At 43.2% G+C, this 121,896-nt stretch overlaps 3 protein-coding genes and 1 long non-coding RNA gene across 5 annotated transcripts; 3 read left to right on the top strand and 1 right to left on the bottom strand.

Moving 5' to 3' along the window:
• Window positions 1-219: 219 nt before the first annotated feature.
• LOC124255732 (NEDD8-conjugating enzyme UBE2F-like) lies at window positions 220-54,265 on the bottom strand. 2 transcript variants are annotated; one of them, XR_006892743.1, is made up of 8 exons: window positions 54,188-54,265; window positions 52,254-52,363; window positions 37,853-38,016; window positions 37,407-37,509; window positions 9,893-9,951; window positions 7,024-7,086; window positions 1,751-4,134; window positions 220-1,611 (listed from the first exon to the last, which is right to left on the bottom strand). XR_006892743.1 is itself a non-coding variant. In XM_046689638.1 (7 exons), exons 2-7 carry the CDS (start codon window positions 52,360-52,362, stop codon window positions 4,081-4,083), a joined length of 552 nt encoding a protein of 183 aa, XP_046545594.1. In that variant the 5' UTR covers window position 52,363; window positions 54,188-54,265; the 3' UTR covers window positions 220-4,080. The 2 variants fall into 2 exon arrangements, 1 of the variants encoding a protein (XP_046545594.1); XM_046689638.1 differs by having other exon boundaries at window positions 220-4,134.
• LOC124255735 lies at window positions 43,579-44,200 on the top strand. Its single transcript, XR_006892744.1, has 3 exons — window positions 43,579-43,744; window positions 43,998-44,015; window positions 44,185-44,200. It is a non-coding gene; the product is annotated as an uncharacterized LOC124255735 (long non-coding RNA).
• A 111-nt stretch (window positions 54,266-54,376) lies between the features above and the next one.
• Window positions 54,377-78,871, top strand: LOC124255734 (vacuolar protein-sorting-associated protein 25-like). Its single transcript, XM_046689639.1, has 6 exons — window positions 54,377-54,506; window positions 66,703-66,848; window positions 68,038-68,091; window positions 73,473-73,561; window positions 76,530-76,605; window positions 77,172-78,871. Exons 1-6 carry the CDS (start codon window positions 54,433-54,435, stop codon window positions 77,276-77,278), a joined length of 546 nt encoding a protein of 181 aa, XP_046545595.1. The 5' UTR covers window positions 54,377-54,432; the 3' UTR covers window positions 77,279-78,871.
• A 10,173-nt stretch (window positions 78,872-89,044) lies between these two features.
• On the top strand, window positions 89,045-89,593 carry LOC124255712 (protein TRACHEARY ELEMENT DIFFERENTIATION-RELATED 7A-like). The gene has a single exon (XM_046689619.1). The coding sequence runs from the start codon at window positions 89,045-89,047 to the stop codon at window positions 89,591-89,593; it is 549 nt and encodes a 182-aa protein (XP_046545575.1).
• Window positions 89,594-121,896: the final 32,303 nt, after the last annotated feature.

The following is a 121,896-nucleotide window of genomic DNA, read 5'->3' as shown; positions in this document are numbered from 1 at the left end:
GCCCAGCTCTTGCCACTACAGACATCTCCCACTGGGGTGTCAACTAGGCCCAGCTCTTGCCACTACAGACATCTCCCACTGGGGTGTCAACTAGGCCCCAGCTCTTGCCACTACAGACATCTCCCACTGGGGTGTCAACTAGGCCCAGCTCTTGCCACTACAGACATCTCCCACTGGGGTGTCAACCACTAGGCCCAGACAGACATCTCCCACTGGGATGTCAACTAGGCCTAGCTCTTGCCACTACAGACATTTCCCACTGTGGTGTCAACTAGGCCCAGCTCTTGCCACTACAGACATCTCCCACTGTGGTGTCAACTAGGCCTAGCTCTTTCCGCTACAGACATCTCCCACTGGGGTGTCAACTAGGCCTAGCTCTTGCCGCTACAGACATCTCCCACTGGGGTGTCAACTAGGCCCAGCTCTTGCTGCTACAGACATCTCCCACTGTGGTGTCAACTTGGCCTAGCTCTTGCCGCTACAGACATCTCCCACTTGGGTGTCAACTAGGCCCAGCTCTTGCCGCTACAGACATTCCCACTGGGGTGTCAACTAGGCCCAGCTCTTGCCACTACAGACATCTCCCACTGGGATGTCAACTAGGCCCAGCTCTTGCCACTACAGACATCTCCCACTGGGGTGTCAACTAGGCCCAGCTCTTGCCACTACAGACATCTCCCACTGGGATGTCAACTAGGCCCAGCTCTTGCCACTACAGACATCTCCCACTAGGGTGTCAACTAGGCCCAGCTCTTGCCACTACAGACATCTCCCACTGGGGTGTCAACTAGGCCCAGCTCTTGCCACTACAGACATCTCCCACTGGGGTGTCAACTAGGCCTAGCTCTTGCCACTACAGACATCTCCCACTGGGGTGTCAACTAGGCCCAGCTCTTGCCACTACAGACATCTCCCACTGGGGTGTCAACTAGGCCCAGCTCTTGCCACTACAGACATCTCCCACTGGGGTGTCAACTAGGCCTAGCTCTTGCCGCTACAGACATCTCCCACTGGGGTGTCAACTAGGCCCAGCTCTTGCCGCTACAGACATCTCCCACTGGGATGTCAACTAGGCCTAGCTCTTGCCACTACAGACATCTCCCACTGTGGTGTCAATTAGGCCCAGCTCTTGCCACTACAGACATCTCCCACTGTGGTGTCAACTAGGCCTAGCTCTTTCCACTACAGACATCTCCCACTGGGGTGTCAACTAGGCCTAGCTCTTGCCGCTACAGACATCTCCAACTGTGGTGTCAACTAGGCCCAGCTCTTGCTGCTACAGACATCTCCCACTGTGGTGTCAACTAGGCCTAGCTCTTGCCGCTACAGACATCTCCCACTGGGGTGTCAACTAGGCCCAGCTCTTGCCGCTACAGACATTCCCACTGGGGTGTCAACTAGGCCTAGCTCTTGCCGCTACAGACATCTCCCACTGGGGTGTCAACTAGGCCTAGCTATTGCCACTACAGACATCTCCTGGGGTGTCAACTAGGCCCAGCTCTTGCAGCTACAGACATCTCCCACTGGGCTGTCAACTAGGCCTAGCTCTTGCAGCTACAGACATCTCCCCCTGGGGTGTCATCTAGGCCTAGCTCTTGCCGCTACAGACATCTCTCCCTGGGGTGTCAACTAGGCCTAACGTTTGCCAGTACAGGCATCTCCCCCTGGGGTGACATCTAGGCCTAGCTCCTGAAGCTACAGACATCTCCCCCTGAGTTGCCAAGTAGGCCTAGCTCTTGCCGCTACAGACATCTCCTGGGGTGTCATCTAGGCCTAGCTCTTGCAGCTACAGACATGTTCCACTGAGGTGTCAACTAGGCCCAGCTCAGGGCTCAACTAGGCCCAGCTCAGGGCCTAGATTTTCGAAGTTCTCTTAGAGCTAAGATAGTCGTAAGTGCCATACATTAACATTAACTTACAACTATCTTAGCTCTAAGAGAGCTTCAAATATCTAGACCCTGGCTGCTACAGACATCTCCCCCTGGGGTGTCAACTAGGCCTAGCTCTTGCTGCTGTGTTTGGTTAATTGTTAATCTGACTGCAGTTCATTGCTGTTCAATACTAAGGTCCCCAGACATATGATTGTGATCTGTTCAGACAAGATTGATAACGAACAAGGACCCGGTTAGCACATGATGAAATCAAGGAAGCATCAGCAACACTAGTTTATAAGACAGTGAATCTTTATATTTCCCTTCAATACAGCAGTTTAACTCAAATCTATAGAATGTATTGACTGTAGTATGGGGCAGGTTCTCTTCAACACTAACACTGGCATGTGTACCACCTAACTTTTGTTATAAGACATGTAGTAGGAAGTATGGCGAGTCACATCAAGTGACAAGCAGCTCCTTGTGTTTGTTAAGCTGACACTCACAAGTGTGAGTCACATCAAATACCAACACTAGCAGCAGCTCCTTGTGTTGGTTCAGCTGACACTCACAAGTGTGTCACATCAAATACCAACACTAGCAGCAGCTCCTTGTGTTGGTTGTGCTGACAGTCACAGGCGTGAGTCACATCAAATACCAACACTAGCAGCAGCTCCTTGTGTTGGTTCAGATGACACTCACAAGTGTGAGTCACATCAAATACCAACACTAGCAGCAGCTCCTTGTGTTGGTTGTGCTGACAGTCACAGGCGTGAGTCACATCAAATACCAACACTAGCAGCAGCTCCTTGTGTTGGTTCAGATGACAGTCACAGGCGTGAGTCACATCAAATACCAACACTAGCAGCAGCTCCTTGTGTTGGTTCAGCTGTCGTGGTCAGAGACAGTGGGATAAGTGAACAAGTCTGTTACAAGGGCTAATAATGTAAAATGATCAGATTAAGATGTCAAATGTGTAGAGTTTGTCCCCCCTAACAGATATCTCGTGTAAATCTGTCAAAATGGTATAATAAGAAAACACCTTTTTAAAGAAAGGGAGAATATCAGAATCAATATGACCATTCATGAATTCTGAAATGTAGTAAACTTAAGACTACAGTAGAACATGAGAGGTGTTTGAAGCCAGCAGGGGGAGTTGATACAATAACTCCTTCCAAATGGTACTTGCTACCCAAACAATGCGGTGTTCACTAGCATGCATCTCATATAACACCATTGTAAGCTGCAACAAGGTGTCTTATCTGTACAGCATATTTCTCTCTTGTAAAAGGACATGAGTGTGTTCATATGCACTTTAATGTGCATTTCATTTCTTCATGGCATGTCAGTTTGTTGAGGGAACAAAACACAGAGTGATGCAGGTGTATACTACTTTGAAACATATGAGCATGAGTGTGGTGCTCTTAACCTAAGGGACATCATAAAGGTAAAGGTGGCTTTACAAATCCATGTTTAACCAGAACCTTAACTACCCATAATGTAAACATGCCATGAAGATGTCAAAGGTGTGTGATGATATTCTGCACTGTGTAAGTGAGTAATTTCTTGGTGACAAGAGACAAAGGTATCAAACAAAGTAAGGGTGACACACAGTTTGCAAAAGCTATATTTAGATGACCATGGTTGGCAGGCATAGTGATGAGGAAGAACATCCTCTGGTCATGATGGGGATCCAGTTTCTTCCATTCACTCAGATAAGCTACAGCTTTTCCATTCTTATGAAATTAATGCTTAATGCCACCAACTATACAAGTCCTCAAATTCCAAACAGTGTCATCACAATCGAGTTAAGGTAGGTTTCCACCATGTGATCACTTCCACATGAATATAACATAGGTAACAAATCCACACTGTAACTGAGACAGGCTTTATATACACTGCCTGTTCATGCAGTGTATGTCACGGTATCTCATACACATACACCTGTATCCCAAGGTCACACACGAAATGCTGCCAGCCCATCAGCTTGTCAATTTCAAAGAGCAGATGTTCTTCACTGTTCACTTCCGGATTCCACAAAGAGCCATGCTTCATTACAAATGGCAACATTAACTTATTAAGTTACTATTTTCTATGGAGATCTATAGTTGCCATGATTACAACCACTTCTATCAGTGTTGTATTTGTGTGCAAGTATAAAGTATCTGGAAGCGGGTCAAGTCTGGGACACAACCTACACAGTCTGTCATTATCTTTTTGCATGCTGGGATATGTAGTCTCGAACTTTGGCCTTGAATCCTTCCTGGAAAGTGACACAGGACTGAAAACTTAGATGACTAATGTGACAAAAGATATACAACCAAACAACTGGGACACATACATTTGCCATTAGACTGATTTTGTTTGATGGATAGTGAAAAGAAATATTAATACTTTTGTGTGAATGTTGACTTCATGAATGACACTTTGTAATAATATACATATAAATTGATACCAGTTATATGTTCACAAATAGGATATTGGTGCACGGTACCTTACAATTAAATCATGGTGCATGTTAACTTGATCAGGTTAACAGTTAGGTATTTACATGAACACTTACCTTCATTAACATCGATATAGTTAACCATGGATCACCACTGTGTTTATTATATAATATACCTTGGGGTAATGATGTGCACACACAGAACCATGCCCACATCAATGTTGCTGTTAGCTATGAATAGGTCAGCTACCATAAACTGCAAGTCAGTACCTTGAAGTTATAGTGCAGCTGAAAGTAGACAGTCATATACTCACCCTATCTCTTGCATAATGTTCCAGTTAAGGCTGACGGTAGACAGTCATATACTCACCCGATCTCTAGCATAATGTTCCAGTTAAGGCTGACGGTAGACAGTCATATACTCACCCGATCTCTAGCATAATGTTCCAGTTAAGGCTGACAATAGACAGTCATATACTCACCCTATCTCTAGCATAATGTTCCAGTTAAGGCTGACGGTAGACAGTCATATACTCACCTTATCTCTAGCATAATGTTCCAGTTAAAGCTGACGGTAGACAGTCATATACTCACCCTATCTCTAGCATAATGTTCCAGTTAAGGCTGACAATAGACAGTCACATACTCACCTTATCTCTAGCATAATGTTCCAGTTAAGGCTGACGGTAGACAGTCATATACTCACCGATCTCTAGCATAATGTTCCAGTTAAGGCTGTGGTAGACAGTCATATACTCACCCTATCTCTAGCATAATGTTCCAGTTAAGGCTGACAATAGACAGTCACATACTCACCTTATCTCTAGCATAATGTTCCAGTTAAGGCTGACGGTAGACAGTCATATACTCACCCGATCTCTAGCATAATGTTCCAGTTAAGGCTGACGGTAGACAGTCATATACTCACCTTATCTCTAGCATAATGTTCCAGTTAAGGCTGACGGTAGACAGTCATATACTCACCTTATCTCTAGCATAATGTTCCAGTTAAGGCTGATGGTAGACAGTCATATACTCACCCTATCTCTAGCATAATGTTCCAGTTAAGGCTGACAATAGACAGTCATATATTCACCCTATCTCTAGCATAATGTTCCAGTTAAGGCTGATGGTAGACAGTCATATACTCACCCTATCTCTAGCATAATGTTCCAGTTAAGGCTGACAATAGACAGTCATATACTCACCCTATCTCTAGCATAATGTTCCAGTTAAGGCTGATGGTAGACAGTCATATACTCACCCTATCTCTAGCATAATGTTCCAGTTAAGGCTGACGGTAGACAGTCATATACTCACCCTTTCTTGTTCCAGTTAAGGCTGACGGTAGACAGTCATATACTCACCCTATCTCTAGCATAATGTTCCAGTTAAGGCTGACGGTAGACAGTCATATACTCACCCTATCTCTAGCATAATGTTCCAGTTAAGGCTGACAATAGACAGTCATATACTCACCCTATCTCTAGCATAATGTTCCAGTTAAGGCTGATGGTAGACAGTCATATACTCACCCTATCTCTAGCATAATGTTCCAGTTAAGGCTGACGGTAGACAGTCATATACTCACCCTTTCTTGTTCCAGTTAAGGCTGACGGTAGACAGTCATATACTCACCCTATCTCTAGCATAATGTTCCAGTTAAGGCTGACGGTAGACAGTCATATACTCACCCTATCTCTAGCATAATGTTCCAGTTAAGGCTGACAATAGACAGTCATATACTCACCCTATCTCTAGCATAATGTTCCAGTTAAGGCTGATGGTAGACAGTCATATACTCACCCTATCTCTAGCATAATGTTCCAGTTAAGGCTGACGGTAGACAGTCATATACTCACCCTATATCTCTAGCATAATGTTCCAGTTAAGGCTGACGGTAGACAGTCATATACTCACCCTATCTCTAGCATAATGTTCCAGTTAAGGCTGACAATAGACAGTCATATACTCACCCTATCTCTAGCATAATGTTCCAGTTAAGGCTGATGGTAGACAGTCATATACTCACCCTATCTCTAGCATAATGTTCCAGTTAAGGCTGACGGTAGACAGTCATATACTCACCCTATCTCTAGCATAATGTTCCAGTTAAGGCTGCTGATGTAGACAGTCATATACTCACCCTATCTCTAGCATAATGTTCCAGTTAAGGCTGACGGTAGACAGTCATATACTCACCCTATCTCTAGCATAATGTTCCAGTTAAGGCTGACGGTAGACAGTCATATACTCACCCTATCTCTAGCATAATGTTCCAGTTAAGGCTGACGATAGACAGTCATATACTCACCCTATCTCTAGCATAATGTTCCAGTTAAGGCTGACGGTAGACAGTCATATACTCACCCTATCTCTAGCATAATGTTCCAGTTAAGGCTGGCGGTAGACAGTCATATACTCACCCTATCTCTAGCATAATGTTCCAGTTAAGGCTGACGGTAGACAGTCATATACTCACCCTATCTCTAGCATAATGTTCCAGTTAAGGCTGACAGTAGACAGTCATATACTCACCCTATCTCTAGCATAATGTTCCAGTTAAGGCTGACGGTAGACAGTCATATACTCACCCTATCTCTAGCATAATGTTCCAGTTAAGGCTGACGGTAGACAGTCATATACTCACCCTATCTCTAGCATAATGTTCCAGTTAAGGCTGACAGTAGACAGTCATATACTCACCCTATCTCTAGCATAATGTTCAGCAGCTTCTACATTCAATGGGTCATCAAAGTTTAGTAAGTCCTGTAAATAACAGAGCACCAAGTTATCAGAATGAGAGGCAATATATATAACTTCTTTGAGAGGCATTTTAGAAGTTGTATAGATGAAGAAAAACCAAGTTCTATGGATAGTCAACTTCTTTATTGCAATGAGTGCGATGTTTCGGTACAGGTACTAACACCGTTATCAAGCACGTGATACAAAGAGTTGTAACATGGAGAATATATATATAGCTGCATAGTGTGTATATACAATTGACAAGGTTGATATACATTGGATTACTAATTAGTGATTTGAGCAGAGTAGGTTGATGTACAGAGTGATAGTGATTAAAACAATATGCAGAATGAGTTCATACAATAGATGAGTTGATGTACACTGAGATGGTAATAGTGAGACAGTCATATACTCTACTCTCTTCAACTCACTATTTTCGTATCTATAATTAAGAGAAATTAATCCTACTGACAATATTTCCAATTATCTGTCTTTTTTCGCCAGCCCTAACATTTACGCACAGTAGTGTTGAGGAAGACATTGATTTCTGCTCCAGAAAAGAGGGCCAACTTTGGGTTACCGCAGCAGTCTGACTTTCAACATCAACAATACAAATCAGGTAGAAAAATTTGGGTGTGAATAGACCAAGCCTCATGACACCTCACAGTAGGCAAAACTGTTTGCAGGTTATCAAGGGCGGCCTTGAAGATACACTCTGAACCTATAACTCCAGTTGCTTCAGATGCTGCGAGTCCAATGGTGTTATCTCCATCTATGTTGCTCAGATGTTATTGATATTAGCAAGTACTATTCCAAGTGACGATAGTGCTGTTGGAAAAGTGGAGGTTGCAAATTTGGATAAAATATGGAACTTTTGACATGGTCCAGTGAATAACTCACTATAGTCTCTAAAGGGGTTATATTCAGCTTTCGACAGGGTGTCAGATATACGTGACTTTAGACATGATGTATCATAGATATCGAATGCTACTTCTCGACAGGGGTGACTAAGTTAGTTCCCTTCAGTCATTTGTGAAGTTTTAGAGGTAGTTTCTCAAGAATGGTGAATTTGAATTCCAGCACTAAACACTCTTGTAAGAAACTGCAAAGCCCTGTCTTTATCAGTGACAGTTTGACAGTTTATTGTAGTCTCCAAATTTACAAGCGATGTAGGTATGCATGTATCAGAGGTATGCATGTATCAGAGGTATGCATGTATCAGAGGCATGCATTTATCACAGGTATGCATGTATCACAGGTATGCCTGTATCAGAGGCATGCCTGTATCACAGCCATGCATGTATCACAGGCATGCATGTATCAGAGGTATGCATGTATCACAGGTATGCATGTATCACAGGTATGCCTGTATCAGAGGCATGCCTGTATCACAGCCATGCATGTATCACAGGCATGCATGTATCAGAGGTATGCATGTATCACAGGCATGCATGTATCACAGGCATGCATGTATCAGAGGCATGCATGTATCAGAGGCATGCATGTATCACAGGCATGCATGTATCACAGGCATGCATGTATCACAGGCATGCATGTATCACAGGCATGCATGTATCAGAGGCATGCATGTATCACAGGCATGCATGTATCAGAGGCATGCATGTATCACAGGTATGCATGTATCACAGGCATGCATGTATCACAGGCATGCATGTATCACAGGCATGCATGTATCACAGGCATGGCATGCATGTATCACAGGCATGCATGTATCACAGGCATGCATGTATCACAGGTATGCATGTATCACAGGCATGCATGTATCACAGGCATGCATGTATCACAGGCATGCATGTATCAGAGGCATGCATGTATCAGAGGCATGCATGTATCAGAGGCATGCATGTATCACAGGCATGCATGTATCAGAGGTATGCATGTATCAGAGGTATGCATGTATCACAGGCATGCATGTATCGGAGGCATGCATGTATCAGAGGCATGCATGTATCACAGGTATGCATGTATCAGAGGCATGCATGTATCACAGGTATGCATGTATCAGAGGCATGCATGTATCAGAGGCATGCATGTATCAGAGGCATGCATGTATCACAGGTATGCATGTATCAGAGGCATGCATGTATCACAGGCATGCATGTATCACAGGCATGCATGTATCACAGGCATGCATGTATCACAGGCATGCATGTATCAGAGGCATGCATGTATCACAGGCATGCATGTATCAGAGGCATGCATGTATCAGAGGCATGCATGTATCACAGGTATGCATGTATCAGAGGCATGCATGTATCACAGGTATGCATGTATCAGAGGCATGCATGTATCAGAGGCATGCATGTATCACAGGCATGCATGTATCAGAGGTCCTGTTTCTGGGTAACCCTAATACTGATGATCCTCTGCCGGGGTTATCAAAATGTGATTCTGTCTGCGATTTACTTAGTATTACAGTATGTATTGTCATTTAATCATGAGTAAGAGCAAATCTAAGTTAATCATAATACTGTAGAATTTGTTGGTTGTGCAAAATCATTGTACAATTGAATGTAATTTAAATGACTACATCTTGAGGGAAGATAATTACTCAAACTTAGTTTGGAAATGGTGTACTAGTCCATTGTGTGTATAACCTGCATGTCTCGCAGACTTCTTTACCTGTTCCAGCTTTTTCATAAAATGGCGTGTGTGCTAATTACTAAAGTCAGCCAGGCTATGCTATCACTTGTGATCAAGTTCTTCATTGTCATAAGCAATCTAGAGACACAATAACGTTAATGCATTGCATTCAAACATAACTTATTATAATATTTCCTGACAAGAAATGAGCAACTATGGCACTTACTGAAAATAATGAATTCAATCCCCACACTACATCCTTCAAGTGTCTTGTAGGTGCCCAACCTGAAAGTAGAAACACTGTAGTGTAGGGTGAGAAAACATTTCCACAGGGATTTTTTCTACAATGTAGTTTAACAATGCAAATTATGATTCATAAACATTTGACCATATATAGAATGTAAACAATTGCTCCGTTCATGGAAAACTGTGGCACGCGGGGTTGTCTGTATCTCAGAGAAACCATGTCATGTCACTACCACTGGTGCCTCTTAGAGAGACCACGTCATGTCACTACCACCGGAGCCTCTCAGAGAGACCATGTCATGTCACTACCACTGGTGCCTCTCAGAGAGACCATGTCATGTCACTACCACTGGAGCCTCTCAGAGAGACCATGTCATGTCACTACCACTGGTGCCTCTTAGAGAGACCATGTCATGTCACTATCACTGGAGCCTCTCAGAGAGACCATGTCATGTCACTACCACTGGTGCCTCTTAGAGAGACCATGTCATGTCACTATCACTGGAGCCTCTTAGAGAAACCATGTCATGTCAGTATCACTGGAGCCTCTTATAGAGACCATGTCATGTCACTACCACTGGTGCCTCTTAGAGAAACCATGTCATGTCACTACCACTGGTGCCTCTTAGAGAGACCATGTCATGTCCCGATCACTGGAGCCTCTCAGAGAGACCATGTCATGTCACTATCAACAGAGCCTCTCAGAGAAACCATGTCATGTCAATACCACTGGTGCCTCTTAGAGAGACCATGTCATGTCACTATCACTGGAGCCTCTTAGAGAAACCATGTCATGTCAGTATCACTGGAGCCTCTTATAGAGACCATGTCATGTCAATACCACTGGTGCCTCTCAGAGATACCATGTCCTGTCACTACCACTGGTGCCTCTTAGAGAGACCATGTCATGTCCCAATCACTGGAGCCTCTCAGAGAGACCATGTCATGTCACTATCACCGGAGCCTCTCAGAGAGACCATGTCATGTCACTACCACCAGAGCCTCTCAGAGATACCATGTCATGTCACTACCAAAGGAGCCTCTCAGAGAGACCATGTCATGTCACTACCACTGGAGCCTCTCAGAGAGACCGTGTCATGTCACTACCACCAGAGCCTCTCAGAGAGACCATGTCATATCACTACCACCAGAGCCTCTCAGAGAGACCATGTCATGTCAGAGGCACTTTATGATCAGTCATAGTATAGATCAAGGCTTTGGGTGTGGCTGCAAACACTGAGTATAGGTTTCCCATCACATTGATGGTGTCTGAAAACCACATATTGCCGGGCAAATAATGCATGTCTGAAACAGTCAAATTTCATGGCCCTGACCTCCAGCAGGATCCATGGCAACATGCCCTGAGGTCAAGGACAAATGAAACAAAACTGTTCTTGCAGTCACTTTAGTGTTCAGGAAATCAGGTTTACAAGTTATTAATTAATTATCAAACAATAAATTGAAATGACATATTTGTTCTAATGTTTTCAGTTTGATTGGATCATCAAAAGGTACAGGCACACTTAATTTTACAAAGGCACACCTAAATTATCTGGCTGGTGTCCCATGGCACCCTTTGAAACAATGCAATTTTTAAACTTATCCTATCTCACGACTTGCACCTCGCACTCTTGCTTCGACTTTTAGTGGAACGACTGTAAACTTTTTTCCATAGGCCTACTTGTCCATTCGCCCGTGCACTTCATGCTGCTCTCCTTAATTAGCTTCCTAGTTCCTAATAACGCTTGCAGCATGCTCCACTGATTGCCCACGTGACCACCTTGAATAATCATTCTCTTTCTTGTCGCCCGACTGTGTGGACGTGCTGTATATTAGGGACATTATTTCATCCTAACATCATGGGGAAAACTGATGATCAGTCAAGGAAAAGGAAAGTTTGTGCTCAATGCAAGACGAATTATTCGTCCCTCGACCCTCACTCGTCTTGCAGTGACTGTATTGGACAATGTAACTGGAACAAACGATGTGGCAAGTGTAATTCACTAAAAGATGAGGCCTACCTTCGTGTTTGCTCCCCGGAGAATCGCCGATAGGGACAGGAAATCAACAGAATCTGATCACACTCCCGCCAAGCGTATCAAGAAAATCGTACCTCCACGCAAGAGAGCAACGTCTGTGGTTCAAGAGGATTTTATGGACGCTTCATCAGATTCTTACTTATCTGAGTACGTTCGGCACCTATTACATACGCATCAATCACCTCCTTTCATAGCGTCAGATCACTCGCGGGTGGTTGTGATCGATAATTCTTCGTTGCCTGTCCCATCTACACTACCAGGGGACCTTAGATCGACACTGTCATCATCCAGATCATCGGTACATATTCCCTTGACTGTCTCACTGAACAGGACGGAGCTGGCTACAAAATGTCGCCGGGGGACGTTCATCATGAATCAACACTTCAGGTTTCGTCACCTAATCGCTGATCCAGATTGCCACATCATTCTAGATCACCACAACGATCTAGATCACCACAATGATCCAGAAAGCCATCACAAGCCCAATCTAGATCACCGTGCTGATCAAGATCACCGGATCAATCCAGATCACAGTCACAATCCAAAGCACAACTACGATCAACATCACCTGATCAATCCAGATCACCTAACTGATCCAGATCACCAAACGGGTCCAGATCACAACTTCGAATCAGATCACTTAATCGATCCAGATCACCGAATGGATCCAGATCACAACTTCGAATCAGATCACCGGACCGATCCAGATCACCGAATGGATCCAGATCACAACCTCGAATCAGATCACCGGACCGATCTAGGTCACCTAACCAATCCATATCACCAAATCAAGCCAGATCGCAACTGCAAACTAGATCACCTGTTCAGTCCAGATCACCTTATAGATCCAGATCATGATCACAGTTTCCAGTTAGTGCATCGAATCGATCCAGATCACTTTACAAATCTAGATCATCTTACCAACCCAGGTCACCTATACGATCTAGATCACCTTACAGAGCCATTGACCAATCGGGATCACAGTATAGATCCACATCTCATGGCCGATCCTATTCAGATGGTCGAACCTGAGCTCCAATCAGAACCAGATCACCAACTAGAACTACAGCGACCCGGACTAGTTCTTCATATCATACCGGATCACCTAGCCATACTAGGGAATCCAGATCACTGGCTTACCAACCTACTTTCGGTACTTACCACGTCGAGATCTCGATACAGTTCCTCTGACCGACGTTCGGGTGATCATTGCTCTGATACCACTAATAGACCTTGTATTCTGAAATGATCCAGTACACTAAATGATGGTTTCAAGAGTCTGAAACAAATTAAGGACGGATTCTCTGCTCCCAGATATAATCCTTCTTCCTTTCATGTTCACGGCCTAACAAAAATCTCTATGGCTCCAACAGTTGATGAGGATATTGGAACCCTGTGTTGCAAACGAGCTGCTTCGCCCTACCTTGTTGAGGACCAAGAGTTGGCTCACATGGATTCAGCCGTGAGAAAAACTTTGCCATCTATTAGTTGCATGATTGCAGCAGTCGACGCTGTTAACACTGCTCTGGAGCATACTTACTCTGATCAAAACGCTTACATCCGAGGACCAGTTCCAAATTATCCTTGATCAGTTGTCTCATTTTTTGGGCTACGCTCTTGCTGTTCGCCGACGTGGACCCCTTAACATCTCTTCATGGGAGGAGCGATTTAAAACAGAACTGTTTTGCCAGCCTTGGTTTACTGATTCCCTCTTCAATGGTAGCACCCAAATAGTATCTAATAAAGTTGATAAAGAAACCCACTTTCAAGTCTCGATTGAACTGTTAAAGATACAGAAGTCACAGCTCCAGGACTCATTAAAACAGCGTTGAACTGCACAGTTCACCCCTACCAATCTGGATTAACGCAATCTTTTTCGTGGCGCATCCACTCAAGGCCGTGGCAGAGGAAACAGATCTGGCCGTGGTGGTTCCTCCCGTCGACCCCCCAGGACCAACTCTGGCCCAAGGACCAGCGCCGGGAAGCAGTCACGGCTTGAGACAATCGCACGACTGGGACCTCCCGCCCCCAGTCGTTCTGATTTACAACACTCCAGTAGGCGGGAGATTGCAGATCTTCGCCATCGAATCCTCAAAAATCCGTACGTCACCAACATGCTACTTCACAGTTATCAGCTACCCGTTATTGGCAGTCCACCTCTGACGTCGCATCCGGCTCATCGCTCATATCCTGTGGACCAGCTTCAGACTCTGCAATCCACAATAGGTACACTATTAGACAAACTCGCGATAGAGCTCTTAGGTCCATCGCCCGTCACTCCAGGATTCTACTCCCCCATCTTCTTGGTTCCAAAGAAAAAATTCAAACAAACTCCGGCTCATCTTCAATATGAAGTTGTTCAATGCCCGATTCCTGCTTCCACCGCCTCACTTCAGGATGGTGTCGATCAACCTTTTTTACGCATCATCCTGAAGAAGGGAGACTTCCTCATCAGCCTAGATCTTCAGGATGCTTATCTTCACGTTCCGATATATCCAGAACACTGGAAGTACCTTCGCTTCGTGTTCAATGGGAATCACTACCATTGGAAAGTCCTACCATTTGGAATTTCCATGGCACCTTGGCTTTTTACCCGAATTACCAAGCCCATAACGAGCTTCCTCCACTTTCAAGGGATCACCTTCGAAAGCTACATAGACGACTGCATCCAGGTTCAACAGGATCCGATCATCTTGCTTCACCAGCTACAGTTCACCACCACGCTGCTCAGACAGTTAGGGTGGCTGTTGAACATCGCGAAATCGGAACTAATACAGACTCAGAAACTCCAATTCATCGGAGCACTGTTCGACACTCGTCAGGGGATGATGTTCGTTACCTCACGACAGGTGGATAAAGATTGAGCAATGCATTCCTCCAACACTGTCTCAGGCGAGAACCTTACGACAGTGGCAGGAGCTACTGGGCCTTCTGACGTCAGCTCAAGCCTTAACGTACAGAAGCCAGCTCAAACTTTGGCTGATACAACGATTTCTACGCCCATACCTTCAGGCCGACAAACCCAAGGAACTAATTTGCCTTCCAGAACCGCTTCGTCCAGTCCTTCAATGGTGGCTCGACGAACGGAATGTTTGCGCCGGAGTCTCTATGATGCCCTTTGCACCGACTCATCACCTATTCGTCGATGCATCCCCCAAGTGGCCGGGCTGTGGTCATCTGATGAACGGGTACTTCATATAAACGAGCTGGAATTCAAGGCGGTTATTCAAGCCATCTCACATTGGGCAACAGAGCTTCAATCAACCAGTCTGTTGATCCAATCAGACAATTCAACAGTGGTTTGGTATATAAATCATCTAGGCTCAACAGGCTCGGCGAATCTGCAACAATGGGCGATCAGGTTCTTCCATCTCATCGACTCACTCAACATCGTAGCAAGAGCCAGACACATTCCCGGGGTAATCGCCGATGCCTTGTCCCGATCCAACCGACCGTCCCCGACAGAGTGGAAGTTACTGCCCCAGATCTTTCAGTCGATGATCTTGCCGTTATCACGGCCTCAAATAGATCTGTTCGCCACAAGGTTCAACAACCAACTTCCAAAGTTCGTATCACCAATCCCAGAGTCCTTGGCGTGGGACCTTGACGCGTTGACAATATCATGGGAGGGTCTCAATGCCTACGCATTCCCCCCTCCAGCTCTGCTACCAAAAGTAATAAAGAAACTATTGGCCACCAGCAACATACTACTGCTTTTGGTCGCACCCTTCTGGCCAGCAAGAAGTCGTTTTTCGTCAACCTAAGAAGCCTGGCAGAGCCAAACCCAGTACCGCTTCCCAACCGGGACAACCTACTTCTTCAACCTCACTCAGAACTGCGCCACGGGTCACCTCAGACCCTCAATCTACACGTTTGGCGCATCTTCAGATGTTTTTCATAGCTAAGGGCTACTCTTGCCGAGTAGCCACAGCTATCACCTCAGCACATCGTACTTCGACCTGTTCCTTGTAGACAACAAGTGGAAGAAGTTTGAAGACTATTGCAAGCTTAGGGGAATTGCATCTCCCACTTCCACCTCGGCTCAGGTCGTTGCTGAGTTTCTCCAGCATCTCCGCACTACTAAGAAACTCAAGGGTACTACGTTAGCTACCTACTTAGGCGCCAATAACTCAGTTTTGGCTACCACCACGGGCACGAAGATTTCCACTGTTCCCGAGTTGCAGAGTCTACAACGCTCCTATAGACTCTCTGACCAGTCCAGGAAGTTCAGACCTCCGGCCTGGCATCTGTCTGTCCTCCGTCATATGATTTCTACAGATTATGAACCTTTAGAAGACAAGGACTTCCGAACAAGTGACATTCTTCCTGGTAGCTTGGGCTACCGCTGCTCGTATATCTGAACTGCATGAGCTTGATGTCAATCTGGTGGGGTTCGAGCGGAAGAAGCATGGCAAGGCTTTCCTGGGTCTACGCTGGGACTTCATTGCGAAAAAGCAACTGCCAGAGCAACTGGACCGGATGTTTATCATTCCCCAGTTTTTCACCATTCTTGGGCCTGATGATAATGAAGATTTGACACTCTGCCCTGTTAGGGTTCTACACGTTTACCTTGCTGCCTTCAAGGATCGTCGACGGGCTACGGAAGCGTCTCTTCATACCCTTGTCAACCGCTTCAAGAACTGAGGTTTCCCTGACCACATTGGCCTTCTGGATGTGTGCCACGATCCTGTGAGCCTACACCATTGGAGGGTTGCCTCCTCCAGCCGCTTCCAATCCTCATGAGACTCGTGTACTAGCCTCGACAATGGCCCTCCATAGCAACTGCTCCTTGACCGCTATCATGGAAAGTTGCTTCTGGCGTTCTGATACAGTCTTCTCTTCACATTACCTGCGAGACCTGTCTGTCACGGATGTCCAGGGATTACACCAGTTCGAACCTCTTGTACTGGCTCAGCAGCTTACATCAGCCCACCAACGCAGATGGGGGACGGTTCCGCATTCGCGTTACTGCTTCCTTGTATATACTGAATAAAAGTTGAACTGGATCTCAACCTTTTGTTCTCATTATATGGGTTTAAGAACTACTTCACTAGGCCTCCATACCAAGGCATCGGAATACGGCCACTTAGTGTGGCCCTACGGACCTGAGGCGCAATCAGTATGACGATGCAGAGGTGTTCGACATTCACGCTTACTGACCTCTACTCCATGGAGCAATTACGTCAGTGAAGTGTGACACTCCCGAATTCCACTGGATTTCGTTGTGTTCTGCCTCCAAAGTTGCCCGGGCACATCCTTTGACTAAGCTTAGGCAAAGGAGTGAGGGTCAATTTGATGCTGCCCGGAACTGAACGTTAAACCTTGGAGATGCCGAGTTGTGTTTCTCTTTCACCCGCCTCGGTCGGTGTCTGGGGGGGCCTTCTTGAAGCAGGGTCTGGCCCGATTCTAGTCGCAAGACTTTAATTACGGGGGTCCCTTGTAAATCGTGGCGAGGCAAGGCTTACTTGCCGAGTTGCGTCCCTTGTCTTGTACAAGGTTGCGGACGAACACCACATCGCTCGGGAGCACCCATCTCCCTGGGAGTCGTTGTGCTTAGTAAGCCAAGGGGTTCCGGAGAACCCACAACAAGCATAGGAGTTGCGTGCATGCGTAACAGGCCTCCCTTGTACATCGCTATCTACGGTTGTCATCAGTCCACACAGCTCCAAGACCAGCTGTTCGCACTGTCCAGACAGAAGGGTAATCTGCGGCCCGCCGTCCAACCATGGGATAAGTGCAAGTTGTGAGATAGGATAAGTCTAAAAATTTTGAAATTTTAATATAAATTGTATATTTATATATTTATCCTATCTCACGCGATGGATGCCCGCCTGGCCTCCCCACTACTCAGATTACAACGTTGGCTCAAAGATGAGAATGATCATTCAAGGTAGTCACGTGGGCAATTAGTGGAGCATGCTGCAAGCTTTAGTAGGAACTAGGAAGCTACAGTACAACCAGAAATTATTGAGAATTTAAAGATTGTAATTATTTATTTTTTTCACTCATTACTCACGTATTAATTGTGAATATTAGCAGAACATGACTCCAGATTCAAAGACAGGTGAACAGTTAGTATTTTGTCAAGTCACCATGGGCAGCATTGCAGGCTTCAATGCGGCGGGGCATACTACTGATCAAAGAAGTTAGAAAGTCATGGTCCATGCTGTCCCAATATCGGACCACCTCTTCTTTCATTTCAGCAATATTTGTCAGATTTTTCTTATTGAAACGTTCCTTCATAAGTCCCCAAACATTTTCTATTGGATTTAGGTCAGGGTTATAGCTGGGCCAATCTAATAATGTCATATTTTGGGTCCGAAACCAGGCCTGAGAATGCTTTGAACGATATTTTGGGTCTTTGTCCTGCTGGAAAATCCAAAAATGTCCATAGAACACGTGAGCAGATGGAAGTAAATGTCCCTCAAGAATATCTGTGTACCGCTCACTGTTTATATTCCCTTCAAATACACAGAGGGGAGTTGCCCCTAACACAGATATGCCACCCCACACGTTAAATTTCCGACTGTACTTTGGGCGCTGATACAAAGGTTTTTCAGTTTGTTTGGTCCAGACTTTCAGTGTATTAGGAAACAGCCACACAGAACTTTCATCTGAGAAAATCATATTGTCCCAGTTAAACTTTCTATGCTGTAAGCACCAGTTCAACCTTCGCTCCTTTTGTTCAGGTTTCATGATCGGTGATGGAATTCCTCGACTTTTCTGCCAACCCATTGCATGCAGCTCAGTTCTAATTGTCTCCTTACAGACAGCCACAGTTCCTCTATCAATCATATCCAGCCTTAAGTTTTCTAAACTCCTTCGTTTGTTTTTAGAAACAAGAATACCAAGCCGCCTTCTGTCACCAACAGTCAATTTTCTGGGCCTACCTGCGCCTCCCTGGTGCTCAATGCCATATCCATTTGCAATATTTTTCAAAACATGATAAACAGTGGACAAAGGGATGCCTGTTCTACTTGAAATCACTTTAGCTGATCTGATGTCCTTGTTATAATACTCTAAAATCAACTTCCTCTTCTCTAAATCATCCATACTGAGGATCACTGAAAATGTCGTCTGCTAGCAAGTAAAAAAACGGGGATAACTCTTCACAAACTAATGAAAAAGGATTAACGGAGTTGTCTCTCTTGAGTGAAACCAAGTACTTGATAGCTGGTCACGGTTGTTTATACTAGAAATCCAATTAAACATATTTCTAAAATTCTCAATAATTTCTGGTCATACTATAATTAAGGGGAGCAGCATGTAGTGCACGGGCGAATGGACAAGGAGGCCTATGGAAAAAAGTTTACAGTCGTTCCACTAAAAGTCGAAGCAAGAGAGAGAGGTGCAAGTCGTGAGATAGGATAAGTATGAAATTTTTAGAGTAAAATTGATATTTTATACTTATCCTGACTCATGCTTATTGCTTGTCTTCTTCTTCTTGCGAACATAGTGGAACACGTGTATCTCCCAATTGAAGTTCCCTTCAATTAAAAAATCACTGATTAGTACTCACCACGAGTTACCTCCCTTCCATAAGCGCGTGAACGAGGGCGCCACCTCAGCCCATGTGCCTCACTCTCTCCTTTTGTTTCGAGCCCGACACTTTATTTTTCCGAAGAAATCCAAAGTGTTAAGTGGGGAGGACGGGAGGGCTTACCTCATGAGTCAGGATAAGTATAAAATATCAATTTTACTATAAAAATTTCATATTTTTCCTTATCCTGACTCATGCTTATTGCTTGTAGAATCTGACGGAAAAGGAGGTGGGAATATATATACTTTGGATTTTAATAATTAGTGATTTGAACTGTGATGATTGTAATAACCCTATGGGAACTTCATAAAGGCACTGAACTGATGAATTCCTGCTGCTTAACTTATCAGTTGCCATATAAAGGTTATTACAATTTATTGAATATGATAAAAGTATATACAACATGAATGTAAGCTGAAGCTATTAATGTGATAGTATAAACTTCTGTGAGTTTATAGTGGATACTTTTATAAATTAACCAAAGTATTAAGCTTAAGATATGCATATTTTTAAGCTATAATAGTATAGTACTGTGCTTCAGATATAATTATAACTTAAGCTGTATAATAGTAACCAACTCCTTAGAGTTTGTTAGCTAATACATTTATGCATATGACCATATGACTGAGCTTAAGGATTGATGAAACGTAAGCTGAACATATATATAATAGCAAAACTCCTAGGAGTTGTAAGCTTATATATAGTATGATATAAAAAACCATAGTACTGAGCTTAAGATAATAAATTAAACTTAAGCAAAATATATACTTTTATTCGCGCAATCAGTAATTGACGGAACTGCCAGCTGTCTCTTTGGCCGCCACTAATAGCAGTGAAAACAGAGTGGCTGAACCTGTCAGGCGGCATTTATTACTTACTCACAGGAAATCCCTATCTGTGCGATATACTAGGACACAGTAACCCGTTTACTCCCGGAAGAGATGAAAAACACATCAGTATTATGATGTCTTTCAGTGGCATTTAGAAGTTGAGTTCACCTGATGAAGGGACCTGGAATGGTCTCGAAACGTTGTGAGAGAAATTAAAAAGAAGTTTAATCCATAAAATATCTTGGACATCAGTATTATGTTCCGAATTCTGACGATCTGACTAATTAATTTATACTGTATATGAAGCTCTTCGTGATTTCAAACAAGCCGGGTTGTTGTGAATGAGATGATTCAGTGTTAGTGACTATTTGCTTCATGATGATACGTTTGTATCTAAATGAATAAATAAAATACTGCTGTATTATTTCTTTCCGAGTCGTTTCGTGGCAATCTGTTTTGTATCAAACCATCTGTCATGTGACCAATTTCCATGGAGGCCACAGCACACATTGCTGTTTTCGCTAATTCGGCGATGGGATTTGGCTCACTATTTAATTATGTTTTTGGAAATCCATTACAGCGACAGTTAAGTTTGATTCTTTATGCTACTATCAGTCGTCATTTTAAGATTCCCGTAGATTTCTGTCTTCAAACTTGATGTGTTATGGTAACAACTCAGGGGCGAGCGTGGCTAGACTGAATGAATGACAGGTTTATTCGCGGTGTATAAATATTCGGGCTAAAATGTTTTGCGCTAAAAGCGCGAAAATAAAACCTGCGCGAAATATACTACGTTTACAGTAGATAGCATGTAGCTATTAGTACTGTTATCAGATAAGTATAAAATCTGTAAGATAGACTTATCTTCTCCGTGGAACTGTCAACTGTTGAGCGAGGACCATGGGACCGAAATGGTGGATACCTGAGACGTCCTCGGTGGTGATATCTCTCAGATAGTGGTTGGCAAACACCATATCGGATCTCCAGAAACATCCCTCCATTATGGTATTCAAAGAGCAATTCCCATGTAGAGCGAGAGTTGAGGCTCGAGCTCTAATTTCGTGAGGAATAGAAGCTCTTGGAGGGTCGAGTCCTGCAGCCTTGTAGGCACGTAGTATGACAGTTCTGATCCAGATAGAGATAGTAGTACGTGAGACTTCCGTCTGCGTAGCTGTAGATATAGGGATAAATAATCTCTTGAATTTCCCTCTGCTCTGTTTGGATCGTTGGAGATATATTTTCAGTGCTCTCACTGGGCATAGTGATAGATCCATCGTATTATGCGGTCCAAGTATGGATGAGAGAGCTGGGACGTGAATGAATATCATCAAAGCGTGTTCTCTCGTAATCCAATGCGTGAATCTCTGACATCCTGGTGGCCGTAGCTAGTGCTAACAGGAATAAGGTTTTATGGGTCAGTGATTCAAACGATGTAGATAGCAATGGTTCATAAGCCTCACTAGTGAGGTGTTGGAGCACTATATTTAGATCCCAGGCTGGAGCGTGAAACTTCCGTTTCTGATCCTCCAATCGGAACGCTCGTAACAAAGCGAGTAACTCTGGTGTTTTTGTTAACTTGACGCCCGTTCGCATAGTTATGACAGAACTTATAGCTGCAAGATAAGTGGACAAGGTTGAGCCTTTTAGATTCTTAGTTTGCCGTAGATAACATAAGAAATCTGCTACTTGAGGATGTGTAGCATATCTGGCTGTAAATCCTTTCTTAGCAGCGTAATTGACAAAACTGTGCCATTTGTCATCGTATAAGTTACGAGTTGAGTTACGTAGTGCAAGCGTGACCGCTTTAGCCGCTCTGGCAGAATAACCTCTCTTATTCAGACATGCCTTGATACAATCCATACGTGAAGTTGGAATGCTTCTGGTGTTTCGTGCACTTGTTTGGTGTGCGGATGTATCAATAGATTGGCGCGTAGTGGGAGCTGAAGAATTGGTTTTCCCATTACTTGAATGAGATCTGGAAACCAAGTTCTCGCTGGCCAGTAGGGCGCGACCAAAATCAGATGGAGGCTCTGCGTTTGACTGATTTTCTGTAAGACTTGTGGGATCAACGCTGGAGGCGGGAAAGCGTACGCGTTGAGTCTTTCCCACGATATGCTTAGTGCGTCCGTTGCCCATGCTAGTGGGTCTGGCACTGGCGACACGAATGTTGTCAGTTGCTTGTTGAATCGAGTGGCGAATAGGTCTATCAGTGGACTGACTGAGTGAGTTTGGTTTTACGCCGCTTTTAGCAATATTCCAGCAACATCACGGCGGGGGACACCAGAAATGGGCTTCACACATTGTGCCCATGTGGGGATTCGAACCCGGGTCTTCAGCGTGACGTCTATCAGTGGAGATCCTATTTCCATGATTATTTGATTGAATATCTCTGTGTGGAGCATCCATTCTGTCGGCGACGGTTGGTGTGGCCGAGAGAGAGCGTCTGCTAATACATTCTTTGCTCCTGGAATGTGGCAAGCTCTGACGTGTATGTTTAGATTGTCGATTAAATCGAACAGTCTGAAACATCGAGTCAGTAGGTTCTGTGACCTTGTTGAACCTTGTTTGTTCACATAAAACGCCACTGTTGAATTGTCTGTGTGAACCATCAACTGAGCGTTCTGTAGTAGGTTGCTCCAGTGACTTATGGCGTTTATGACTGCTTGCATCTCTAGCAGATTTATCTGACATTTGCTCTCTTGATTGCTCCATAGGCCTGACGCTGTCCTGCCAGCAAGGTGGGCTCCCCAACCTTGTAGTGACGCGCACACGAGAGATGTGTTTTCGATCCGGCTCTACTAAGGAGACGCCTCGCTAAACATTCAATCTCTTGGTCCACCAGAGTAGATGTGGTTTGACATAATCTGGTAGACTGAATGGTAGAGGGTCCTCGAGATGAGCATTGATGAGGACTTGTAACGGACGTAATTGAAGCCTGCCTCTGACTGTCAAGTCTTGAGCTGATGTGAGTAGTCCCAATAGGCTCTGCCACTGTCGTAGTGGTAACGGAGAGAGTAGGGCTTGAGGAAGAAGTTGTTGGATCTTGATCCATCTGTCCTCCGGGACTACAATACGATTCTGAGCTGTTAGAAATCGTATACCTAGAAATTGCAGATCCTGCGTTGGTTCTAGGTCCGACTTGAGTAGATTTACTAACCATCCTAATTGTGTTAGTAGCTTGATTATAAAGTTCAGCTGTAGTCTGAGATGCTGTGGATCTGGATCCACTTGTATACCGTCGCCTAGGTAAAAAGCGGCATGTAAGACCTTGACGATGTAGGTATGAGACAATAGGCTTGGTCACTCTTGTGAATACCCAAAGGGATGATGTGATTCAAGGGAAGAACCTTCCATTGGTAATGTTTCCGCCTAGGATAAATCTTAGATATTTCCTTGAGTTGGGATGAATCGGAATGTGTAGATATGCGCCTTGCAAATCTATGCTGGCCATGTAATCTTTGGGATCTAATTAAATGCGAAGTTATGTAAGTGTATCATGCTAAACGCTGGTGGTTTGCATAGATATTCTCTGTTGAAGATGCTCATGTTGTATATGAGACTAAACTTCTCCTTGGAATTTTTCTTCGCACTAGGAAAACTGGGGAGTAGAAACCTGGTACGATGTTTCGTTGATCCAGAACTTCTAAGGCCTGTTTGTTTAGCAGAGTAAGTACTGTTTCTCTTAACATAGGTAGTTGTGCCGGTTGAACGTTGAACCCTGTGGGGTTGACTGTTAACGGAGGCTTGGCCTTGAGTTGTATTAGATATCCATGCTGTAGGATGTTGGATACATATGGATCTTGTAGTATTCCCCAGTTTTCCCAGTGTAGCTGAAGGCGTCCACCCACTTGAGACGGTTGTACTGGAACGGCTGGGGGTGGAAGACTCCAGTCGTTCCGAACCTGAATTTCATCGCCTAAATCCATCGGCACCTCTGGATGATCTGCCTCTAGCTGATCCTCCCCTAAATTTGTTGTATGGGCTTAATTTAAAAGAATCCTTGGGATCTTTAGCTGCAGCTAATTTCTTGTCCCGTGCTTTCTGTAGCCCGAAAACTTAGACTTGCCTGAGTATCTCTGTGTTGACTGTTTAATGACGCTCGCTAAGGTATCCATGGATCTGATCATAAGTACTCTCTCGAAGTCTTTAGATACTTCTTTGGAGACCTTGTCTATGTTGCCACCAAACAGTAAGGCGATGACCATGGAGCTGTGTATAGAGATTCTGTAAATTGCTTATCCCAAGAGCAGGAGGCTAGTAAGCCTTGCCGACGAGCCATGGTAGTAGTTTCAGTAAGCGCTGATAGGTGCTCTGTAAGAAATTGGTGGTCTCTTTTCTGCATGAGTAGAGCTGAGTAGATCATTCTATCTTCCTCCTCTGTAGAATTCTTGAACTTGGTGATGAGAATTTCATTAATCGTTCTAGATCTATTCAATCCAAAGAACATTCTCCTGGAGATGGTATCTAATTGAGCGCATTTGCGATCGTCTACTCTGTAACTTCTGGACTTGGCATCGCTGATTAATTTAAAGTTGTCATCAATATCCTGGGCCTTGAAAAAGGGGTCCATATTGTGTCCAGCAAATTTCTTGGCATTGAAGACCGGGAAATGTGTAGATTGGACTTTCGAAGATTTGGAACAGGCTGTATCCAGATTAGCTGGTACCGCTGCAATCGAGTCAATAGGAGGTAAGGTGATATTGTCTACATCATCATCCTTCATCAGGTAAGTCTGAGTTGAATTCTCGTTCTTCGATGGGGAAGCAAGTTGTAACTCATTCACCATCCAGTATCTAATCTCAGCATCTGAGAAAATGATACCTTCTTCCTCTGATGTAGGGTCACATGTCGGAGTCCTAGATCTGTAGGAAGATCTATGAGAGGACTGTGGTGAACGGACTGACGAGTGGCTAGTGTAAGGAGACCTTGGAGGAGACATCCTCGGCGAACGCTGGGGACTTCGCGAAGCTCATCTAAATCTTCTGGGCGAGGTAGATATGGAGCCACTTAGCCTTCGTGACCTTCGCGAATGTATCGAGTCAGTGTCCGAATCGACATATGAGCGTTTGCTTCGCGAACGACCTCTGTGTTCTACAGGGTGTGGGCTCGGCGAAGCGCTCCTTCTCCGCTATGTCCCTCGCAACTGGAGAGGCTCTAGCTCCTTCGCGGAGGCGGCCTGGGACTTCCTTTGCGAAGTGATCGCTACGGGCTGGGTTGCACTTCGCGGAGGCGCGTTTGTGGGCTCTGGAGCCGTACGCGAAGCCAAGGCGGGCTCTGGGGCCCTGTATGACTTATTATGGGTTGGGCTCTGGGGCCCGTGGCTCTGGGGCCTCTGTAAACCGTAACGGTCCTCCATCAGTCTCATGATTTGGTTAACCAGGTCGTCTGGGACGGTCTGCGCTGGCGTTGAGGGTGGCCTCTCTGTGAAAGTGACGGGACCCTCAATCATAAACTCAGGCGTCAGCGTAGGTATCTCTTGTTGCGTGTTGATCTGCGCTGTAGTGACGGTAGCAGATACTGGACGTTTCTTATGACGTACATCTGGAATGATAATCGGAATGTCATCATCATATAAACATAATTCTGAGACAGGTAGAATATCGGAGGCAAAATTATTTGTAGCTTTCCTGTGGACCTGGGGGTTCGAAGCGTACGTTGAGATGATGTGGACGCTTTCCTAGTCTTAGACTGTGAAGACGGAATGTCTTGAGATGCAGGTCGCTTCTTGGACATAGCGGACTGCGTCCCACGCTTATCCCCCGAGGGAAACTCCGGCAGGCCACCAGCCGGTGGCGGGTCGTCAGTCAACAGTTGACAGGGTATATTAGCTTCCGATCTATTAGCCATGACTGAAGATTGTTTGCGAGATTTATCTGCCTTCCGTCTCAAAACGGAACATAAATATTTATCAAAGGCAGAAATTGGTAAATTAATACATAATTTACAACGAGAAACAATAGAACATGGAGTAATGCAACTAGGGCATTTTAAATGTGGATCGGTAGCGAATAACGTAGTTTACAACCTGTGCAGATTCTCATTAACGTAAACTGCTGAACAAACACGGCGAACCGTGAATAAAACAGCAGAAACACGACTAATAATCAATGCAAGTTGAATAAGGATACTAGTTACACCTCTATAACTGAATATAAGAGGTACTAAACTAAATATAAATAAAGGATATAGTGTGTTGGGAGACACAGGCGCTCTCACGTCCAGCTCACTGGGCGAAGAAGGAGAGAGTGAGGCACATGGGCTGAGGTGGCGCCCTCGTTCCCGCGCTTGTGGAAGAGAGGTTACTCGTGGTGAGTACTAATTAGTGATTATTTAATTGAAGGGAACTTCAATTGGGAGATACACGTGTTCCACTATGTTTGCAAGAAGAAGAAGACAAGCAATAAGCATGAGTCAGGATAAGGAAAAATATATAAATATTGTAAATTTTATTATAAATTGTATATTTATATACTTATCCTATCTCACTGTATGCACCTCTCTATTCTTCTACGACCATGTGTGGAAACGTGCTGTAGGCTAAGTTGAATCAAATCTTGCTGGCCTCTGACCCGCCCTGACCTCTGCCCTCACTCCGACATCAACACCTGTCAATCATCTCTGTAAGCGTGCCGCTCGTTCAGCTGATCATGTGACTACCTGTGCCTGTCATTCTCGTCTTGGAGCTTCTAGTAATCTGTGATGTGGGGCAGGTCGGGTGGGTCCTATCGCGTGAGATAGGATAAGTATATAAATATACAATTTATAAATATATAAACTTATCCTATCTCACTGTATGCACAATCCCACGGTTGGTAGGCGGGTCGCAGATTACCCCGTTACTACCACCAGGAAAAACGCATAACCCAAGGAGGCCAGGAGAAAGCACCAACTCCTGATATGCAAAACTCCAACTTGAGATGGGTTTCTTCATGTAACCCCTTGGCTTACACAGCACAAAAACTCTAGGGAGTGGGTGCTCCCGAATTAATGTGGTTTTCGGCCGCAACTTTTGCAAGCAAAAGGACGCAGTTTGGCAAGTAGGCCCCGCCGCCCCACGATTTATCAGGTGACCCCAGTGAATTAAAGTCGAGGACCTTAATCTGGCCAGTCCCTGCTTCGAAACTACCCCCCACAGACACACGCTGGAAGGCGGTGAAAGAGGGAATAGTTCGGATGCTCAACTAGTTTAACATTCAGTACCAATCTCCCTAACGTACCAAAGGTGAGAAAGGACTCAGGAGCAGAACGCTATGAAAACCATGTAGGTAATCGAAAATCAACACTTCACTGACGTAATTGCTCAGAGAGTAGAGGTCAGTAAGCAGAGTGTCGATCATCTCTGTATGTACCACAAGACTGGCCTCACAGTCTATCAAGTCATAACTAATGACAGTGCAGACACACCCTACTTCCACAGGAGAGAATAATCTAAACCCAACGGAAAAAAGTACTAGGACATGGATAACATCGATATCTTTTATTATGTACAGAGCAAAACCAACCAAGCAGGATTGCTTCATCTGCGAACACGAGCCGATGACAACTGCTGCGCCAGGACCAGGGGGCCGAACTGATGGAGACCTTCCACGTCTGTAACTGAGAGGTCCCTCAGGTAGTGTGAAGCAAACACTGTATCTGATCGCCAAAAACAGCCCTCCCTGATGGAGTGCAGGGAACAATTTCTGTGAAGAGCAATGGTGGAGGCAAGAGCACGCGTCTCATGGGGCTTCGCCATTGACGGTGGAGGCAGTTCAGCAAAGGCATAGGCACGCAGATCGTAGTTTTCATCCAAAACGCCAAGGTAGTACAGGAGAATGGAATGAACAATCTCTTACGCAATCTGCGGCGATCCTGCGAGGCAGCTAGGTAAATCCTTAATGCACGCACCGGGCATAAGGACAGATCCTCAGTGTCGTCTGGGCCCAAAATAGTGGACAGCGGCGGAATCGTGAATGTGCGATCCGGCTGACCTGGTAACTGATTCTTGGCAAGGAAATCCCACCGCAAACCAAGGAAAACTTTCGCATGTCTAGACCTTTCAAACCGTACCCGAGAGACATCCAGAGCATGCAACTCAGAAATACGAGCCGCCGTAGCCAAGGCCAATAAAAAGAAGGTCTTAAAGGAGACATGTTTGAATCTTTCTCCTCCAAAGGTTCATAATCAGCTGATGTGAGATGAGCAAGTACAACGGAAAGATCCCAAGCTGGAGGCCGGAACTTCCGAGATTGGTCAGCCAGTTTGTAAGACCGGAGGAGAGACTGGAGTTCAGGGACAGTGGACACCTTCACAACCGAGGCCGCTGCAATAACTGTGTTAAGAGCCGCCAAATAGGTAGATAGCGTAGAACCTTTGAGTTTTCTGGAGGTTCGGAGATGCTGAATGTACTCTGCCACCATCTGCGGGGACGCCGAAGTGGGGGATAAGATGCCCTTCTTCCTGCAATACGCTTCGAAGTTCTTCCATTTGTCATCTTGGAGTGACCTCGTAGAAGTACGATGCGCTGTGCTAATGGCAGCAGCTACACCCTTAGAATAGCCCTTAGCCGTTAATGACCGATGAAGATGCGCCAAACGTGCAGATGGAGCGTCAACGGATACCAATGGAGCTGGTCGGAGTGCGGATGAACCAGTAGATCGGGTCGAACGGGAAGAGGCACAGGATCTGGTTCAGCTAGGTCTTGGAGGTTTATGAACCAGCTTCTGGCCAGCCAATAGGGCACGACCAAAAGCAGAATTATCCTCTGAGTTGCGCGTAGCTTCACTAATACGCGAGGAAGAAGGGCCACTGGCGGGAACGCGTAAGCTTTCAGGTTGTCCCATGGAATGGCTAGAGCATCGAGGTCCCAAGCCAGAAGATCCGGAATCGGTGACACAAACCAAGGCAGCTGATGGTTGAAGCGGGTGGCAAAGAGATCTACTGTCGGCGTCGTCAACGGAAGGCAAAACGTCTGGAACATCTGAGGATGCAATTTCCATTCCGTTGGAGAGGGACGAATCGGTCGAGACAGAGAATCGGCGATGACATCCTTCACCCCCGGAATGTGATTGGCTCGTACCATGATGTGGAGACTGTCCACCAGATCGAAGAACCGTTGGGTCCACCGTAGCAGTTGAGTAGACCCCATCCTGTTGATATGCCAAACCACCGCTGCGTTGTCCGATCGGATCATGAGGGACGTTGCTCTGAGGACATCCTGTCAGTGACTGATTTCAAGTATCACTGCCCTGAACTGCAGAACGTTGATGTGACAGGTGCGATCGTCGGGAGACCACTGCCCTGCCACTTGTTGATTGAGAAGATGAGCTCCCCACCCGTGTAGAGACGCGTCCACATACAGGTGGTGAGACGGAACAAACGGCCCTAAACAAACTCCGTCGCAAACATTCAATTCTTCCATCCACCACCCGGAGATGGGGATGGAGCTGCAGAGGTAGAGTGATCAAGGCAACGGGATCTCCCACTCTGATGTAAGGCGCTAGAAAGAACTGCAAGGGACGAAGTTGTAGTTGACCCCTGAGGGTCAATGCCTGAGACGACGTCAAGAGGCCCAGGAGCTCCTGCCACTGACGAAGCGTCCTGGGTTGGGCCAATGCCAACGAAACCAATCGCTGAATCTTGACGAAACGATCCCTCGGGACAAAGAGTTTGTTGACTTCTGTGAAGAATTGGAGATGGCGCGTGGGGACTAGTTCCGATTTCTGCAGATTGAGTAACCAGCCTAATTGGCGAAGAAGCCGTATCGCAAACTGCATGTGACGAAGCAGAAGGGCCTGATAGTTCTGTGCCTGAATGCAGTCGTCGATGTAGGCTTCGAACACGATCCCCTTGCGGTGAAGGAAGCTGGTGATAGGCTTCGTTACCCGTGTGAAGAGCCACGGGGCCGAAGAAATTCCAAACGGGAGGACACGCCACTTATAGTGGGTGCCCTCGAAGACAAACCAAAGGAACTTGCGATGAGCTGGGAAGATCGGGATGTGCAGGTAAGCATCCTGGAGGTCCAAACTAACCATGAAATATCCCGTCTTGATAATGGTCTTGAGGAGTGCCACCGATACCATGTGAAAATGGGGCGGAGGCTGCAGAAACCTCTTGTTGAACACCTTCATGTTGAAGATTAACCTCAGCTTGTCCGAATCCTTCTTGGGGACCAGAAAGATTGGAGAATAGAACCCCGGGGCGGTAGGAGCCGGACCCAGGGATTCGATCGCAAGTTTCTCGAGTAAGGTATTGATTGTGGAACGCAGAACAGCCATCTGTCGAGCGGGATACGTTCTGCGCTCTGGAAGCAAAGTGAGGGGAGGATCCCCTATGAGTGGCAGCTGAAAACCCGTGGACAACAGGGAAAGGACAAAGGGGTCTCCCAAGATGGTCCAGTTGGGAGCATAAGACCCCAGCCGACCGCCTACTGGAGACGTCAGAATTGGCACGACTGGAGGTGGAAGAACCAAGGCGCCGTCCAATGTCCTCAAGTCACTGTTTAGCAGGTCTTTGCGAAGTGGGCTGGTCAGACACGGAAGCTGATCGTGAAGTAGTGGATGCCCGACGTTGACGGTTGAGTCGTCCTCTGCCACCGGAGCCTCTCCCACGAAAGGAAGCAGCAGAACTCGCACGAAGATCAGGATTCACAGGAACATAACGGGCTGGCCTTCGTTGGCGCAACGATTCCTCCACTTGCAAACGCTGGAACTTCAACAATTCCACTGACACTTGCAAATGAGCGTCCTGGCCCACTCTGTTAGCGACACCTCTAACAGCTCCGTTAAACAAAGACCTGCCAGACCATTGCTGCCGAAAAAGATCAGTACGGAACCGATCCTCCCAAGAGGATAAGTTCAAAGGCCCCCTGCGACGTACAGCTGTGATGTACGAAAAGAAGTGAGCTAACTGATCTAGAATGGTCTGGAATTGCTCTTGCAATAAGACCATAGCTGCCCGAATATACGCTTCTTGATGGGACGTAGCATGTGCAACCGACATAGCCACTGCTTTGGTAGTCGTCAACACCATGTTGAGTGGAGCCATAGTCTTCCGTATGACACCATCCAAATGTAACAGCTCAGATCCTCAACCAGGATCGGCGAGAAAACCTTTTGTTTAGTCCCAAGCAATGAAACATCATCATCCACCGGAGGGGAGACGATAAGCGTAGAGAAACCATGAACATGAGCGGATGCTAAGTTGAAGTGGGGAGCTGCAAACCCATCCTTCACCTTCCTGAGGTTACCGAAGGCCTCGTCCAGCGACGCTGCCAATTGAGTAATACACGGTCGAGGCGGGAACGTGATAGACCCAAAATCACCTGGCTTCATGTCAAAACTGGATAATAAATCCGCCGATGAGGTACTACGCTGTAATAGCAGACTATCAGCAATCCAGACAAGTAGTTGAGGCATGCCTACAGCATCGACGCTACCATCGGATATCGCCGTACCATCTGACGAGGGAGACGGCGTTGACGAACGATGAACCTCTTGTAAAGAAGGAGCTGGATAACTCGAAGGATGGGATGACTGCTGAGCAGGAGGAGTTGGTACCTGCTGTCGTAATGCTGATGCTACCGCTAGTACCATAGCATCAAAGTCCAAAGGTTGAGCACTTGAAACCTCAGAGCCCAGATTCCAGGAAACCGGCAACATGGGTCTGGCCCCCAGTCCCGATATAGGAGGAACCAATGAAACAGAAGGCAGTACCAAGGTATGACAAGGTACCTCCCGCCGAGGAACCAAACTACCAGCTGGTTGAGGCACACTCCCATGCGCCAACGACGAAGTCGCAAGGTCCCGGCTATTAACAGCAAAGGTCGACGTAGAAGGACCAAGCGCCAAACCTGAGACATGAGAGGTAAGCACCGAACTCGGACCAGTATGTGTAAGCGGGGCAACACGAACCCCATGAGGAAGCGCTGAACCGGGAAAATTGTGAGTGTGCATCGCAGTGGGAGCACCCTGAGGAAGCGACAACACCCAGCCTTCATAAGGAAATGCTGAATCAAAACCTCCCGAAGTAATCGCCGAACCGGAAACACCAGGAGGAAGAGCCGAACCGGGAACAACAGGAGGAAGCACCGATCCGGGAACAACGCAAGCAAGTGTCGAACCAGTCATGCCGGTAGTAAGCGTCGATCCGGGAAAACCGGAGGTAAGCGTCGATCTGGGAGCACCGGTAATAAGTGCCGAACTGGGAACACCAGTAGTAAGTGCCAAACTGGGAACACCAGTAGTAAGCGCCGATCCGGGAACCCAAGGAGGAAGCGCCGATCCAGGAACACCGGGAGGAAACGCCAATCCGGGAACACCGGTAAAAGCCAACTGAACAACACACCAGTAGTAAGCACCGATCCGGGAACACCGGGAGGAAGCGCCGATCCGGGAGCACTGGTAATAAGCGCCGAACTGGGAACACCAGTATTAAGCGCCAATCAGGGACCATCAGTAGTAAGCGCCGATCCAGGAATACCAGTAGTAAGCGCCGAACCAGGACCACCAGTAGTAAGCGCCGATCTGGGACCACCAGTAGTAAGCGCCGATCCGTGAATACCGGGAGGAAGCCGATCCGTAGTAAGCGCCGAACCGAGATCACCAGTAGTAAGTTTACCGATCTGGGCACACCAGTAGTAAGCGCCGAACAGATACCACCAGTAGTAAGTTACCAACCGAAACCACCAGTTGTAAGCGCCGATCCGGGAACACCGGTAGGAAGCCGAACCGCATTACACACCGGTAGTAAGCGCCGATCCGGGAGTACTAGTAGGAAGCGCCGAATTGGACACAAAGCGCGCTCTAACCGATAACTGGCCTAAAGGAAACGACGCTTGTGAGGCAAGAGGCGACTTTCGAATAATGTGGTGGTCTAGAATCAAGTGACACATTCGACTGAACCACCGAATGAGAACCAGACGGAAGGAACAACCACCGTGAGACAGATGAGGTTGTGGAGAGGACGAAGTTAACACCACAACCCTAGGTGGAGACGAAGTCTTCCAACGTGATGGGGTTACACACCACGCGGTCGGAACAGTTGTCTTAAGTTCTCACTAAGGTAGGAATCAGACGCCTCTTCTAGAAAATCCTCAATAGCAGACGGGGACCTCGAACGACCGACCGCCGTAGATTTACGACGCTCGGCCTTGGTACGTTTCGATGCCGACGGACCCTCAGATAGTTGACGGCGATCTCGATCGGATAAACGTCTACCAGCCACCCGGCGATATGCCGAGAAATCATCATCGTTAAGATCCTTACAGAACGTACAGCGACGGGACCATTCACATTTGCCTTAACAGTCTACACACAAGACATGTGGGTCCGCCGCTGAAAAATTACTGTTGCATTGGTCATAATGCTTTCGTTTCTTAGAACTACTGCGATTAGACTTTCTCATAGTTGTAGAGAATCGCAAACAAACTTTCTATAGCAAAGCACACGTCCACCTGACGCCGCGACAAGAAAGAGAATGACAGGCACAGGTAGTCACTCTGTTAGCGACACCTCTAACAGCTCCGTTAAACAAAGACCTGCCAGACCATTGCTGCCGAAAAAGATCAGTACGGAACCGATCCTCCCAAGAGGATAAGTTCAAAGGCCCCCTGCGACGTACAGCTGTGATGTACGAAAAGAAGTGAGCTAACTGATCTAGAATGGTCTGGAATTGCTCTTGCAATAAGACCATAGCTGCCCGAATATACGCTTCTTGATGGGACGTAGCATGTGCAACCGACATAGCCACTGCTTTGGTAGTCGTCAACACCATGTTGAGTGGAGCCATAGTCTTCCGTATGACACCATCCAAATGTAACAGCTCAGATCCTCAACCAGGATCGGCGAGAAAACCTCCTGTTTAGTCCCAAGCAATGAAACATCATCATCCACCCGGAGGGGAGACGATAAACGTAGAGAAACCATGAACATGAGCGGATGCTAAGTTGAAGTGGGGAGCTGCAAACCCATCCTTCACCTTCCTGAGGTTACCGAAGGCCTCGTCCAGCGACGCTGCCAATTGAGTAATACACGGTCGAGGCGGGGAACGTGATAGACCCAAAATCACCTGGCTTCATGTCAAAACTGGATAATAAATCCGCCGATGAGGCACTACGCTGTAATAGCAGACTATCAGCAATCCAGACAAGTAGTTGAGGCATGCCTACAGCATCGACGCTACCATCGGATATCGCCGTACCATCTGACGAGGGAGACGGCGTTGACGAACGATGAACCTCTTGTAAAGAAGGAGCTGGATAACTCGAAGGATGGGATGACTGCTGAGCAGGAGGAGTTGGTACCTGCTGTCGTAATGCTGATGCTACCGCTAGTACCATAGCATCAAAGTCCAAAGGTTGAGCACTTGAAACCTCAGAGCCCAGATTCCAGGAAACCGGCAACATGGGTCTGGCCCCCAGTCCCGATATAGGAGGAACCAATGAAACAGAAGGCAGTACCAAGGTATGACAAGGTACCTCCCGCCGAGGAACCAAACTACCAGCTGGTTGAGGCACACTCCCATGCGCCAACGACGAAGTCGCAAGGTCCCGGCTATTAACAGCAAAGGTCGACGTAGAAGGACCAAGCGCCAAACCTGAGACATGAGAGGTAAGCACCGAACTCGGACCAGTATGTGTAAGCGGGGCAACACGAACCCCATGAGGAAGCGCTGAACCGGGAAAATTGTGAGTGTGCATCGCAGTGGGAGCACCCTGAGGAAGCGACAACACCAAGCCTGCATAAGGAAATGCTGAATCAAAACCTCCTGAAGTAATCGCCGAACCGGAAACACCAGGAGGAAGCGCCGAACCGGGAACAACAGGAGGAAGGGCCGATCCGGGAACACCGCAAGGAAGTGTCGAACCAGTCATGCCGGTAGTAAGCGTCGATCCGGGAAAACCGGAGGTAAGCGTCGATCTGGGAGCACCGGTAATAAGTGCCGAACTGGGAACACCAGTAGTAAGTGCCAAACTGGGAACACCAGTAGTAAGCGCCGATCCGGGAACCCAAGGAGGAAGCGCCGATCCAGGAACACCGGGAGGAAACGCCAATCCGGGAACACCGGTAAAAAGCGCCGAACTGACAACACCAGTAGTAAGCACCGATCCGGGAACACCGGGAGGAAGCGCCGATCCGGGAGCACTGGTAATAAGCGCCGAACTGGGAACACCAGTATTAAGCGCCAATCAGGGACCATCAGTAGTAAGCGCCGATCCAGGAATACCAGTAGTAAGCGCCGAACCAGGACCACCAGTAGTAAGCGCCGATCTGGGACCACCAGTAGTAAGCGCCGATCCGTGAATACCGGGAGGAAGCGCCGATCCGGTAGTAAGCGCCGAACCGAGATCACCAGTAGTAAGCGCCGATCTGGGCACACCAGTAGTAAGCGCCGAACAGATACCACCAGTAGTAAGCGCCGAACCGAAACCACCAGTTGTAAGCGCCGATCCGGGAACACCGGTAGGAAGCGCCGAACCGTACACACCGGTAGTAAGCGCCGATCCGGGAGTACTAGTAGGAAGCGCCGAATTGGACACAAGCGGCGCTCTAACCGATAACTGGCCTAAAGGAAACGACGCTTGTGAGGCAAGAGGCGCACTCGAATAATGTGGTGGTCTAGAATCAAGTGACACATTCGACTGAACCACCGAATGAGAACCAGACGAAGGAACAACCACCGTAGACAGATGAGGTTGTGGAGAGGACGTAGTTAACACCACAACCCTAGGTGGAGACGAGTCTTCCAACGTGATGGGGTTACGACCACGCGGTCGGAACAGTTGTCTTAAGTTCTCACTAAGGTAGGAATCAGACGCCTCTTCTAGAAAATCCTCAATAGCAGACGGGGACCTCGAACGACCGACCGCCGTAGATTTACGACGCCGGCCTTGAGTGCGCTTCGATGCCGACGGACCCTCAGATAGTTGACGGCGATCTCGATCGGATAAGCGTCTACCAGCCACCGGCGATATGCCGAGAAATCATCATCGTTAAGATCCTTACAGAACGTACAGCGACGGGACCATTCGCATTTGCCTTAACAGTCTACACACAAGACATGTGGGTCCGCCGCTGAAAAATTACTGTTGCATTGGTCATAATGCTTTCGTTTCTTAGAACTACTGCGATTAGACTTTCCCATAGTTGTAGAGAATCGCAAACAAACTTTCTATAGCAAAGCACACGTCCACCTGACGCCGCGACAAGAAAGAGAATGACAGGCACAGGTAGTCACATGATCATCTGAACGAGCGGCACGCTTACAGAGATGATTGACAGGTGTTGATGTCGGAGTGAGGGCAGAGGTCAGGGCGGGTCAGAGGCCAGCAAGATTTGATTCAACTTAGCCTACAGCACGTTTCCACACATGGTCGTAGAAGAATAGAGAGGTGCATACAGTTAGATAGGATAAGTTTAAAAATTACAATTTATATTAAAATTTCCAATTTCTCTCCCTGCTGTTTATAGATACATTTGAAAAGGGCAAAAGGATGTGTGTAGGACATGGGGATTAGGAGTACAATGAAGTTCAAAGAGGCCTTCACATGGCAAACTAAAGTGAAGTTTGACAACACGTTTATAAAATTTTAAAAGTTGTCAAGCTCTCGTTTCCACACGTCAAACACATGTTGTCAAACTTTCGCGTCATTTGAGCACCATTTCTCTATCGGTGCGGTTAGGTGACAATATCGTGGACTGCGTTTGGTTGTTTCTGAACAACATGAGGTTCACATGTCAATCTAGATTTTGACAACACTGAAAGTTTGATGGAAATTTGGCAAGAATAGAGACCGATCCTTTTTCTCGACAACTCTGAAATGGGTGTTGATGGAGAGTTGTTGGAATGTTCACACTCTTAAACTCGAGTTTGACAACATGTGTTGTCAAACTTTACTTTGCCGTGTGAAGGCTGCTTAATTGTTTACAGGCTTCTGGGTGTGACCGCTCTATGGTTTGAACAATGTTGATAAGAAGGTAAGTGCACACAATCATAGCAGGATAGTCATGGGTTTTCAGCATCGCTGAGAGTTGGATTTCTTCTACCTCTTGAACTAATTTCGGTATCATCAATAATGGAAAGGTGAACAAAACCGAGTCAACTTACCCATACTATCATAGGAATTCTGTCGCAAGAGACTGAGGCATACTTCGCCATTCTCTGTGATATTCGGATGCCATATTTTTGTACAGCAGATAACCTGAGGAGGCTGAAATAAATAAATTGAACTTGACAATTAACTACCCGTGATAATAAGTAATTCCATTTTTTGTGAGTGAGTGAGTTGGGTTTAATGCCACTGTGAAAAGAATTTATGTCATACCACAACATGGCAGATTAATGCACAGGTCTGAACTAAACAAGCACAGGTTTGGCGCTGACAGACCTAGAAATATGATAAGAGTGAACCACACAGGTTTTTGGTGTGCCAAAGGGAGACAACACCATTGCATTTGGAGTCAAGATGAGGTGGGTAATATCAGTACACAAGTAATCACTTTTCTCACTATTTTTGACCATGCTTACCACACATGATGTAGGTCAATACTCACCACTATATTGTAGTCCTCAGGCACATCTATATGAAACTTGAACTTTCCACCCTGCCAAAAGCCTTCATCTGGGCAAATGATCAGAAAGAACTTGTGTATTTTATTGATGTCATCAAACTGTGCACGACATGTCTTTGGTAGATTTTCTTCCATTTCTTGCACCTCTGAAAACATATAAAAAAACCATTCTGAATGACATCTCAATAAGCTGTTGACTTAAAGGCAATATATCACATCACACTTCTCTAAAAATACATCATGGATTTTCTCAATAATACTAACTATCTGCCCTCAGGGAAGCTACCATATAATTTATTCCAATTATTTTTTATGTATTTAGATTACAATATTAAATCAAAAAGTTTGAATGAATTAATGCAAGGTTGCAGTAAATCGACTCTCTCGACCTCTACCGGCCAAACGTTATTTGAAGCAAACCCCATAGAGTTATTTCCTTTGGAGTGCTCTTTACGAATATCCTACTCACAACTTGTGATTGAAACCAGCTCGGCAAACACCGACAACTCCGTGTGGGATAGTTTTCCATGTACGGAGCAATTGTTTACATTCTATATGTGGCAAGTGTTCTCTGCTTGGAAACTGTTCGCCTCGAGCTTTCAACTATCGATTTCAGGCAAGTCATAAGGGATAATAACTCCTTTAATGCATCAACAGGAAGCTAAAGTGAGTGCATATGCCCCAATATATATAATATAGGCCAAAATATCGTCAAAAATGTGTGACATTGTGCCTTTAAGGTTCGTACTAAACTTTTTCCAGGTGTGCATGTGTGATCCCGAAGAGGAAAACAATCTAGAAACAGGTTCCAACAACTAACACTGTCTGATGGGGAACACAATCAAGAAAATGTAATTTTTATGATAAAATTGGAAATTTTAATATAAATTGTATATTTATATACTTATCCTATCTCACCACTTGCACCTCTCTCTCTTGCTTCGACTTTAAGTGGAACGACTGTAAACTTTTTTCCATAGGCCTCCTTGTCCATTCGCCCGTGCACTTCATGCTGCTCTCGCTTCCTAGTTCCTAATAACGCTTGCAGCATGCTCCACTAATTTCCCACGTGACTACAGTGAGACCTCGGATATCCGGACACATTCGTTTTTACGTAAATCGTCCGGATAATTGAATATCCGGATGTCTGGATTTTTGGTTTTCATACACCTCAAGGAAAATCCAAAACGTTTATGACCATCAAGAGTTTATTGTACATGTATAGACATTCAAAAACAGCATCACAACATAACAATCATACCTTTACAATTATGCAGTTTTGAAAAAGTCTTTCATTGAGGACTGCTTGTACCTTGAATGATCATTCTCATCTTGGAGCCAACGTTGTAATTTGAGTAGTGGGGAGGCCGGGTGGGCATCCATCGCGTGAGATAGGATAAGTATATAAATATACAATTTATATTAAAATTTCAATTTTTTTTAGACTTATCCTATCTCACGATTTGCACTTATCCCACGGTTGGACGGCGGGCTGCAGATTACCCTTCTATCTGGACAGTGCGAACAGCTGGTCTTGGAGCTGTGTGGACTGATGACAACCGTAGATAGCGATGTACAAGGGAGGCCTGTTACGCATGCACGAAACTCCTATGCTTGTTGTGGGTTCTCCGGAACCCCTTGGCTTACTAAGCACAACGACTCCCAGGGAGATGATTTGCCTAAGCTTAGTCAAAGGATGTGCCCGGCAACTTTGGAGGCAGAACACAACGAAATCCAGTGGAATTCGGGAGTGTCACACTTCACTGACGTAATTGCTCCATGGAGTAGAGGTCAGTAAGCCTGAATGTCGAACACCTCTGCATCATCATACTGATTGTGCCTCAGGTCCGTAGGGCCACACTAGGTGGCCGTATTCCGATGCCTTGGTATGGAGGCCTAGTGAAGTAGTTCTTAAACCCATATAATGAGAACAAAAGGTTGAGATCCAGTTCAACTTTGTTTCAGTATATACAAGGAAGCAGTAACGCGAATGTGGAACCGTCCCTCATCTGCGATGTTGGGCCGATGTAAGCTGCTGAGCCAGTACAAGAGGTCCGAACTGGTTTAGTCCCTGGACATTCGTGACAGACAGGTCTTGAAGGTAATGTGAAGAGAAGACTGTATCAGAACGCCAGAAGCAACTTTCCATGAAAGCGGTCAAGGAGCAGTTGCTATGGAGGGCCATTGTCGAGGCTAGTGCACGAGTCTCATGAGGATTGGAAGCGGCTGGAGGAGTCAACCCTGCAAAGAGGTAGGCTCACAGGATCGTGGCACACATCCAGAAGGCCAATGTGGTCCGGGAAACCTCAGTTCTTGAAGCGGTCAACATGGGTATGAAGAGGCACTTCCGTAGCCGTCGACGATCCTTGAAGGCAGCAAGGTAAACGTGTAGAACCCTAACAGGGCAGAGTGTCAAATCTTCATTATCATCAGGCCCAAGAATGGTGGACAACAGGGGGAATGGTAAACATCCGGTCCAGTTGCCCTGGCAGTTGGTTTTTCGCAATGAAGTCCCAGCGGAGACCCAGGAAAGCCTTGCCATGCTTCTTCCGCTCGAACCGCACCCGATTGACATCAAGCTCATGCAGTTCAGATATACAAGCAGCGATGTCTTGAATGTCACTTGTTCGAAGTCCTTGTCTTCTAAAGGTTCATAATCTGTAGAAATTATACGACAAAACGACGGAGGTCTGAACTTCCTGGACTGGTCAGAGAGTCTATAGGAGCGTTGTAGACTCTGCAACTCGGGAACAGTGGAAATCTTCGTGCCCGTGGTGGTAGCCAAAACTGAGTTGATGGCGGCTAAGTAGGTAGCTAACGTAGTACCCTTGAGTTCCTTAGTAGTGTGGAGATGCTGGAGAAACTCAGCAACGACCTGAGCCGAGGTGGAAGTGGGAGATGCAATTCCCCTAAGCTTGCAATAGTCTTCAAACTTCTTCCACTTGTTGTCGTACAAGGAACGGGTCGAAGTACAAGAGCTGAAGTGATAGCTGTGCATACTCTTAGCTATGAGAGACCTCTGAAGATGCGCCAAACATGTAGATTGAGGGTCTGAGGTGACCCGTGGCGCAGTTCCGAGTGAGGTTGAAGAAGTAGGTCGTCCCGGTTGGGAAGCGGTACTGGGTTTGGCTCTGCCAGGCTTCTTAGGTTGATGAACCTTGTGGCGAACAGATCTATTTGAGGCCGTGATAACGGGTAGATCATCGACTGAAAGATCTGGGGCAATAACTTCCACTCTGTAGGGGACGGGCGATTAGATCGGAACAAGGCATCGGCGATCACATTTTTTACCCCGGGAATGTGTCTGGCTCTGGCTACGATGTTGAGTGAGTCGATGAGATGGAAGAACCTGATCGCCCATTGTAGCAGATTCGCCGAGCCTGTCGAGCCTAGATGATTTATATACCAAACCACTGTCGAATTGTCTGATTGGATCAACAGACTGGTTGATTGAAGCTCTGTTGCCCAATGTGAGATGGCTTGAATTACCGTCTTGAATTCCAGCTCGTTTATATGACGTACCCGTTCATCGGAAGACCACAGCCCCGCCACTTGGTGGTCAAGGAAGTGAGCTCCCCAACCCATGAGGGATGCATCGACGAATAGGTGATGAGTCAATGCAAAGGGCATCATAGAGACTCCAGCGCAAACATTCCGTTCGTCGAGCCACCATTGAAGGACTGGACGAAGCGGTTCTGGAAGGCAAATTAGTTCCTTGGGTTTGTCGGCCTGAAGGTATGGGCGTAGAAATCGCTGTATCGGCCAAAGTTTGAGCTGACGTCAGAAGGCCCAGTAGCTCCTGCCACTGTTGTAAGGTTCTCGCCTGAGACAGTGCTGGAGGAATGCATAGCAGAATCTTTATCCATCTGTCGTGAGGTACGAACATCATCCCCTGACGAGTGTTGAACAGTGCTCCGATGAATTGGAGTTTCTGAGTCGGTATTAGTTCCCGATTTCGCGATGTTCAACAGCCACCCTAACTGTCTGAGCAGCATGGTGGTGAACTGTAGCTGGCGAAGCAATATGATCGGATCCTGTTGAGCCTGGATGCAATCTTCTATGTAGCTTTCGAAGGTGATCCCTTGAAAGTGGAGGAAGCTCGTTATGGGCTTGGTAATTCGGGTAAAAAGCCACGGGGCCGTGGAAATTCCAAATGGTAGGACTTTCCAATGGTAGTGATTCCCATTGAACACGAAGCGAAGATACTTCCGGTGTTCTGGATGTATCGGAACGTGAAGATAGGCTGATGAGGAATTATCCCTTCTTCAGGATGGTGCGCCACGGCCAGATCTGTTTCCTCTGCCACGGCCTTGAGTGGATGTGCCACGAAAAAGATTGCATAAATCCCGGATTGGTAGGGGTGAACTGTGCAATTCGACACTGTTTTAATGAGTCCTGGAGCTGTGACTTCTGTATCTTTAACAGTTCAATCGAGACTTGAAAGTGAGTTTCTTTATCAACTTTATTAGATACTTCTTGGGTGCTACCATTGAAGAGGGAGTCAGTAAACCAAGGCTGGCGAAACAGTTCTGTTTTAAATCGCTACTCCCATGAAGAGATGTTAAGGGGTCCACGTCGGCACAGCAAGACAACTGATCCAGGATAATTTGGAACTGGTCCAGAGCTAAAGTCATGCATCCTCGGATGTAAGCGTCTTGATCATAATAAGTATGCTCCAGAGCAGTGTTAACAGCGTCGACTGCTGCAATCACGCAACTAATAGATGGCAGCATCTTTCTCACGGCTGAATCCATGTGAGCCAACTCTTGGTCCTCAACATGGTAGGGCGAAGCAGCTTGTTCGCCACACAGGGTTCCAATATCCTCATCAACTGTTGGAGCCGTAGAGATTTTTGTTAGGCCGTGGACATGATAGGTAGAAGGATTATATCTGGGAGCAGAGAATCCATCCTTAATTCGTTTCAGGCTCTTGAAATCATCATTTAGTGTACTGGATAATTTCAGAATACAAGGTCAAGGTGGTAGGGTGATGGTAGACCAATCCCGGTTCCTAAGAGAATAAGAGTGATCCAGGTCATCTGCTGAAGTACTCAAGGGAAGTCGGAGCTTCTCAACAATCCAAAGGAGTACTGAGGTGTCTCAACTGCTGCAAAGCTACCCCTAGGGGTAGTTAACTCAGAGTGAACGGGAGATGCAGGCATGGCTATTTGGGCTGGATCAATCTCAGGAGGTGGATCAGATGAAGAGCCAGGAGCTACCGAAGCCAGATGGGCTGGAGTAGAAGGCTGTATTTGGTTCCACGCTGAGGTTATGGCCTTGATCATCATATTTAGATCTGGAGTCGCTGTAGGAGTGGGATTGTTATCAGGTTCCCATGTATCAGCGATGATCCTGGAGTGAGTCGAAGGATTCTCAGAGCGTGTAGATGGAACATCATAAGAGACTGTAGGCCTATTAGTGGTATCAGAGCAATATTCACCCGAACGTCGGTCAGAGGAACTGTATCGAGATCTCGACGTGGTAAGTACCTAAAGTAGGTTGGTAAGCCGGTGATCTGGATTCCCTAGTATGGCTATGTGATCTGGTGTGATATGAAGAACTAGTCCAGGTCGCCGTAGTTCTAGTTGGTGATCTGGTTCTGATTGGAGCTCTGGTCGACCATCTGAATAGGATCGGCCATGAGATGTGAATCTGTACTGTGATCCCGATTGGTCAATGGCTCTGTAAGGTGATCTAGATCGTATAGGTGACCTGGGTTGGTAAGATGATCTGGATTTGTAAAATGATCTGGATCGATTCCATGCACTAACTGGAAACTGTGATCGTGATCTGGTTCTATATGGTGATCAGGATCGAACAGGTGATCTAGTTTGCAGTTGCGATCTGGCTTGATTTGGTGATCTGGATTGGTTAGGTGATCTTCTTTGATGTTGTGATCTGGATCGGTTTGGTGATCTGGATCGGTCTGGCGATCTACTTCGATGTTGTGATCTGGATCGGTTAGGTGACCTAGATCGGTCCAGTGATCTGATTCGAAGTTGTGATCTGGATCCATTCAGTGATCTGGATCGGTCCGGTGATCTGATTCTAAGTTGTGATCTGGATCCATTCGGTGATCTGGATCGGTCCGATGATCTTTTTTGGATGTTGTGATCTGGATCGGCTAGGTGATCTGGATCGGTCCGGTGATCTGATTCGAAGTTGTGATCTGGACCCGTTCTGGTGATCTGGATTGATCAGGTGATGTGGATCGTAGTTGTGCTCTGGATCGTGACTGTAATCTGGATCAATTCGGTGATCTTGATTGGCACGGTGATCTAGATTGGGTTTGTGATGGTGATCTGGATCGTGAAGGTGATCTACATCGTTGTGGTGATCTAGAATGATGTGGTGATCTGGATCAGCGATTAGGTGACGAAACCTGAAGTGTTGATTCATGATAAATGTCCCCCGGCGACGCTGTTATAGCCGGCGACGCTGTTATAGCCAGCTCCGTCCGGTTCAACGAACTGTGGGTGGACAGTTGGCTGGTTGAACGCAGTTGGCCAGGCTCCAAACAAACTGAGACAGTCGAGGGGATATGTGCCGATGATCTGGATGATGACAGTGTCGATCTAAGGTCCCCTGGTAGTGTAGATGGGACAGGCAACGATGAATTATCGATCACAACCACCCGCGAGTGATCTGACGCTATGGAAGGAGGTGATTGATGCGTATGTAATAGGTGCCGAACGTCCTCTTATAAGTTAGAATCTGATGAAGCGTCCATAAAATCCTCTTGAACCACAGACGCCGCTCTCTTGTGTGAAGGTACGATTTGCGGGAGTGTGATCAGATTCTGTTGATTTCCTGTCCCTATCGGCGATTCTCCGGGAGCAAACACGAAGGTAGGCCTTAAAATCCTCATCTTTTAGTGAATTACACTTGCCGCATCGTTTGTTCCAGTTTGTCCAATACAGTCACTGCAAGACGAGTGAGGGTCGAGGGACGAATAATTCGTCTTGCATTGAGCACAAACTTTCCTTTTCCTTGACTGATTATCAGTTTTCCCCATGATGTTAGGGTGAAATAATGTCCCTAATATACAGCACGTCCACACAGTCGTGCGACAAGAAAGAGAATGATCATTCAAGGTAGTCACGTAGGCAATTAGTGGAGCATGCTGCAAGCTTTATTAGGAACTAGGAAGCTAATTCAGGAGAACAGCATGGAGTGCACGGGCGAATGGACAAGTAGGCCTATGGAAAAAAGTTTACAGTCGTTCCACTAAAAGTCGAAGCAAGAGAGAGAGGTGCAAGTCGTGAGATAGGATAAGTTTAAAATTTGATATTGTATACTTATCCTGACTCATACATTATTGCTTTATCTCCCTTTCTTCCGAGGTACAGTGGAAACCTCTGTCCTGTTGTTCCCTAATGAACAGTCTAAAAATAGCTCACCGCAAATGGACCTCTCCAGCTTTCCGTGCCAGCGTCCCACGTGACCACAGGCTGCATGTCACAGTCTTCATTATAACGCCCACAAATAGTGGACAGTGGGGACGGTTAGGAGGGCCCTTAGACTATGAGTCAGGATAAGTATAAACTATCAATTTTATCATAACAATTTCATATTTTTCCTTATCCTGACTCATACGTTATTGTTTGAATCCAACAGATAGGTGGTGGGTCAGCCATCTATTTGGATCCTGATACTGTTTGATCCAGCCCCTGGCAACTCTTCAATCTTCTGACACTGCGACAATAAGCTAGAGAACCACCTTCTTTTAATTAAAAAACAACTAAATCATAAGATTTTGTGGATTTTAAGACTCACTGAGAATTAGATTCCGGCTTATCTTGGTTCGATTCATATGTTAAGAATAGGTCATAAACATAACCAAATCCTACCACTCATGCGCTGTAAAACAGGGGAACATGGTCTTTCTGTCGAAGGTTATGGAACAGTAACCTGACCGTCTGCGAGTCTATGTGAGTATGAGTGAGTAATTAACGCCTGGCTGGAAACTGTCAACTGCTGTGTCACAACTAGAGGGCTGAACTGATGGATACCGGAAACACGTGTAGCTGTGTAGAGCTAATGTGGATGCATGAGGACTGGAGGCTCTAGGTGGATCCTGTCCTGCTGCCTTGTAAGCCCTCAGGATTACTGCTCTCAGCCAGAAGGAGAAAGTCATTCTGGTGACTTGGGTAAATGTAGCTGTTGATAAAGGTGTGAAGAGTCTCTAAAATATTCTTCTCCTCACAACAGTTCTCTGTAGATAGATCTTCAATGCTCTGACCTGGCATAAGGACAAGTCCTGAGTGTCGTCTGATTCAAGGATGTATGATAACGCACAGATGTGGAACTGTCTCTCTGGGTGTTCTGGTAGTTGGTTCTTTGCGATGAAGTCCCATCTAAGCCCAAGAGGAACTGCTAGATGGTCACCTATATCGAACCTAGTTCGACTGTAGTCAAAGGCTGGATTTCTGACATCCTGGCAGCTGTAGCATGTGCGAGGAGGAACAGGGTCTTCTGAGTGAGCAACTCAAAGTCTGCTTGAAGTAATGGTTCATATTCATCACTGGTTAGGTGTTTAAGGACTATATTCAAATCCCTTGCTGGTGCTGTAAACTTCCTCTGCTGGTCTTCTGGCTTGAAGGATCTCAGTAGTGCGATGAGTTCTGGAACTTTGGTGAGTTTCACTCCTGAGTTCATGGTGAGGACTGAACTGATGGCTGATAGGTACATAGACAGGGTAGAACCTTCCAAATGTCTGGTAGCTCTCATATGACACAAGTATTCCGCCACTTCAGGATGCGTAGCCCTGGTTGCTGCAAACCCTTTCTGCAAACTGGTCAAAGCTCTTCCACTTGTCATCATTGAGATTTCTAGTAGAGCGTCTGAGAGCTAGAGTGACGACCTTCGCTGTTCTAGCAGAGTACCCTCTTCTGGTGAGGCAGCTCATAATACGTTCCATGAGTGTAACTGAAAGCCCTCGGGATTGGCGTGAGACTGTCTTGTGTGCGGATGAATTAGTAGATTGGGCCAGTTTGGAAACTGTAGACTTGGCACTCCAAGAAGTCTGATGAGGTCGGGAAACCATGTTCTTGAGGGCCAGTAGGGCGCTACCAAAATCAGTCGCAGGATCTTCGTCTGGATGACCTTCCGTATGACTCGTGGCAGCAATGAGTAGGCATGGAGGCCTTCCCAGGATATTGACAGTGTGTCTAGAGACCAGACTAGTTGATCTGGAACCGGTGAGACGAAGGTCTTTATCTGCTTGTTGAATCTTGTTGCAAAGGTCTATGGGTGGGCAGCTCTGATCTCGCACCAATAGTTGAAATGCCTCCGGAGATGGCTTGATGGGTCTTGGACAACACGTCTGCTGGGATGTTGAAAGCGCCTGGGATGTGACTGGCCTTTACTCACAGTAAACTCTGTCTGAGAACTCAAAGCGGAAGGTCAGCTGTAGCAGGGGCGCCGATCTTGTCGTGCCTTGCAGGTTGATGTAGAATGCTATTGCTGCATTATCATCAGGAATAGGTTTCTGAAGAGATGGGACCAGTGATAGATGGCGCTGATGACTGCATCAAATTTCAGTTGATTGATGAGTAGAGACTGCTTTTCTCTGGACCAGGTCCCTGCGTTTACTTCTGAGTTGAAGTGAACTCCCCAACCATGGAGTGAACCGTCTACAAAGAAATGTAGATTGTAGACCGGCTCATGCAAATAGGTGCCTCTGCAACATTCGACTTGACCATCCACCACTGCAGGTATCTCTTCAGATGTATAGTGACATCCTGAGGATCTCGGTAAGGTTTCAGGAATCTCTGACTAGAGTAAGAGCTTGCGCTGATGTGAGAAGACACAGTATTTCTTGTCAAGTCTTAACAGGTAGACCTGAATTGAGAGTTCGTGGGAGACAATCCTGGATATTCATCCATCAGTCTTCTGGTTAGCTGACGTCTGAGTGGATCTACTGATTGGTGAGCCTGAATACCATCGTCTGAGTAAAAGGTACTGTGTACCCCTCTCATGTGTTGCTAGGTTACGATGGGCTTGGTCACACGTTTAAAAACCACAGGGTCATAGGTATTCCTGAGGGAAGGACCTTCCATTGGTAGTGCTGCCCCCGATATAGGAAACGCAGGAACATCCTTGACTTCTGATGAATGGGGATGTGTCGATATGCATCTTTAAGATCTATGCTTGCCAGACGGTCCCAGCCAATAGCGCATTCCAATAAGACTGTTGACGTACATCACTTACAAAACTGGTAGCTTAGATAGTTCTCATGTAGGCAGATAACTTCAGAATTCTAAACTTCATCTGTTAGATGGCAAATATGCAGTTTATCAGCCGATGCCTATTCGCGGCAAAGTAAAATCGTGCTACGGTGGGGTCAATGTCTCGCTGTCTCACTATAACGCTGCTTGGCTCACGCTTCACTGCTCTCTTCGTAAGTAGTCTTCATCTATCTCTACAGTGCCTTGTTCTTGACCTCCATATTGTGGGGAGGGAATTTCTTCAGATTAAAAGACGGTGTAGGCGGCCCCTGAGCCTTCGTAGCCTTCACGAAGGCTGATATCAAGTCATCTGCTACTTGGGATATCAGTTCCTGGGTGGGATGGTGAGGGTATGTATGTCATCCTCTTGGGTATAGTAAGTGTCAGTGGGTGAAGAGTCGCTCGTATGTGACGAAATAGGGAGTCTGTCCGCAATTCTCTTGTTGAGATTCCTCGTCGGCTGAAGGCGCAGAAGTAGACAGACAAAGAGGCCTGTCAGTCTCCGTAGGTGCAGGGATGTGGTGCTGCTGCATGGCGAGGACTTGCTGGGTGATAATTGCCACCTGGTCTGGCTGATGCTCAAAGGACTGGACCTGCGCAAAGACTTGCGTCTACGTCTGTATCATGGACTGCTTGAAGGCAGGTTGATCTGGCTGGCTGCCCCCTGCACTAAGGTTGGAGTCTGGGTCAACAGCTGCGTGAAGGTCTGTGGTTGAGGGTGTTAACTATTGAGTCTCGTACTTAGGATAGTGACTGTCTACGCATGCACGAGATTTGGTGACGCATGCGCGCGAAAAACATGTGCTGAGGGCAGTTGAGAAGTGACAGGACAACAGGACGGATTTCGGACTTGACTGAGTGACGTTTATTGGCAAGAGCCAGGAGAGGCCAGACATGTGGTAAACTTTGAGTATATTTGACTTTACAGAGGGAAGATCTGATGCACTTCGTCATAACATCTTAATTAAAAATAGTTGACAATATCAACTTGACTTCCTGCAAGGGAAGCTCAACAACCGATTAAAGAGAATTAATATTAAATACTGAAAGTATATTGTCCTCAGGGGACTCTAAAGGAATGAACCCACATTCAGTCATGTACTTGATTACCTTGTCTGTTGGAGAAACAGCCTGGGATGATGTCCTGGAGTTTTCCGCCTTTTTTGCCCATCTTTCACATTGTAAGGCCAGTAAACAATTAGTAAATTCTAAATCGCCTAAGTGGGCACAGAACTTTAAAAAAAATACACCTAAAGTTTAATTTGCAATTACGTTTAACACATAAAAAGGACACAAATGTGGGTGATGAACGGAAATTCTGTATCTATACACAGAACATGTTTTCATATGTAAACACCGCTCTGAAAAAAGTCAGAATTAAGAATTAAATAGCCGCACTTAGTGAATATAACCCATGGTTATGATGTAAAAAGGATACAGGAAATAATACAGGCTGAAATAACCAAGCAGTAGCTTGTATAAGAACAAGAGGAATTCCACCCAACCGTCCGGGCGAAAAAGGAGAGAGTGACATGCAGCCTGTGTTCATGTGGGATGCTGGCGCGGGAAGCTGGAGAGGCCCATTTGGGGTGAACAATTTTTAGACTGTTCATTAAGGAACAACAGGACAGCTACTGCTATTTCCTGAACACAATGAAGAAACAAAATGATGTCAGGAACTATGTCACATTCATAGTAAGAGGAAAGTCAGTTTTAGAAATCATTCACAAAAATATTCACAGCTATAAAGGAAAAAGAACTGAAGCAGATTTGCTGAGTTCAACAACTCTGGTCTGAAGGTGAGAAATCTGGCAGTGCCAACAACTGATGCCAAGATTATGTTTTCATCTGCACAGATGCACTTTAGAAAAAATCACCAGAGGTACATCATTCAACATTTAAATTTGTGCTCTTTGAATTCAATAAATCACATGCAGGACTGTGGAAACAAATACAATATTTTCAATGCTAACAAGACTGCTTTCAATATTACAAACTATTTTAGAAACAGGGAAGTTACATCCAACCTCACAAAGCTATTGCTACAACAAAGGAGTTGATTGCATTGTTCACAGTTTGACTGACTGACTGAGTGAGTTTGGTTTTACGCCGCTTTTAGCAATATTCCAGCAACATCACGGCGGGGTACACCAGAAATGGGCTTCACACATTGTACCCATGTGGGGATTCGAACCCGGGTTGTCGGCGTGACGAGCCAACGCTTTAACCACTAGGTTACCCCACCGCCCCTGTTCACAGTTTGAACCTTCATTTAATTTCAAGAGCACACAAAAAATGCCCATTGACGTCCTACATGAAATAGGCCTGTGAATCCAACAAGGACTCCATCCAACTATGTCAACAGCAAAAAGCCAAGACTGAAAATGAGTTGTTCTTGAATCCTGTTGCTCTCCGACACACAAAGCTTGGATCCATGATATGCAAAAGTGGGCCTCTCAACAAATAATGCCAATCATTCCCTACATACTAGTGTTCTCATCCTAGATAATACACAGAGGCCATCCCATCCCATCATGATGGTGACGGGCCATAATACCGAATCCTGCCAATAACAGGGAAAGAATGTTGGCTAGGGCTGGAAGATGGAACATGTCACTTCTTAGAGCTAGAAACTTTTAAAGTTACTTTCCAAACCTGCCAACACTGCCAATAATTATCCTCATGTTAACAAGAATAAACATTTCTAAAATGAATGGTACTTTCCCAACAGTTCTTTCAATTACCATATTTTCTTGTCTTCACTGATCAGCTTATGATTCCAGCACGTTGATAACGGATTCGACTGTCCACATTCTTTACTTTCCTTGGTGTTTTGATGAATTGATCAAGCCTTAAATGGCATAATACTGTAATCGTATATACTTTCACGGGGTGCAATTTTCGCGGAAAGTTCACAAAAGGCCAGTTAGCACATTTTTTTTTTCACACATTTCAAGCACCTGAGTGATGGTATCCATCACAACGTTTTCACAACCGATAGTCATGCAATGATCAAAGCTAGCCGCCATAATTGAATCTTGTTTACTACAACAATCAGAGAGAGGTGGGATTGTACTTGTGTCAGCATTGTGGTTTGTGACTGACGTCGTATCGCTTCGTGTGAACGAACATACAAGAGAAGACCAAAGACGTCACATTTGCAATTAAACATCGCTAGAAAAGATTATTTACCTATTCAGTTCTAGTTTGTTTTTGCTAGGCATTGTCTTATATGCAGGGATTAAGATTACCATGTACAACGCCGGAAATAGCAATCAGCTGTGCAGTGCACACGTTCCCCTACCGGTGTTTTAGTTAAAACGTAGCCGATAATATTCCGAGATGAATTCTGATGCAGTGATCTTAAAAAAATAGTATCTCAAACTGTTGTTTTATAAAGAGAAATATATTCTAGTTTTGTGTCATTTTCATTGCAGGTTGTGCTCTATAAAGGTAAAATATTTATAATCATAACTAAGGTTATGCGATAGCTTTTTGGTGTATTGCCGGATAGTTTTTATGCATGCAACAATTTAACCTGTCACTGATGAGGTTTCGCGCGATCTCGCTATTTCCACTGCGAAAGCAGTTTGTTGACATGTGATCATCCAGCTACACTAATTATGACTTTTGGCGAAACAAAATATGTATATCCATTTACTGTCAACTACACTTCATCGAGACATGAGTAGACACAATATGTCAGTGATTGCTGTGAAGTAAGTACATTGTGTTGAGGAATTACCGATAGGCGAACATCTGGAGTTCTTGACATTGTTTGATCACGTAATTTGTAAACATGGACCGGGAATAATTGCTTTGATGTTGTTATCTTAGAGAATAAACAAATTACATGTTGTCCAAGATATTTTTATGGATTAAACTTCTTTTCAATTTCTCTCACGACGTTTCGAGACCATTCCAGGTCCCTGAATCCATAAAAATATCTTGGACATCAATGTACAACTTCTAAATGTCACTGAAAGACAAATTACATGTTGTTCCTAGTTGAGTATTTGTCATGACTTCACCATGAATATTTCGCTTGGTATGATTATTCGCGCACAATCTTTTTGCGCTAAAAGCACGAAAATTAATCCCATGCGAAAATAACTACAATTACAGTATGTGAAAACATGATAAGGGTATTCTCACCTTTGACTAGTAGTTTGTCTCGGACAGAGACCCTCCTAGGGACCTCGGCTTCAGCTGCATCTTTCTTAGCCTGACTCTGCTGCTTCAGTTTTTTAGACAAAGTAATCATGCTGAAAATATATGATATGTTATTACAAACAAAATGTACATATCACTATCATAGGCATTGCATTGCAACACATATTCATATTGCATATGCAATCCAATGCAGCTAAGATATTCAAGTGAACGCCAGTTTAGAAAATTAATATCAACTAATGCAACTTCCAGAAAGTCTGGACTTTTCCCAATTTGCAACACTAGAGCAGTGTCTCTGCAAACGTTCTTGTATTTGTTCAGAAGAATGTTTTGTCCTCTTTCTTGGCAGCTGACCTAATACATCTCCATAAATTGTAGTTACAGCACTTGTCTCCACACTGTGTGGTGGACGATACTTCAGAGTTTCATATCAGAAAGGTATTGTTCAAAGTCTCACACACACACACACACACATTGTTGGTTCTTGAACCACATTACACAGAAATGTTATAGACATTCATCACATATTGGGAATACAAAGGTTGTATTTTTCAGAAAGTGAAGATAATTGTGAGCAAACCCTATAGGTTATTTAAAACAACAAAGTCTCCAAAACAACATCAGGTTCATTTTGTCTTACAATTCAAAACAACTCACTAACATTAAAGAAGAATATGGGTGAGGAATTTGTCTTTGGTGATTTTTTCCCATAGAATTTTGCCCTTGAGGATTTTGTCTGTTCAATGTATATATAAAACCCAAGCATACTTTTTTATCTAAAGTAGAAACAGACTTTACTTGTATCCTTTTTAGTGGATTTTATTAGTCATGCAGAGTTGTATTGTAATCCTCTCTTTGACACCGTATCAGACATGTCACCAGTGTTTGATTTGACCATAACCCAATATTTAAAAGGGAAATGGCATAAACACACAATGAAAAGTCATCCACCAAAAGAAAAAAATATGCCACAGGGTTCCTGGTATTTGACTAGTTGTGAAATTTCAACTACAGTGCCAGCTCCCAGTGCATCTGCTGTTTTAGGCAGAAATTGAAATGTGTTTGTTCTGAAAGCTGATTACACAGCATCGTATGTTAGCACTTTCACTTTGCAGTTTAAATACTTTCTACAAGTATTATAACTTTTTCTGTCCCAGAAAGTGGCTTATGTATCAATGACAATTGATATTTGCGGCAATTTTGTTTGTTCCTTCAACCCTTCTGGCTAGATTGAAATGTAAAATAACTACATGTAGCTCTAGATTGGGGTATGCACATATTGCTACCTAAGTATTGATATCCAAGCTTTTAAGGAGCCATTTGTACTTGACACTCTCTGTTTCAGGGACATTTGCCGTATGTCAGTGAAAGTTTTTTTTCGCTATTATATGAAATCCTCTGGACATGACAGTAAAATCCACGTCTGCCGATCCTTTGACCACTACAGCGACATAAAAAGACATGTTAGGATGAATGAGTGGCCACCTTATTGGTAACAGTAAACAGCGGGTCTAAGTGCCGCTCATAAAATTTTCACTAGTGTTATATCTACAACAGGTTTTTACATCTTTCTCACATTTACAACATGTACAAGCTAAATAGATAAATTTCAGAGCTTTTCCAAAGTATTAAAAAAGTAATTAAAATATACATATATTTAAATGTGCTCAGTCCTTTTCCCAGTGGAGTATTGACATGCAGCGTTGTTAATATTCATGTCGGCTAGAAACCGTTTAAAACAACATGACAAATTCGATTACACAGCTTTGTACTGCCACTGACAGTGTCAGCAATTGATCAATATCATAGAAAATATTACACGTATTTCAAGTGAACAGACAATAATGTTTGGATACCATGCAAAAATTCCAAAATCACATTTCGACGAGTTTCATACTCCAGAAAAAATAGTCTACCTTCTTCATAAACACGAATATATGGCGTTATGAAGTCGACGATAATGTCAGAACACAAACATATTTTTCTACCGGAACCGGAAGTTTGAGCCAATGTCTCCCATAACGTATTTGAAGATCCCAAAACCGTCCCTACAAGCTGAAATATAATTTAATATAATACCAAGGTCAAATTTTGTGTATTAAAAATTTGTTACAGATAACTGTCTCTTTTCACTCAGTTAATCTATCAAAAGGAATTGATTATGTTAGAAGGGACAAACAGGGAAATGGCAGTGTTTGACTATCCGTGGCAGTATAAATTCCCTCCGTTCTTTACGTATGTATGAAACCTTACTGTCGTGCATGTATAGATATGATGTAGAGGATGTTATTGAAAATGTGCCCGTGTCCGGTTGTTGCGGTTTTATGAATATGCATGTGCTTTTACTGCCCTAGAATAAATGTTTGTCCAATTTTCGATCATTTGTGAACTCCGCCCGTATACCCCTTAAATTTTAACGATGAAAAAATTTCTTTGAGTAGCATTTTTAGAAATTTGATGTGTCTTTCATTATTTTCAGATACAATTAAAGATACATGTTTAAACTCATCATTATCAGATGAGGACTATATATCTTCAGGTGATATGAATGAAAGTTACTCCCCAGGCTGCCAGTTGTCGCTGTGCCGATTTTATTTGAGCGAGACGTTGTGAAAACTGCATACATTCGTCTAAAATGTACTATAGAGTCAGTACTCCGAATACCATACAGGCTTGTAAGTTCCGTACACTTTGATTTGTGCGCAATAGCTTATTATGTTTGTGTGTGGCATCACCTTACCATTGTCGCTTGAAATGCGGTAATTCCCAACTCTATTTTTAGCTATCGTGTGTATTTGTCATGCACTTTCTCTTTCGAGATACGATTGGTTATCGCGTTGTGCACTTGCGCAATAGCGACTCTCTCCACTTCTTGCCGGGACGACGTCGAGGTCACTATCAGAAACTCTCTAGGCGCTACACCTAAAAGCGGGAAATTTGAACATCACTCATGGTACGGAAACCCGAAATAATGTATTTGAGCTGACCAAAAATGTAATCTTTAAACACAGTGACCGGTTTCATACAGGTTACTTTCAAAATTAACAAAATATGAGGCGTACGATATTTGATGCCCAAATTATTATATATTTTTGCTATGCTCCTTATTTCGTACAGTGTCATTTTATTTTTTCCATGTCATATTTACTCATATGAAACATTTGCATAGATACTGATAAACAATTGAATATTACATATAGACATATAATAGAAAAATAGTGTATATGGCCATTGTTGAAGTCAATTTTGAAGTAGTCAAATTGTCAGAAAAGTATTTATTGTTGATATTAGCCCGTGCTACCGTTAGGTGTTTTTTTTTACCGTTCATGAATCCTTTACGGGGACGGTGGGGCAGACTAATAGTTAAAACGTTCGCTCGGCACGCACAACACCCGGGTTCGATTCCCCACATGGGTACAATGTATTAAGCCCAAATAACCTGTAAATATTCAAAAGTTATCAGCAACACAGTACAACAATTTGTCAGTTAGGCACAACTATATTATTTCCATGGAAGCTAATACAATTTTGTCTAGTAAAACGTATAAGTCACAATATTTTAATAATAATTAATCAATTAAAACAAATTATCAATAACAATACTGTCAACTTTACAGAAAATGGCGCTTTCAAAATCCATTCAGCGCCGCAAATTATGTGGAAGCGGACATGAACTAGTGATTGCAGTCGCCCGTACAGCTTTAAACACCTTAATCCTGGATGACGTGTTTGTTGAATACGAAGCTGAAGTAATACTTGACTTGCTAAGGAAATCTTTAGACCATTCTAGATGTAGATTTGCAGTGGCAGAAGTTGTTTGTCGCGTAATGTCATATCAACCGACACTAAGAGACCCCATGTCTGCAACATTTCTAGCAAGACGCGTGCTTCACGATTGTGACCAAAATGGATTTCAACATGATACAATTCTCGAACTTGTTCGTTCTGTATTGTGTCAAATTGGGCAGTATTAAAGTAGATAAATTCAGTCTGTGTTTAATTTTTAGATGGGCAGAAGACGCCAATACACAAAGCAGACCCTTGGGAGTGCAGTTGCCGCGGTTACGGGGCAGGGTCTGTCTTTCAGAACTGCGTCTAAACGTTTTAATGTACCCGTCATGACCATTAGCGATCATGTCCGGGTAATATCCGAGGGAGGGAGTCTTGGCCGACCATCAGTGCTGACAGCGGCAGTTGAAGAAGAGATAGCTGACAAAATAAAGGCTGCAGCGCTGACAGGGTTCGGCATAACCCGTCGCCAGCTTATCCTCAAGGTTGCACGCATATGTGGGACACTTAATCTGAAGACCCCCTTCAAGAATGGCGTGCCTGGTAAAGGGTGGATCGCTGGATTCTTGAAGCGCCACCCCGACATACATTTAAGATCGCCCGTACCTCTCACCACAGTCAGAGCAAGAATGCTCAGTCCATCAGTTACCAAAAACTATTTTGATGAACTTGAAAAACTTGTCTACAGTCTAGGGTTACACGATAAACCACAAGTAATTTGGAACATCGACGAAAAAAGTGTTCCGCTTACACACAAACCAACCAAAGTTATGGCTGAGGTCGGGGTTAAGAACGTTCCCGGGCGTGTGGGGAACACACGTGATAATGTAACAGTTTTGGCGTGCATAAATGCTGCAGGTGGCAACATTCCCCCTATGGCGATAGTCAAGGGGAAGACCCCAAAATGCCTTCAGGCATACAATACTCCGGCTGGAGTGCCTGGCACGGCCTACACATACCAGAGTCGTGCATGGATGGAGGACACTCTGGGTGAAGGATGGTTTGAGGCCCACTTCCTGAAACACTGTGGACCTGAGAGTCCTCAACTTATCGTGCTGGACAGCCACAGTTCGCAGGCGTAAACACTTGGGCTTCTGGAGAAGGCAAAGGCAAATGATGTAACCATCCTAGCTTTTCCTCCCCACACAACACAGTGGCTTTGTCCTCTGGACAAATCAGTATTTGGCCCACTAAGTAGGGAGTGGAACAGGGTATGCAGTGAATTCATGGTGCAAAGTCCAAATAACCTGGTGACCAAATGGGAATGGCCCCGTTTGTTCAAACAAGCGTACACTGTGGCTTTCACGGCCTGAAATGTTTGCAGTGGATTCCGTAAATGTGGGATATTCCCTGTAAACAGGAATTCAATTCCAGATAAGGCTTTTGCCCCTAGCAAACCATTTGATGTCAGCTTGGATTCATCTGGAGAAGGGGGAGTTGCTGATGTTCCTGTTGTTGGTGAAGCTGACAATCCGGTGACTTCTGATACTGTGACACCTGATGCCGGAGTGTCTGCTACGCCAATAGCTGGGACATCAGTGGTTCCATCTACAACTGAAGCAGTGTTACCAGAGGGCGCATCTCTCCTGTCTGACACTGACTTCATCTTGTCTGTTTTGACAAGTGACACTCTCTGTTTTTAGATGAATCCGGCAACTTAGTTGTTGAAATGGCTACAGTCTCCGAGGCTGCTGCAATGGACGCTATCAAGTCCAAGTTTTCCCTTCCAGCTCCTGTAATAAAACAAAGTTCGAAATCAAATCCACGGAAGCTGACTTCCCACCGCATACTCACGAGCGATGAGATCATTAAGATGAAGGTAGAAAAGAGAAATGAGAAAGAGAAACTAGAAAGAGAAAAACAAGCGTGTCTGGAAGCCAGGCAATCTCGGCAGAAGGTTCGGAAGTCAGCTTCCAAATCTAATGTAAATACCTAAACCAGATTTGTTGTTTGGGACCGTTCATAATTTATGACTGTGTGTGTGTGTGAGAGATATGATTTTAAGGGGGGTCGCCAATTTTGTCCTGAGGGTGGGGTGGGGGCTGGTTCCACCCATTTTGTACACATGCACTAGAGGGGTCAGCAATTTTGTACATAAAATATTAGGGGAGGGGGAATTCAAATTGTACAGGCTTCTCCATAAAAATCATCAAACACCCCACCCCACAGACATAAATTATGAACGGTCGCCGCTTACCTACCCTACAGTAGAAGGGAGTGTTCTGTGTTTGGTTTACGAAATAATCTACAGTTTGTTTGCCGAGTGTGTTTCCATTTCGCAAAAACCATGCGACACTGGCATGCTTATTACCCATAACTTGTACGTTTCGAAAACCTAGGCTAAGTGGGTAATAAACTATTTATCATGTAATGCCATTCTGGATTTATCTATCGTTTTGGACATTCTTTTACTTGCGTATGAATACAATTTTTTTTAAGCAACATTCAGTTATTGTGTGCCAAATTATTTGCATTCATTGTTGCCAACAGAAAAAACACGTGACATCGTCACACTCCTACATAAGCTGATTGTGACAGACAGACAGAAGTTTATTCGTAATATGGGCCTCATGGCCTATAATACAGTCACAAACTTTGGCAGTTTCCTGATAATTGGTCATAATTAGTATTGGGATCTTACTTTAAAAGCATAATGTAAAAATAGTGCTCTACAGTATATAACTTGGGGGTTTTTGGATTGCAAAATTGACTGCAGAGTGAGTGGGCCTTTGTAGACATTTTGTAATTGTTAGAAGTAACTGTCTCTCTACCGCTGATATTTGACACATCGGAAGAATACGTGATTCTCAGTTTCTGTTTCCGCGGCATCACAGAATGAACACAAGTAGTTCGTACGTGGGGCATCCTCATTAAGTCTGTACATGTTCACTTTAAAGTTGTTTTTCGAAATACGAAACTTGATAAGTGCACGGATCAGATGTTTATATTTTAGTTCTGTTATGTAGGACTCCAGGCAAAGTTCATGTTTAAACTGTGAATAATGACTGAAAAAGTGGAGCTGTTGATTTCGTTGTGCCAAGTTTGGTAGGCTTATATCCTTCAATCGTTGTTTGAAAGTATACATGAATAGCTGAGCGTTAGCAACGCCCTGGTTTAACCAGACATGAGAAAACCGGTTTCTGAATAATAAGTTTCTAACATTGGATGCCCAGTTTGTTCTGCCCATATCATCAAATGTTTTTAGCATTCTGTAGCACTGCAGTGGATAATGTTGTTCATTCATACTGAGTATCTGAACCAAAACTTGATTACTCGAATCTGTGTTAATCGTAGATGGGGTGACGTCCAAGCTCCCCAAGTGTGGCTTTGTTTGAAGCACATTTTCCAATTTTCAGAAATCGTTTGAAATACATAGTATGGACCCTCTCGATTACATCAGAATATTTATGTCCCCATATTTTCCGAGCCGTATAGTAGTATAGGTGCCACTTTTCGATCAAATATAGCTCTTGCACTTGAATAGGTTAGTTCTTGATACTTGTTAAAAAGTCTGAAAACAGAGAGGCAGGCTTTACTTGCTTGTTGAGCAAGTGTTTCACAGGCTTTTGTCCACACGAGCCTAGATGAAAATATTATGCCGAGATATTTATAGTATGTAACCACCTTAAGAGGATTTTTACAAAAAGTCCACTTTTCAGAATGTCTCAGAATTCCTCCGTTCGCGAGAAACACTATGATATTTGTTTTGTTAAGATTCAGCTGTAATCCCCATTTGATACAGAATGATTCCAGGATATTAAGCTGGCTGTAGACCTATTACACTGGTAGCAAAAAGGACGATGTCATCAGCAAACATTAGCAGTAATAGATCTTGTATATCTTGCGTAACAAAAATTCCATTGTTGCTTGATTGGTAGAGCTCTGTTGCAAATTCATTAATAAAGAGAAGGAAGAGGAGGGGGCTGAGAATACACCCTTGTCTCACTCCACGGGAAGTATCAAAAGTTTCAGTTCTTGAATCAGTATTCACTCTTACACTGGCTTTCACCGATGCGAACATACTTTTAAGCAACATAGTTATCTTTCCGTGACAGCCGTGTTGAATCAAAATATATAGCAGTTTATCTCTGTCCACAAAGTCAAATGCTTTTTTAAAGTCAACGAAACCACAGTAGAAACGACATTTTGGGTTTGCACAAATATTTCGAACACAAAGCCTGAAGAGTAAAAATATGGTGAGTAGTTGAATATTGAGGGCGGAAACCAGCTTGACTTTCGGATAATATTTCGTTTAACTCAACCCACGTCCTTAATCTTTTCTCTATAATTGGAATAAAAAGTTTTCCCATTGAATTTAGTATTGATATTCCTCTATAATTCGATGGTTCTTTCTTGGATCCAGATTTAGACTGTGGTATAATAACGCCGATATTCCAGTTTGTAGGAAACAGACCATTGTCCAAAATCTTGTTGAATAGCATCTTCACATATGGAATTAAAATATTACATGATAGTTTCTACAGTTCTGGGGGTATCCCGTCAGTGCCTGGTGATTTATTTGATTTAAGATCATATATAGATTTTCTAATTTCTTCTTCAGAGATTTCACTGTTTAAATAAATATCTTGGTGCGCTAACCCATCGCGCAGTCCTTACACGAAAGTGATGTTCGAGGAAGTGTTTTACTTGTTGGTCAAACTCTGAGGCAGTTACTTCTATTTCAGGATTTAACAGATCAGTGAAGTAGGCTTGCCAGTCAGCTGCGGAAATACATGAATCAATGTTTGTTCGGAATGCCTGTTTTACTTTACTCCAGAATTCTTTACAGTCCCCACGTGCTGCCTCAACGGTGATGCCATCTTCAATTTTTCTGTTGTATCTAATTTTCTTAAGTTTACACCATTCTTTGAAGGCATGCTTTGCATCAATATAATAATTTCTGTTTTCATCACAATTAAACTTCCTGAACTTGTGGAGACACCTGTATTTCGCTGTTTTAAGTTGTTGGCACTCATAATCAAACCAGGGAGGTTGTTTAGGAGCTTGACTAGAGTTTGAATTACGTGGTAATACTCGTTCTCCTGTTGCTGCCACGACGTCTGATAATTTGCTAACTGCATGATTTATATCCAAGTTTAGGTATTCCAGAAATTCAGATATCAGTACATTTATCTTGTCGTTTGCAACAACGCTAGATAATTGTTCTTTGTCCGTATTGCTGCATTTGTATCTGGGCATCGTGTAGAGTGGCATGTCTGATCCAGACACTGGTGCAGTATCTTTCCTTATGACGTCATTAAATGTACATGCTATAGGCATATGGTCAGATTCTGATCTTGGAATCACAGTCATGTCACTGATTTTAGGAAATATAGTACTTGATACTAGGACGTAGTCCACCACACTGGCTCCTGCTCGCGATATGAATGTAAAGTTACCATGTACATCTCCCAATGACCTCCCATTTACTATGTGGAGGTTGAACACTTTACACAAGTTTAGAAAACTTCTACCGTAGTTGTTGATTTGTGTATCACATGAGTTTCTGGGTATATCAAATGAATCTTCTCTATAATCACCGTTAAGCGGCAAATAGTGCATGTCGTCATTTATTATGCAATCTGTTTCATCTGCAGTTCGGGCATTGAAATCTCCCATTAGGATAAAACTAATATCCTCTCCATAGTCTGATAAGATAAGCAAAAGCTTCTTCTCAAGAGCTGAAATTCCATCCTCATCTGCATCTCCTTTGAATATTCAGGATGAATGTATACAAATAAAACAAATATGGTGGTAGGACACACTTTTGCGTTCAGTTTGAAAACAATAACATTTGCCCATTGATCATAAAGTCTCTGAAAATAAGAAACTACTTGGTGGTTAATGAAAACACTGATTCCTCCTGAAAATCTACCTCGTTCACTTTCTCGTTTAGCATCTACAATGAAACATTTATAAAGGTTAAATACATTTTCGAGCTTATCATATGCATCGCTTGCCGGCGGACACATTGTTTCCAGTCTCTGAGGCTGCTGCAATGGACGCTATCAAGTCCGAGTTTTCCCTTCCAGCTCCTGTAATAAAACAAAAATCAGCTTCGAAATCAAATCCACGGAAGCTGACTTCCCACCGCATACTCACGAGCGATGAGATCATTAAGATGAAGGTAGAGAGAGAGAGAGAGAGAGAGAGATATGATTTTAAGGGGGGGTTGCCCATTTTGTCCTGGAGGTGGGGTGGGGGTTGGTTCCACCCATTTTGTACACATGCACTAGAGGGGTCAGCAATTTTGTACATAAAATATTAGGTGGGTGGGGATTCAAATTGTACAGGCTTCTCCATAAAAATCATCAAACACCCCACCCCACAGACATAAATTATGAACGGTCGCTTACCTACCCTACAGTAGAAGGGAGTGTTCTGTGTTTGGTTTACGAAATAATCTACAGTTTGTTTGCCGAGTGTGTTTCCATTTCGCAAAAACCATGCGACACTGGCGTGCTTATTACCCATAACTTGTACGTTTCGAAAACCTAGGCTAAGTGGGTAATAAACTATTTATCATGTAATGCCATTCTGGATTTATCTATCGTTTTGGACATTCTTTTACTTGCGTATGAATACAATTTTTTTTAAGCAACATTCAGTTATTGTGTGCCAAATTATTTGCATTCATTGTTGCCAACAGAAAAAACACGTGACATCGTCACACTCCTACATAAGCTGATTATGACCCTTATTCAACAAGTTGATAAACACACAGCATATTGATAAGTGGAGATAAAAGAAGTTCCTGATAGATGGCCTCATTTATATGTTGATCACATCGTGGTGCCAAGTTTGATTCACTATGATTGTAAATTGGTTTCGTGGCTGTTTCCTCAATTTTAACTGTCTTCATATTAACGCCACTACCAAAACTCTAATTGCCCATCTTGTATTATAACGGATATGTTTAAACTCTTACCTTCTGCGATGCATTTCAGGATGTCTTGATTTTAGTGACATAAGACAGAGACCGCCCGCACGAGAAGTGATGCCCGGTGAAATTTCTATTCCCATGCTTCAGTTATCCGACGTGTTGACAGTTCACACTATTACATTCAAATGACGCGCTGATTCTACATCAAACCGTTAATGACGGTGATGCTCTGTTACTACGTCACTGCATTTCAAATTTTCCCGCGGAATCTGCCGGAAGGACGACACCCCACCCCCACCCCCACCGAATTTCTCGTTTATCTGTGTGGTAGAACTTGATGTATAGGCCTGTGTATTTCCTGTGTTCTTGTTTTCAAATGTTTTTAGAAATACACTTGTGATTATTCATCACAAATGATCAAGTGATAAATAAATCGTTACAAATCAGCGAGAAATCTGTATTTTCAAGATAAGCTAAGATCACAACACTCGACATTCATCAACTAAAGTCCATTACATTCTAGTAAGGGCATCATTATTGTATGTGTAGACACCAAGTTCAAACCCCCCCCAAAAAACAAAACATAATTAAGACAAATTTATCTGAATAATGTTCTTGATTCTCATTTATTGTAATTCTTAATACAATTTCTTGCGTTCTTGGAAATTGCCGCCATATAGCTGGAATAGTGCAGCGTAAAACTAAACTCACTCACTCTTTGAAATTGTGGGAGCGACTGATTGAAACTTTTTGGATAGATAAACATTTTATATGACAAGGCTGTACGTTTTAGGTTCGAGTAGCGGTGTCGGAATGAAAAAGAAGAAATTAATGTTTATTATTAGTTTATTTCATTTTTTATTATTTTTGTTTTTGCTGTTTGTTTTGGGGTGGTTTTTGGGGTTTGTTTTTTTTTTGGGGGGGGGGAGACAATAAAATTAGAAGGGTCGGGCAATGAGAAACACAAAAAATAAAAATGCTAATAATTTGGTATAAAGGAGTGTATATGAATATAGTTTTTGAACCTGAGTAACCTCCGTTCATTATTCCAAATTTATAATTAACCAGTAAATTTAAATTGTCTAAAGAACTAACAGCAGTGGAAGTGTCTTTCAGATAGTGTACGGAATTACAATACGTGTACGATATTGGAAGAAATAGTGTACGGTATTAAAGTCACTTTGTACGAATTTAAATGACCAGGGTAGCTTCTTTTGACTAAACGCATGGTTAAAACGGAAAACGGAATGCACAACCGGCTTACTGGGCAGGCAAGATGATTGGACAACCTTTTAAACAGCATGCGCCATGACGTAGTATTTGTGTAGGAAGCGATTCAGGGTATACCGGTGGCCTAACGTGTACGGTATTCGGAGTACTGACTCTACGTCAAGCAGCAACGGTGTTACTCACAATGTTGGGGCCGAATTCATTCCAATATGTGTTTGTATGCATATGAACAAGGCTAGAATGACAAGTCTGCCAAGGTGGACAGCTCTCATGTGTCTGTCATGGTCAAGTGAGTGAGGACTGACCACCTGGCAGCTTGACGCCGTAATTAGATTGTTGGGACGAAACATAAATTGCTCTAGATCAGTGCTATTTAATGCATGATATGAATGAAAAAAATGTTTATACTTTTTGCAGGAAAAACAGAAATACCTTGGGATATCTAGCTATAGTAATATTGTCAGGCATTCCTCATTTTTTCTTCAAAGTTTTGTGGGGATATTATTTTGGACTGTCTGTGCATCCATCCAGGCAAAATTCTCTTTTCCGGTGGAGAACTTTGAAACTGTTCAATGGTTGTTCAATGCTTCTTCACTAAACTTGGCACATAGATAGGTCTGGTTGTGAGCTGGTGCCTTTTGGTAGTTTTGGATTATATTTTGTGTTTCCATGGCAACAAGTTTGATTTCGACTGAAATTGGTGGTATTGCTCTTTTTCGGAGCAGAACTTTAAAAACATTCAATGCTTCCGTACCAAACTTGGCACATAGATAGGTGTGGTTGTGAACTGGTGCCTTTTGATGGTTTGGGATTTCTCATTAAAATATGTATTGTGTTTCCATGGCAATAAGTTTGACTTCGACTGAAATTGGTGGTAGTGCTCCTTTCTGGAGCAGAACTTTAAGACTTTTTAATACTCTCCTTCAACTTTGTGGGTATTCAAGAACAATGCCCTCTATATTGCCAGTAGTAACATTACTGATGTACATTAAACCGTGGAAGCACTCAGGCAGTCTGTTTTTGATACAAGTTAGATGTGAATAGTTTACACATGATGTATGTTTTCGTTAGATCAATGTGAAGAACAATGTAACAAGAAGATAACAACTGTTTGATCTAAAAGTGCTCTGTGCTGAATGACAACATACATTATATCAATAATTCAGTGGAGACTTTTGTATTGAACTGTAATGAATAAAACAGTTTTCAATTAGAATTAGCCTAAAGTTTCACAAGGTATTTGAATCGGGAATTATCCTCCCTTATCTTGCATTGCAATATTTTAAATAGTTGGGAATCTGTGAAAGAAAAAAAGTAAACAAACCTTCCTTTCCAATTTTGCCTTACTCTGGAAAAGTATCTTCTGAAGGGATCAGTCATTGTTTTCCACTCAAATATTTCATAGACAAAGCCAGAAGGGCATAAAACAAGACCCCTCCAATGAGCAAAATTGGACCTTGTGGTTTTTAGTATCACAGTGTTATGTCCCTTTGTTAAGTAACTTGGTATGGGCGTACTACCTAAATACTTTTTTAAACATTTTGTTGCACAGATTCAACCAATACTTTTGTATCTGGCTGAAACTTAGGGTTATCAGACTATTGAACCAATTGACAGAAATACAAAGAAGTTCCTTAATCTTGGTATTACAACACCATATTATTTGGTGAATGGGGACGATACACACTTTGTATAAATTTTCATCTTTGCTGCATAAGTGTGTCAGTACTGAGTGAGTATGGTATTACGCCGCTTTTAGCAATATTCCAGCAATATCACAGCAGGGGACACCAGAAATGGGTTTCACACATTGTACCCATGCAGGGAATCGAATCAGGGTCTTCAGCATGACAAGTATACGCTTTAACCACTAGGCTACCTCACTGCCTTGCATGGGGTTAAAATGCTGAAAATGCATGAACAGCATTTGCTGACCACGCCTTATAACATGTTGTTCACTCTAGATAATCTTGGTTATATAACATGGTCATCACACAAAAGGTATCTGCTCTTTTCCTATGGGTTTTGATATATGTGTGGCTTTTCCAGGGTTTTGGCATTATTTTGCTGTTTATGAACAAATTTCGTCAAACAGCTGTTGATTGGTTTTGTCAGAATTGGATGAATGCCCTTAGTATAATTTCTTGATTTGGTGTGTATAGATCCTTTAAAACTATTACAGATTGCGAGAGATATTTAGGAAACATTACAAGCAAGATACTTTGATACGATTTAGATTTGGTTTGACAGATATAATGATTGATACTCGTCAGAAACAGACATTGGCTAATCATTTGAGATTTCCCCTATTTGTATGTCAGCTATCGAAGACGAATATATCACCTGTTATTTATATGTGGAGCATATAACGATCGAAAGAAGTGCTGATGTTGTGTATTTTGTTTATAGCCAGTGCCTTTCATCAGTCCTCTTTGGTGATATTTGTGTAAACAAGTACTAATATTGAAACTATATTGTTTTCATTTTAAATGTATGATGATGATCATGAATATGTCTTGGATGTTCCAGCATTCAGCCCAATCAGGAAACACGGAAGAAACAGCTGGAAGCATGGTGTAGCCTTATCTTAAGTTACCATCGCCACATCAAAAACTACAGTCTAGATGTCACAGAGGCACAGAGTTCCCCACTCTTCTATAACAAGTCCATTGACAGTATCCTTTGTTAACTTGCTGGAATAATTGTCAGGTCAAACCTAAATATAGGAATAAATACAGCACTTCTAGCTTGGCTTTGTTGAGTGGGAGCAAATCTGTCATGGGAAAATGATTGAGGACATGCTGCAAAACTTTTATAAAACCACAGGAGAGTTACATTATTGAATATTGTGATAGTACCTCAGGTACTACGATACTAAGACGTGCCAAGTTTGAAAGTCAAAGAAATTGGTAATTATGAAACACGCTCTGAATTATTGTCGATTACTTAAGAAAATATGGTTAGCAAGTTGATAGCTTGATACTAACTTATACCTTCTCCAAGTAGGTTATTAATATCATATACTTTAATTTAAGTATCATCCGTGTAGATGAAAGTTTCTTCTACTTACATGGTAAAAATATTTTGGACTGTGACAAATCTGTTTCCATATGGTTGAGGTCGTCAGTTTTACTCTGCATTACATCTGTAGTGTAAGTAGGGCTGCGCAGTATAACTGGTTTACCGGTATTTACCTGTTCAGACATGAAAACGATACGTATTGCTATACGCTGATCGAATTGATCTTTTCCCTGTTTCATTAGTGCCAAATGTTACTTACGTTTTTATTTGATGATTAAAAGTTTTTATAAAAGGTTAATCAATCATAGTGATTTGGTTGTGTTTTTGCTTTATAATCAAGCATTAACTCGATTATAAGTAGTTTTTGTTAAAACAATAATCCTTGCAATATATTGCAATACATATCGCAATATATGCTTCCGCATCGCAATATATCGCAATATGAAAATTCTCTGCAATACTCACCCCTAAGTGTAAGTGTGTACTTGGTGTCAGTTGTTGTATACATTGGATTGATAAACCACACTTTGATTTAGGTCGTGTTTGGACGTCTGATTCCCAAAGATTTACAGAAACTCACTGAAACTTGGAATTGTCTTCCTATAAGGTTCCAGTAAAGGCCTTTTGTGACAACTTCAATATAATGAAGTTATTGTAATTGTTTGCATGTATTTTCTGACATCTTTATGACAGGCAACAGTAACCTATTTTCTGTGTGTAGCATACACTGTATTTGTCAGATTTGTCTAATTAAAGGTCAATTGACTCTCAAGCTCATAATCAAAGCCACAGCCATATTTGAATGCTGTTATGGTATATTATTCATCCTTAATGCAATTCCAGGGAAGCTTTCCACAGATGGTATTTACACAGTGTTAGATGAACTCAATAAAAGAGGTAAGGCATCAGCATATGGAGAAGAGCTTACTGTGACTTTACAACTGCAGGCTTGTTGGGTGTATGTTATCATTAGAGCTGATACACTTACCTATCTATACAGACTGCTTAGCTTTTGTCATGATGTAGAACACCAGACTGAAACTGCACTGTTTTTGTGTGTCAAGAGGTTGTATATAACAGCTAGTGACTAGCTATAACAGGTGTATATGAATCTGTATATTGATTGCTGCTGTAAAGTCACCACTCACTGTTATCAGCCTGGGTTGGTGCAACAAGTAGTAGATGTTACCTTTAGCATATCAGTACAGAACTGGAACATGAATCTCTGGCTTTGTCATGTTTCATATTGCAAGGTGTAAATTGATGAAGCACTGAAACGTTACGCTCTTACCATGGTACGGTACGTATTGTGGTACAAGGCCTTCGGTTTGGTCTGTTTCGGTTTGGTATATGATCCTAGTGCAGAAAACTGACAACCTTACATTAGTTGATAACCGCGGAATACCATTTCATCCCTAACTGATGCATCAATGAAATGAGAGACTCCATCATCATAGATGAAAGGTTTGAAGTGTAATATTTCTTTTGAAACAAAAAAAATGTTTTCAAAGGTAGCAAATGTGTAATGATGAAATGATTATCTAAGATTAAGCATCTGGTTGTACCGAAAGGCTTGAGGACATGTGTACTAATTACTGTATGACCTATTTAAGTCACAAAGGAATGCCCTTTCTGCACGTGACAAAAACATCTTGATACAACCTGTTTCCCATGACAAACAAAGGAAGTATTTTTAATTGTTTCTTGGTTTTTTATACTTAACAACACTGATGGTAATGCCATTTGAATGCTACAGCAGGAAGGTCTGTACCGTAAAACTGATAAATTGATAAACATCTGGTTCAAGATGGCATCTCATGTCACACCACAGAAAACGAAGAAGTGATCTGTCCCTTGGCAAAATTTCACATGATGGGACAGACAGACAGATTTATTTCAGTAAAAGGCTGTAGGCCCAAAATACTCTTGATGGAACATAGCCTTTATATCCCCAGCAATGTCAACAGAATGCTCATAAGAACTCTCAAGTAGGGATGGTCCTAAGTCTGGTCCAGGTAGCAGTTTCTTGTTGAGATTTTTACCATTGAAGGGCACTTAAACACCAGCCTGGGTTTATCATTGTGTTCATAAGGGCACTTAATCACCAGCCTGGGTTTAGCATTGTGTTCATAAGGGCACTTAATCACCAGCCTGGGTTTATCATTGTGTTCCACAACATGATGACATGTACCATGACTCGGAAGTCTTCCTGTCTTCTTCATCACTTGTACTAGTCCAGCTTCAACTAAGTTGTGAACAACACCACTGCCCTTGCTGGACTGACTGACTGAGTTTGCTTTTACGCCGCTTTTAGCAATATTCCAGCAACATCACGGCGGGATACACCAGAACTGGTCTTCACACATTGTACCCATGTGGGGATTCGAACCCGGGTCTTCGGTGTGACGAGCCCACGCTTTAACCACTAGGCTACTCGGAAACGAGATAGTAAGTTTATACACAGACTTTGTGAATGTTGATAACATGCAAGCGCTATGTCTGGCACAGTTCTTGACACAAGAATTTCCGAGAAAAAGTTTACTTATGAAGGGAAAATAAGTTAGCAAATATTTTAATCATCAAACAAAAGTAAGTCTTTGTTCTTGACAGATATCGCACTTCGGCAATATTCAAAGTTAAACATCGATGTATCATGGCTCATTTGAAGTATCGTATCGGGATATACAACCATGTAAAACTTTGTATCGATTCACTGTATCGGCGGCCCATGGATCGATGCATCGATGAATCGTCACACCACTAATACACAGAGGAAATCAGCCTTGTGTTCATGGGGGAATCAACACTGGTAACATCTGGAGCAAGTTTGGGCTGACATGGGAATCCTCATATCTGTCTGGGTGCAAATACTTGGATTGTATGTCTATTAGTTGTTGGTGCACACTGGTCAGTACATTCCTTGGTGTATGTTACCTCAGTGTTAAGTTCTCTGGGATAGTGGGATAGGATGTCTCACTGATATCTGGCTTGTCCAACTTATGTGCACTGTCAAACATAGATGAAATAAACTTTGCTTCTTTAACCCTATTCTCAGTTTCTCTTGTGGCTTTTTCTGTAGCAACCTGTAACATCCTACATTCCTTCTCTTTCTTGATAGTCATCTCCGTTCTCCCTAATGTCTAGTTTCAGATGCTTCATCCTCCATATGCTTAATGTGAACAGCTATCTCTCTATCTTCCTCTAACTGCTTCATAAGTTCATCAAGTTAATGTTTTCGTTATACTTTCTCAAGTTCAGTAGTTTGCCTATCACTAGGGCTGTGCAATATTACTGGTAAACCGGTATATACCGGTACAGTATAATTATCGCGATATGGTTCAGAATCTGCAATATTTCGGGTTATCCAGAGTTAGCTCCCTTTGGATTATCTAACCTTGATTTCCAAGCAATAAAATGAGCTCTAAAAGTGCCAAAAATAGTTTTATTTCTGTTGGTTTCATGTAACATTTTACAAGTGGGAGTATCTTTATAAGTGGCTCCAAAAGTGCCAAATATTCTACCAAATACGTTATGTTTTGTGGGTGTGAAGGGTTTCATATGTGACAGTTTGGAGGAATTAAGCACTGTGTATGATCCCATACAGTGCAAACCGGATATAGTGCGCTGTACGCTCGTCCTTTGGTTCATTGATGTCGTCTGAACAGGTATGCTCGATCAAAAAAGTGTATTTAAAGACAAAGTACAGTATACTTTTACATGCAAATAGGCTGTGCTACAACATTTGATAACTTCTTCTGGATGGGTGATTGATAATACAGTGGTCACTGATAATGTTGAAAGAATTTGTCCGAAAATCAGAATAATAGCAAACTGAAGTGTTAATTTAGTCGACCTGTGTTGAATTTAGAAGTAAGAGAAAATGATGCAAACTATATAATTAGGAACTTCAATTATTTAGAAATGATAACATGAACTAACTAGAAACCGTACAGTGATTAGTGGCTATCAACTTGTACAGTGATGATGCATAGGTGGGTAACGTTTAACTCTCGTGTAAAGAAACAAATACTCTATGTTAGGAATATTTCACACCATTTGAAAGCTTATTTATCACATATTTCATATGTTGTCAAATTATACCAAGAAACTACTAAATTAAGGCATATTGTGGCTTTATTTCCAATGTTTTCTGTGAAGGAGCAAAATCGGCAATGCGCTTTTGATATTTGAAAGAATTTAGAGGGTCATTATTCAAATTAGCAGTGAATTATAGTTTATAAAAGTAAGAAGAAGTGTTTCGCTCATTTTAGTACTTGAACTATACTCACAGTAACCAAAAAAACCCAGACTGTACTGTATAAGACCCTACTGTATTAAGGGACCGCTTATAACTTATGGCTTGGGGTGTGATGATGATTTTTATGGAGAAGCATGTACAATATGAATGACCCCCCTAACATTTATGTACAAAATCCCCTCCCCACCCTCCTGCATGTCATGTACAAAATCAATGACCCCCCTCCCCTTCCCATAATTTCTTAGCGTAATTTTAAACATAGAGTTATGTACAAACTTGCTGAACACCTCCCCTCCCTAAAACGTGTGTACAAAAACTGCTGACCGCCACCCCCACCCCCAACCCCAAGAACAAAATGGGTGAACCCCTTATAATCACTGACCATGAAATTTATGTTATACTATTACTATACTTTATCATTATGTTATCAAACCTTTGTTGCAATACCTCAATTAAACATTCCACATTAAGGTTCTATATTATTATATTTATCTGTAAACCATTGGCATACACCCATGCACAATGAGGACTGGGAGCCTGAAAGTTTGGTGTAACAGCAACTAAGAAGATAATGTCGCACACACACAGAGCTATTATGAATTTATGATGTACGCACTTGGGCAGAAACCCTCCATTCAATATATCACAATATACTAGTATATTGCAATATCTCTTAAATTATTGCAATATATCGCAATATGAGACTCAGGGCAATATCAAGCCCTACCTATCACCCAATCTGGACAAAACCGATGAACTAGTAAAATGTGCACTTCCCACACTTCTGATCAAGTAGTTGTTATTTCATCAAGTTCATGATTCATGTCAACTACATAATCTGACAAATGGGCAGGTGGTTGTCTGCGCCTGGACGAAAACCAGACATGGCGTCAGTCTTGCAAGCAAGGCTGTGTTTCTCCAGGCATATCATTGTCATCACTGTCAAAGTTCATAATTAAGCAAATATTTACACAATCCGCCTAGCAGGACGAAGTACTGACAGTTCAGTATTTGCATAGAGCCGTTGCAAGACAAGGCACGGCAAGGCAAGGCTCACTGTCAATAACACGGACAGCATGTGGTTACATACAAAATACACCCCAAAAAATATGAAATCAGGTGTTACGATTCGGGTGCATATGATTGTTGAACTGGCAACGAAATGGCAGATAAACAAAATTACACCCATGGCATGTACACAACATCCGCAACAGGCAAAATGCCTTCCTATTCTCTAACTGAATAGCATTTATTTCATTACTTGAAACACTGGGCAGGTTGCACATACACACAGAGAGGCCCCAGTGTTCAAAGCTGCCTCCCTTCACTATATCAGGATCCTCTTGAGTGCTTTCAGATTCCAGATATGCCCTGATTGTTAGTCTGTCTACAACATATAGTCGTGGATTCATACAGAAAGCGATTTATGATCCCAAACAAGAGATATTGCTTGTGTGAGTTCATACGATATCTCCTTTTGACAGTAGATTTTGTACAATGCCCTGACAATGCTATGATGTCATGAACTTGATGATGTCACCATGCTATGACATCGCTGCACTGCAAGTCTAATGGCAGTACCGTGTTCGGAGATTTACATTTTTCATTGAAAATAAGAAAGAGTGATTTTTTATGCTAAATAGAATCTCACCCTCGTGTCTACTGATATCAATTATATCAACACTCGTTGATATAGGTACAAATTTGTAACTTTATCAACTCGTGTTGATATATTTCATATCAGTAGACACGAGGGTGAGATTCTCTATGTATCTTTGTTGACTCGAAAACTATTTACAAGAAGTATGCTTTTGTATGCAGCAACTTTATGTTTCATACCTCACAAATACTTTGAACAATGTGTTTGGTTTGTGACCAATAATTGCAATCAATAGGAATACTGAGCTTTCATTTACTTGCACATGTTCCATCATTAAATATTCACACTCTATACTGTGAAGTCGTTGCTATGTCAATACTTAGTAAACATGTTTGTTTGATTTGCTCTGTCTTTGTACAGGTCATATAGAATGGAAAGACAAAGCAAGGAAGCAGTGTCTAATAATGTGGAGGACTCCAGAGGAGTGGGGAAAACTTATCTATAGATGGGTAGGTTCCTCCCATTTGCCTAAAGGTATCCTGTCAAGTAATATCTTATCAATAATGGTGACTGGAGGATGTATGGCACTGATGCTTCCTCATTCTATATACATACACATTTGGCAAGTCTTCCCACATTGTCGTGAGAGTGTGTCAGTTGCCGTCCCGCTATACATCACTGGCCATGTTCACCATCGGTGTGGCCCGCAACAGTCACCAGCAGCACAGTGTGTGATTGCCACCTGCAGCAACACAGGCAATGAATGATGGTAACAATGCCAACACAACATCAACACAGACAATGCATTATGGAAACAATAGCAACACAACATCAACACAGACAATGCATTATGGAAACAATAGCAACACAACATCAACACAGACAATGCATTATGGAAACAATAGCAACACAGGCAATTTATGTGGTAACAATAGCAACACAACATCAACACAGACAATGCATTATAGAAACAATAGCAACACAAGATCAACACAGACAATGCATTATGGAAACAATAGCAACACAGGCAATGTATGTGGTAAGAATAGCAACACAGACAACGCATGGTGGTAAGAATAGCAACACAGACAATGTGTGACCAACACAGACAGTGATGGTAACAGTAGCAACACAGACAATGTATGATGGTAACAATAGCAACACAGACAATGTATGATGGTAAGAATAGCAACACAGACAATGTATGATGGTAACAATACCAACACAGACAATGTATGATGGTAAGAATTGCAACACAGACAATGTATGACTGTAACAATATCAACACAGACAATGTATGATGGTAAGAATAGCAACACAGACAATGTATGATGGTAAGAATACCAACACATACAATGTATGATGGTAACAATAGCAACACACACAGACAACATGGCATTTTGGTAACAATAGCAACACAGACAATGTATGATGGTAACAATAGCAACACAGACAAATGGTAAGATAACAATAGCAACACAGACAATGTATGATGGTAAGAATACACAGCAACACAGAATGTATGACTGTAACAATAGCAACACAGACAATGTATGATGGTAAGAATACACAGACAATGTACAGACAATGTATGATGGTAACAAATCAACACAGACAATGTATGATGTAACAAAGAATACAACACAACACACAATGTATGATGGTGATGGTAAATAGCAACACAGACAATGTATGATGGTAACAATAGCAACACAGACACAGACAATATCAACACAGACATGTATGGGTAACAATATCAAACAATAGCAACACAGACAATATCAACAATGTATGATGGTAACAATACCAACACAGACAATGTATGATGGTAACAATAGCAACACAGACAATGTAATGGTAACAATAGCAACACAGACAATGTATGATGGTAACAATAGCAACACAGACAATGTATGATGGTAACAATATCAACACAGACAACAATGATGGTAACAATAGCAACACAGACAATGTATGATGGTGGTAACAATAGCAACACAGACAATGATTATAATGAAACAGACAAATGGCAACACAGACAAATGATGGTAACAATAGCAACACAGACAATGTATGATGGTAACACACAGACAATATACATGGTAACAATAGCAACACAGACAATGTATGATGGTAACAATAGCAACACAGACAATGTATGATGGTAACAATAGCAACACAGACAATGTATGATGGTAACAATATCAACACAGACAATGTATGATGGAAACAATATCACAACACAGTAACAACACACAGACAATGTATGATGGTAACAATAGCAACACAGACAATGTATGATGGTAACAATAGCACAGACAATGTATGATGGTAACACACACAGACATCAACATGATGGATGGTAACAATAGCAACACAGACAATGTATGGTAATAACAACACAGACAACAGCACACAGACAATGTATGGTAACAATATCAACACAGACAATATGACAATGTATGATGGTAACAATAGCAACACAGACAATGTATGATGGCACAGACAATGTACACATAGACAATGTATGATGGTAACAATACAACACAATGTATGATGGTAACAATATCAACACAGACAATGTATGATGGTAACAATATCAACACAGACAATGTATGATGTATCAACACAGACAAATATGTATGATGGTAACAATATCAACACAGACAATGTATGATGGTAACAATATCAACACAGATGATGGTAACAATGGTAACAATAGCAACACAGACAATGTATGATGGTAACAATAGCAACACAGACAATGTATGATGGTAACAATAGCAACACAGACAATGTATGATGGTAACAATATCAACACAGACAATGTATGATGGTAACAATATCAACACAGACAATGTATGATGGTAACAATAGCAACACAGACAATGTATGATGGTAACAATATCAACACAGACAATGTATGATGGTAACAATAGCAACACTGACAATGTATGATGGTAACAATAGCAACACAGACAATGTATGATGGTAACAATAGCAACACAGACAATGTATGATGGTAACAATATCAACACAGACAATGTATGATGGTAACAATATCAACACAGACAATGTATGATGGTAACAATATCAACACAGACAATGTATGATGGTAAACAATATCAACACAGACAATGTATGATGGTAACAATATCAACACAGACAATGTATGATGGTAACAATAGCAACACAGACAATGTATGATGGTAACAATATCAACACAGACAATGTATGATGGTAACAATAGCAACACAGACAATGTATGATGGTAACAATAGCAACACAGACAATGTATGATGGTAACAATATCAACACAGACAATGTATGATGGTAACAATAGCAACACAGACAATGTAAGATGGAAACAGCTGCAATCCAGACAATGTGTGGTAGTAGATTTTGCAAGACACTGCTTGATTATAGCTGCTCAAGATGGCTAAATATATTGTTTGTCTCTTCTTCTTTTTTTGGCAGATATGTGACCGAAGTATGACAAATACAGTGTGCACCTTTTATGAAATAAGTGAGGGTGATGATAGCTCATCAGAAGGTCAGTATGTTCATCTTACATGTCGTGTTCAGGTTAGTGGTTTTGAGATACTAAAATAAGTTAGATATCCTTGGGTTTAAGTTTTACACTGTTTAATATTTACTGTGGAAACTTAATGAATGTGTGTGTTTCTAATGTAGGAGAGAAGTCAGTGGTTAGAGTTAGAGACCTGTCACTTTGTTCTGCATTCAGCATTGTTGATTATATATCATGATAGAGGAATGGAGATAGATTTGGACACGTAGGTATTTTCTGTTTGAAAGTTGTACTCCATTGGGCATTGGATGGCAAGTGTCTATGACTAGTTATTCCGATAGCTAGAGCCCTATAACAGGTGCAGGTACCTATAGCAAGCACTGCCTGATAAACTGTATCATACAGACACACTTTGTCCTGCAAAGTGATGTATCATACTGATAGCCTTGCAGCTTGATATGGTTCTTGCAAAATTATACATATGGACTTTTTATTGTATTGTAAGCAGTTAAAGATTCTGTAATTATATGTATATTTCCACTTTAAGCCTGAAGTCATTGTTGATTCAAACTTTATAATTCTGGCTGCAGAGTTCCATGGTTTAGAGAACTGGTTGCTACTACGGGCACTCAAGACCCTACAAAGTCAAGGCAAAGCAGAGCTTATTGATGGGAGTGAGGGGGTCAAGTTCTTTTAGAGCTGGCCTGACTGGAGCTCCACATCAGCACAACATTCTTCAAGCAATGTTAAAATGAACATAGATGTCAGGCTATGTTCCCATCTGCACAAGTCGACAGTTCGGACATGGCCACTCATTGACCTATATACAAGTACATTTTCCAAGTGATCCCATTGGTGTTGAGCTGTGGTAAAGTTGTCCTGCTTGTGATATAGCAAACAGTTGTAGGTAGCAAGTGGTGTTTAATATCAAGTCACGCTTCAACAGGTTGTACTGATACAGACTGTACTGTGGCTCCGTTACAGCTGGATGTGGGGATGAAGGATGCTTCATAACATCAGGCATGCCAATGACATCTTTGCATTCTATTGAATGCTCTGAGACCTAGCACATCATATGACTGTTTCAAAGCAGTACAGTATGATAAACCCATTCTATATTGTCTGTGTAACGTGAACACTGCACCAACAAATCATTTGTCCATTTGTCCTGTTCCATCACTCTCAAATGTTGAGACATTTGTCAGTATATTTCACCAATGATTTTACTTCCTATCAGTTTTGAAGATAGGTAATCATTTGCTGTCCATCAGTTTGACATGTGCTACAGTCATGCAAGGTGAAACCAACTCCAGCGATCAAGTCCTTGCTTTGTCCAGAGACCACATAAGATGTAGATGAGGGTAATGGCAACAACAACAAAATCTAAAACAATGGGATGTATCACTGAATTGGGAAAACATGAAAGTGAAAATGTAACAAAGACGTTGAATTCTTCTGATGTAGACTAATGACCAGTATAGTGAAGAGTTGTGCTTTGGTAGCGCTATAGTGCTGAACACTCTTCAACTGTAGGTACAGATATACGGCAAGAGTTACCTCCCCAGCAACCATATGGGCTTGCTGAGAAACAGGTGATAATGATGTTGTGTTACTTAATCCAGGATCCCCCTGTCCAGGGAATATAGTACTTAAACATGTTTAGGTGATAGGTAGTGAGGAAAAGCCCCAAGTTGCTTATTGTTGTGTTGTTCCTGTTACCTGCTGTTGTTTCAGTGTTGCCTATAACACAGCTAAATATCTCCCAGATTGCATGTATTACACCTGCTGTACACTCTCTGTCATATATACCTGTACTGTTGGTGCTCTGTCATGATGACTATATGTCGTTTGACAGGTCTCTTTGTGTATGTGTATTGGGTTAAGATTATTTCTGCACCACAACATTCAACCAGTGGATTATTTATAACACATGTCCTCAAAACGCTATGGTTATGTTTCACATATTCAGTTCACGAGGCAAAGCAAGAGAAGGACATTGTGTTGCTTGGCAATGTGTTTGTTGAAACTTTTATCAAAATGGAACATGTTCATATGTATTTGAAGCCATTACTGAAGTAACACAACTAAAATGCATCTATGCATGTTTGTGAGAATTGTGACACTTGGTTCTGTTTGAACTATGTTCAATTGCTGTTATTGTTCACACACACTTGTCAGAATACTAGAATGTTAACAATGTTGGCATTCATATGATCTTGAGAAAGGTACAAGTATATTTTAAGAGATGTATGAAATGAACTATTGCAATAAAGGTTTAATTCAAACAAAATTGTGTTGAAATATATTAATGAAATAAAAGATTACAATCATCAATATAATATATTTTCCATAATGGTAGGTGTATCAATTTCATGATGTATTGTTAGTTGTCTTGTTTGATCTCCAGTGTCCTTTCTGGAAGTTATTCGTTGATGTGTCAAGATATTGTACACACAAAAAAATTTTATCTGCTTATTATGTCAATTCCTGTAATGATTTGATTCGGTGCCTATCTAATTTTGAATTCGTATTGACGTTTATTTTGCTGCTGAGTATAGTTGTGAGATATACGTATGTTTTAAGATTTCTTAAGATTTCCACTAAGCAGGCTGTTACAATAGCCTATTCTAGACAGAACTGACTGATCTTGATATTGCAGCTGCAGGCAGCAGCATCAGTCAATACATCACAGATTTTTCTCGATGTTTCTGAAATGAAAATACTCCTTCCTACAGATATCCTTCACATAGCGGTTCATCTTCAGGTCTATGTCCAGCACTATACTGAGGATTTGACTGTGTCACTATCAGACTCACCCACTTTGATTTTGTCAGTCTTAACCTTAGGTAGCCATTGGTGAGGACCAATATGCATGACTTCAGTTGTATAGTCATTTATCTCAAATCTCAAGCATGTTTTCTGTCATACAATATTTTAGATGAACTAAACAGTGCTCTATGATGGAGAAAGCCACTTCTTGGCATTCATCGATTATTGGGATATCATCAACAAGTGAGGATGTCATGACTGTCTATCAGATGAACCAGTTTGTTTGTATAGAGAGTGAAAAGGACTGGACTTAAAACCGAACCTTGGGCTAGCCACAATTAGGGTTAGACTGCACACCTCTGATAGTAACAGACTCTTCTTGTCCTTTAAAATAAAAGGAAAACAAAGAAAGTGCCAAGTTGTTGATGCCATAGTCTATTCTAAGACATTCTTTGATCTTGTCATGGTCTGTGGTGTTGAAAGCCTCCAATGCAGCAACACAAGTACTGCCATAAGTGGCTCCCTACAATCAGAAGCTTCAGGATTCATTATGTACTGATGGAAAAAAGAAACTGTACGTAACATAAAATTGCATAAAATAAAAGTGATTTGAAAAGTCATAAAAATAACCCTAAATAAACATGTAGCAAAGCACTTTGCATGCGTGGCACGTGCACTTTGTGCACAATGAACTTACTGTTTGCATGTTGTTTGACACCTGAAGTTCACACACCTGATATTGGAAGTTGTAGAACGGTTGATTATTCTCTAGCTCCTGAATGTTGTGGAAAACATGTTAATTTCAACCTAAACTGCACGTACGTCATGCCACGGCTTACAGAAAGTCAACATCTCCGTGCCCTGGGTATGTTGGAGGCTGGAATGCCCCAAAATGAAGTGGCCAGACATTTTGTGTCCATTGAAACATGATCACATCTCTATGGAGACGTTTTCAACATACTTGGAACACGAAAGATTTGCCTCGGACTGGCCTTCAACGCATGACATAACGTCAGTAATACAACCACATTCGGCTGACCAATCTAAGGAATCGATTCCGGACTGCAAATGACTCACCATTCCTGGCTTACGTCCAATCGGTACCAGGACTGTACAGAACCGTGTGGTGGAGCACAACATCCGGCCCCGACGGCCAGCAATTCGTCTAATTTTTCTCCAGCGTCACTGCCTGGTGCAGACAGTATATACGGTATGGGAGACAAGATTGGGATGGTGTTTTGTTCACTGACGAGTCGAGATTTCGTCTGGACAGCTCAGATGGCAGGGCAAGGGTTTACAGACGGCGAGGTGAACGGAATGCTGACGCCTGCGTTGTTCAACGGCGACAGTTTGATGGGGGTGGGGAGACAACAAAAATCTCATGGTCGGACGCAACTAGTCATTGTCAATGGCATTCTGTCAGGTCTGCGATACAGGGACGAGATCATTGGGCCTCATGTGCAAGCGTTCATTCTAGGACAGAGACATGCTTCAGCAAGATAATGCCCGTCCATATGTCGCTTGTGTTGTGACAGATTTCCTGAGACAATAGAACATCTCCTGGCCAGCTGTTTCTCCGGACCTGTCCCTTATCGAGCACGCTTCGGATGGAATGGAGCGACGTTTACGTCATGCCCAAAGTCAGCTATTGACGTTAGCGAAATTGGGACAAGAGTTGAACAACATGGAACAACATTCCCCAAACTTTCTTCAATCGCTGAGTGTCGTCTATGTGTCATGCCTGCATCAACGCCAATGGTGCACAAACACGATACTGAATTTCTGAACGACTATTGACACCACAATCTCTTCAAGGATGTGTCACGATACCTAATGTCAAATCATACAGATTTCGATATTGTCATGTCAGTGATTAAGGAATACACCACAAATCATGTTAATATTTTTTTTGCATTAAAAATGGCATAACATAAAATAATGCACAATTACTTTATTCCAGAAGTGTATACACTAAACGCCAAAAGAAACGTTACCCTCCTTCCTTAATGAATTTCTTAACATCTACTCAAGTGAGGATGAAACTTTTGCATTTTGATGCGTGGACGTCTACGGTGAACACAGTCTGTCTGTAGCGCTGAATAAGTGTTATAACCGTGATACGGTGGCACCCGAGGGCGTTTCGGCAGCATCATTGTATGTCGACCCGTCCACGGTTCATGTCTCGAGTCGCCGTTCTCTAAATGAAAACTTTAAAGCATTTCTTTCGTTAAATTGTCTTTACTATATATAATAGAAACATCACTTTTAAGACTAAAACTGAAGAAATATATTGTAAGAAGTATTGAAAGCGATGTTATAGAGTAATGTTTGCTTTATGGTCATTTTAATATGTCGCCAGTACAAATAAAATAGATTTTCATAGTATAATGACTGCAATGAGAAGCCGATATAACTTTAGAATTAAGAAATACAGTTCGCTCTACCACAATGTATAGTGTAATAAAACACACATTTGCCCTGAACTATTATAGTTAAAGCACGAGGACGCTTGCGTCCGAGTGCTTTAACGTTATAATAGTTCAGGGCGAAAGTGTGCTTTATTACACTATACATGGTGGTAGAGCGAACTGTATTTCTTTTCTAAGATGCCAAATTTCGGACGCAATGCAATTGTGGAAGCGTCCTCGTGCTTTAACTATAATAGTTCAGGGCGAAAGTGTGTTTTATTACACTATACATGGTGGTAGGGCGAAGTGTATTTCTTTTCTAAGATGCCAAATTTAATACTTTCTAAAGATAATTACGATTAATTTAAGGCAGAAAACAAACTACGGTGTCGGTGACCTAAATTAAGAATCCTCGCACAGGGCTAACTGGCGCGCTGTTCTATTGATGTGTCTGCCCCCTACGTTAAGACGAACGTTACCAGAAAAAAAAACAAATGATAACAGTTTGATGACGGTTTACGTTCGGATTAGATATCTTCTCTGAATTATTTTAATTACATCTGTCATTAACGTAAACCATATGGGGCAATATGAACGTTGCATTTCTTCTACCAGCGTAAGTTTAGATCAGTACATCCAGAGGAAGTTGAGTAGTCAAGCGACATTCCACAATTGCATTGTGGGAATGTAAACATTACGAACGTTACCGTGTCGCTGAAAACTTGTGAGTCGAAATGACACATTTTAACCGTCGTAAAACATAAACGTAATGTTTCCACCAGTGATGTTAGCTGCGTAAAACAACAGCAAACCAAGAAACTGGGTGCAACGGTGTAGTTTACTGTAGGAGGCCGTACGTGGCGATGACAACTGACATGCATCGTGACGTCGCTTACATTGTGACGTAATCTAAAATGGTTCGATTACGAGGGGGCACACTAGAATGGTGCAGTGACGGGATAACGTCATTCAATTGTTACGTCATCAAAAAAATATACCTTTATTGTCTGGTAATGTATTTTTTTTTTGATTGTTCTAACCGCTAGGCATCTTAGAACAATTTATAATACTTGTAACAGCTGGGATTTTTAGATTGCACAATGCCGTCCTGGCCCCAAGTCGGGTATCAACTGGAAGATGCAGTTAACTCCAAGTGTAAAGTTCGTTTTCATACGAATTGAAGTTGACTTGCTCGGTTTAGAAAGACATTCAAAGCACATAGTATCCAAACAAACGCTAGTCTGAAATTAGTAAATTAACTCATAATTCCATAACTCTCCATTATTTCACACAAAGGCTCGTCAATAGTGGCATTAAGATCTGTTAAAGCGAACATAAAATCTCCATGGCTTGCACTGAATTCTCAACAATCTACAACGGTCAAATGATGTAAAACCATTAGATAACATGTTCGGTCGCTGACCTTCGCTAGTTGAACATGGGAATGTTGTTACGTCACAGATTATGTGGAGTTATTACGTCATGTGATGAGGTTGCGCCGCGGTTCGTGGTCGGCTTAGGCTAACGTGAAATTTGAGTTGGTAGGATATGTGAGGCCCATGTTTCAGCATGTAGCGTTCTTGTGTAGTCATGTGGCGTTATTCAAGTTTCCCCAGTACAATGGGTGCACGGCCGTGTTTAGACTAAGGCTTAGTCTCTGAATATATATAATTTTGATAGTAACAAACAAGCCCATTTAAATTGAAAAGGAGCCCTAGAGAGGCCAGAGATCCTGAACCTGAGGAAATCTAGACTTGCTTTATTTAGGGCTTTAGCACTGCAGAGAGGGCTTGGCATTAGGGAAATTAATGTGGTTGAGGGACTGTGAGACAGACTAGGCCGTGTTGTGTGTGCCTTGATAACACTGGCTTATAGTGCCGGTGTCCAGGCCCGCTGGTGCTGTATGGTGCCGCATTATAATGTAGTTGAGGGTATTGGTCATGTTGGTCTCACGCCAATATGTCGCCGGCCTTCACTGGTATATCATAGGACATATTTAGTTAAGTAGTGATTCCCTGTGTCGTCACCTCACTTATACCTTAGCTACAGACTATATGCGGTGTGACACACTGCAATCCATACCTCTACACGCCTAAAAGCGTGCTAACACATATGAGTCATTGACATTCACGCTGACCTCAAAGTGTGCTGACAATATAAGGTAGATCTTGTATATTACAATCCTTGCTGAACCCAAAGTGTACTGACTATATAAGGCAGATCTTGTATATTACAATCCTTGCTGACCCCAAAGTGTACTGACTATATAAGGTAGATCTTGTCAGAGACCATATAATAGAGGGATGGTCTCTGATCTTGTATAGTACAATACTTGCTGACACGAAAGTGTACTGACTATATAAGGTAGATCTTGTATATTACAATCCTTGCTGACCCCAAAGCGTACTAACTACATAAGGTAGATCTTGTATAGTACAATACTTGCTGACACCAAAGTGTACTGACTATATAAGGTAGATCTTGTATATTACAATCCTTGCTGACCCCAAAGTGTACTAACTATATAAGGTAGATCTTGTATATTACAATACTTGCTGACACCAAAGTGTACTGACTATATAAGGTAGATCTTGTATATTACAATCCTTGCTGAACCCAAAGTGTACTGACTATATAAGGCAGATCTTGTATAGTACAATCCTTGCTGACCTCAAAGTGTACTGACTATATAAGGTAGATCTTGTATATTACAATCCTTGCTGACCCCAAAGTGTACTGACTATATAAGGTAGATCTTGTATATTACAATCCTTGTTGACCCCAAAGTGTACTGACTATATAAGGTAGATCTTGTATATTACAATCCTTGCTGACCCCAAAGTGTACTGACTATATAAGGTATATCTTGTATATTACAATCCTTGATGACCTCAAAGTGTACTGACTATATAAGGTAGATCTTGTATATTACAATCCTTGCTGACCCCAAAGTGTACTGACTATATAAGGTAGATCTTGTATAGTACAATACTTGCTGACACCAATGTGTACTGACTATATAAGGTAGATCTTGTATATTACAATCCTTGCTGACCCCAAAGTGTACTGACCATATAAGGTAGATCTTGTATATTACAATCCTTGATGACCTCAAAGTGTACTGACTATATAAGGTAGATCTTGTATATTACAATCCTTGTTGACCCCAAAGTGTACTGACTATATAAGGTAGATCTTGTATATTACAATCCTTGCTGACCTCAAAGTGTACTGACTATATAAGGTAGATCTTGTATATTACAATCCTTGCTGACCCCAAAGTGTACTGACTATATAAGGTATATCTTGTATATTACAATCCTTGCTGACCCCAAAGTGTACTAACTATATAAGGTATATCTTGTATAGTACAATACTTGCTGACCCCAAAGTGTACTGACTATATAAGGTAGATCTTGTATATTACAATCCTTGCTGACCCCAAAGTGTACTGACCATATAAGGTAGATCTTGTATATTACAATCCTTGATGACCTCAAAGTGTACTGACTATATAAGGTAGATCTTGTATATTACAATACTTGCTGACCCCAAAGTGTACTGACTATATAAGGTAGATCTTGTATATTACAATCCTTGCTGACCCCAAAGTGTACTGACCATATAAGGTAGATCTTGTATATTACAATCCTTGATGACCTCAAAGTGTACTGACTATATAAGGTAGATCTTGTATATTACAATCCTTGTTGACCCCAAAGTGTACTGACTATATAAGGTAGATCTTGTATATTACAATCCTTGCTGACCTCAAAGTGTACTGACTATATAAGGTAGATCTTGTATATTACAATCCTTGCTGACTCCAAAGTGTACTGACTATATAAGGCAGATCTTGTATATTACAATACTTGCTGACACCAATGTGTACTGACTATATAAGGTAGATCTTGTATAGTACAATCCTTGCTGACTCCAAAGTGTACTGACTATATAAGGTAGATCTTGTATATTACAATCCTTGATGACCTCAAAGTGTACTGACTATATAAGGTAGATCTTGTATATTACAATCCTTGCTGACCCCAAAGTGTACTGACTATATAAGGTAGATCTTGTATAGTACAATACTTGCTGACACCAATGTGTACTGACTATATAAGGTATATCTTGTATATTACAATCCTTGCTGACCCCAAAGTGTACTAACTATATAAGGTATATCTTGTATAGTACAATACTTGCTGACCCCAAAGTGTACTGACTATATAAGGTAGATCTTGTATATTACAATCCTTGCTGACCCCAAAGTGTACTGACCATATAAGGTAGATCTTGTATATTACAATCCTTGATGACCTCAAAGTGTACTGACTATATAAGGTATATCTTGTATATTACAATCCTTGCTGACCCCAAAGTGTACTGACTATATAAGGTAGATCTTGTATATTACAATCCTTGATGACCTCAAAGTGTACTGACTATATAAGGTAGATCTTGTATATTACAATCCTTGTTGACCCCAAAGTGTACTGACTATATAAGGTAGATCTTGTATATTACAATCCTTGCTGACCTCAAAGTGTACTGACTATATAAGGTAGATCTTGTATATTACAATCCTTGCTGACTCCAAAGTGTACTGACTATATAAGGCAGATCTTGTATATTACAATACTTGCTGACACCAATGTGTACTGACTATATAAGGTAGATCTTGTATAGTACAATCCTTGCTGACTCCAAAGTGTACTGACTATATAAGGTAGATCTTGTATATTACAATACTTGCTGACACCAATGTGTACTGACTATATAACGTAGATCTTGTATATTACAATCCTTGTTGACCCCAAAGTGTACTGACTATATAAGGTATATCTTGTATATTACAATCCTGTATGCTAACAAAATTCACTGAAATTCACGATGACCTCATACGGTGCTATGAATATAATGCAGATATTGTATAGTACAATCATTGCTGACCCCAGAGTGTGTTGACAATATAATGTAGACATATAGAGTACTAGTATATTGCAATCATTGCTGACCCCAAAGTGTGCTGACAATATATAATGTGACATATAGAGTATATTACAATCATTGCTGACCCCAAAGTGCCTTAACACATTCCTGTATATATAGTATGCTGACCCCAATCAATGCTGACCCCAAAGAGTGCTAACAAAATCCTTTAGATTCGAAACTTCATGCTGCCCTCAAAGTGTGAGAACAATAATCCTGTAGATATAGTATATTGCAATCAATGCTGCCCCCAAAGAGTGCTAGCAGAATCCTAGTGGTCTGACGAACCTCATAAGACAGCTACAATGTAAAATGTTAGAAAAAGGTTCATAAACACTTTTTTCTTTCTTTTTTTTTCTTCCCCAAGCAGGTTTTTCAAACATGTTTTAATTTAATCGAACTGTTAATATAAGAGCACAAACTGTTCTAAGGACAATTGCGAAACAGATGGCAAGCTTTCTACATTAATGAACGGATATTGCAAGACACGGCAGAGATAACACAACAATGATCCTCTCCAGCACATTCTGGGAGTTCATTCGGGAATTATCTCCCTTGTTGATGCCGAAGCTCCGGGGTCAAGTCAGAGGATGAGCAATTTTCATACTTACACAGACACTTTAAAGAACGATTATTCAATGACTATCACAAACAAAACTGTAGACATCCAACTCTCCCTCACCCCCACCTACCCCAACCCCCACTTCTCCCAGACAACTCTCCCTCACCCCAGCCCTACCCCACCCCCACCTCTCCCAGCCAACTCTCCCTCACCCCAACCCTACCCCACCCCACCTCTTCCAGCCAACACTCCCTCACTCCAAACCCTACCACCCCCACCTCTCAAAGCCAACTCTGCCTCACCCCAACCCTACCAACCCCACCTCTCAAAGCCAATTCTCCCTCACTCCAATTCTACCACCACCGCCTCTCCCAGCCAACTCTCCCTCACCCCAACCCTACCCCAACCCCACCTCTCCCTTACCCCAACCCTACCGAACCCCCTCCTCTCCTAGCTAACTCTCCCTTACCCCAACCCTAGCAACCCCCACCTCTCCCAGCCGACTCTTCCAACTGTCCCTATGACAGACCTGAACCGGCCTGTAACCCCTGCTGCCACACCTACATCCGCTGATCGGCAACATTTGTAGCTTAATAACTTCGAGTCAGGGAACTGACTTTATCTCAGAACCTTACATTTGATTGAATAAATGGTGCATGTGTTACTAGAGGAAACTATCTAACAGTTGTTCAATTAGTAAGACTGAAATAGTTTGAAAAGTTTGAAATAGCACATCATTTTCAAACGCAGTAAGTAGTACGCAATTTGACACGTGTCATGTCGCTGTGAATTATGTGAAACTAGTTTTTTTCCTAGCTTTCTTCAACACTATTCCCCAAAGTGAGGGTACTGTGTTCAGACGTTATAAGCTTTAATATTCAATATCACTGCCATTTTCGCATTTTCGGCCTATTTCTTTCCCTATGTCCTGGCCATTGTCACCCGGTTACCAATATCGCCCCAATACATTGTCACCCGGCACACTCTCTGTGTTGAGAGTGAGATATACCAATATCGCACATATACATTGTCACCCGGCATACTCTCTGTGTTGAGAGTGAGATATACCAATATCGCCCATATACATTGTCACCCGGCATACTCTGTGTTGAGAGTGAGATAAACCAATATCGCCCATATACATTGTCACCCGGCACACTCTCTGTGTTGAGAGTGAGATATGCCAATATCGCCCATATACATTGTCACCCGGCACACTCTCTGTGTTGAGAGTGAGATAAACCAATATCGCCCATATACATTGTCACCCGGCACACTCTCTGTGTTGAGAGTGAGATAAACCAATATCGCCCCAATACAACTGCCTGTTTACACTGAGTGTGTTTCTAGAGCGTCTATTCAGCAGGTATTTTGTCCCTTGACGCATCTGCCCTGTCATCAGATGATCGACACAGGCTCCACAAATGATGTTTTTGACATGCATTGTAAGGCTGTCATACGGTGTTTGTGTTTCTGACGAGCGTTGTTTGTTTACTCGCTCTGGGATTTGGTGCATCTGGTCACCACTGCTTGCGGGTAGATAGACGGCCATGATATAGAGCAATCACATTCCTGACGTCTGTCGCTACCCCAACCACACTCGTTCCCCACCACCCTTCCCGCCCCTTCCAACCATACAATATTTCGACACTGAGCCCTGTCTCCAAATTCTCCCAATTACACACCCTGCCTCACACCCAGTCACACCCTACCACACATCCTGCACCTGTCGATGCCCAACCCCGTGACCACAGTCCCATTCATATCTCCCCGTCCAACACACCTCCCTGACTGCCTCACACCCTCTCCCACACCCTGCCTCCGCACCCTTCCCTGCCTGTCCCACACCCTGTCTCCATATCCATCCCCACCTGTCCTACACCCCGTCTCCGCACCCTCCGCACCTGTCCCACACCCTGTCTCCACACCTCTCCCCGCCTGTCTCCGTACCCCTCCCCGCTTGTCCCACACCCTGTCTCCGCACCCTCCCCGCCTGTCTCCCACACCCTCCCCGCCTGTCCCACACCCTGCCTCCGCACCCTTCCCTGCCTGTCCCACACCCTGTTTCCATATCCCTCCCCACCTGTCCCACACCCCGTCTCCGCACCCTCCCCACCTGTCCCCACACCCTGCTCCCACACCCCCCCCCGCCTGTCTCCCACGCCCCTCCCCGTCTGTCTCCACACCCCTCCCCGCTAGTTCCACACCATGTCTTCACTCCCCTCCTCGCCTGTTCCACACCCCTCCCCGCCTGTCCCACACCCTGTCTCCATGCCCCTAGCTGCCTCACACACTCTCTTCGCTGCATACTCTGCACCAAAATCATCACATCTCCATGCTCCCCCCTCTGTCCCATAGCTGTCACCACACCCCTCCCTGCTCCACATCCTGGTCGCACCACACCCTACCCTGCCCCTCACCCTGTCCCTCACACTGCCCCAGTTTATGTCCTGTACAATATCCAGTGATGACACCATGCACCTAAACCATCTAAACCCGTCACAGATTGTACTTCGGCTTCGTAAATAGATGCATGCCCCATTAACAAAGACCAATCCTATTCCACTTCACGCAATTGAATTGAATTCCACTTCACCTGCACAGGTAGCTGAATATAGTCCGCACGTGTTCCTTGGCCGTTTTCAATGAACCCTCACCCCCTTCACAACGTCCAATGCACGCCGATCCCCACGTCAATCGCCGGCAGTATTGTCTATAAAAATGACCACCCTCATGGAAGCTTACAGAGCATGAAGAGTCACCAGCTTCATTCTGCCACAGCATTATTTCCAACTTTCACGTGGCTAATTACATTGTATTGGCAATAGTACTCGGTTATTCGCCGTATCTACTTCACGTGTGTCCCCATTGTCCAGACATATGGCTCACGAATAGGTGACCTTACACAGGTAAACAAATCGGTTCAAGGGCACAATCACCTGTAAAAAGACTTTTTATATCGTTAACGCTACTCAGTATCTGTGACTACGTACGCCCCAAGGAGTGTCGAAATGTGCACATCTGGACTTTAAGAAGGGGCAGCCACTGGCCACGATCTGGACCCTGGTCTACACCAACCTCTGACATTAGGATAAATATCAAAGGCTCAAGTACGGGAAATATTTGTTTACTGGAGCGGTGTGTGGGTCGACTTGACCTTGACGTGACCCCACCAGAAGAGGCCCAGACACTGACTGACGCGTTCTATAACTATTATATAGCCAGTTTCGCCAGTGGCCTACATAGACGTACGTTACAGCGATATCCACATAGCAACATATCTGTTTCAACACTCTATGAAAACTCTTCGAATGAAGGAAATTACGAGATGTTTAACCCTTTAGAGTGAGTGAATTCAGTTTTACGCCGCTTTTAACAATATTCCAGCTATATCACGGCGGAGGACACCAGAAATGGCATTCACACATTGTACCCACGTGGGGAATCGAACCCGGGTCTTCGGCGTGATGAGCGAACGCTTTAACCACTAGGCCACCCTACCGCCCTTAACCCTTTAGAGCAGATAAATATAAACCCTTCAAGTTGTTAATTAATATGTGCAATAATCAGTAAGTTATTTTTGCAAACGGCACGGTTGGTCATGTTGTCTTAGGCATGCCAATTCCCCATTCAAAGCTTCGTCTCTCAGACGCACCAGAATCCGCCAATCACCGGTATGTTATCAGGCATTATGACCGTCTGTTGATCCTCACCTCACCCAACTGGTACTCCCTGATTCACCATGTACCATGCCAAGGTGGTACACCTAGTCTTACCTCACCCTGCCGCTCAGGTGATCCAGGGTTTCATCTCACCTTACCTCGCCACATCGGGACTCCTGGGTTTCACCTCACCTTACCCTGCCATATCGGTACTCATGGGTTTCATTATCTTACCTTGCCTCGCCTTATTGGTACTCCTGGATTTCATCTCAATTTACACCACCATATCGGTACTCATGTGTTTCACCTCACCTTACCCCGCCATATCGATACTCCTGGGTTTCACTACTCTTTACACTGATATGTCGGTATTCCTGGGTTTCACCTCACCTTACCCTGCCATATCAGTACTCATGTGTTTCACCTCAATTTACACCACCATATCGGTACTCATGTGTTTCACCTCACCTTACCCCGCCATATCGATATTCCTTGGTTTCACTACACTTTACACTGATATGTCGGTACTCCTGGGTTTCACCTCACCTTACCCTGCCATATCGGTATTTATAGGTTTCACCTCACTTTACACCGCCATATCGGTACTCATGTGTTTCACCTCACCTTGCCCCGCCATATCGATACTCCTGCGTTTCACTACACTTTACATCGATATGTTGGTACTCCTGGGTTTCACCTCACCTTACCCTGCAATATCAGTATTTATGGGTTTCACCTCACTTTACACCACCATATCGGTACTCATGTGTTTCACCTCACCTTACCCTGCAATATCGGTATTTATGGGTTTCACCTCACTTTACACCGCCATATCAGTACTCCTGGGTTTCACCTAAGCTTACCCTGCCATATCGGTACTCATGTGTTTCACCTCACTTTACACCACCTTATCGTACTCATGTGTCACTCATGTGTTTCACCACCTACACTCACCACCGCCATATACTGTGTTATACCTAAGTTTACACCGCTATACTCTCGCGGTTTCACCGTTCTTTATACCACACCATATCGATATTCCTGTGTTTAACCTCACCTTTCTGTGTTTTTCACTCTCACTTTAACCTGGCCATATCGGTACTCATGTGTTTCACCTCACCTTTACCCCACCATATCGCCATATCAGTACTCATAATCGGTACTCTGGGTTTCATTCCTTGGCCCTCACTTTCACAATTTTACACCACGCCATATCCCGCTGGGTTTCATTCTGTGGGTTATACCTCAACTTTTACACCGCCATGTCGGTATTCATATCTGGTTTCACCTCACTTTACACCACCACCCTGCCCATATCGATACTCCTGTGTTTAACCTCACTTTACACCACCATATCGGTACTCCTGTGTTTTCATTCCCCTCACTTTACATCACCGCCATATCGGTACTCTATGTGTTTCATATCGGTACCTCATTGGTTTCACCCCTGCCTCACTTTACACCGCCATATCGGTACTCCTGGGTTTCACCTCACTTTACACCACCATATCGGTACTTCTGGGTTTCACCTCACTTTACACCACCATATCAGTACTCCTGGGTTTCACCTCACTTTACACCACCATATCGGTACTCCTGTGTTTCACCTCACTTTACACCACCATATCGGTACTCATGTGTTTCACCTCACCGTACCCCACCATATCGTACTCCTGTGTTCCATCTCACTTACACCGCCATATCGGTACTCATGTGTTTCACCTCACCTTTACCCCACCATATCGATACTCATGTGTTTCCATCTCACTTTTACCCCGCCATATCGGTACTCTGTGTTTCACCTCACTTTACACCGCCATATCGGTACTCATGTTTCAGCCTTTCACCATCTCACTTTACACCTCACCCCCGCCATATCGATACCCTGTGTTTCACCTCACTTTACACCCCACCATATCGGTACTCCTGTGTTTCACCTCACTTTACACCGCCATATCGGTACTCCTGGGTTTCACCTCAGCTTACCCCTTATATCGGTACTCTGGGTTTCATCACTTACACCACCCATATCGGTACTTCTGGGTTTCACCTCACTTTACACCACAATATCAGTATTCCTGGGTTTCACCTCACTTTACACCACCATATCGGTACTCCTGGGTTTCACCTCACTTTACACCACCATATCAGTACTCATGTGTTTCACCTCACTTTACACCGCCATATCAGTACTCCTGGGTTTCACCTCACCTTACCCTGCCATATCAGTACTCATGTGTTTCACCTCAATTTACACCACCATATCGGTACTCATGTGTTTCACCTCACCTTACCCCGCCATATCGATATTCCTTGGTTTCACTACACTTTAAACTGATATGTCGGTACTCCTGGGTTTCACCTCACCTTACCCTGCCATATCGGTATTTATAGGTTTCACCTCACTTTACACCACTATATCGGTACTCATGTGTTTCACCTCACCTTACCCCGCCATATCGATACTCCTGGGTTTCACTACACTTTACATCGATATGTCGGTACTCCTGGGTTTCACCTCACCTTACCCTGCAATATCAGTATTTATGGGTTTCACCTCACTTTACACCACCATATCGGTACTCATGTGTTTCACCTCACTTTACACCGCCATATCGATACTTCTGGGTTTCACCTCAGCTTACCCTGCCATATCTGTACTCATGGGTTTCATCATCTTACCTTACCTCGCCATATCGGTACTCCTGGATTTCATCTCAATTTACACCACCATATCGATACTCCTGGGTTTCACTACTCTTTACACCGATATGTCGGTACTCCTGGGTTTCACCTCACCTTACCCTGCCATATCAGTACTCATGTGTTTCACCTCAATTTACACCACCTTATCGGTACTCATGTATTTCACCTCACCTTACCCCGTCATATCGATACTCCTGCGTTTCACTACACTTTACACCGATATGTCGGAACTCCTGGGTTTCACCTCACCTTACCCTGCCATACCGGTATTTATGGGTTTCACCTCACTTTACACCGCCATATCGGTACTCATGTGTTTCACCTCACTTTACACCACCACATCGGTACTCATGTGTTTCACCTCACCTTACCCCGCCATATCGATACTCCTGGGTTTCACTACACTTTACATCGATATGTTGATACTCCTGGGTTTCACCTCACCTTACCCTGCAATATCGGTATTTATGGGTTTCACCTCACTTTACACCACCATATCGGTACTTATGTGTTTTACCTCACTTTACACCGCCATATCAGTACTCCTGGGTTTCACCTAAGCTTACCCTGCCATATCGGTACTCATGTGTTTCACCTCACTTTACACCACCATATCGATACTCCTGTGTTTCATCTCACTTTACACCGCCATATCGGTACTCATGTGTTTCACTTCACCTTACCCCACCATATCGATACTCCTGGGTTTCACCTCACTTTACACCGCCATATCGATACTCCTGTGTTTCACCTCACTTTACACCACCATACCGATACTCCTGGGTTTCACCTCACTTTACACCGCCATATCGGTACTCATGTGTTTCACCTCCACTTTACACCACAATATCAGTATTCCTGGGTTTCACCTCACTTTACACCACCATATCGGTACTCCTGGGTTTCACCTCACTTTACACTGCCATATCAGTACTCATGTGTTTCACCTCACTTTACACCGCCATATCAGTACTCCTGGGTTTCACCTCACCTTACCCTGCCATATCAGTACTCATGTGTTTCACCTCAATTTACACCACCATATCGGTACTCATGTGTTTCACCTCACCTTACCCCGCCATATCGATATTCCTAGGTTTCACTACACTTTACACCGCCATGTCGGTACTCATGGGTTTCACCTCACTTTACACCACCATATCGATACTCCTGTGTTTCACCTCACTTTACACCACCATATCGATACTCCTGGGTTTCACCTCACTATACACCGCCATATCGGTACTCCTGGGTTTCACCTCACTTTACACCGCCATATCAGTACTCATGTGTTTCACCTCACCTTACCCCGCCATATCGATATTCCTTGGTTTCACTACACGTTTCTTACATCGCGCCATATGTCGGTTCTACCTTACTCCCGGTATTCGGTACTCCTCACCTCACCTTACCCTGCAATATCAGTATTTAAGGGTTTCACCTCACTTTACACCACCATATCGGTACTCATGTGTTTCACCTCACTTTACACCGCCATATCGATACTTCTGGGTTTCACCTCAGCTTACCCTGCCATATCTGTACTCATGGGTTTCATCATCTTACCTTGCCTCGCCATATCGGTACTCCTGGATTTCATCTCAATTTACACCACCATATCGATACTCCTGGGTTTCACTACTCTTTACACTGATATGTTGGTACTCCTGGGTTTCACCTCACCTTACCCTGCCATATCAGTACTCATGTGTTTCACCTCAATTTACACCACTACATCAGTACTCATGTATTTCACCTCACCTTACCCCACCATATCGATACTCCTGGGTTTCACCTCACTTTACACCGCCATATCGATACTCCTGTGTTATACCTCACTTTACACCGCCATGTCGGTACTCATGGGTTTCACCTCACTTTACACCACCACATCGGTACTCATGTATTTCACCTCACCTTACCCCGTCATATCGATACTCCTGCGTTTCACTACACTTTTACACCACCCCATATGTCGGGTAATTCCTGGTTTCACCTCACCTTACCCTTCTGCCATACCGGTACTCATGTGTTTCACCTCACTTTACACCACTACATCGGTACTCATGTGTTTCACCTCACCTTACCCCGACATATCGATACTCCTGGGTTTCACTACACTTTACATCGATATGTCGATACTCCTGGGTTTCACCTCACCTTACCCTGCAATATCGGTATTTATGGGTTTCACCTCACTTTACACCACCATATCGGTACGTATGGGTTTCACCTCACTTTACACCGCCATATCAGTACTCCTGGGTTTCACCTAAGCTTACCCTGCCATATCGGTACTCCTGTGTTTCACCTCACTTGACACCACCATATCGATACTCCTGTGTTTCATCTCACTTTACACCGCCATATCGGTACTCATGTGTTTCACTTCACCTTACCCCACCATATCGATTCTCCTGGGTTTCACCTCACTTTACACCGCCATATCGATACTCCTGTGTTATACCTCACTTTACACTCGGTACCTCAGCACCCCATTCTCACTTTACCACCATATCGGTACCCTGGGTTTCACCTCACTTTTACTTTACACCAGTTTCCATATCATATCGGTACTCATGTGGTTTCAACTCACTTTACATCGCCTTTATCGGTACCCTGGGTTTCACCTCACTTTACACCGCCATATCGGTACTTCTGGGTTTCACCTCACTTTACACTGCCATATTAGTATTCTTATGTGTTTCACCTCACTTTACACCACCATATCGATACTTCTGTGTTTCACCTCACTTTACACCGCCATATCGGTATTCATGGGTTTCACTTCACCTTACACCATATCCATACTCATTGGTATTCTTACATGTGTTTCTGGGTTTAACCTCACTTTACACCACCATATCGATACTCCTGTGTTTCACCTCACTTTTACACCGCCATATCGGTAGTCATGTGTTTCACCTCACTTTACACTGCCATATCAGATAGCACTCATGTGTTTCACCTCACTTACACACCGCAGTTATCTGTTCACCTCCTTTAAACCGGTTTCCACCTCACTTTACACCGCCATATCAGTACTCATGTGTTTCACACCTCACTTTACACCGCCATATCAGTGCTCATGTGTTTCACCTCACTTAACACCGCCATATCGGTACTCCTGTGTTCCATCTCACCATACCCCTCCACATCGGTACTCCTGTGTTTATCTCACCTTACCCCGCCATATCGGTACTCCTGTGTTTCATCTCACCATACCCCGCCATATCGGTACTCCTGTGTTCCATCTCACCATACCCTGCCATATCGGTACTCCTGTGTTCCATCTCACCATACCCTGCCATATCGGTGCTCATGTGTTTCACCTCACTTTACACCACCATATCGATACTCCTGTGTTTCATCTCACTTTACACCGCCATATCGGTACTCCTGTGTTTCACTTCACCTTACCCCACCATATCGATACTCCTGGGTTTCACCTCACTTTACACCGCCATATCGATACTTCTGTGTTATACCTCACTTTACACCGCCATGTCGGTACTCATGGGTTTCACCTCACTTTACACCACCACATCGGTACTCATGTATTTCACCTCACCTTACCCCGCCATATCGATACTCCTGTGTTTCACTACACTTTACACCGATATGTCGGTACTCCTGGGTTTCACCTCACCTTACCCTGCCATACCGGTATTTATGGGTTTCACCTCACTTTACCCTGCCATATCGGTACTCATGTGTTTCACCTCACTTTACACCACTACATCGGTACTCATGTGTTTCACCTCACCTTACCCCGCCATATCGATACTCCTGGGTTTCACTACACTTTACATCGATATGTCGATACTCCTGGGTTTCACCTCACCTTACCCTGCAATATCGGTATTTATGGGTTTCACCTCACTTTACACCACCATATCGGTACTTATGTGTTTCACCTCACTTTACACCGCCATATCAGTACTCCTGGGTTTCACCTAAGCTTACCCTGCCATATCGGTACTCATGTGTTTCACCTCACTTGACACCACTATATCGATACTCCTGTGTTTCATCTCACTTCACACCGCCATATCGGTACTCATGTGTTTCACTTCACCTTACCCCACCATATCGATACTCCTGGGTTTCACCTCACTTTACACCGCCATATCGATACTCATGTGTTATACCTCACTTTACACCGCCATGTCGGTACTCCTGGGTTTCACCTCACTTTACATCGCCATATCGGTACTCATTGGTTTCACCTCACTTTACATCGCCTTATCGGTACTCCTGGGTTTCACCTCACTTTACACCGCCATATCGGTACTTCTGGGTTTCACCTCACTTTACACTGCCATATTAGTACTCATGTGTTTCACCTCACTTTACACCACCATATCGATACTCCTGTGTTTCATCTCACTTTACACCGCCATATCGGTACTCATGTGTTTCACTTCACCTTACCCCACCATATCGATACTCCTGGGTTTCACCTCACTTTACACCGCCATATCAATACTCCTGTGTTATACCTCACTTTACACCGCCATGTCAGTACTCATGGGTTTCACCTCACTTTACACCATCATATCGATACTCCTGTGTTTCACCTCACTTTACACCACCATATCGGTACTCCTGGGTTTCACCTCACTTTACATCGCCATATCGGTACTCATTGGTTTCACCTCACTTTACATCGCCTTTATCGGTAACTGGGTTTAACCTCACTTTACACCGCGATATCGGTACTTCTGGGTTTCACCTCACTTTACACTGCCATATCAGTACTCATGTGTTTCACCTCACTTTACACCGCCATATCAGTGCTCATGTGTTTCACCTCACTTTTCACCACCATATCAGTTCTCATGTGTTTCACCTCACTTTAAACCGCCATATCGGTACTCCTGGGTTTCACCTCACTTTACACCGCCATATCAGTACTCATGTGTTTCACCTCACTTTACACCGCCATATCAGTGCTCATGTGTTTCACCTCACTTAACACCGCCATGTCGGTACTCCTGTGTTCCATCTCACCATACCCCTCCACATCGGTACTCCTGTGTTTATCTCACCTTACCCCGCCATATCGGTACTCCTGTGTTTCATCTCACCATACCCCGCCATATCGGTACTCCTGTGTTCCATCTCACCATACCCTGCCATATCGGTACTCCTGTGTTCCATCTCACCATACCCTGCCATATCGGTGCTCATGTGTTTCACCTCACTTTACACCACCATATCGATACTCCTGTGTTTCATCTCACTTTACACCGCCATATCGGTACTCCTGTGTTTCACTTCACCTTTACCCCACCATATCGAGTAATTCTGGTTTCACCTCACTTTACACCGCCATATCGATACTTCTGTGTTATAATTCACTTTACAATCGGCCATGTCGGTACCTCATGGGTTTCATTCCTCACTTTTACACCACCACATCGGTACTCATGTATTTCACCTCACCTTACCCCGCCATATCGATAATCTGTGTTTCACTACATCTTTACACCGCATATGTCGGTACCCTGGTTTCACCCCTCACTTTACCCCGCCATACCGGTATTTATGGGTTTCACCTCACTTTACCCCGCCATATCGGTACTCATGTGTTTCACCCTCACTTTACACCACTACATCGGTACTCATGTGTTTCACCTCACCTTACCACCGCCATATCGATACTCCTGGGTTTCACTACACTTTACATCGATATGTCGCATACCCTGGGTTTCACCTCACCTTACCCTGCAATATCGGTATTTATGGGTTTCACCTCACTTTACACCACCATATCGGTACTTATGTGTTTCACCTCACTTTACACCGCCATATCAGTACTCCTGGGTTTCACCTAAGCTTACCCTGCCATATCGGTACTCATGTGTTTCACCTCACTTGACACCACCATATCGATACTCCTGTGTTTCATCTCACTTTCACACCGCCATATCGGTACTCATGTGTTTCACTTCACCTTACCCCACCATATCGATACTCCTGGGTTTCACCTCACTTTACACCGCCATATCGATACTCATGTGTTATACCTCACTTTACACCGCCATGTCGGTACTCCTGGGTTTCACCTCACTTTACATCGCCATATCGGTACTCATTGGTTTCACCTCACTTTACATCGCCTTATCGGTACTCCTGGGTTTCACCTCACTTTACACCTCCATATCGGTACTTCTGGGTTTCACCTCACTTTACACTGCCATATTAGTACTCATGTGTTTCACCTCACTTTACACCACCATATCGATACTCCTGTGTTTCATCTCACTTTACACCGCCATATCGGTACTCATGTGTTTCACTTCACCTTACCCCACCATATCGATACTCCTGGGTTTCACCTCACTTTACACCGCCATATCAATACTCCTGTGTTATACCTCACTTTACACCGCCATGTCAGTACTCATGGGTTTCACCTCACTTTACACCATCATATCGATACTCCTGTGTTTCACCTCACTTTACACCACCATATCGGTACTCCTGGGTTTCACCTCACTTTACATCGCCATATCGGTACTCATTGGTTTCACCTCACTTTACATCGCCTTATCGGTACTCCTGGGTTTAACCTCACTTTACACCGCGATATCGGTACTTCTGGGTTTCACCTCACTTTACACTGCCATATCAGTACTCATGTGTTTCACCTCACTTTACACCGCCATATCAGTGCTCATGTGTTTCACCTCACTTTACACCACCATATCAGTTCTCATGTGTTTCACCTCACTTTAAACCGCCATATCGGTACTCCTGGGTTTCACCTCACTTTACACCGCCATATCAGTACTCATGTGTTTCACCTCACTTTACACCGCCATATCAGTGCTCATGTGTTTCACCTCACTTCACACCGCCATGTCGGTACTCCTGTGTTCCATCTCACCATACCCCTCCACATCGGTACTCCTGTGTTTATCTCACCTTACCCCGCCATATCGGTACTCCTGTGTTTCATCTCACCATACCCCGCCATATCGGTACTCCTGTGTTCCATCTCACCATACCCTGCCATATCGGTACTCCTGTGTTCCATCTCACCATACCCTGCCATATCGGTACTCCTGGGTTTCATCTCACCATACCCCTTCACATCGGTACTCTTTTGTTTATCTCACCTTACCTCGCCATATTGGTACTCCTGGGTTTCACCTCACCTTACCCTGTCATATCGGTACTCATGTATTTCACCTCACTTTACACTGCCATATCGGTACTCATGGGTTTCAGTTCACTTTACACCACCATATCGGTACTCATGTGTTTCACCTCGCTTTACACCGCCATATCGGTATGATCTCCTGGGTTTCATCTCGTCTTACCCCACCATATCGGTACTCCTGTGTTCCATCTCACCATACCCCGCCATATCGGTACTCCTGTGTTCCATCTCACCATACCCCGCCATATCGGTACTCCTGTGTTCCATCTCACCATACCCCGCCATATCGGTACTCCTGTGTTCCATCTCACCATACCCCACCATATCGATACTCCTGTGTTCCATCTCACCATACCCCACCATATCGGTACTCCTGGGTTTCACTACACTTTACATCGATATGTCGATACTCCTGGGTTTCACCTCACCTTACCCTGCAATATCGGTATTTATGGGTTTCACCTCACCACACACCACCATATCGGTACTCTTATGTGTTTACCTCCTTTACACCCGCCATATTGGTACTCCTGGGTTTCACCTCACCTTACCCTGTCATATCGGTACTCATGTGTTTCACCTCACCTTTACACCGCCATATCGCCATACTCATGTGTTTCACCTCACTTTACACCGCCATATCGGTACTCCTGTGTTTCACCTCGTCTTACACCGCCATATATCGGTACTCCTGTGTTTCCATCTCGTCACCATACCCCGCCATATCGGTACTCCTGTGTTCCATCTCACCATACCCCGCCATATCGGTACTCCTGTGTTCCATCTCACCATACCCCACCATATCGGTACTCCTGTGTTCCATCTCACCATACCCCGCCATATCGGTACTCCTGTGTTCCATCTCACCATACCCCGCCATATCGATACTCCTGTGTTCCATCTCACCATACCCCGCCATATCGGTACTCCTGTGTTTCACTTCACCATACCCCGCCATATCGGTACTCCTGTGTTCCATCTCACCATACCCCGCCATGTCGGTACTCCTCGGTTTCACCTCACCTCATCCTGCTACTACTACTACTTCTACCACTACTACCACTACTACCACTACTACTACAACACTATTTCTGCTACTAGTATTACTAAATACTGTTGTATTTATCACGTGTCTTATTTGGAGACGTAGAATCATAAATGGGAAATATGTTCAGACATAAGGGTTTATAATATACTGCTTGAGCTATAATAGACTAGTTATAGATGCCAGTTATAGATGTTCTAGATGCCTTCACGTGGAGAAACAGAATCATCCCAACATGTCAAGCCAGACTGAATGATTGTATTATGTGCAATCAATATAGATGTAGTTATTCTCTCGAACATGTAACCTGTACACATTTCCAGGAAATGTAAGCAGTAACGACCATCAATAGCGATTTGGAATGGGACCCATTACTTAATCGGCTCCAGAAGAAATGCTCTGGGAGCCAGATGTTAGGTCACTGTGACCTAGACAAGTCGGACTTCGATATTAACATGGCAATGCGCATTGTAATTACAGTGATGTGATATGGTGTGATGACTGGCTGCACGGGGTGCACCAGCAATAAAACACCCTTCTTATTTAGTCAAGTCATCACCCACGGTGGAACATTATGAACTCGTGATGATAAGCATACACACCAATACAACTGTGATGTACAACATTAGGCTTTTGTTGACAGTAGAAACCATATTATAATTTATGGTCTCTGTTGACAGAAACGAGATTAATCGGACCAAATTTTGAAAAAATATAGATTTCTTATTGTCTTAAGCTCTGAACAAAACAATGTTAAGGTTAGAGTAGTTTCACATGATGTGTTGACAGTATGAAAGCGACTAATAATACAAAATAGGACCTTATTTAACATGCATAAGTATTTATCTTAACTTAACTGTAAAGTTATCCCTATAGATTTGCAACGGAAATATTAAAGTAAGGGTATGGCTTTATGATTATAACAATAAATAGCACTAATACCTGAAGCCTAACATTGGCGTAATTGTATATCAAATTGTATGTATACAGGGCACTGAACTGTGAATAACATGAATGATCTGATCTTCAATGATATATTTTTAACACTTTCCAGATAATTTAAAAACAAAGAATTCCTGCTCACGTCATTACACAACCTCCAACACAACGTGGCTGACGTCATTATATGCCTGTCAACACGACCTGACTGACGTCATTACACAACCTCCAACACAACGTGGTTGACGTCATTATATACCTGTCAACGCGACCTGACTGACGTCATTACACAACCTCCAACACAACGTGGTTGACGTCATTATATGCCTGTCAACACGACCTGACTGACGTCATTACACAACCTCCAACACAACGTGGTTGACGTCATTATATACCTGTCAACACGACCTGACTGACGTCATTACACAACCTCCAACACAACGTGGTTGACGTCATTATATGCCTGTCAACACGACCTGACTGACGTCATTACACAACCTCCAACACAACGTGGTTGACGTCATTATATACCTGTCAACACGACCTGACTGACGTCATTACACAACCTCCAACACAACGTGGTTGACGTCATTATATACCTGTCAACACGACCTGACTGACGTCATTACACAACCTCCAACATGAGGAGCGGAAATGGTGTACTGAATTATGATGGAGACAAGAGGACCTGAAATGGTGGACTTAATTAAGATGGAGACAAGAGGACCTGAAATGGACTGAATTAAGATGGAGACAAGAGGACCTGAAATGGTGGACTGAACTAAGATGCAGACAATAGGAGCCGAAATGGTAGACTCTACTGAAGATGGAGACTTGCATGGGGACTGAAATGGTGCAATGTGTTGCATCACTGGATTGAAAGATGGAAACAAGATGAATCAAAATGGTGGAGTAAACTCAGGATGGAGACAGATCGCACAGGATTGTTTGTCCCATTCCAACAGTTGTATACCTTTCCAGTGAAGTAGGTGAATGCAAGCGGACGAAATTCACGTATGCAGCCAATCAAATTTCACTATACTCCCAGTAGAAATTATTTATAAAAGGTCGATGTAGGTGTTATGTCTTCTTTTTGCATGACCCAAGTTTTGTCCTTCATTCAAAACCTGGTCTTTGCTTTTAACAAGCAACCAAATATGACTCGCGTTGTGTAGAAGATAACGTGATGTTGATATGAGAAATCAGAGGGGAACCCCGAGTCGTAAAAATGCACCAGACATATTTACACTCATTTTAAGTTGGGTTTATTTGTACGGCCGAGGAATAAACATACTTCAGTTGGGAAGGTAATCAGAATCATGTGAAGGTGCTGAGGTCAGCGCCAAGGGTCACGGCTCTATGACGTACATGGCGTGTCTTGCTGTACGTAGACCAACCCTTACTCTCGGTAAATACGTCATGCTGATAGAACCAAATAACTCCGTTTATATTGAAATGAAACTAGACTGAGCTTATAAACCTTATAAAAAAAGCAAGACATGATTTTGCATTGCAGAAAGGGCTCTGTGGATAGGAAAAGATGTGGTACAGGGACTGTGAGACAAATTATGCTGCTCGCAGTATGCTTGAAGACGGTCAGAATTGTGTATGCACAGAAGCCCGGCAAACAAAAAACTATTGCTACCATGCTATGTATGACCCATCGAAGTAGGCAAACATTATATACATCAGGTGTTCTATATACATACATCAGGTGTTCTATATATATACATCAGGTGTTCTATTTATTGAATAATTTAAGTGGAAAATGAAGGATCACATAATGGTAATATTAATAATAAGAATGAGTCCGTATGTTTCTTCGGTGAAAATAACATTCTGTATCCATGACTCGCTGTGTCTGTTAATTAGATAGAAACGCTCTTTGCTTTGCCACCGGTTTGTAAACGGATGTGAAGGGAAACACAGAATGCATTTAAATTACGGCACTCCTATATGCGATCACGTGCCAAAAGCGAAGGAATAATGTATGTCTGTTGTTTGTCCTACCTACAGTCACGTATACCTAACATCTCCACCGCCTGGTAAATGCCATTTTTCCTTCTACAACACCCCCCCGACACACGGTTTCCTCACTTTTCCACTTCATTTCATTCCGCTGACCCACCCTACTCCTTCACCATGCACCAAGCCCTCTCTTCCTTGGTTTGTATGCTATACCCTAGACAATACATTGACAAGTACAGCTCAAATCTAGAACGAATTGGCACCCACCACCCACCCAATGCCACCGGTTTCTATACTCCATAGCTGTTACCTTCACCCACCCCTGCCTGATTCCACTCACCTGATTCCCACCACCCACCCCATGCCACCGGTTTCTATACCCCATAGCCGTTACCTTCACCCCGTCTGATTCCACTCACCCACCACCCACCCCATGCCACCGGTTTCTATACCCCATAGCCGTTACCTTCACCACCCTGCCACCGGTTTCTATACCCCCACTACCCACCCTGCCTGATTCCACTCACCACCACCCACCCCATGCCACCGGTTTCTATACCCCATAGCCGTTACCTTCACCCCGTCTGATTCCACTCACCACCCACCACCCACCCACCACCCACCCCATGCCACCGGTTTCTATACCCCATAGCCGTTACCTTCACCCTGCCTGATTCCACTCACCCACCACCCACCCTATGCCACCGGTTTCTATACCCCATAGCCGTTACCTTCACCCCGCCTGATTCCACTCACACCCACCCCACACACACACACACACCCTGCCGGTTTCTATACCCCATAGCCGTTACCTACACCTTGCCTCATTCCGCTTGCCTGTCCACACAATATGTCACCTGCTAACGTCCACGTGCCCTATCTTACCCTCTCCCCGATAACCACCCTCCCCTCCCTCCTGCCACTAGCGTCATTATGTAAGTTTTGTGTACCCGTGGATAAGATGCCTCAGCGCTCCGTGCCACGACAGAGTGTCCCGGACAACTGGCACTATCAGCGGAGAGGCACGTTTGACAGGACTCCCTAATATATTTGTGTTGTGTCTCATGTGAATAGCCATTAACGTTGATAAAGTCCATGTTCATATCCCTTTGTTGTGCTAACAACAAAGCCAGCGTGAAAGCAGATGGATTTACTTTTAATCAAACGTGTTATCGTGCCTAGCGTTATTTGATGTATTCATGGACAGAGACAGATATTAAATTACGTGCTATCAACAATACCCTCTACCCAAAATGTCTTAACATGGCAATATTACACATATCCTTAATAAACCGAGCTCACAAATTTGACGGTGTAGATAAATAATTTTAAGTTCCCCACCTGATACTATGACAATCACGCCAGAATAGGTGACTCGAAACCAACTCATTATTTGTGGCTTGCTCTCTATGTGTTTTAATAAACTGACGCCGTCAGAGCAGTTGATACGCAATCCACCCAGGTACTCGGCATGACAATTTTTAATGTCATGAATTGACAGAGGCACATTTATCTAGTTGTAACCGACAATAATGATTCAGTTACACACCCCTCTTACAAATAAAGTCAATGCTGTTTGTGAGCATATGGAAAATGAAAACCTATATATTTGTATGTGGGTAAGAAGTACGTGCGTGTGTATTCTTCACGTGTAACCCAGTCGGACCAGGATAACCTTAGGAGATGAATCAAGGTCAGGGCCTTTCTTAGTTCAACTAATTAACATGATGAAGACGTTTGCCACCGCCATCAATGTGTTATCTTAATCCGCGCCCCGACTGTAAGCTCCCTGTGACCCGGAGTCCGACCAATGCTCGCTATCAATCATGTAGGTCGGGTTCGAGACTGACAGAAGGATCACACATCTGAATGAGGAGGAATCTGCTGATGGAACTCCAACATTCATCGCCTCTTGTTATGCGTCAGTGTAGATTAGGACACACGCTACTCCCACGCTAAGTACAAATCCTGTGATGTGCATTAGGAATCAAGGCAGTGAATTATTGAGCAATACTCTATGACAAATATCGCAGTTTGATGCACCCACTTGAACACCGTTTGTTGTAAAAACTGTGACAATAACAATATACTCAGTTCTCGATACTCTACGTTTGATATAACCAATTAAATGCTGTCGGGTTGTACTCGTGTGCACATATTGTATTTTATGTGTCGTGAAGACATTGTCATAACAGACAGATAGCAACTGATATGTTTGCGATATTTTAACATGATATCCCATTGTCAGTATGTGTGCTATCATCGGCAGCATTGTGGGCTGAGTGGGACTTCACGTTACGTTAGTTGTATCCGATGTTTCACAGGGAAACCTGCGGAACAATAACATGTGTTGTACATGGCCTGTGGAGATAACTCCTGCGAGGTACCAACACTGCTGGCCATGTCTCGCGGGGCTGTCTACCTTCACAGTGGTCGGCTCAAGTCACATCTGACAGACGTGACAGCAACACTGACATAGATTTACAGTTACTAAAGCGCCGTGTGGGAAAATTGTACATCTCTGCCGTCACGATAACCACGGATCCGCCAGCAGCGATGGAGTGGTCATAGTATAACAAGAGAGAGACACATATGGCAGTTACATCTTCAAACTTCCGGGTACCCACTGACTTCTAGACATACAAAGACACAATTTCTTTAAATCAAACAACTGCCTATTTAATCTGAACGTGGGGATCCGGATTAATGCCCCAGTGCTTAACAGCGGACAGCGGACGTTGCGTGGATGCTTAACGTGCGTGACACAGCATGTATGTTTCAGTGAAGATCATTGTTGGTGTCACTTGCTGACATAGCATTTATGTTTCATTGAAGATCATAGTTGGTGTCACTTGCTTACATAGCAGAGTATGTTTCATTGCAGATCATTGCTGGTGTCACTAGCGGAGAATGTTTCATTGCAGATCATTGTTGGTGTCACTTGCTGACATAGCATGTATGGTTCACTGAAGATCATTGCTGGTGTCACTTGCTGACATAGCATGTATATCTTTCATTGAAGGTCATTGTTGGTGTCACTTGCTGACATAGCATGTATGGTTCACTGAAGATCATTGCTGGTGTCACTTGCTGACATAGCATGTATATCTTTCATTGAAGGTCATTGTTGGTGTCACTTGCTGACATAGCATGTATGTTTCATTGAAGATCATTGCTGGTGTCACCAGCAGAGTATGTTTCATTGCAGGTCATTGTTGGTGTCACTTGCTGACATAGCATGTATGGTTCACTGAAGATCATTGCTGGTGTCACTTGCTGACATAGCATGTATATCTTTCATTGAAGGTCATTGTTGGTGTCACTTGCTGACATAGCATGTATGTTTCATTGAAGATCATTGCTGGTGTCACTTGCTGACATAGCATGTATGTTTCATTGAAGATCATTGCTGGTGTCACCAGCAGAGTATGTTTCATTGCAGGTCATTGTTGGTGTCATTGAAGATCACTTGCTGACATAGCATGTATGTTTCATTGAAGATCATAGCTGGTGTCACTAGCAGAGTATGTTTCATTGCAGATCATTGTTGGTGTCACTTGCTGACATAGCATGTATGTTTCATTGAAGATCATAGCTGGTGTCACTAGCAGAGTATGTTTCATTGCAGATCATTGTTGGTGTCACTTGCTGACATAGCAAGTATGTTTCATTGCAGATCATTGTTTGGGTCACTTGCTGCTCATGCTTTCAGTCCCTGGTCTGGATCGACCTGACTATTTCACTTACAAGCTGAAAGTAGACATTACTGACTGCAGCGTACAGCTTAATTACACCCACCAACACTTATCAAATAGACGTTTTGTGATCACGTATAACATATGTTTATATTTGTAGTTTATGAATATTGCCACTGTTCCGTCATGGAATGATATGCAATAAATATCTTATCTTATGAAATAGTTATGAAAATAATTTGTTTTAAACTACTATGAAAATGTTTTGAAAATATTACATGTTAGGTGGGATTGTCACGGAAAGTGTCCACGATGCAATGCCTATTATCTTCCAGAAATGAGGAAAATTCCATAGCAACAGGTACACAAAACCCTGTGTTATGGCGGGAAAACAGCTGCTATTTACTGACGTAATGAGTGACAACAACAAAGGTGCCGATGTTTATCAAGAGTATTAATAAACAATGTCAACATTAGTTATCTATGGCTTCTCACACTTTCACCACCGCGTACTGCAAAGGGCTAGGTCATCTTGACCTCATAAGATGGGATATCTGGAAATAAACACCGGCTAGGTGATAAGCTGTAAGCAATCAATATCAGTGACCTCTGCCCGGGCCTGTGCTAACCATATCACTGACCATGTCAGTGCGCTGCCAATCTTCTTGGGGTCACCCTGACCTTGGACTTCTGGAATGTATACACCGGCTACTGTCTGCGGTGGAACCATGTATGCATACCATTTATGCATTCCGTGTAAACCCTATAGGTGTTGTGGAGGTAATATGTAATACACATTAAGCACACTGATGCATAAATATTGACAGGGTACTAAGAAAATCAGTCAACCATCAATAAAACTGGAATGATCTCTTTTCATTATTATATTTTATTTTTCATTGTCAGTTTATCATTGTATGATGTAAATCCCCATATAGCATATAGAATACATGGTAAGTATGCAGTTTCACAAACATAAAACATAAAACCTAATTACGATGACGTCAATACAACTGATCATATCCATCCACGACCCTAGTCGAAACATGACAACATACTTAATATTAAAATATTTCAAATCCCTATCCCAACATTAGAGAAATACCACTGAAACCTGTAGCGTCAAACGTCATAGCGTCAAAATCAAGATTTTGTGAAATTTGAACAATGACAATTTTGATATTAATATTGAGAACTTGTATATTTACGAGTGTTTTTTCAAACACATACAAATATTTTCAGAACAACAAAATGTCATATTGTTTTCCACATTTATTGAGGTATGTATTATGAGCAAATGCACGACCCTGGTCAGCTGATCTGAACTGTCCGGCAGGCTTCTCTCTGTATACTGTCACCGCCGGGTAACCCTGGACACTAGCTATCCTTCTGACCCATCACGTGACGGTCAAGTGGACAGAGTCTCGTTTATCTGTTTGTTTACATTGCACCTTGTACGGGATGTGCAAACAAACATTCCCAGGATGCATCTGTCAACAAGGTGTCATTGAGAGCAAGTACAGAATACAGTGTCTGTAGACCAGGTCTGTCATATGAGTGTTTGATCAGAACACTCATCCCGTCTACCTTATAAATGGAGTGTTGAGATGGTGTGCTCTTCTGCTGTTATTTCACGAATTACAAGATTCATTTGGAACATTTGCCGTTACATTTACAGCTCAAAGTCACAATGATTAGGGCAGACAGGTAGCACAATTATGTCTCGTTATGTTATAAACTTATGTTCACGGTGACGATATATTATCGGTTTTAAACAATACGCTTTCACAGCTCTTTTAAAGAATGTTATGGAACTTATGTCAGATGGGTTTTATCAGTAACTGAAATCTGTCCTGAATGAGACCGCCCCTTGAGTAGCCCCACATCTAGACGACCTCCAGTTTCTGCATTGCCTCGTGTTGGACTGCATACACGGGCAACCATTGGTCACAGCCTGCATCAGCAGAACCCAATAAATTGTATCTTGTCATGTAATCTAAACCCAGGTAACAAATTGAATCTTAGTCTCCTATAATAAATTGTCGTGTATCTTAGTTTTCTGTAATGAAATGTCATGTATTTTAGTCTATTGTAATTTATCATCCAAAACTGTGTTCCACAGGAGATATTGCTTGTGTGAGATTAAACGATATCTCCTAGGAGATATCATTTTGACAGTAGATTTTGCCCTGACATCATCATTTACATGACTCACTGCAAGTCTTAATGGCAGCACCGTGTTCAGAAATGTACATTTTTCATTGAAAACTAATAAAGAGTGTTTTTTTATGATAAATAGAATCTGACCCTCGGCCAACCTCGGGTATTTGTAACTTTATCAACTCGTGGTGATATATTTGATATCAAAAGACACTCGGGTGAGATTCTCTGTATATTGCCTTGTATCTTAGTCTGCTATGATATCTTGCCATGTATCTTAGTCTCCTATTATATATTGTCGACTATCGTATATCTTAGTCTCGTAATAATTTATCATATGTATCTGTAATAGTCTCCTGTATCTTAGTTTGTAACACATATATCTTAGTCTCCTGTAATAATTTGACATATATCTTAGTCTCCTGTAATAATTTGACATATATCTTAGTCGCCTGTAATAAATTGTCATGGTCTTAATGTCCAGTGGTAAATTGTCATGCATCTTAGTCGACGTAACTAGTCTGACAAACTGTTAAAACAAACATGCATTCACACCAACAGCAAGGTTAGAGCTTATACAAAAAACATCTAACCAATGCATAAAGTATGTTGTCCCAACTGGACTTCCTGGTTGATCACATAGCATACCCACACAATCACGTTGTGTGGACACCTAATAACATTCAGTATTCTCAGTATACAAACTGTCCACTCGTCTTCTATCTCGTTTCCTTTTGGAGCATTCAGTGTGAAAACAACCACTCTTGAAAGCATGTCATATCGTTTCCAAAGCTGACCATCGAAAGATCCATTGTAGACAGGCGAAAGGTCTGGTCGCTGGAAAATGACCCAACCGCCAATATTTAAACAGCTGACAGACACAAAAAGTTTATTTAAAATTTTTACAAGAATTGTGGGTCAAAAGTTTAAAGAAACTAGCTGCTTCATCTGATTGTGCACAGGGGAAACAATAGAGTAGAGGACGAGGGACCAGACAGATGGAGTCTGTAACTTCAAACAATCCAAGATATTGAAAGCCGCCCGACCGAAATAATTAAAGCTCGACGTTTATGTTTTCACATCTCCTCAAAACAGTTCAAAGGTAATTTGATTTTTTGTAGTTGTTGGTCAGGCATGGGTCAGACTGTTGGGCATTGTCTTACGTTTGACCACTTAGAACACGGCACGTGTCTGGAATAGGGTTTTGTCTTGTTAAAAAGAGATTTCATTGATATTTGTGTAAAAGGCTCGTGCACTGTTGAGTTTAATGACACGTGTGGAGATGATAGGACTCGTGGTTTAAGGGGTTAATGGAGGATGGAATCATTCAGTGGATCATGTCGGGGTTACCAGACACTCATGTTCACTTCAGACATCGATCCTGTTGTTGCCCCACATCCTCCCCCTACACACAAACAGAGGGTGGTCTGGACTTGTGTTCTATCATGGTTATCATATATCATGGTTATCATATATGGCTGCACAGTGTTAGTGATAACACACGGTCACGACGACATCTCGGTGGTTGGTGGTGACCACTGACGCAATGCTAACCAGCCGATGTAGTAGTATGATGTATGTTTTTAGGGTCACGAAGATTTCGTTGTCAGTTTCTGCTGGTGTTACTTATTTGTGAGGTTTTGTTCAAATATGCCGGCGATACTTTCCTTCAGATCTCAGCCCATGACCTACTATAACAGAAAAGATCACCTGCCTAACCAGCAGCCACATGCAATGAGTTCTAACATGGGTGACCTTCAGTTGTCGGCGTATAGTCGTCTCACAACATCTGTCATCGTACTCTCAAACTGTGCCATCCTTGACACCACAGACAAGATCCTCGCCATCAGACTTGCGGCTGTCAGCTAGTACAGCTGAGATATTTACGTGTTTGTGTGTAAATTAGTTTGTGATTGAAGTGTTAATCCAGAATGAGGTGCCTCGTCACATACCTCACGTGACGGCAGGGGCTGCAGGTGACCGGTGCAGGAATGTGTCGGCTGAGTGGTCAAGTCACACCCAATATCAGCAGCACTGGTGTGTCACTTGGTGCTTCTCTGAGCTTGGACCACTTCACAAACTGGTAGTTTCATATGCCTTTGTTTGGGGGTCGGGTTACAAAGTAAACATATCTAACTATCATGGCTGGCCGGACCAACATCCTCACCAGTGGTCTGGAATCTTGCCTCACATTTTCATCTGTCAACTCTTAATTAACAAGCACATTGGGTGACATGAAGCTATAGTGGAGGCCTTGTGCACAGTTTCTGGTTTGAAGAGACAAATCAAGCAAAATCTTGGGGAAAGGTTCCTCCTGAATGTTATGTTGTAAAAAGTATTGTTTCATTGTCCAACTTTGGTCCACACATAGCAGCCCAATTGTAAATGCGGTTAAGGATTTAATTGTAATTAAAACAAGGGTTATTTTTCTTATTCCTGATATAAGATTATTGTGTGAAACTCTGGTGTGTTTTGAGTATCTCTTTTTATCTAATTGCTCAACAGTAAAACATATGGCAGGGACCTAGCACTCATGAAGAGTGAGTGAGTGAGTGAGTTTGGGTTTACACCGCATTCAGTAATATTCCATATATGGCGGCGGTCGGGAGGGAAACGCTTCTTGTAATTGTTATGTCCAATTTTTTCTCTCATATATACTAAAACATGAGCAGAGTACACTTTTTATCGGCCTGAGGAAATGACAGTTCGTACACACTATTATCCAGATAGACTTTGATAAACTACGTACATATAAATAGATGCATACAGTGAATGGAATGCTAGTAATATTGATGATGTGTTAGAAAAAGAGCGACAAAACCCGTTCCACATTCATAAGAAATCTCTGCTGAAAGCATAATAGCGGATAATAATTACCAAGGAAACATCCAAAGGAAGTCTGTGCTGGGCTATAATTTTGACAGGTGTTTGACTTTGGAGGCTCGAACTCATGAGCATCAAAGGATTCCCTCTGCGATCTTGTGCAGGGTTAAGAGTAGGGGCCATTTCTACAACTGTCACCTGACTAGTACAGCCAAACATATACTGACCAGCACAAGAAACGCAATTCAAGAAATCAAAACAATTGTGTTAAAGTATCAAATCCAAGCTCATGCTGAAAAAGTATAATTTTCATGAATTCTGAGTCGCGTTTTTATTGCTGGTCAGTATATGTAGTCATCGACGTAAGTCACCGAATCAGTTCATTTAACCCGCATTACAGCAGGATTTAATGGTGCTTATTCAAATTTTAACTCCACCCTTTTGCTGGTTGTGAAGCAGAATTAGTAATGGCCATAGTAAGGCGTTCTCTTCCCTTGACAATGTGATTGTCATGTTAACTCAGTCTGTTTATGATCAAGTCCTAACAAATTAATTACATCCCTGCAAGGTTCTCCGCATCTTGTACCACACACAGACACCACATAATGATCAGATTCAGGGCTTTGGTGCCGATAACCGCAGTCAACCTTGTCCGACAAGGAAAAACACCAAACAATTACTTTTCAGCAAAAAGTTGGACCAAATGCGTGAACAATTGAAATGACCGGTTCAAAATCCATTCTCTTTTTCTGCTTCATCAGTCTCAGCAAACAAATGGCTTGACCTGAAGGCCACAAGGTCATGGGCGAGGGGTCAAGGGGCGGAAAAGATAAGGTCTGAAATGGTAATTGGAATGAAAAAGTTTGCGCGGATGTGATTGCAGCACAGCAGGCGGGGATGGAGATGGGGGAGTGGCGGGGAGAAGGAGAAAATGAAGTCACAGGTGATGCTGTCGAGAGGTCACTGTGACCCAACAAAAAATAATGAGGTAGTGTTATGCCATCTGTCGCGTCTCGGTTTGGTGCCTCACTCATGAACATCAAAGAATTCCCTCGCAGATCTGGTCGCATACATTAGCAGTTAGACTAGCACAAGTCTCTACGGTTTTTTAAGTTCTAAAAAATATGAATATCTCTCTTACAGACTGGAGTCTTCATCTAGACTTGCCTCTGAAAAGGATAGAATTACTATACATCCATGGGCTTAGCCTTCAGTACAGCCTTGGAGTGAGGACAATTAGCAGTATGTTTTCAAGTTAACTGTGTTAGCAGAATCAAATAAACTGGCGGCGACATTTACAGAATCAAATAAACTGATGATGTATCAGACACTTTTACGTGTTCTTAGAATCTGGAGTCATTTTCAGCTGTAAAGCATAAAGACGATCATTCTTTGGTAAAATATTTTCTTTAAAACAGCATTAATATTTAAAAAAGTGTTATGATTCTGCCTTGTCACAAACATTGTGCAAGTGTTTCCAAAACACAACAGATATTGTACCCAATTACAACAGTGTTAGCAAAATATGTATGGTTTTATTGGGAATAGTCCCAAAACACCAGGTGTGTACTTTCTTATGTACGACAGTATATAACGTAACAGTACTTTACGCACCCTACAATTCTCTCACCTACCCGACTATATGCGGTGTTAAAATACAGCTCGCCAAAATGTATGTGTACGCCGACATATTTTACGTTCTGTATCACTGAACAGAAAGCAGAGATGTTTAATCCAAGAAGTCATTGGGGCGAGAATTTGTCTAGACCTTTTCAGCCTGGGTTAACCCTTGAGAAAAAGCGCATGCATTTATATTTTATTGCACATCTTTGACACGGATTATTGAGATCTGTCTCCTGGAAGTGAAACCATCAATGACCTACTACACCTGCAAGGATTCTTATGCTACAATGGTGATAAATAGGTGACGAATTCCTTTGATCTCTTATTGACACTCGAATGTGGGCATCGGTAATAATACATCTAAAGACATGAACCTGCTGTCGTGGCCATCTTTCACAGAATGGTCATCGGACGTCAGCTAGGTTACATCATGACATTGGTGTTAATGGAAGACTGTTTCTCATCTTGGCGGCGCCATAAAAGGACATTCTTAACATCAGTACGCTTTACTAATCGACAAGAGGTACACTCAGGGGCGATATGTATTTGCTATCAATCTTCTATAGATGTCGGCCAACTGCGTACACTTCACTTCTAAAAGTAACTTTTTCCTTTTAGTGAAATATAAGAAAGGGGTTTTCCAACGTATATTAATTGTTCCATATATTTTTGCATGCAACCTAAACTGTAAAACAAATAAAATGGTATCAACATGATAGTATACTATCCGACAACGCAAGTCTGATTAGCAGATATGATTTCAACATGTGAGTATGTGAGTATGGTTGAACGCCGCTTTAAGAAATATTCCAGGAATATCGCGTCGAGGGAAACTAGAAATTGGCTTCACATATTGTACCCATATGGGGATCGAACCCGGGCCATCGGCGTGACGAGCGAACGCATTATCCTCTAGGCTACCCCGCCGCCTCCTCCGCATGTGAAGAACCCAATGTGTACTAGAAGCTATCTTCAAGACCCAGAGGACAGTATGTCCAAGATCTCTTAAAACCGACGGGGGAGTACAGGGCAATGGACACCTTTAGTGCAGAGCTTGACAGGTATTGAATACAAGTAAACTGGAGTTACAATTGGATTCAGGTTGTGGTCACTCGCTGGTTCTATTTGTCCCCTTTGGGCCATGGCTATTGTCCAACTGGCCATTCACTCGAGCTGTCTAATTACAGACGAGATTGAGTTACCTGCAATCGCCCTTTGTGTGTCATATCCCAGCAGGTTGCGCGGCCAGCTTGTACTGGTGGTTTATGCTCCCTGCAACCTTCGGTCTTAGATCAATTTGGCTTCCTCAGCAGCCACACCCGGTGATGCTGTACTACATCTGTCAGTTACCCCACCCCCCAGCCCCAGCATCGCACGAACGCATCATCCCAAGCCAAAAGAATCAGCCCCCCCATGTATTCGTTTGAGGATGTTAACTGACAGCAGGGGTTACATCATGTCCACTCTCCCGTTAGTGGTTTTTCTAATATCCCTTATGAACACATTTTTTTCAACGAATATATGTTTCCATTCTGTAGATTCACATTCAAGTTATGTTCTTTTATAAACAACCGGGTATTCGTGACACGGGCCTAGAAAACCAGCCAAAAAGTTAGTGTTTCAGCCTCTGAGAGAGCTGGCTGAAGAATGTCCTACCCCGGGGATGTAACACCGGCCTGCACGAGGCTCCGATGTGTATCACTTCAACTCGTTAATCAGCCACGTCAAGATAGACATGCGCCTTGCCTCCGGGCTCTGAAATTTAATATCCAGAATGCTTGTCTGTACCTGTATTGGTTTTAATGCTGCTTGCCACTCGCCTGACCCCGCACAATGGACCTCCTCGTTTCATTTCCTGAAAGCATACGGTTTCATAGTTCTCATCAGACAATATTTCTCCGTGCCCAAATGACTACTGTCAATGACTTGCTAGTTATGCAATTGTGGTAGGATAATCTTCTTTGAAAAGAGCAGTTCGGCGAAGTGACGTTAAGAGACTAAAGGCTTAATGTGTTGAGTAATGAGATTTTTGGTACGGACTTGTATGTGGATGGGTCATTTTACACGTATGTAAAGAATATTCTTGAAATTTGCTATTTGGATATGACATCGTGTGCTCTAAGACCGCGGGATGATTGTTTAATCTAATTTCAATTATAAATATTTTGAGGTCCTCAACTCTAAACACAGTTTCTAAAGTTAATTTTACATTTTGATGGGATTATATTTCTCAGGTATTTCCAAGTGGAGATATTCGGTCCCGAAGCAGGAATTGTCAACATCTTATTTTTGTGACCACCATGTAGTCATGAAGATGTGGTGTTAGAGGATGACATCATTATTCATACTGAGAGCTAACTTGGGACAGAATGATGAATAACTCAATAGACATAAGTGACACCTACAATGTGCACCCCACCTGGAGAGGTCACTTAGTACCTACACTGTCTACAGAGATCTCTACATGAATTATGCATCGCGACCACAGAGGTCTAGCACTGCGCAGCATCTGTTTTCCTACTAGAATTGTCCAAGGCCTGAAAACCTAGTGACCAACTTTCTAAGCACCATCATTTCCTGTGTTAACTTGTCCTCACTAATTGCAAAACCGCTTTTCTCCTAAATCGTGTTTAACCACTGACTGTGACAAGGACATGATCCAGTGTCTTTATGGAGGCTGTTTTAGTCGTGGACACCTCGCCCTGGAGTCCTCAGACTAATAGCCACAACGCCTGTGCATTGTTTGCAAAGTCTAAAATTATTACTTCTTCATGTTAGGGGAGCCATAAGGCTGTATTTCACAGTGTTGTCCTTAACAGATTTCACTTCCTTTGTCCTTATATCCACCTCCGCCATATCTCGACATTTGATCGGCTAAGGTCCTTCTGACTTCGGCCTTTTTCCTTCGATGACCTTATGACCAAATTAGGTCAGGCGCCATGTTGGGGTTGGGAGGTTTATTGTCGGCTTTGGCTGTCGGAGCAAATTATACAACCCCTGCCCCACATCCAGAAATAGGTCTTTTGTAGCCCCTCTCCTGCCGCAATCTGCTGAATCAGCTCGTGATTGCTGTCTTTCACCAGAAGCCGAGTGGAAGAAAGGCATTATTGAAAGGTTCCTGCCTGGTGTCTGTGGGTTACGTAAGTTAGGCCACGATAGAGGAAAGATATCATGGGAACAGCGGGGAGGGGTTAATGAGGTCATTTGGCTGCTGTAGAGTGTTGGGGAGGGTTCAGCAGGTTTGGGTAGATAGCGGGAAACAACCTCCACAACATCTGAAATAACACACAGGGTTGTGTACCATAGAAGGTTTTATTGCAAGCCTTGCATATCGATGTTAAACTGTTTTCTCGGTCCAGTTTGCAAGTAACTGAAATATAGTAGCAGCTGAAGATAGATAAGTGTTGGTCCTGGGCCTACATTCACAAAGCACAAAGGTGATCGTAAGTCACTAAGGTAACCTTAGTGCAATGTTAAAGAATGGGAGTTAGGTTAACCTTAGCAAACGTTACTTCGTGAAAGGAGCCCCTGGTGTTTTGAATTCATCTCCGTCATACCATGACAATAAGGATATACTGATTGAAAGAGAACTATTTGACGATTTGGACACCATTTCGGTTGACATCATGCCGGCTTCATGTACGTAGATGGAAGTGTACAATTACAACGTTGGCAGGAATCCCCCTCCTGATGATGCTATTAGTTCGACCAAGGAGACTAGTGAGAAACTTGGCTACTCGACATTCGTGGTTCTTGTTTCGCCTGATGCAAGTCTACGGGAATCAGTAATTGTTTGATCGGCATTCTAGAAGTTGGCGATTCAATAATAAAGCTTACGACTTCATGGATAACAACTTCTTGTTTATTGCAAAGAACGACGTTTCGGTGCAGATTCCTACACCGTTTTCAAACTAAAAACGATGTAAGCATCTAAACCGAAACGTCGCTTCATGCAATAAGCAAGTTGTTATCCATATGAAGTCGTATGCTTCATTACTGCAATCTTGTGCCCAAACATATGCAATGTGTCTCCCCTCTTGCTGTGAGATAAGCTGTAGTTGAATGTAACTAACATACGGTAATATGAAACGCAATATTGATAATCAATGTATCAAATGAATTCCATACGTTCAACATCCATTGAAATTTGCAGCTACAAATAAGAAATAAGAACCGTCGCCAGCACTAACACGTCAACACACACATTCACGCACACATGCACGCGCGCACGCACACACACACACTCTGAAACAAAGACAGACGGAAACATGTTGACCACACACACTCACACACAACCCGCGCGCACACACACACACACACGGAAACACACTGACCACACACACTCAAACACGCACGCACGCAGACACTCTTACACGGAAACTCGCACCGCACACACGGACACACACGCGCACAAGCACGAAACATTCGGCCTCCCAACTGTTTTCATTATGTCAAATACCTCGCCCGAACACCCTCACCCCTGTATTCCCCCCACCACAAGCCTCGTCTTCAGATGATATCGTCACGTGTGCTTCGCTGCAGCAGAGGTGAATTATGGACAGGATGTTATGTAACACCCGCCTGGTGACTGGACCAGAAGAACGGTCAGTCCGCGTGAAGAGCGGAGATCCACAATGACAGGAAGTCATTTCCAGCACGCGACCTCGTATTCCAGTGGGTAATCTGTAGATGGACGAACGATCTTCTGTTAAGAACTCAGATGTGTTTAGGTCCTCTGGGAACCGGGTCCATTAGGAACAAGGTCAAGGCGAAATTAGTCTTACACAGATATTGTAATTGGAAATGTATGAGTCGCATTTCCAGCCAACTATCTTTAATGTGATAATTAACATACACATTTCACGTTTGCCTAAATAAAGAAGTAGGTTAATGCAAGACCCCTGTCGTTGTTACTGGTACACACCAGTTTCTTGTATCTGGTTATATTCGATCTGCAGTGACAGTCATGTTTTACTTTCTAAAAGGTTTCATATCGTACTTAACTTAAGAGTTTTGTCATGATTGTGGATATAGAATTAAACAGTTTCACTTATATGTGCACTCGTGTATCCCTTTGTAACAAGTAGGTTCACATATGTCTGATGACTGGAAGACATAGATGCTTGGAGGGGCTGTGTGTAGCAGATATATCAGAGGTACTCGTCAGAAGGCAGTCAAGTGGAACACAAGATGATGTTTGACGTCAGTGGATTTGCCCACCATGAAGTGAGACGTCGTTAACACCTACGCAAGTACTCCAGGCCAGGAAACAGCTATTAATGTCCACTTAGATAAACTGTCGACACAACATCTACAGGGAACTGCAAACCAAGGCCATTAGTTCAACGAGACTTTTTGAAAATCATGCTTATTAAATCATTATTTCTATGGCATTATGATTTTAACTGATTCAGTACTGTTGTTTTATATATTACCATATGACTGATTTACATGCACATGGAGAATAGATTCTCTATTCTACATTGCAGTAAGCACAACTTATTTGTAGAAATGTAGTTATTACTGCTTCAGCTACCACTGCATCTCAGCAGGAGTAGTGTCTCAGGTTATCCTTCACATTGGGTACTGATAGTTTCCTTTACGCTTTGATGATGAGTAGATGTCTTCTTAAAATAATTGTTCTTAAAGTGTTGCTTCAGGAACTCGGTACATTTACAACATGTACACACAAAAAAAGCACATGTGTGTGCGTGCGTGCGTGCGTGCGCGCACTAATTGACACGTTTGTGTTATTCACTGCAGTAGAGCTCCTGTACGTATAATGCCCAACTCGATCGGTAAAGATAAATGAAAAATTACGTGCACACACGATAAAGGCTGCATTTCGAAATGTCGGAGCTTTTAGATTATCATTGGATTTTCGAAATATTTTCAAGCGATTTGTTTGCAGGCAATCTCAAAAATGTCTGGGTATCGGTGATATGTTTGGCGCAATTTACATAAAACACGCAGCTGAACTGGAGATGCACATCACCGTGCTACCATGGCTACCACTGCGGTAGCCGCCTGCGGGTACAACTATATAGGATACAGGAGTTTGCATGGAAAAACAAAGCAGCAGGAAAGAAGTCAGTCATTCAAACAACGGAAACAAATCAATGTCTACCAATGTCAATATTTGTAAATGAAGGGCACGGAAATACACCAAAATAATCGACTATAGCAATGGCAGTGATCATGTCGGGGTGTCGTGCAATGAAGTGCAAAGTTTCTAAAAAAGAATCAGCTGTACATGTTAAAGAACTGTATCGAAGATTTATACGCCCAGTGCCTTTTGTTCAAACTCCCTGGAAGGGCGCGCGCGTGTGCGTGCGCGCGTGCTTGCGTCCGTGCTTGCGTGCGTGTGTTACTATGTTCGACAATCTGTTATGGAGCAGTAATGAGCCCGATATGCCCTATGGACGTATGACGCAATACCATGGTAAATTAATGGGTTCGAGGTCAGTGACCGGCAACAAGGTCATAGCAAACGGCTCATGTATACTTAAACGTTAACATAGCTTTCGTTGCCAAGACTCCCACATGATCCTTGTCTCACTACGTTGGAATCTGGACTGATTGAGTAATAATGTATAGGAAGAGAGACTGGATCTATACAGAGACGTATTTCTGTCCGCGAATTTTGAACTTGGGGCTCTGGGAAACGTCTGACATGGCGGCTGGTTGAGGATGTCCAGGCTACCAAGGATGTACTGAAATACTGTAATCCATGGTGACATAAGGCATAAACTGTAACGTAAGTGAACAACAAATATCCGATAAATTGTATAT

The sequence above is a fragment of the Haliotis rubra genome, unplaced genomic scaffold, assembly GCF_003918875.1.
Source record: "Haliotis rubra isolate DU_JTF1 unplaced genomic scaffold, ASM391887v1 Scf607, whole genome shotgun sequence".
NCBI lineage: Eukaryota > Metazoa > Mollusca > Gastropoda > Lepetellida > Haliotidae > Haliotis > Haliotis rubra.
This window is presented reverse-complemented; position numbering and strand designations above follow the sequence as displayed.

Bases quoted from the DNA above. Each gene is read 5' to 3' on its own strand.
- LOC124255732 (XM_046689638.1), bottom strand. From the start codon at position 52,362: ATGATTACTTTGTCTAAAAAACTGAAGCAGCAGAGTCAGGCTAAGAAA. The intron at 38,017-52,253 runs GTGAGAATACCC...ATATGTTTTCAG, and splicing joins AGACAAACTACTAGTCAAAG to AGGTGCAAGAAATGGAAGAA. The intron at 7,087-9,892 runs GTAAGTGCCATA...TGTTATTTACAG, and splicing joins GATTGAATTCATTATTTTCA to GACTTACTAAACTTTGATGA.
- LOC124255734 (XM_046689639.1), top strand. From the start codon at position 54,433: ATGTTAGAAGGGACAAACAGGGAAATGGCAGTGTTTGACTATCCGTGG. The intron at 73,562-76,529 runs GTAGGTTCCTCC...TTTTTTTGGCAG, and splicing joins GAAAACTTATCTATAGATGG to ATATGTGACCGAAGTATGAC. The intron at 76,606-77,171 runs GTCAGTATGTTC...TTCTGGCTGCAG, and splicing joins TGATGATAGCTCATCAGAAG to AGTTCCATGGTTTAGAGAAC.
- LOC124255712 (XM_046689619.1), top strand. From the start codon at position 89,045: ATGCCCAACCCCGTGACCACAGTCCCATTCATATCTCCCCGTCCAACA.